Source organism: Cryptomeria japonica, chromosome 7 (genome assembly GCF_030272615.1).
Source record: "Cryptomeria japonica chromosome 7, Sugi_1.0, whole genome shotgun sequence".
In the NCBI taxonomy this organism is placed as follows: domain Eukaryota; kingdom Viridiplantae; phylum Streptophyta; class Pinopsida; order Cupressales; family Cupressaceae; genus Cryptomeria; species Cryptomeria japonica.
The window spans coordinates 724,005,340-724,149,518 of NC_081411.1; the positions used below are offsets into that span (position 1 = coordinate 724,005,340).

The 144,179-nt window shown below is 38.6% G+C and overlaps 2 protein-coding genes across 6 annotated transcripts; one reads left to right on the plus strand and one right to left on the minus strand.

The window, feature by feature from the left end:
• The first annotated feature begins 13,618 nt into the window (after nucleotides 1–13,618).
• Nucleotides 13,619–57,444, plus strand: LOC131049268 (uncharacterized). 5 transcript variants are annotated; one of them, XR_009106694.2, is made up of 7 exons: nucleotides 13,619–13,965; nucleotides 25,108–25,153; nucleotides 25,335–25,478; nucleotides 29,348–29,414; nucleotides 29,670–29,795; nucleotides 29,933–30,136; nucleotides 57,211–57,444. XR_009106694.2 is itself a non-coding variant. In XM_059207746.1 (6 exons), the coding sequence occupies exons 4-6, from the start codon at nucleotides 29,685–29,687 to the stop codon at nucleotides 57,435–57,437; spliced, it is 474 nt and encodes a 157-aa protein (XP_059063729.1). In that variant the 5' UTR covers nucleotides 13,619–13,965; nucleotides 25,108–25,153; nucleotides 25,335–25,478; nucleotides 29,670–29,684; the 3' UTR covers nucleotides 57,438–57,444. The 5 variants fall into 5 exon arrangements, 3 of the variants coding, with proteins under 3 accessions (XP_059063729.1, XP_059063728.1, XP_057839297.2); XR_009358382.1 differs by having other exon boundaries at nucleotides 29,936–30,136; XM_059207746.1 differs by lacking the exon at nucleotides 29,348–29,414 and having other exon boundaries at nucleotides 30,001–30,136.
• A 3,165-nt stretch (nucleotides 57,445–60,609) lies between these two features.
• Nucleotides 60,610–61,668, minus strand: LOC131040443 (large ribosomal subunit protein mL101 (rPPR4)-like). The gene is made up of 2 exons (XM_059208938.1): nucleotides 61,335–61,668; nucleotides 60,610–61,291 (listed from the first exon to the last, which is right to left on the minus strand). Exons 1-2 carry the CDS (start codon nucleotides 61,658–61,660, stop codon nucleotides 60,796–60,798), a joined length of 822 nt encoding a protein of 273 aa, XP_059064921.1. The 5' UTR covers nucleotides 61,661–61,668; the 3' UTR covers nucleotides 60,610–60,795.
• Between the last annotated feature and the right edge of the window lie 82,511 nt (nucleotides 61,669–144,179).

A 144,179-nucleotide genomic window follows, 5' to 3' on the forward strand; every position in this document is an offset into this window, starting at 1 on the left:
TTGCCCCTACTGGGGCCTCAGTTCCCTGCTACATGAATCTTGAGTTATTATGTTAAGAAAATTGTGACCAAATTATTAGCTCGAACTCCCTTGTTGAATAGTAGGGTGTTAACAACTAGTAACCAAATTATTAGCTCGAATTAGCTCGAATTCCCTTGCCGAATAGTAGGGCGTTAGAAACTTGTTCACTTTGTTTAATGGTATCCTCTTTGGAAAAATATGGATCCTCAACCTCCTTAACCTCTCCATTCTGCAGTTGCCAGTTATAAAGACAAGTCACTTCATAGATTCTATAGGGGTCAACAATTCTCTATGACTGTAAACCCTTCCAGCCCTCAAAATAGCCCTTTGTATGGAAGCAAATTTTCTACAATTATTTAGGATTCTAAGGGAAGTTGCTTGTACAATTTTCCCCACTGAAAGGGTCTCTTCATTTTCTCCAGTTAGCAGATAAAATTCCTCATCCTCGGATGGCTCTTTATATGGTGTTCGCCAATCCTTAAATCCATGTACCAATTCAATCTTTATGTCAACAAGAGTTTCTTGCTTTTTATTGGATGTCCGTTGTTCCACACTTCTAGCATATTCATCAATATCAAGGGCCTTTAACATGTGGGGATATTTTTTGACATGTTCAACTGCCATTTCTTGTGTTTCCTTGTCCATATCATCTATATCATGTCCTACATATTCACAATATACATCCTCAACCATTTTATTGGATAGTTCATATGACTCTGGATGAATTCTAGTATCATCCAATGGATCAATAACTGATGAGGAGGCAACAGACTGGAAGGATAACCTTGAACAAACCAACCTCTAAGGCTCACAAACTCAACCAAAATCCCTACTGCCAAAAGGTCCTTACACAACACCAAGTCAAGCAATGGTTAAATGACACTAAACAACACCTTGGAAGAATCAAAGACTCCACTATGACCACTTACAAATAACTAACACTCTCAAGTCTTGTGTGACTACACACACCCTTGCATACATGAGTGGGCTACTACTAGGCTTTAGGGGTTTGAAAGTCCCACTTGACCAATCCCATAAAACAACCCTTGGAGAGGTGTTCTCACATCACCTTAGAACAAATGAAATAGGATTTCATGGTTTAGACCCACTAGAACACCAATTTTGTCTCACTTGCCCACAAACAAAACCGATTGTAGTTAGGCCTCCATTTGAAGGAATCGGGTGATAAATTTTGACACCCTGAGGATCTAGGAAATATATATATATTCAGATACCCTTTTGGGGGTTCTCAACAATATATCAGTTTTCGGTACCAGACCAACCTGCAGATAACCCAACCAATACTGCACTAATAGACCTAATAGGGCTATTAGACCTATTTGACTGAATGCCTTCCACAAACTGGTTTGGTTCTCCTAATGGGTGACCATCACTGACCATGAATTTTTATGTCAACCTCCAAATTTATCTTCTACCATATTCAAACCCCTTTCCAGTGCTCTACCACTCAATTCTCATGCACTGCACTCATCAAACTGGTTTGTCACATAGAGATTCCAGACCTAAGGTTAGTTCTCCATCATCTTCGCCCTATTGTGTCCTCTTAATGGAATTTGGAACTGACATATGATACAATGGCCTAAAATCTCCTATAATGGCAGAGTGTTCAGTTAAGGATTGATAGGCCAAAACCCATTATTGCAGTTAAATCCTAGGGGTTTGAGGGTTTTAGGCTACCCGGTAGAGATTTACTTGTAGAATGGGGCAGTGATAACTTCAAGACTTCACACCAAATGAAAAATAAAGGTAAAATGATCTAGTTACTGGAACTATGTCATGAGCATTCTTGCCAATCCACCTTTAGTATGCATTCAACATAAATTAGACAGTTTTACGAGTTTCCAACAATTTTGATGCTTCAATTTCCTTTCCAAATCAACCAACATACATCTTTCGGTGTTTGGGGCCTTTAAAAGTGTCTCCCAAATGACCACAACCTCCTCCAACTATTTTCAAACTGAACTGACCATTTGAGAATCACAACTTACAAAAAAGTGCAAAATTGTCATGACAACAATTTGACAATATGACAACTTTGCATAATTCAACCAACTTAGACTCCTGACTATCATAGTCCCCCAAAATGATTACATTAGATCCTAAAAAATAAAAAATAACTCAAATAGACTTGTGGTCACTTGATCCCTCAATTTAGACCATTGTGACCCTTATTGACTCAATTTGTTCTACAAGACCCTAGATGATAATTTGACCCAAACATGGACAAACTTGTCACACTCCTAGGACATTGAATTACAAAAAGGACCCATAGGGTCTTATTACATTCCTTCTAGGCTAATAGAAAATAATCTTGTTCTTGGTTCATTTCTTCATAGGTAGGCGCTCCTACACCAATAGCATGGTTCCCAGAAGCTCCTTGCCCAGTCCCTCTAACCCTAGCAACATTTATAAAGACAAGTCGCTTCATAGCTTCTAGAGGGGTCAACAATTATCTGTGATTGTAAACCCTTCCAGCCCTCAAAATAGCCCTTTGTATGGAAGCAACTTTTCTAGGTCCAAGGCCAACTACAAATTACATATTTTATTTGTTAGTTGCGTATTTTGTTATGGGTTAATATAAATATGGGTATTTTTATAGAACTTTAAAAGAATTGATGGAGTAACTATAACAACTCCATCAATTTAGTAACTTTATAGAAATTCATGTATAGAATTGATGGAAACACTCCATCAATTCAGTAACTTTATAGTGGAATTCATAGATTTCATTTCCTTTTGTTACTACATGATGGGCTTGACCCTCATGGGAGCCATATTTGTCCCCACATATAACACTCGTGTTCATGTATTAAGCAAACTCTGTAATTGATGCATATTTAACTGTTTTATCCTTCAAGTCTTTCATTAATGAACTTCAACAACAATGATCAAATAAACCATTCTTCTCAAGTTGAATGGAACCTTTTATACCAATGTATCTATGTTTTCCTACCCTCATGGATCAAGACTTGACATCAGCTAAACAATCTTCTTTATGTCATAGAATTTATCCGAAGTGCCTTTGGCATGCTTTAGATGTGTCAATATTAACTAGATTGAATATATTTTTAAAGTCTCTTAACACATTCCATGACAATAAAATGACTCATTTGGATTAAGGAGTACTTTCCTAAACCATTCCTTCATATTCAACAATCCCTTCCCACACCCACATCATAATTCATATCCATGTTAGTTGTAATGAGTGTTTTAAACTAGAAATCAATGAATCATAGGATAGAAGAAAACTCGTTATACACAAGGATAAGTATTTCAATCACCGATTCTTAAACATCCATCATGATTAAACATCACATATCATAAGCCTTTTTAACAATCACTAGGGTTGTACATAATATTCAATCATATCATAGGATATAAATTATCAATGATTATAAAGAAAGAGAAAGCCAACTATATAAGCTCGACAAGCCACCATATAAAAATTATATTTTGTAGAAAATAAAAAAAACTATATGTTGACATAGCATATATATTTTTTATATAAACTATATGTTGACATAGAATATATATAAACTATGTATTTCAAATTTCAATCGGGCATGCGCGCAGGAGCACAACATAGCATACTGCACCGAGACCCTAATTGAATAACTGCACCGAGACCCTAACTGAATAGTTGCACCGAGAACCACTGCATACAACCCCTGATTGGAGAGTTGTGAGACTTTACTGGATGAGTGTTGCAAGGCCATTGAGTCGAGGAGGAAGACTAGGAACCATTTGGTAGGAGGAAAGCCAGAGCGAGAGGTGAGGGCATTAAGAAAGGGAAAATCAACCAAGGGACAATGACTGTAAGTGATTTTTCCCCACATTTAGAAATTACATTCAAAACATTCCACAAATCAGTCCTTAAAACCAATTGTTAAACCTTCCAAAGCCTAACCATAATTTATCGACTACTCCTAGGGCTTTAGTCATAATAACAGAGCTACAAACATCATCCAAAAAGTTTAAGCTACATGAAAAAAACTTGTAATGCTCTGCTTGATCTTGAAGCACAACAACATTTCATCCTCACACAATGAAGATATCCCATCCTTCTACCTTTTCAACAAACTTGCCATCTTGACAAAGTTTTAAATCTTTGAGCTCATATTTGTTAAAATATTGTTATTAATTAGCTTTCTATTGTAGGACAAGTAATTTTTCTAGTATAACATATGCTTTTTTTTGGATTGATAATTGGTATTTATATTATTTAATAAGAAAAGGAGTATATTTCAACCAAAGAAAAGTGATTTCATAAAACCACCAGTCAGCCCTGCCACCCCAAAAATACTTCTACAAAACCGCCTATTTAGACGAGATGCGGACACCCCCATGGCATATAAAAAACCCATATCCACACACCCAACAATACAAAATTAGTGTCCATCACACCAACTCGAATTTACAGAGTTGGGGACTAAGTCTCAAACACCAAAGACATGAAACAACATTTTATCAAAGCAGGAGCCAGACCAAAAAAACTACAATCCAAACCAAGCACACCAATTAACCCATAAGTGGCTTGTACGCTGGATCATTGTTGAAGTCAGAGAGGGAAATCATTTCTTGTGCCATCCTCTACCTTGTTTGCAGCTCCCAACTCACCTCCGCTTTGGCCACCTTGTGCAAAGCTCATAGAATCTCCTTCATCCTCATCAAATTAGCAAAGGTTTTGAATGCTTCCCACCCACGATGAGCCAGGTCCTTGCAACGAGCCTTCAAGCCATCCTCCTGCCATCGAATAAAAGGTAATGGCGCACCTAGTACATCCTGGCCTGCAAAGGTCCTAATGCCCACACCTAGAATTGCTCATTCACAAATATTGTCCAAATTCAACAGGTAGTTTGAATCAATCAAAGTTCTCAGAGCCCTCTTCACCTTCTCCACCTCTTCCTCAAATTGCAACCCCCAAGTAGCAATCAAAGAGTACACTTCCATGTTAGTCTGGTATCGATGAATCACATGGACAAAATCTTCCCCAAGCAACATTTTAACTGCTTCATACAGACGATGGTCTTTGAAAAGGAAAATACCTTTCATCCTCATATCTGTTATCTTGCCCAAAAATGGCACCAATTTCTTGTCAGTCAAGAATGTGAAATTCACTTCCATTATGCACACTAACCAAAACCACCCTACACTTGCAACTTTGAGCAAGAAAACAAAAGTGTCGGCCGCAAAAAAGCCCAAGGCTTTAAATGCATTAACATCAGTCATCAGAATTAAAGGCTTTAAATGCATTAACACATGAAACATCATTGCTTGCATCTACCAGACTATGTGCACTATCCTTCCACATTGGCTGGCATTGAATACACATTCGTATATTAGAAATAATAATGATATTATATTAGAAATAATAATAGTATATTAGAAATAATGGATTAACATTTTGTGGATTAGACTGAGCAGTAGTTTGGGGCAACAATTAGAGACAAACCAACTTACAGCTTCGACCCAAAGAAGATTTATATAGTCATTACAACCCCTCACCAACTGTTTTAACCAGCTTTCTAATTAGTTGGTTGTTTAGGAAACAAAATGCTACTTTTTGCACCAAAATTGCAAAGTTGCTCATTTTCAGCTTTTGAGCAGTTTTGACAACTTTTACAATTTTCAACCAAATGATCTCCTATCAACCTAGGCCTCCTCAAACATGCTAAATATGACATAAAACCATGAATTACATCAATTTCATCACTTTTAGCCACCTTTGGAGGTGTTGACCAGTGTTGACCTATTCAGGACCTAGATGGCCTAGACATGACAAAAAATGGTACAATGGCCTTACAACTTTGATCCAATACATGGAATGACCTCAAAAATCCACCTTTTTAGGCCTCAAACTGATGATGAACTTAGAAATCCACATTTTCTCTAAGAACTAATGCCTGAACTGATGAATGATACTAATAACTTGCATTCTAACTTGAAGTTCACTTAACTGAAACTCCCAACCTTTAGTCATTTTCATGTGCATGTTTATGGTAGTCAAATCTACTAAAAAATACTATCATGACTTCACTTTCATTTCTCATAGATGGTGATCATATCTCCATGTTGCATTGTCTAATCTCAAACTTACTGTCATGTGCCTCTGTATTTAGAACCTGATTTCTATCACAATCCTTATTCTTTAGTCCTCATTACTAGTCTGCAACACTACATCACCATTGTACTGAGCCTCTGTGCATGCCTTATGACTATTACATATTTGAATGCCTTTGAGTTTGTTTTTTTCTTTGATAGACTTGATCTTCTTACCTCTTTATGAGTATACTTTGTCTTTGATTTGCTTTGCGACAAGGCTTTTATGAACTACAATTGGTATTGATGGAATCTCCTTGTATTGCCCTTAAGTTTGGGGCCTTGAAATGGAGTGTATGCCTTACTATGGCACTACCTACTTTGTGTTCTACAATATTCTCATGTCTCCAAGTTAGATGATTATCTTTTATGACTAAATATATCTTTGTAAGCTCTTTCTTTGTTAATCATTATCTCCTTGAGTTGTGTATGCCTAAGATTGAAATACTGTTCTTGATAGTCTTGCTGCTCACTATTTTGTAGAGTTTTCCTTAGGCATGTGCACTATCACATGTTGCCCTTTAAACAAGGTCTAGGACTATACCTAACCCTACACTATTATCCATGACTGTATACTGAGTTCTAGGTCTCTATTTTTATAATATCCTCCTTTGATATTATTTTTAAACAACAATATGACTATCTGTATGACTATTTATGAATGCTTTATGTACTGGCTACAAGACATTTTTGGCATTTACTATTATTATTCCTTATGATAAGTCTTCTCATGCATTATTGTCGCTATTTCATCTTTATCTTCCTGATAATGAAGTACCTACTGCGCTTAATCCTTCGTAAGCTCACTGATATTAATGTTGCTGATATTAATCCTTTGTAATCGGCAAAAGTCAACCCGATCGTAACACTGACAAGTAGAAGCATGTGATCAGGATAGCATACATCATTTAAGTCCATCGACATAACACACACTAGTGGCAATGAAGAAATCTTGTCTTGCCAATAGCCGATGAGGCTGTTGGTACGACTTATCCCGATGGACACTAGCAAAAAGTAAAATGCATCAGCAAAGGTTACAGTGATAAAGGGTCATCAGTGTAGACAAAAGCAAACGGGATTTAAAAAAAAAAAAAAAATGTTGGAAAGGTTTGAATTCCAACGAACACCACAAGATAACCGACAATGTTGCCATACCTGTGATGACGAAAACGTCGCAGGATGCAGCCTCCTCCGTCATCTTAATCGTCAAAATTCTGACATTTCCTTGAAGATGGTCCATCAACAGAACACACACTAGCGGCAATGGAGAAATCATGTCTTGCTGATAGGAGATGAGGCTATCAGTAAGACTTATCCTGATGGAAACTGGAAAAAGTAAAATGCATTGACAAAGGTTATGATGTTAAAGGGTCCATCGACATAATACACACTAGCGACAATGGAGAAATATTGTCTTGTTGATAGCTGATGAGGTTATCGATAAGACTTATCCTGATGGACACTACCAAAGTAAAAATGCATCGACAAAGGTTACAACGATATATAAAGGGTCATCAACAGAGGTTACGACGATGAAGGATGCAACAAGGTCGGAATTTCGATGTCTCCTCGTCAAAATAACATACAGTGGGTGCATAGAAATTTCTGGCGTGGTGTTGTCTGAATTTCAACGTGAATCCCGTCATTGGAATCACCGAAGAAAAAATAGTGACAAACAAATATGTCAAAATTCTGATGTTTAGTTGTCCGAGTTCCTACGAACAGTCGTTGAAAAACTGGTCCAAATGTTGTAGTGAATAGTGTCTCAAAGTTAGTACATGGAAAAGGTGTTGAAAATATTTAAAATACATGATGTAATGCTAGTTAGTACACCTTTTGTGAGTCATTTTAAATTGACTAAGATAATTTATCTCAATACACAAGAGGGTATGGACTACATGTCCAAGGTTCCATACTCTTCAACATTGGTAGCTTGATTTATGTCATGGTGTGTACAAGGCCATATCTTACACATTTAGTGGGAGTTGTGAGTGGGTACATGAAGAATATTGAAAAAGAGAATTGGAATGCAATTAGTGGATTCTAAGGTACTACTACTCAAGCATTATGTTTTGGAGGTTCCAACTCTACTCTATAGGGATATGTTGATTCAAATTTGGAAAGTGATCTTCATAATAGGAGCACCATAGGGTATGCCTTTACTATAGGTGGAACACAAGTTAGTTTTATTTCACATTTAAAAAAAGTTGTCGCACTTTTAGCAATAGAAGAAAAATACGTTGCTACTACAAAGGCTAGAAAGGAAATGATTTGGTTGCAAAGGTTTATGCAAAAACTGGGAAAGCAATTGGAGAATAGCAAGTTGTACAATGATAGTTGGAGTGTCATTCATCTTTCAAAGAATTCAATCCTTGATTATAAGAATAAACATATACAACTACAATACCATTTAATATGATCAATTCTAAAAGATGGATAGTTGAAGCTTGAAAGGATATATACTAGCTAAAATCCTACAAGTATGTTAACAAAGGCAGTAAGTTGGTAAAATTAGCTGATTTATTGCTCAATTTTTGTTGGTCTTCAAACTGATAAATGGAAACAAGAAATAATCCAAGTCCAAGTGCATCAATCCAATGAGAGCTATAGGTTCATAGGTGTTACTCAAGGATTAGACTCCAAGTGGGAGAATTATTGGGTGTGGAGGCTAATCAGTCTCCAAGTGGGAGATTATTGGTATGTGGAGACTGATCATGCTATTGGACTTAATTTTTTTTTTGACTTTATTTGCTGCATTTTCTCCTAAATGAATTAAAGGGAGAGTACAAGGGGTAGAGCCCCTCTTGCAAGGCCCCATGGGCTCATCCCCTCGGGGGCTGGGAGGGGGGCGGGGTGGGGGCGAAAGGCTAGAACCTATAGTAGGGGTCTAGGGAAACAATCCCATTTAGGGGCTCAAGTGCAACAACTCTAAAGAAAAAATTGCCCATTATTTAATAAGGGAATCAATTGTTATTTTGGTATGTGTCTGACCTTTATAAATTTCCAAAGAGGCTTGATAAATAAGTGGTTGTGCAATTTTGAAAGACATGAGATTATAATGTTCTTGTCATTGGATAATTAAAGAAAGTGAATGACTATTTCTTTATGGATGTAGCTCACATTTGGTGAACCACATTAAATCTATGAGTTATTGCAAATTGTTATTTTTGCCTCTTGTATTTTGCATTATAATTAATAATATTATTTATTGCTCAAATATGCCTAAATCTAACAATAAACATTGGCATGACATAATTATTAGCCACCAACATCATCTCCATATCCCCCTTAGGGTTCTAAGTTTACCAAGCCTAAGATTTTAAAAACGGGAAGAGAGACACGAATCCCCATAAAATTGCATATTAACTCATGATTAGCTAGGTAGTTGGCATCCTCCTCCACAAAATCTGGTTGGATCACTATAATCAATCAAGCTTGGATACTTTTGAGGCATCTATTCACCTTTTAAAAATGAGATCCTCCATTTTGAGAAGATCCCTTTCTACTCGTGATATTATCTAACATGTTTACCGCATTCCCATGCAAGGATGAGGATAGATCAACCCTTTTTAAAATATCACAATATGACATATTTGACTTAGCACCTACTCGACTAGTCAATGCCATAAGAAAAAAGAGAGAGGAAAAGATCTGGGCTACCAAGGGCACAACAAACGCCAATTAGATCCACCCTTGTTGCTCCACAAACAACCCACCCAAAGGTAAAACCTACCCCACAAAGCTAGAAAAGGTAATGCCTTCTATGCACAGTAGGGAATTGCCCCCATCGCCCAAACATGTAGGTAGAGCACATAATCAAATGTGGTTAGGGTTGACATACCGTAACCTATGTGATACTTGACAAACACCTCCATTCAATTCAATTCATTAAACAATGTTATTTATTATTGTTATATCTTAACACAATATTAGTTAAAATATCACTCAATATTGTATATTGCAATAGAAAATAATGTGAATTTAGAGTTCAAAATATAAAAAATAAAATGGCTTGAACTTGCAATTGAAAGTTATAATTGTAAGATATAAACTTATTACTAAACATGAAAAACAAGAAATTAATTGAACTTGTTGTAAACTTCTTTTTTTAATTTAAAGTTAGAATTAAAAAAGAGGTTTTGTCAAATGGAAGAAGCAACAACTCTATGGAAATATAGAAGATAAGTGATAGAAAATATTTTATTTTTATAGTCAACTTAACCATACATACATTTGTCTTGATATGTGTGGTTGATTTTTATTGAATGCTATATAATGTAGTTGCATTTCATTGGCCAATCTAAGGAAGTTAGGATCAATGTATTTTAAAATTATATAATTAATGGATGGATTTGAATTTATGGATATTAGCATATTTATATTTAAAAATAATCTATGTAAAAGATGTGGAGAGATATCATTAAGAGGGCACCTATTTTATTTTGTGCATTATTTCACTCAAATTAAATAAAACAACAATCTAAATGATAATTAGTAATAATTATAAATTATAAATATATGTTGATATGATCTCAAACAAAGAGGAAAGTGAAAAGAATGATTAGAAAAGTCTTTTGAAAATGTAATGAATAAAAAGTAGGAGTATATTTTGTATGAGAAAAAGAGTAACCATGGAAGTAAAAATATAGTGAAAATGACTTCCAGGCTGTAGATCGGTTGGTTGAGGCGTTGAAAGACATGAACAAATGACGCAGGTTCAAACCTCGTCCCAACCTAATAGAGCCGGTTTACTCAACTGCGTCTAGGTTGAGTATGCGGGTTATCGCATGACCTAGAAGATTAATCTAACCTCGCAAGAATCGTGGGGACACCTTTGAGATAAAAAAAATGAAAAAAAAAAAAATAGTGAAAATGAGAAAACCTAGATCTCTGATATGTTGTGCGCAATTAGGAAATTCTTTGTTCACATTTCAAACAATGATGACAACTTTATCTTGGACATGGGCTTCTTAGCTCTAGATTGTTGTGAGTTATCCATCGAATCACACTCCTTCGTGGCTAGGTTTGAGATACATATGTTTTAATAGGAAGTTTTGCCAGGTTTGCTCAACAACATTTGTGAAACCAAAATCCATTGTGTGGAACTTAACTTGTGATTCCTTGTTATTCATTTACTATGATAGGTGGATGATTTTTTGCTAAATTTTTTGGCGACATTATGCCATTATGTGCTTGTGATTTGGTTGGTGGGCGCAAGAATCTTCTTTCACCCAAAGATCTTTGCAACATCTCTCCTGCCAATCCTTCTTCTCCACACACATTTGTTAATCTATGCCCCCTATTGTCCATCACTAATTCTTTGTTTCAAAATGAGTTTGGATGGGTTCACAAGTGAAAGAGAGGAATACCTTTAGAATCATGCCCTCATCTACAAATTCATGAAAACTTGTCCAAAGTTGCAAAACGTTCACTCCTGGATTAATGAAAATGGGAAAGAATATATGGAAGAGGAAATCAATAGTTGCCCTTGTGCTAGGTGTTTCTTTAGAGACAAGGAATTTGTCCTCAAATTTGGTCCTTGGTTTTTTCAAAGAGACTTGTTATGCATTAAGCCCTGGTTGCCTTCCTTTAATCCATGAACATAGACCTTTACTTTAGCTTTCTTCTGAGTGCAGCTACCTTACTTCCCAATTATGAGAAATACAATGCTTGAAAGCTATTGATAATGGCCTAGAAAAATATCACAACATATTAAAACAAACAATCTACTATCAATGCTTTACCTATGCACACAAATGTGTTGAAATGGATTTATCCAAAAATCTTTTTGTAAAATATTTACTGAAGGTAGATAATGGAGACAACTTATAAATTATGAACAAATTACTTTTAGATATAGAAATGTTCTTCAAGACCATTTACTTCTCAATGTAGAAAGAAGCATGTACATGAGTAGGCTATTTCACCCCCAATCAATCAACCCACTTGGTGGATTGGAGCTTAACCCCACCACTATGTTATTCCACCCAAATCAAGATTGGATTTGGCCTCTCCAAAAGATCTTCATGAAAATGACTCGATGCCAGCTATCCCCTATGATATACCAAAAATGTGACCCAAAAATCCAAAAATCTATGCACCGTGAGAATAAACACAAACCAATTTTATCTCGAGATCAGTAAACCACTCAAAATGGTGCCATTGGTCTATTTTTCCTTCTTGTTCCTTGGACCTTTTTCCACTTATTCTCAGCGTCTTCTTATCCATCAAATTGATTTTCATCTCTCTTTTAGTAGTCTTAAAATCTGCAAACGCCCATCAAAGATAACTATTTTAACACCCATCAAAAGGTAATTGATGTAACACCCATCAAAGATTATTGATGCTAGCGCCATGGTTGATTCATAGAGATAAATTAGGCATCGATTTTAATCACTATATTAGTTTTTATTAATTAATAAATAGATTTGAATTTAGTTGTATATTAATCTTATGGATGGATTTCAAATCTACCATTGATAGTTGATTTTTTTATTGTTATTTTTTTCTTTTGTATATTGTTGTGGGTATTTTATGTATTAATTGGACAAGGGGAGAAGATCTTGTAGTTAAGCATCCTAACTTCATATTTCTCAAAATTCTATGTAGAAATTCCAAATCACTCCAAATTTTCTAGAGTAGTTTACTTGGTAAGTCCCCTACTTATAACTAAGGTTTTAGGGCTAACATGCTTTTTGCCAAAGGCATCCAAGAAGGGCCCCCCAAAAAGTGAGAGTGATACTTGTGCATTAAATCTTGTTTTATTGTGCATTGAGGTGGCATCACATGATTTGTTGGTTTTTAGATCTAAGGAATATATTTCATTCAATCATGGGTAGTCATCATCAACACTAACAACTTTATAGTGACCACTATTGGTGCAATATTAGACATTAAATCAATAAATGTTATTGGTGCAATATTGGACATTAAATCAATAAATGTTATAACAACTATTGAAACATGTTTAACTATTTGATTCTCTCCCCTAATATTTGAACATAATATACTACGTAGCATTATTGATATCAAATACATTATTGTTATGAAAAATTTATACAACTATTAATAGAGGATATGTATTAGTCACAATTTATATGAATCTTTTTCATATCCATACTAAAATAAACAAACAAACACCATTTAAAAAATGTACACATGAAATCCATAAATATTTTGTCATATCACTATTTTAATAAAACTTAATATATATTTAAATTATCTTTATTTAGTTTTTACTCAATTTGTTTTTTCGGTAAACATTTTACTGCCAAATATTAATTGAATCCTTCCAACAACTATTTATACCCTATGCTACAAATTATCAAAACTAATCCCAAAAATAAATTTTATTATAAATACTTTTTAAATACAACTGTTGCAACAAATAGAGTCCACATCATCAATTCTAGAATATATAGAGGCCGTGGGGCCCCTCTCCTACAACAAAACCAACGGACATCAAGTTAATTTTAAAACAAAAAGCAACGGTTTGAGTTCCTATTGAATCTGCCGCGTATGGGTGTCCTTCAAATTTAGCAAGCCGGTTTGGAATGGCTTGTAGAGGATGATGGTAAATGCAAGCACTAAATTTCAGTGCAGGGCTTACCAGACAGCAGCAAGCGAAAATGGTGGCAAAAAGAGTGGCCAAAAATTGAGACCTGTGGTTGTGGGAGGCCGATGGGCTGGATTGGAGCTGCACACACTTTAGCCAAAGCTGGAGTTGGGGTAACTCTGCTTAGCTGCTCTTTATCCTGGTGGTCTCAGCACAGGCTTTAGGTCTGCTCAAGGAAAGTCAGTTGAGGTTGGCATCAAAGGATTCTGGTAGTTTACAAAGCCCTCTTAATTATATCAAGCTAATTCGCTTTGGTTTATCATTTGGTTTATTTACAGAATTTTGACCATCTACATTATTGAACTTTCGAAATTACCGTCTACTTATATCCAATTCAATGTAATATTAGTCAGTAGTGACGATTATAAGCAAATTTTCAAAATAATTATATAGCTCACACCCATTTTCAATATAGGTGGGAACTGCACAATGATTTTGAAAAATTTCTAGTAATTGTTCTTCAGGAGCATTAAATCGAATTGGGTATGATGTATAGACTTTAGAGTGATTCTGAAGCATGTGCACATTCTAGAATGGAGATGGGCTACAGAGTGATTTGCCAAATTTGGTCCCACTCAAATCCTCGTATAGTTATTGCATGCCTAATGATGATGCGGAAATTTTTGATCATGACTCGTGCTTTCCAATTCCATTAATTGGGTAGAATTCTATTCTGGTAGATTGTAATATTGTGGATCTAAAAGATAATCATTCCATTAACAATCTTCAAAGTAAATCCTGGCTTATTAGAATTGAAGAAACCAGTCATTTCTTGATTTAAAACAGCTCCACACGCATCTGCATGATATTTAAAAGGGAATCTACCAAAATAAAAACTATTCACCAATCCAATTGAATGGAGAATATAAATCTTTGTCCTATATTCGGGCAATCACCAATCTGATGATGATTGTCTGACCATTATATCAAATAAGAAAGCATTCCTAAGATAAATAGTTATTTGTGCTTCTAGGAACTCCAGAGCATCCATAAATAGAAATCATTCTTTTCTATATTGTAATCCCAACTATCTCTTACCAGATAGTTGAGCATTTTGAGCTACTTGTTAGCTTGTCAACTGGTTAGCAAAATATCTAAAATCTAAATTGGCAAATAAGGAGGATATATGGGATCTATTGTTTCAACGTTCTCACCTCGGGACTTGCTGAGTCTGGGCAAGTCTTGGTGAGTCTTGTAACATTGATTTCAACAAGTTCTAAAGGGCTTAGCAAGCAGGTATGTTCAAATGGAATCTTACCTTTGCATTCCGGATTTCAACAATTTCATGCTGCATCTTTAAGCCTTTCCCTAGTCTGGTAAAATCTTTCTTGTCTTTTACATTGATTAGCTCCTTCGTGCCATTGGCATTTTCTCTAATCTTTCTAGTATGCAAGGTTGTTGTGGTAATCCGTATCTCTTTCATCCAATTTTTCGTTTCAGTGATTTGTCTTATCTTATGTTCAGCAAGTTGTAATCAAGGGATCTTAATTTGTTGGTTAGATTGGTAAAGGCAAAAGTATGTCCTCATTTGTGTAAAAGGCTGGTATTTTAATAGAAAAACATTTCGTAGCAGGATATCAGAATCCATGGAGTCGAACTCATTAAAATCTATAACAAAATCACTCCTATGATCTGAATTTGAGAGCTTCTCTTGTTATAGAGCTTCTTGTGGGTCAGTAGTGCTTATTTTTTTTGCTTTTCTTCTTCAACTTCCTTTTATCCTCTTCAGAATCATACGGTTCACTTGAACCTTCTTCCCCTTATTCTGAAATTTCTTCATTGTCTTCTTCTATCGATTCTTTTTGAGCCTGTTTCTTATGTTTTTGCCAAGCAGGTTCTTGGTATCCATTGTCAATGCTTGTAGATAAATCACCTTTTTTACATTGCTGGAGATTTTTAAGTTTTTTTTTTTTTTTTTTTCTCTCTCTTGAGATCTGATAGGTCTTTTTGTTAATTTTACTAATCAGATATAACAAAATTCAATGTAAACTGAAAATGTAATGAAAACACAATGCTCATAAACACAACACAGCAATACCTTGGGAAAACCTCCCTCTTGGAGGTGAAAAACCCAGCCTTAAAATCCAATTATATTATGTCAACTATGAAGGCAATTACAAGACATGAAACTTATCTCCAACATCAGATCAGTTTGCTGCTAAAACAGTCTTCAGTGAATTCGCTTGACCGAGATGTATCAATTTTGCCTTGCTGTCTTGGAGATGTGATGTACAGATCTGTAGAAGGAATTCGCTTGCATGAAGATGATCGCTGCCCTTCCAGAAGTCTGTCTCAGACTTAAGATGACTATTGCAGACTTGACAACTTGTAGATTAGACCAGCCAATGGAGAGAGATGAGTGCTGACCTTCAATAAGCTTGAGATAACAATTTCGCTGACTTGAAGCTCACTACAAGTTCGCTGACTTAGTTGATGTAATTTGCATGATATGTTTGATTGATTATGCCATGCAAATGACTTGCTTATATACTTGACTTGTGGTGTCAAGTCTCAAGTCGGCCTGACTTATTAATTTAATAATAATATTATGTATATCGCTCAAATAGGTCTTGACTTATTAAGATGTTATTGCTTGATTGCCTTTACCACAAGCTACATGAGTTTGGACCCAACCCAATTACATAAATGATCCCTCAAATACATATTTGATTTTACTGCCCAAATTTGGCCTACCCTATCTACAAGTTACAATAAACAATTTTAAGCCCAGTCCAATGTAGATACATTTGTTCATATTTATCTCCTCATATAATCTGATCTAGCTATCGGTTTTGAACACTCTCTCTTAGCTAGGAAGGATTCTAGCAAATAGTGTAATCTTGCATCATGGACTTCTTCATCTTACATTGCCCGCAGAGGATGAAAAAATAACCTGCAAGAAAATAACAAAACTTTCCATCTTGCATTGTCCGCAGAGGATGGATCCACCTTGCATTGCCTGCAGAGGGTGGAAGAGGTCTTTCATCACAACCTTCTCCCAGAGAAGGAAATACTGTCACCTTGCATTGCTTGTAGAGGGTGACTCCACCATGCATTGCCTGCAGAGGGTGGAAGATGCAACTTAATGCATCACTGAGACCGAGACTCCCTCTCAATCATAGCTGGATTCTCCACATCTCCAAGCCTATCTTTGAAGTATTCAAACTTCACACGAGCAAGGGGCTTGGTGAGAATGTCTGCAACCTGCTCATCAATGCTGACATATTTTAGCCGTAAGGCACCTCTTTGTACCATATCACGAACATAGTGATGGTGAGTTTCCACATGTTTTGATCTGTCATGAAACATAGGATTAGCAGACATTTTAATACAACTTTGATTATCACAATGAATAACTGTGGGTTCCCAAGGTTGTCCAAACAACCCAGCAAGAAGCTTTCAAAGCCACACTGTTTCTCTCGATGCAACACTCGATGCAATATACTCAGCTTCTGCAGTACTCAAGGCTACAGAGGACTGTTTCCTGCTAGCCCAAGAAATCACAACAGAACCCAAACTGAAACAGATACTTGAAGTGCTCTTCCTATCGGTAACACTTCCTGCCCAATCAGAATCTGAGTAGCCTTACAAGGTAACGAAACTGTTGATTGGATATTTTAGCCCATAGCCAACAGTTCCACGCAAGTATCTCAGAATATGTTTGGCTGCAACAAGGTAAACATGCTTTGGCTTGTTCATAAACTGGCTGAGTGCACTCACTGCATAACAAATGTCTGGTCTAGTGTTAACTAGATACATCAATGATCCAATCAACTGCCTGTACTCAGAAGGATCTGGAAAATCAGAGTTAGCTGCAGATAAACTCAATTTCTTCAAGTTAGTTTCCATAGGAGTAGACATAGATTTGCAATCCAACATTCCAAATCTCTTCAAAATATCAACAGTATATTTTCCTTGACTTAGAATGATTTCATTAGGTCTTTGCCACACTTCTAACCCTAGAAAGTAATGCATTAGACCTAGATCTTTCATTTCAAATTCCGTAGTTAATTCTTTCTTACACCTAATGATGAGACTATCTTCGCCAGTTAGAAATAAATCATCCACATATAAAACTAGAATTAGCATTTCACCATTAAATACTTTAAAGTAAAGGTTAGGATCAACATCAATCTTACAAAACCCTAAACTAACCAAGTACTTATCAATTCTTTCATACCAAGCTCGAGGAGTTTGCTTGAGGCCATAAAGAGCTTTCTTTAATCTGCATACATGAGATTCTCTATTATGAGTCTCATATCCTTCTGGTTGCTCAATATAGACATCTTCCTCAATGACACCATTAAGGAAGGCAGTCTTTACATCCATTTGATGTAACTTCCAATCCTTAGCTGCAGCAATGGCTATAATAGTTCTAATAGAAGTATATCTAGCAACAGGAGCAAATGTTTTTTCATAATCTATGCCTTCCTTTTGAGAAAAACTACGAGCTACAAATCTAGCTTTATATTTCTCTATACTACCATCAGCAGCATGTTTAATTTTAAACAACCATTTAGAAGAAACAACAGACTTACCTTTAGGTCTAGGCACAATATCCCAGACATCATTCTTGATGATGGATTGGTACTCTTCGTCCATAGCTAGTTTCCATGCTTGCTGGTTCATAGCTTCTTCTATGTTGGATGGTTCAGTCTCAATGATGTTGCACATCATTGCAACATAGTTGGAGAACTTCTGAGGTCTCCCACTTTCTTTGAAAGTGCCACTAGGAGCTGCAAACTTTTCTGCTTCTTGAATTGTGCTCCTAACCCAAAGTGGCCTTTTCTTGCTAACTGCAATATCTAGGTCCATCAGTTGGATCCAGAGGCTCAGGAGGATCACCATGCTCAATAGGTTCGGGAGGCTCAATAGACTCCCTCTGAATCTCAGGGTTAGTATCAATATCCATGTTTTGATTATCATTAACTTCTCTATCATCATTGACAAGGGAACCTTTAGATTTCTCAAAAGCAATGTTTTCTTCAAACGTAACATCTCTACTTACCTCAATATACCTTTGTCCTGGAACGTAGATACGAAATGCTTTGGAGGATTCATTGTATCCAACAAGGATACCTTTCTTCCCAGATGGCTCTAGCTTAGTTCTCTTTTCCTTTGGCACATGGACATAGACAGGACTTCCAAAAATCCTTAGGTGGCTGATATCTGGTTTGACTCCAGTGAAGGTTTCTTTAGGACACGGTGAGGGCATCTGTTCTGAATGTATACTGCAGTCTTGGATGTTTCGGCCCACAATGAAGTCTGCAGATCCTGATCATGAATCATTGCTTTAGCTGCTTCAACAATGGCTCTATTCTTTCGTTCATCCACACCATTTTGCTGAGGATTGTAGGGAACACAGAACTCCCTCTTAATTCCCGTCTCTACACAAAAGTCATTGAAACTACTTGAGGTGTATTCACCTCCATTGTCAGATCTTAACACTTTAATCCTTTTACCAAACATATTTTCAGCTAGGGCTTTAAATTCTTTAAACCTACTTAGCACTTCATTAGATTCTTTAGATTTTAGAAACTAAATCCAAGTCTTTCTAGAAAAATCATCTATAAATGTAACATAGTATAGAAATCCGCTAGATGAAGGAACATGCATGGGTCCACATAGATCAAAATGAACAAGTGCTAATTTTTCCTTAGCTCTACTTTCACTTTTATGAAATGGACTTTTAGTGTTCTTACCTAATGCACAACCTTTGCAAGTATCATTATGAAAATGACTAAGTTTAGGCATACCTTTAACCATCTTTTCAAGTGAGGAAGTGCCTGAAAGTGAAGGTGGCCAATCCTTCTATGCCATAGCTCGCTAGATTCGGGAGCTTCATGAATGAGTGCTCGAACAGGATTAGCTAAAAGCTTATACAAACTATCATATCTATTTCCAATAACACGAGCAGATTTAAAACTAGATTTCTTAGGCCAAGCAAGTACTTTACCCTCAGAAAATGCTATTTGATAACCTTTATCTTCTAGGGCAGAAGTGGAGATTAAAATTCTTTTAATTCCAGGAACAAATAAAATATCACTAAGATGAAAGGAGATACCAGATTCCAAATTTAAAGAAGTATTGCCAAAACCTCTTACGAATACTGAGCATCATCACCAATTACCACATGAAGATTGGACTCTTTCTCCATTGTGTCTGAGAGGTGCTCCTGGTAGATTCCAAATTTAAAGAAGTATTGCCAAAACCTCTTACCGAATACTGAGCATCATCACCAAATACCATATGAAGATTGGACTCTTTCTCCATTGTGTCTGAAGATAACTTGGAGATGACTGGAACAAGATGATCCTTCACAGAATCAATTAGAAACTTCTTTGCCTTAAGAGCATTCTTCTTGAACTGCTTTAACTCATCTGGATCTAAGGGATTAGGCAGATCCTTGTCTTCCACAAACTGTAACAGCTCAACCTCTTTAAGGGCAAGAAGCACGCGAACTTTCCAAGAGGTAAAGTTGAGAGCACCATCAAGTCTGTCCTCAACCTTCAATCCGTAACCATCTTGCAAAACTAAAACAACAAACTGAAAGTGAAGGATAACCAATAATCTGATTTATAATGAACCTAAAGCTCTGATACCATGTTAGTTTTACTAATTAGATATAACAAAATTCAATGTAAACTGAAAATGTAATGAAAACACAATGCTCATAAACACAACACATCAATACCTTGGGAAAACCTCCCTCTTGGAGTTGAAAAACCCAGCCTTAAAATACAATTATATTATGTCAAATATGAAGGCAATTACAAGACATGAAACTTATCTCCAACATCAGATCAGTTTGTTGCTAAAATAGTCTTCAGTGAATTTGCTTGACCGAGATGTATCAATTCTGCCTTGCTGTCTTGGAGATGTGATGTACAGATCTGTAGAAGGAATTCGCTTGCATGGAGATGATCGCTGCCCTTCCAGAAGTCTGTCTCAGACTTAAGATGACTATTGCAGACTTGACAACTTGCAGATCAGACCAGCCAATGGAGAGAGATGATCGCTGACCTTCAATAAGCTTGAGATAACAATTTCGCTGACTTGAAGCTCACTACAAGTTCGCTGACTTAGTTGATGTGATTCGCATGATATGATTGATTGATTATGCCATGCAAATGACTTGCTTATATACTTGACTTGTGGTGTCAAGTCTCAAGTCGGCCTGCCTTATTAATTTAATAATAATATTATGTATATCGCTCAAATAGGTCTTGACCTATTAAGAGGTTATTGCTTGATTGCCTTTACCACAAGCTACATGAGTTTGGGCCCAGCCCAATTACATAAATGATCTCTCAAATACATATTTGATTTTACCGCCCAAATTGGGCCTACCCTATCTACAAGTTACAATAAACAATTTTGGGCCTAGCCCAATGTAGATACATTTGTTCATATTTATTGCTCTTATAATCCGATCTAGCTATCGGTTTTCAACGCTTCTTGCTATCTTTTGCCCGCTGCGTTCATTTTTTCTTTGGACATTGCTTGTCCTTAGACATCTCTATTTTCTACCAGCACAAGCTTTGACTTTATAGATTTGAGTTTTTCTTTGAGAGTAATTTTTATGATATAATCATCTTGTTCTTGATCCTTTGATGATTCCTTTTTCTTCTGCTTTAACATCCTTTCTCTGGCCAGTTTATCCATGATTGTTCCATAATTTCCAATTAGAATTTCAACTAGCTTAAATTATTGATCTTGTAGTTCTTGCAAGGCTTGTTCTATGGGTAGGACATCCCACCATGCTTCTACTTAAGGAGACTCAAAGAGTGCGTTTGTAGGAAAATTTTGGTTCTTGCCAGGGCAGTCCATGGCATAATGAGGACTTTTGCAAATATAGCTTTTCACATGTGAAGGAACTTTGAGGGGGCTAGATATGTTTGGGCTAGGCTTGACAAATTTCTTTTTAGACATGGGAGTGGCTTTGATTTTGTGGTGCCTTTGGCTATAATGGGGAAGACAATCTCTAAACATATTGTGTGATTTATTGTTTCAGCAAGTAAGGTGCCGTTTGGAGATAGCTTTTTGGGAGAAACAATTGCATTTTCTATCTTTAGAACATTCCCAATTAGAATATGAAGGCGTTGTTTCGTAGAAACCTTTTAAATTGCAAGATCTATTATACTTTTTCATCTTATTTTTGATGAGATTCAATAAGCATTTCTTCTTAAGTTTCTGATGAGAAAAACCTTTCAGTTCTGAAAAAGTATAATCATTAATCCCTTCACCTTCACTCATTTGAGTCCATGCTATTCAACCCAATCTCCTAGCTTGTATGGCAAAGATGTTAAGAAATGCCTTTTGAGTCCAGGCGGGTCCCAATCACTAAATCTATAGGCATATTTTTCATAGACAAGATCATACTTGTTCAATAGCTTGATTGCATGATTATATTGTGTACAAAATTCTTCAGTGTCTTTTAGCCTTATCTTTTCTATTAAGGCAGAACCGAGCAAGCACATATAAACTGATTCAGTCTCGACTCTACAATTTCACGTCTTTCCCAAAGCACCATAATTTATGCTGTTATCTGGGTTTAGGGACAATATTCTTGTATCCCTTCCCACTGGTCTTTGATTATTCCTTAAAGTAATCTAATTGCATGGTTGATGAGTTTTTCATTTGACCATCCTGCATGAGTGTTAGATTTTTTTTGCAAACCATCACACCATGTCATGATTGCATCATATGGATAAACTCTTTTACCAATATTTAGTGAATAACAATTAGCATTTGTTGATCTCGATTGTCTTGGGCCAAGGACTTAAATCTACAACATCTTCCATATTTATATCAAGGGATTCATCTTATTGTATTTTTCCAATAATTGTGTCTATGTTAGGAGTTTCCAAACTTTTGTCATCTTCTGTTAGGGATTTTTGATTGACTTTCTTCTTCAAAGATATCTTTGCTATATGATTGTTGACTATAACAAATTCTTCTTCACGAGTTAGGACTACTTCTATCTGAGTAGAGATAGGTTCTATCATTTCTTCTTTTACTCCAATTTGTTTAAGCTAGTCAATCTTTTCTTCTGTTATAACTTTTATCTAGAATTTCCCAAACATATCATCATGCTTCTTTGTACGTGGTTCTTTATGAGAAGAACTGCCTTGTTTTTCTTTACGCTTAGTCTCTTTTTGAGAGGCTTTGTTGGTAAATGAAGAAACTTTAGATGCTTCTTCAGTAGAGCTATCGTGTTCCACCTGCTTGATTTTTATCTCTTTTATATATTTTCTAATTTCTCAAGCTTTGAAGCAAAATGGGAAACAATTGCACTTATCATTGCTGCCTTTTGAGAATAATAATTTATTTTTAATTAAACTAAGGGTGCCAGCACTACTTCCTATTGCTTGCGTTCTCTTTGGCTTGAATTGCTTATTTGCAAGTCACTTCATATTTTCCCAAATTGATTGCTTGATTTCTCTACAAGGAAATGATCTCCCTTTATATTTTATATTGGAGGGAGTCACAACCCTTCCTATCCAATTGCTGCACACGATGACTTTTAATTTAATTTTAATTAAATTCTTTTGTCATCTAAGTCGCTAGCATCTCCCTATTAACTTTGGTACCACCTTATTATGCTAGTAGAAACCAATTTGCCTGGACCATGGTTTAAAAGGGATTGTGCTCTGATGTCATTGGCAATTTTCATGGAATGTTGCAATCCTCTAACTCTTCCTTTCGGCAGTGTCTCTTTGAAATTGCGGCCCTTCATTCTCCAAGTCCAATCTGATATCATTTGTAGCAGAGACATGACTATATATATATATATATTTATATTTATATGCAGTGGAGATTTAATATATATATACAGTTTAGAAATATCATATAGTCATGAAATTATGTATATGTGTATATATATATAAAGTCTCCTCTGCATTCTTATTTGTTCGAGGTTGGGTAAACAGTAGTTAACAATCACTTCCCGTAGAAATAATGCTTGGTGAACATATTGGAACTATAGGCAAGAGATCTTTAGAAATGACTAGGTCTCCTAGCAAAGGTTTATCCCTTGAACTTTATAGGAAGTTAATATAAGTTAATTAATAAAAGATTTAGCAATTTTAAGGGAAAACAGTGGTCATGAAACTAGCTAGAAAACCAGGTGCTTGTGTTACTTTTACACATTATCCACTTGCAGGGCCTCTACATCTACGAGGGGTTGAACCTGTGTCATTTTTATGGAGACAACTAGTCTCAAGCACTAGAAAACAACCAAATTGATTATACTTCATGTTTAATATTTTTCAAGAAAAGATTGAATTGGTTAGATTGGGATGACTTGATAGTACTTGCATCCAAGGAAGATCTTAAGGGCAAGCTTATATATTTTTTGTTGTAACCGCATGCAAATGCTTGCTTAAATTTTCAGAATTAAAAAAATTAGGACACGACCCACACACACACTCACACATACACATATATCTGAGTGTGTATATCTTCTGAAAAGTAAACAAATATGGCCATGGAAGTTGACCTCTATAAGAGGTTTGATGACGATCATTTTCCTTATCCCTATTTGGAAGGTACAGTAATCACATGCATTTGATGGTATGCAACAATTTTCTTTGATTCTGTGTAAACAGGGAAGAAAAATTCCTGTTGTAATGATATACATGCATAGTGATAAAACATTCCATATCTGAAAAAAATTGTTTGAAAGCTATCCCGTTACACCATAAGAATGCAGTGCAATTAAATGCATTGACAGTTTTTATTCCAACATGATGGAAGGTATGTTATTTGGACAATAATCAGCAATTGATTTAGAATTTGTAATGCATATGAGGGGGAATTGTGCTGTTCTTATTTTGACAAACCTTATGTCATGAACATATATTTCCAACTCTATGTTTCCATTGAGATCATGTTGTGGTGATTTTTATCAGGTCAGCTTAGATTGACAAAGTCTTCATTGGTTGTATAATTTGAGGTTCATTCTTAAGGCCGGCTTGCATTCATTTATGGACATTGATTTGTTTTTTTGCCCTCACACTTTGGAGCTGCTGGTAAGTATTCAGACAATGTCTAGTTCAAGGTATTTCGCCTGCCTTAAAACACTTCGCTAATCACTTTATATTACTTCTATACGTGGATCAATTACTTGCCACAATAGTTCTTTCTTAATTTCTGTGAGTGGTTTGGTTCAGCATAAGGATCAGCTTGACAATGCCACAGCATCTGGAGTTTGATTTTTGTATAGCTGAATTATTACTTTGTTAGTGTTGTGTCAATGCCATATCTAAATATTGAAATATTGTCTACAAAATGTTATTCCTGTGAAATCCTTGCATCATAGGTATCTGTTTTCCCAACACTTATTGCAGGTGGCAGTATTGCAATATATTTTCTCTAATCAAAGAACTTGGAATTGTAAGTATTTGGGGTTCATTATTGTTTTGCATTTCAAATTATTTAAGCTTTATCTTAGATCCATGATGCTTTAGGACAAGAAAAAATGAAGGTTTAAAATCCACAAATCTGTTTCATCCTATTTGTATTTTGATAAAAATGTAATTTTTCATTTCAATAGTTAGAACTTTCTGTGCTGCAGTCTTGGCCATTCACCAACTGGACTAGAAGTTCTTTCTACAATGCTTCTGAGATTTAAGTCTAAGCCCCTGTCTTTAATGATCTGCATCGACTTCCAACACCTTTAGGATCTCTTGTTTACACATCAGTCATCACCATATTTCAGGTACAATTTCTGGATTCTGGACATTATCGCACTTTCAAATTCTACAAGTACTTTGTTTAACTACTTGGCCCTGTCTTGATGGTTTTGCATACTATTAGTTTCACCTAAGAGAGTTTGTAAAAAGCATACTGCTGTCTATAAGACAATGCTGTTCCATTTTAGGCACAACCCTATTTTTTTCTTACCTAACCATCATTAAGGTATAAATTTAAAAAATTCATCGCTATTTGAAATTTTACTTCTAAAGGAAATCTATTTAAACTTGTAAAACAAATAAATTTTAAAGTACCCTAACCCTATACCAAAAATGTTCAGTGTGCCTTTGCTTTGTATTTTTTTCCAAGTGTAGAATGAGTTTTACATACATATAAAATTGTGGGTTTTTCAAGTGTGATGTCACTTTGGTTTTAGGCATTAGAGAAGTGTGGGCTAGGTTAGGGATGGATTATTCTAAGCTAAGTTTATTCTTTTCTTGGCGATTCTTTTTGTTTGAAGCTTAATCTATGTGGATCCCCAAAATTGCTAGTTAGTTTATTTGAAAACTGCCCAGAAATGCATGTTATATTCTGGGGACAGTGTAACATTTTGGCTGTTTCCCAAACTGACCCTCTGAGGATTAGGACTGGGACAATGAGCCAAAATGTTAACATATTAAAATGGGAGTATGCCTAGGAATTCTTGTAATGTAGATGCCAAGCTATTAATGCTTGCTTTCTGTAGTACTTGAATGTAAAACTAAAAATTGATGCTAAATTCGTTTGCACTCTTCACTTACTTTTTACGTTACCCGTTTTATTTTTATGATCAGATTTGCAATACACAGAAACACACATGAACAAAATAGAACACAGACATCTCTTGGGAAAACCCTCCTACTTGAGGCAGAAAAACCCAGCAACAATATCTCTTATATATTGAAGTAATTTGATTACAATAAGGCCAACACACAGCCAATGATGAGGCCACTCACAAGGCCGATCTGCAACTATAATAATGGCACCGCTTAACATCATATATTGACTTCCTTGAGACACGTATCAAACTGTTGAAGGAGAGTGATCTGAATGTGAATATATTCGATGTCCAAGAGTGAGTTTGCCTTATGCCTTTATATGTATGTGTATTGTGCCCCTCCACATGAGTCGTACTCCTTCTCAAGGAGGACGACCCTTGAATTAGAAGAGTGGCGACTTAAATAAGTCGGGCCATAAATAATCCTTGGTCGGTGATCATAAACAATTAAGTCTCCCGCCACTAATAATACATCAACAACCCGGGGTGTGTCCCTGGGCTAAAATCCCTTGTCCTCGTGCTGGGGATGTTTCAGGGACTTGGGGACAGCCAGGGGACGTCTCCCCGCCATCCCCAAAATTGCAAAATCTGTGGGAAACGTCCCAGAAACTTGGGGACGACAGTGATTCTCAAAGAGGACGTCCCCTCATCCCCAATATGGTTGGGGATGTCTGTGACGTCCCCTAACCGTCCCCGGGACGGCCAATACATTTAAAAAAATAAAAAAGACTCAAATGCTTTAAAAAAACACTTTTAATTTTATTATAGGTCTGTACAACTGAATTTTCACTTGATGGGTAAACATGTCTAAATCACTTCCAAAAACACTTAGAAATAATGAGCAGCACCCTGGTAATAATTTTCATGAACACTTAGAACTCGGTACTGTGTAAAAAAGTGGTTGCAGGTCTGCAATATTGGACTTTTCACTGATATGAAAGGTAAACAGGTCTGAATCATAGCCAAAAGCACTCAGAAATATGAAGAACAGCTTGGTAATGAATTTCACAAACACCCAAAACTTTGTAGTGCATAAAGAAGCGGTTGTAGGTCATAACAGTAATAGAAGACTATCAAAATATCCTCCAACCAGAAAGAAACAATGACCTACATGTTGAGTCTTGACAATGAATTTTCAATTATGAATGCATATTGAATGCTGACACAGTTTTCAGTTTGTAATGAAGACCAACACACATGAATATCTTACTAATAATCAACTCCTAAATGACTCTTTTGACTGATAAATAACTAGAGATGCATATACAACTAACTCTTGATGATATATATATGTCTATATCAACAAAATCATAGCTAACAGCCAATCGACATTATGACAAACAGTTGTCATACATCCTCAGAAAGGTTATGTATAAGATGCAATCAATACTCCTTCAATCTTTATTCATATGATGACCAAATAAGACATTACATTGACAGTAATAATCAGACATAAATGACTGATATTAATTGACCATTTTCAGACTTCTGAAGACAAATGACGGCTCTAACCTTATGCGCACAGACTGAGAATTACAATGAAATTTATTTGCAAATGAACCTGGGATAAGGTGCTGTGAAGAAGCAAGCAATATCATAGACAAAGGAGCCTCCAATGTGCCAGTTCGATCCTCTTCATAAATCGCCCCTGCTGCTGCAAATGGGAGGTCTGATATTTGATGATGATCAGCAGTAAACCCTAAATCTTCTCTTCTAAAAGGATCGCCTTCACCTTACAAGGGTAGCGCTACCATGAAATGATGAGATTTGATGCCAAAGGTAGTATGAACAAAATCGAAGGAACACAACTGACTGGTACGATTTTGATGCAGATTGATAGAGCTCTAATTCCTACACAATATCACCTAGAAATACCTCAGGAAGAATCGCCGTTGGCTTCCAAAAATATCACTGTCCTCATACTTAGCCTTTGATGCTTCAATGATGAAAGATGAACAAAATCATGGGTGTATAGGCTGAAGTTGATTTTGTTATCAGACCTACAAATAGACTAAACTTCATACAATTCGACCTCCAACCATCCACTAACAATATTGCCTACTAGCCACAAGGAAAGCTGATGCAAAAAGGGCACTCAATCTGAAAATCTGAAGACACCATGAATACCCCATCCACCATGAAAGCTACAGCAAGCTCATTAAGCACACTTAGGAAGACTGAGGTGTCTCCCTCTCACAATAGCAACCCCTCGGAAGATCTCTCACCTCCTCAGTTATGCCAACCATCGGGACTTTTTGTTCCCAAATGATTATCTACAGAAAACCCTTCGGCTCCACAAGTCTACACAAGAAGAGATACTCAACAACTGATGCCCAACAATGAATCACCTTACTCTATTTATTCTTTACATATCCAATCATTTGATTCCTTCTAGAAGATTCTCTTCTTATCTTGTAGGTACACTTTATTATTATTTTATTACACATTAATTTAATTGCATTTTATAAAATATTATTATATTATAATTAAAGTGCACACGTCTCGCAATACGTGTAATCTCCTTATTTCGCCATAAAACCAAATAGACATGAAATGTGAAGCCGTGAATCATTGCAACTCGACCCACTAATCAATCCTCTTGGCCTACGAGGGTCGGATGATAGGTCAATCCCGTGAATATCTGAGGACTAATGAGAAGGGGACATTACAATTGACCATGAATTCTGAATTATGAATGCATATTGAGTATTGACAATGAATTTTGAACACAAATGTGGTATGTTAAGGTTCTACAATGTACATATACCTGCTTTATCCATGTTTTCATTTGAACATAATGTATATATACACGCTTTATCTATTTTTCATATGTACATTTAAAATTTCCCTATATATTTAAAATTTTCCCTATATTTTATATTCCCATTCCCTTTGCCCCCCCCCCACCGCCCCAAAAATTGGCAAAATTTTTTGCCGTCCCGGAAACGCGTCCCACCATCCCCGCCCCGGAAACTCAAGATAACATAGCTTACTTTGCTTTAACTATAAATAGAGTGTATGCTGTTGCCTAAATAGAGTGTATTGCATTGCCTCTTATGATTTTGATTGTTAATCAGGTCTCTTCCATTGTTGGACCGTCTATTAGCTTTGCCTCAAGTTAAAGCTCTCATAGAATATGATGTGGTAAGATGTTTTAGTTATTTTGCATGCTGAAGGTGTTTGAAACTATAATATGGGTTTTCTTTGATGTTTACATGTTTTTTATGTTTTTAAAATCTATTATTCGAAAGATCAATTGCCAAGTTTTTAAAGTTTGTTCAGGAATCTTATATCACATTATCTAATATGATACATAGAACTTAGAAGAATTGATATTGAAATCATTTACATTGCTCAATGTCATGCTGATGATTGAAGCATTCCTAATATGCTATCCAGGTTGAGAAAGCTTACATGTCATATGACTTCATGACTGCAATACAACTTTTTCGCGAGGGAGGCATCTCAGCTCGACTTTATACTGACTTTTTGGAACTTTATTTGTTTCTCCAGAAAGTCTTTCAGGTATGACAGAAAGATCTTGGCAGTTACTGACACACTTGAGGGAAGGGTTGCAGAGGGTAGTTTACATCTCTTTTTTCACTTCCTTTTAGTGTGCATTACAATCAGGCACAGTTTTCTTTTCTTTTTGACAACTGCAGCAGCTTTAGGAACTTTCTACTATTATGCATTAGCCCACCAACAGGATTTTGATGTTTGCTGGTGCAAGGGGCCTATGGCTGAGCTCATATTCATTCCATATTTTCAAGAAGTAGAGCGATTAGGTGGATCCATTCTTCAGGGAATGTATGTACAAGATGCAGTATCACATGATAATTCAGACAGAATTACATCTTTTATAGCAGGTATTTTAATGGTCCTTTATAATGCACCCGCTCCATAACTGCTAACACACATCAAGGGTCAACACATGGAAAATATGCCTATATAGAATCATTTCTCATTTTAAAAAAGCTGGTTATGATTTTTCAAAGGCTCCAGAGTTTTTATTATTCTTTATGCATTATCCAATTTCAACATGCAAACAATGTTTTTACTCATATTATTCCTTGTGATGTTCCTTTTCAGTGGTATTCTAGTATCATTTCTTTCTCTGACTATGTGTATGTAGCATTTGACAACACAGCTACAGTTATGACCACAAATTTGATATTCAATGTGAAAAGACAAATATTATTTTCCTTTCCATTGAAGACTTTTTTCTGAATTTTGAGAGAAGAGATTCCAATAATAAATGGACATATATTAACACACCAAAACAATTGACCCATTCGGTTTGAGTTTGTTTCACTCAACTGATCTGGTTTTCAATTTTGGCTTGTGCCTTATCCTCTTTGACACACTTGTCCTCTAAGGAGGACTGGCCAACTGTAACCTAGGAAGCAAGGCCGTTACCGATGAATTTAACATTTAACATAGCACCAGGGGGCCTGTCATCTAGCTAAACTTCACACAAGCAGGAGGTTTCTCCTGGCTGTTGGATTTTGAATTAACCTATGGGACCATTTAGGTGTTGGGTCAATGTCAACTAAAATAAAAGAATGGAATTTATTGAGGTAGAAGGGTTTGACTATAAACAGGCAAGCTTTGTGGTCATTTTGTTAGGTTTGGAACCTTAATGGTCACATACCAAATGAAAGGGCTTGCCTTGTAGGAGGATTTATCACGTACCTTTACCATGGGAGTCTTCTTTAGGCTAATTCATCCTCAGCCCGCCTCATTTTTGAGACAGTTTGCCTGTACCACACAGTATTTTATGTAGCCTTGCCTGAAGCTATTTCTATTTCTGCCTCTTGATAGCTGCCTTTCTTTCCCCTTTTTTCTTTGCTTCTCTGCCTGCATTTGGCCCTAGGTTGGTCATTCTCAGTTTGTTTACACTAGCATTAACATTTATAGTTGTAGAGTGAGTTTTGAATTAACTTTTCAGCCATTTATCCTCTAGGATTCTTGTAGTTTTCAACTTTTCTTGGCTTAAGGTTGAGATTGCCCAAGCTAATGACATAGTAATATTTGATCTGATCCTGAATTATGAAGATCAGTGTGATATGGGTCATATCTCAGTTACTTGGAGTTAATGTTGTCTTTTCTGATGACTATTTGGTGTGCTTGAGAAAGAAAGAAATAAAATTTAGCTACGTCCACAATTGACCATTTTTGGCCAATGAGACTGGAAAGTACATTCCATAAAAAGTGAATTCTTTGTTTGAATGTATGAGATTGATAACCTAGTTTAATTAGGTGGACAAGCTACTTGGGTTTGTCTGGTTGAATATTAATTCCGATTTCCAGTTTATTGATTGTTTATACTTAAAACTAATTTTTTATATTTGTATTTTGAACTAACCATTGTTATTGAACTGTTGCCATCAATATTTCAAAATGGTCAAAGGTTCTAATCCATAAGTCTGATTGCCAGGTTGTACAATCAATTTTTTCTGTGGCCACCATCACTTATGTTGTGAATGCTTCAAAAGTTTTTATGGAGTGAAGTGTTGAGTGAATTGATCTCAAGTCTAGAAACTTATCTGACCAAGATCCTTTGTGCAAAGGGATATGTCAAAAGTCATTGGACATTGAGTTGTTTACCTCTACCCTTAGTTGGGATATATTAAAGCACTAAGATGAGTGTGCCTTGATTGAATGTGTTAGTAGATGGATAAAGTGAGTCATTCTAGGGTAAATGGGTGAATGTCATATGGTGTTGCCCGTTGTGGGATCTAGTGAGTAGAGGGTTCCTCCCAAAGCTCTTATAATGGAGATTTAGTGAGAAACTCATCATTCTTATTTACTTGTGTGGCGTGGAGAATTCCACAAGGACATCAACTATTGCATTACCTTTAATTCTTCTGGAAAATAGCAGATCTGTAGAGAATTGTCTAAATCTAAATTGATGCAATACCAATAATTTCTTTTCCTTTTACTATTTCACTCTATTAGGACATTTCTTGGTAATAAAGATGTAAATAAATAAAATATGAGACCACCTCAAGGGGGTGATCTTCAAATTTGTTTTTTGAGAATATTAATTTAACTTCAACTTAAGATGGTTTGTAAGAGACTTTGTCTTCTTTGTTTGTAGACATAATTAGGTAGGTGCTGTGACCTTTTCACAAATCACCCCATTGCAAATGGGGACCCCCTCTTTCATGCTTTCCACTTTTGTTAGTTTACAGTTTTTGGCAGTTAGGTGGCAATTTTGAGTTTCAATGCCTGAGTCTCATTTTTTGATATGGTCATGTCCAGAGGTCTTCAATGTGCAAGCAATGTTAAATTTTTGAGTTTAGTCATTAGGATCAAAGTGTTTAAAATGTCAAAATGTTAAAGTGATCCTTAAGTTTTTCTAAGTGTTGAGGTTGCAACTTGCTTTAAAATCTGAGCGAAAAGTGTCTAAAATGTTGCAAATTGGTGTGATTTTTGTGTGCGAGTGTTAAAAGTCCCTATAGGAGTCGTTTTTCCACTCTTAGGAGGTGAAATAATTGAAAACTGCACAAAGTCCCAATGGACTTCTATTTTCCACCCCTCAAATCTTGAGGAAATCATCAAAGTCCCGATGGGAGGCGTTTTCCCACTCAGTTATAGAGATGAAAATGATGAAAGTCTCGATGGAGCATGAATTTCCACTCCATCTCGAGCCAACATGGACATAGTCCCAATGAGGTGCGTTTTTCCACTCCTAGACTTAATTTATAAATGGTTTTGTGGAAAGTCCTGATGAATTAGGAATCTCCACTCAAGGCAAATGAAGTGTCCTAATGGAGGTCGTTTTCCACCAGGTCTACAAGAGAAAAATGCACGAAGAATGTGCGTCTCGATGACCCACATTTTTCCACTTAGAGGTAAAATGACCAAGTTTAAGTGCAAATTGAGTGTCCTAATGAGGTTCTATTTTCCACTAGAGGGTAAAATAATTGAAATGAAGTGAAATGATGATGAATTCAAGTATCTTGACGGAGGTCGATTCTCCACTTGGGACAAAATGTGAGGAAATGATAAAGTTAATGCGTCCTGATGGGGTTCGATTTTCCTTTGGAGGGTATTATGATGGATTTTGATGAGATTTTAATGGGAAATTGAGTCCCGATGAAGGGTGAATCTCCACTTGAGGGTAATTTACATGGATTCGATCAAGTTCGAATGTCTAGATGGGGATCGATTTTCCACTTGGGGAAAATTTGTGAAGGAAAGTGAGTTAATGATGAAAATTAAATGTCTAGATGGGTATCGATTTTCCCATCTCATGATTTAATGAATCTTCAAAGGCAAAATGGGGGCGATTTTAATGGCAAGTGAATCTTAATGTGCATTGATTTTCCACCATTGCATTTAGTGGACAAAGTGTGAATGAGTTAAAGTTAAATTGGAGTGTCCCTAGTGCGATTTTCCACTTGGGGAAATAAAGTATTTTTTTATCACACATGCATGATGCAGTGACATTTCAAGGTGAAAATGTGAATAAAAGACACAATCCAATGACTAATTTATTATTATGGTGTGACTGATTTGATGTTTGGGTGGCTGGAAAAGCTAGTGTGGAGTGCGCCATTGCTAAGTGAAGGGTGTGATTTTGTTTGAGGCATCTATTGCCTCTCCATTGGAGGTCACTAGGGCTGAGAAAGGAGGTGCCATGGCTGACTGAAGATCTGAAACACATTTCCAGCCACCTTTCCCTTGCATGATATTGTTTCAAACTCTCATTCGCAGACCAAGACATAGCTTCCAGCCATTGATTTGACCAAACACGTGGTGAATTTCAGCTGGTTGGGTGAAATCGCTTCAGGTATAAGTGTGGCGCCATTAATATGAGGGTTTCCAGCCATTGATTTGACCAAACACGTGGTGAATTTCAGCTGATTGGGTGAAATCGCTTCAGGTATAAGTGTGGCGCCATTAATATGAGGGTTTCCAGCCATTGAAATTCAGGTTGCAGAGGCGTTTTCAGACTTTATACTAAAAAAATCTGACCTGTGACAACATTTTGGATATCAAATTCCCCCATTTTTTGAGTTTAAGGAGGTGTATTCAGACTTAAGTAATCAAAATCAGACTCATTCTAAGTTTGAAATCCAGGTTCTTGGAAGGTTAAATGCTTTATTTTGATTGAAATTCCCACATTTTCAGAATTCGTATCACATATTGTTTAATTTCTGATTTTGATGAGCCATAAGGATGAAAATCTTTAGAAAATCAGAGCTTAGGGTAAATCTGAAAATTAATTATTAGAGTTATTTTATAAGGTTATTGACTTCTAGCTTTGTACAGCTGCTATGTCTAAAGTGGGGATAGCTGTGAGGAAGACTCAATTACAGAATGTACAAGAAGGTTAATATCCGGAGTCGCAGATATCTTCTAGATGGAAGAAAATTGGAGATAGAAACATAGAGTACTTGGATAGAAAGAGGATGAAGAGATTGTACAGAACAAAGAATCATCTACCATCTCTCTTAGCAGTCAATATCATAAAGAGGGGAATTTACCACGTAGCTGGTTTTTCACCATCTATTCAATGCAACGTGCTCATGGTTGAGTGTGCAAGGCACTATAATCCACAAACCCGAACGATTAAAACACCTAAGGAGTTGGTGCTTGCATACCTAGACGAAGAGTCAATTGGGGAGCCATTTGGGATCCCTAGATATCAAGACATCCAAGAGAGAAAAAAGGAGGCTGCCCAAGGTAAATTTGAAAAGATTGGAGTCATGTTTGATAGTTATCAATAACGAGTGGGTCCTTGAGAGGTGTCACCAACCTAAGTTACCCAAGAGACTCCTATAATCAGGCTTTAAGGAGTACAAGGATTTGATATTTCTACTCAACCGAGTCATGGGAGCAACTCAAGGGGTGCTATTTGAGACATGGATGTATTACTTTATTGAAGAGATAGCAGAAGGAATGGTAATGATCAACTGGGCGAAGATTATAAGCGACAACCTAGACATCTAATTGAGGAGTTTGGAAAGGACGAAGACTTTCTACATGACCTCCTACCTAGTCTACATGCTAACAAGGCAAATAGTTTACAAATGATTGATATGCAAGGGCAAAGTTGGAAACAGGCCTGGACAATACAAGGTGTATGAGTGTTGTCCACAACTACACCTACATGAGATAGATCAATATAGAAGGGTGAACAATGCTTTCACATTGACCGCACAAGGTTGCTGCAAGGCGGAATACATAAATGATTGTCCAAGGAAGCAATGTCACTCATTGAGAAGTACGGATCATGGTATATTCAGTTTGCTACCTTCACATACCTAAGGATTCAAGGATTTACTTTCGTACCATACAAGCTTCCTAGGTATTTGACATATAAGATGGTGCTATTTGAGGTAGTGAGGCAGCTCTTAGAGTTTGATTGCATTTAGAAGGCAAAGCATAGGCAGGGGATTGCTTTTTCTATCATACTTGGGAAGATGATGGAGGTATGCCCCATTGCTACAGTAGCAGAGACAATAAATGAAGAATTGGAGTTCTTTCATTTTGGAATTTATAGAGCCAAGGATCAATTTGATCTGTTGAAGAGGATTTTAACAACCAAGGGAGGGAATTTTAACACACAGGATTGACATCGAGGATTATTGGGCTAACCTTATGGATGAGCTTGGAGTTAGAAGAAATATGTGGTCTTGAATGTCAGTGGACTTCATGAGGAAGTGTAATTTCTTCTCCATTCTAAATCAGGTGAAACATGACGGGGATCACATTCATCCGCAAGACACAAAAGAAAAGGACAAGCCTATTCCATTGCCTAATTGGTTGCAGCCTGAGTTGGTAGATTTGATTATTTTGATGAGACATGTGAGTGATTGTTCCAGAGCATGGGTGGACAAATAGATTAATGAGAGGTGAGGAAACAAAAGGTCACCCTAACCTATGAGAAGATGAGAAATGAGGAGTCCTCTATCAATGATGATGAAAGGACAATAAGCAATGTTAGAATGCATAATCATGAGGAGAGTTAGGCTCCTAAAAGAAGAAAAGGCATGCTTGGAGGATCACCAATGAAAGGCATGAAGATTGTTAGTCAGGAATCAAGACATAAGAAGCATAAGTCTAACACTCCTCAATCTACCATGAGATCCTCATCCGTGAAGGAGAATGATATGACAAAAAAGAGCAGTGAGTTTGAGCAAGGTTCCGACACGGAAATTCTATCGAAGAATGATCAGGATGTACATGCATCAGCACAATCGACACCACATGAAGATGATGAAGAGAAGCCAAGATCTCGCACAATTCAGCTTGAGGTCCATTTGGGCAATGACATGGTGGATTTGACTAAGGAGAAAATAGATGATGAGGTTATTTCAGCCTTGAGAGGACTTGATGAAGATCATCAACTCGAAGATGGGATGAAATTCTCTACATTTCCTAATTGGTTGTTGAGTAGCATGCAGAAGAAGAAAGTGATAGAGGTGCAGCCCGCTAAAGATATTGATGACTACCTAGCCAGGATTGGTAAGGATAAAGAGAAGAAGAAGGCAAAGAAGTTTTGTAAGATTATTAGAGATGATACAGGAGCACACATTGCACAAGTGGTTGTCCAAACAGGTGATAAGAATATAGATGTGATCACTCCTATGGATTGTCAAGTTATCACAATTGGCCTTCGACCTACTATGAAGCAGCAAGAGTTTCAAGAGTTGAATGATATTGCCAAGACAATTGAGCCGCGAATGGACATGGTTGTAGAAAAGAAAGAGATGATAGAGATTGAAAATAGGAGACTGAAGGAGTATATTGAAGGGTTGAATTCCCTAAGGCATGAGGATCCTACGTTTGGCTCAGCTTTTGCTATTGCTCATGGGTCCCCCTTTTATCATGAGGCAATGAGGAATACATATCGAGGGGTTGGTAAATGGATAGAAGATGCTTTAAGGCAAGTGGATGATTTCCTAGCTTTGCTTGTCCAAGTATATGATAAGACTACGATGCTCATATTCATGATGCAATACTTGGTGGGAGTGTGGGAGGATTTACAACCGGTGCAAGAAAAGACTATTCCTCGCGTCAGGGTGTTGAAGCAGATTCCTACTTCTACATTGTTCCAGGAGAGAGTTGTTGAGGAAGGTAATGTGTATGATTTTCATGGATGGTATTGTTCTTTGGGCATGAGGAAGTCAGTGTTTGATAATGCAAAGCAGGAGTGCATGGAGATGGAGGGATCAATTCAAAATATACAATCTAAGATCCTTGCATCTATTGACGAGTTATTTGGACAAGATGTCCTCACTTCCAACAGTTTGAATTTGGAAGAGTTGAAGGAGAAGATTAAGTTTATTTACTTCAAATAGTAGGAATCCATAAGGAAGAATCAACTGAATGTCTTGGTTTCTCTCATGATTCACATCAACAACTTGCAGAAGCTTATGCCGGATTGGGGAGGCATTTTCGATGCTTGCTCAGATGCCTTGGATGTGATCGACCTGCAGCAGGAAAGTTTACCAAATTATATGATGGAGGAACTCAACTCAGTCTTGGCTAGGTTCGTTGAGTATGCAGCTAGAGAGAGGGATGTGTTGACGTGTCTGAAACCGCATTACTATGACTCCATCCGGCCAACGCATAATAGAATACTCAGAATCCTATCCTCTCTTGAAATAAGGAAATCCCTAGTGCTGTTTTTAATTGATCAATGGGGATTACCTCAATGTTTCGGTTGTCAGGTCTTGACTGCAGGATAGCTTAGCGGTTTGATGTGTTTTGCTGGAAACACAAAGGGGACTTAAGGTTAGACGGACGACTTCGAGCGAGTTCCCTAAAGTTTAATAGTCCTATATCATTTGAATTCACTTGGATTGATATTATCTCAGCTTGACTGTATGGTTTCTTCTTGATAAAAAAAGGGGGAAAAGGAAAGGGGAAAAGAGATAGAGAATATCTAATTAATTTATCTAAGATAACATATTTAGGAAAACAGATAGAAACCTTAAAAAAACCAGATTTAACATTATCAGCTAATAAAGCACAATGTTGTAAAATCTAGTGCAATCTTCAAAGGGAGCTGAATTTTCATGCTACTAAACATAAATGCAGAATTTGACATCCATTCACTTGATGTTTAACAACCGAACTAAGCACACAAATGGGTTCAGACTAACCATGCAGGGGGAGTGACAATCAACCAATCCTTAATGGTATGAACACCAAGGTTTCTATCAAATATTATCCTAAAAATACTATCTGAAAACAAAAGGCATAACAAGAATATTAAATGGTGAAGGAGACCATGCACTCACAAAGAAATCAAACAACTTTAATTTCCATTAATTCTGCATGAATTTCGCCAGAGTTTCAGCAACAATCTTAGACTTTTTACCAAAATAAGGGAAAACCAACCCCTTTAAATAGAGTCTCAAAAATCAGATGAATGGCCAAGATTAAAACAAAACAAGTGGCCCAGATTCATCAATACAACATAGTACCCATGCCCATAAATAGGAGGCAAAATATCAACAACCACCAAAGGAGGAATAATAACTACCTAAAAAGGCAATTAATAACTACCACAAAGCAGCTCAAAAAGTGGACATGCATGGAGCTCAAAAAGTGCACATGCACGGAGCTCAAAATTTACAACTGACTTGGCAGTTAGAAATGAACTTTATGGCCAAAAAGTGCTTTTTTAGATTTTAAAAGAATTCTGCACTTTATGAAGACACTTTTTCCTTTTCTACTGTAGACCCCTTTTCTAGAAATTCATCCTCGGTGTGCAAATATTCTTTCCAGAGGTCCCAACCTGCCGCACGTTCTGCCCGAACATATTCCTGAAATTTGATGCACAACTGGAACAACACCATGAACTGAGGCATAAGAGGATGGCGTATTTTATATTGCATGCCCTCCAAATGACAATCTACATGCTTTAACCCATCCTTCTAGTCGGATCGATGAGCTTCAAAACACAAAATGTCTGAATGCAATCCACTGGCAAAATCCAGGTCCTCCGTGGAGTAGGCGACCTTTTCCATTCTCAATCTATCCTCCCAGTCCGACTGCACTATGTCATCGGACAAATTATTTTTCCAGCCAAAAACCATTCATTGGAGGATCCTCCCACCAAGGTCCCTCACGTCTTTCAAGATTTCCTCGCATTCAGCTTGCTCTTTATTAATTGTATCTTTTGTTTCACTCTTCATGGTGGCGGTCCAGTACCATTCTTTAAAAATGCCAATGTCATAAGGATCTAGGATGGCGGACAATGTAGGTATCTGCGTGTGGGTCCATAAAAGAGCCCTCACGAGGGGAAGAGTTGTAGCAACGACCTCATGAACCCTGAGACATTCCCTCTTCACCTCGAACAATTTGACCAAAATGGTCTCTCGGTGGTGGGCCATTTCCTTTACATCTTCAATGATCAGCTCTCCCTTTTCCTTAATGTCTTGAATCCATTCCCTGACAGCCTTGGCGGTATCCCGTACTCCTTCAAACTCTGTTGTAGTCCTTTGCGCCAATGCTGATGGGGGAACATGGGATTCGAGGGCATGATGCAACGGTCTCAGCAAGTGATCAAAGTACCCCTCGGCCTGCTCAGCACGAACTCGGTACATGTTTGTCTCAGCAGCTATCTCGTCGAGTTGCCTGAGCATATTTTGCACAGAGTCCTTGAACTCCTCCCTTTCTTGTTCTTTGGTGGCTCGCCCTATCGGGATGGTTTTAATGCTATGATTGGCCAACGCAATTTGATCTGCTAGCTTATCAACAGGCGGGGTAGCAATATGGATGGTGCAGTTCCTCTGCTCATCCTTGGTGATTCGGGAGTAGGTCTTAGGCTTTTTCTTCCCTTTGGACTTTGTTTCCCCTGTGTGAGAGAAAATATCCTCCAAGTCGATAGGTGCCTTGGTGGCTGCCTTCCGCTATGCATGAGCAACTAAGCAGTCTTGAGGTATGGTCTGCTTGGATGTTATGGCCAAACTTCCACTCTGCTCCTTAGAGGTTTTAGCTGGTTCATTGCATATCTGCAATTGATTTGTCATAGGAGGAGAAGAGGCAGTATCCAGCCCTTTGCTTATGGCTGAGTTCTCCCCTACCTCACTGAACAACTGTCGGGTATCCCCACGTGATGGTTACTCCTTAGTTCTGTCGGGCTCGTTGGTCTCATCTGCCTTTCATTCTCCTTCGACAGTGGTGTCATCTTTGCCGGTACTATGCAGTTGTAATTCATGCCGACTCCCTTGGGTGAGTTCATGAACATCAGCCCCTCGATTGGACGAAATTTCTCCTTCCTCAACTTGGTTTTCAGGTTCACTAGAATAAATGATCCTCACCTCTGTATTTAGCTCGTTTTGTGCCAGAGGATTATCAGCTTCGAATGAATCAACATCGCTTTGGGAGGGGGAAGTAGGTATATAATCAAGTTCAACTACATCATCATCGGAGCTGGGGTCCTTGGATGATGAAGTGACTTCTGGTCTTCTAATAGGGATCTTCTCCCTTCTAGTCCTTTTTGATGTCCGAGTACCTCTATTAGCTCTGGCTTTCTTCTTTTTTTTCGGGTTTCTCAACCTCTTCCTGTGGTGCACTTGAGGTTCCCTCATCTTTCGAGGACTGAGAATCAAGACTACCCATCATATGGTATGTGAATTGAACTCCCTCATGGGTTAGTCGCTCAATCTGTTGGTGTAACCAATGATCGGTGTACCTTCGCGGGGCTGCCATAACTGCCTCAAAATCAGTAATTGGATCCCGAGACCAATCAATGCTCGGCAAGAGGTGCCTTACTGCCTCAAACTCTCGAACCTGCAAGCAATTTCCAAAATCTGTCATTTGATCCGGGGCCCGACGGTATTCATAAAGTCGCATTTGCTGCACACTTAACCTTGAATATTCACGCCGTCGGACCTCATAGTCATCAGAACAATTCCTCCAATAGTCTTCAATTGATTCCTTTGCTCTGTAGCGCCTACCATAGGCTCTTTTTGCCAAATTGTTAGGATCAAAACATTTCCTTGGGAAATGTTCCTGTAGGCCATAAGAGGCTAATTCAGCAAGTGACTCATCGACATGTGCTGAATTTTTCAAATGCACATTGAGGTTACCCAAAATTATAGGGAAGGTGAATCCAGACTGCTTCTTGTCTCTGAGTAAGCTGCCCGTTGGATGTGCTTGGCTTGCAACTTCCGGAAGAATTACTTTGTCTGTTGGATAGCGTGGAAGTCGGAACGGAGCTCCCTTAAAGCTGGCTATCCGGATATAGGAGAAGCTAGGGAATTGAATAAACTAGGCATCGCACCTTTGTACCAAAATGGTAGCCTGCTCTAAGAGCCTTATGTGCAATCCCCCCTGCATCAGCCTAACTAGGCGCATTGTGAAGGCGTCATTGACTCGTTGGTACTGACCAATTGCATAAGCAGGGTTGTTCTTTTCCCTTTGAGCTATGTCATAATGTAGTTGAGGATAGCAGTCGTACACCCTTACCTGATTGGGCCCGTTCCCGATTTCATCCTTGTTAATCAACCCTGTCAGTGGTTGGTGTTGGGCGAACATATAAACTAGGTAAGAGGTCATGGTGAAGTGCTTCTTCTCTTCAAGTTTGACCAACTGGGTATGGATATTATCATTGATGATCTGGGGCCCAGTCGAACTTGGATTTCCCAGCAAAGAATTGCTCCGTAAAGTAGAACATCCACTCTTCAAAAAGGTTAGACTGAGGGAGTCCCATACCTCGGTTGAGCAAGGTGACCATATCTCCATGCTCATTATGAAAGTCACTTCTGGGGGTCTTTTTTCCGATTCTAATACTCAGAGGCCTTCTCTCCTTATACCATTCCTTGTTTATCAATGTCCTGCATTTAGCAGGGTTCATGTCATATGCAAGTTGTGCTTCATTTATGGTTGTCGCAATGGGGTTATCCGGGAACGGGATGTTGAATGCTTCGCCAATGGCCTCAGGTGTGAAGTCAGCTAGGACCATATTCTCCAAAACCACTAATCTAGTCTCTAGCTGATAATGTTGCGTAGCCTCAACTACTAGCTCATAATTCTGCACTGATGGTGGAAATCCTGCTGCCTGGGCGATACCACTTTCCATCATCCGCCTAGGCCTGCCATAGGCATTAGGGGAATATACCCGGTCTCGGAAGTCCTGAATGTTTATGTGGCCCAAGTCAGTATCGCCTATGTTTTCTCATATGCCCTGGACCTTTGACTCTCTCAGTCCTCCTCTCTTGTACTGGTATTTCATCTTCTCGCCTTTTCGGGGAATGTTTGATTTAGAAGCCCGAGATGTTCTGGTTGCACCAGGCGTCTTTGAGGATTCTACCACAGATTTAGGCATCTATCCTGCACAACCAGACGTGGATTACGAGACGAGATGAAGGAAACAAACAAGTTAGTCAAAAGAGGATAACGTTAGCACATAAGGATCAATGGAAGACTGAAATTTGAAGAAAGTACAATGCTTCAACAAAAGAGCCTGATTAATTTGGATATGAAATGTTATTAAGCTCTCTGTTTAAAATTTGTTGCTTGGAGGGGGTTCCAACAATGCCACTTTTGACTAATTACGACGGCACGGGTAGATGCTCAATTTTGCGACTCAGGGCTCGGATGTTTTAATGACTACCAATTTTCGTACTTGGAAAAGAGTTTTGCCTAAGTTCAGTTTTTTTAAAAATATTTAAAATTTCTCTAAGTTTGAATTTTATTTCAACAGTCAATTTTCATAGCCGGTTTTGTTATTGCATGCTACGCTTGATACTTTAAAAAATCATGACCAATTTTGCATAAATTAATGATTTGAAGGAGAGAATCGAATCTTACCTGGCGGACTGCCCAACGCGGGATGATCTTCGGCCAAAAATGACCTTTTGCAAAGTGTGATTCTTGGAATTTCGGAGACTTGGGCAATTTTGCAAAGTTCAACGTTTTTTTACTTTTCCCTTTTGCACGGTATCGGACTGTGAAACTTTTGCAAGCTGCCGAGGTAAAATGCCATGTTTCTATTTTCTCCTAACTTGCGTTTTGGCTGGGAGGGCTTTGGAAACCTTGAGTTAAAACCCTATCATGCGAATTCGGACTAGGAGGGCTTTTTTTCCAATTTCGAAGAGTTATAACGCCTTCCTCAACTTGCGACTTTCACGTGTCTGCCGATTTTTGGGGTAGAAGGCATAAAATGCAAATGTTAAAACACCCTTCCACCTGTATTGTGAGATTCTCCTTGCTAGGTGATCTTCGGGCTGGAGGCATAAAATGCAAACTCATGAAGCTTAACACCCCTCAACTATTTCGCGATTCTTCTTTTATGCCCGATTTGTGGGAAAAAGACCATTCTTTGCAAATGTTAAAGCTTATCGTTTTACATGATTCTGACGATTCTCGTGTTGCAATGATTTTTGCAAACTTTAAAAAAAACGCCTTCACTAATATGTTTCACGATTTTCGGCTTGGAAGGGGAGTATGAAAAGTTTTAAAGTTTAATGTTTCTCATTTTCGCATTTTCGGGGGTTTAGCGACTTTTGCAAGCTTTTGACTTTTTTTTTTTTAAACACTTTACCCCTTTTCGCTGAAATTCCGGGGTTTTTGCGATTTTTGCAAGTTTTTAACTTTTGACATTTTACCTTATATCGCCGAAGTTCGGCAAATACGGGGCTTTTGCAAAGTTTAACTTTTCGAAGTTTACCTTGTATTTGCCAATTTCGGCGAAAATGGAGCTTTTTCAAACTTCAACCTTTTCGCGTTTTACCTTTATTTGCCAATTTCGGCGAAAATAGACATTTCACAAGGTTTTTACATTTTGACATTTAGCTTAGTTTAGGCGATTTTGGCGAATAAGGATATTTTGCAAGCTTTAAACTTTAAGCGTTAAACTCACCTTGCAGAATCCAAGCTCACGCTATGACCAGATCTCCCTTGGACTGATTTTGGGCACTCAAAAATGACGCGAGACTCTTCGCACAAAACTCAGCAGGACGAAGGCTGAAAACCAAAAGAGGGGGACCCTGTCCGCGACAGGGAGTGCGTGCAATGCACAACAAGATGCAGGTCAGAATCTTGTAGAAGACTCCCTACTTGATGACTAGGCATCATACCATTGGACCTCCTCTTTGATTCCACTTTTTGATGTAAACCCTAATTAGGGCAATGTTGGCATGATCTTGGCCCTTGATTCTAAAAGAATCTTAGTCATCCATTTCAGTTGGAGACTCTATATAAACCGCTTTGCCTCTCATTTGTAAGAGAGATTTTTGAGAATTGTCGCCTATATGCTGCTAGATTGAATTTAATTGCTGAAGTTTGGTGATTTTATTGAGATTTTGAAGCATTGTGTGGTTCTCATACCTCCAAATTTAGATTAGAATTTGTTTGAAGTATTTTGATTTTAGTTGAATGAAAGAATTGTTGAGTGCATTCATATGAAATCAATGTTATCCATTCCACTAGCTTCTTGTTGATTGTAAGCTTGTCTTGTGTGGTCAATTGGAATCAAATTTGAACTTAACTTCAATTTTTTCTTGCTCATTGATATGCATCTAATTGATGGTGTTAGTGTTGTTAGTATGAATTTGAACATCGGTTAATTACCTTAGATGATTGCATTAAGGTTGTGTTGAGTTGTTCTTTGATGACAAAGCCTAGACTAGTTGAACTTCATCGAATCATTTGCTATCTCTTGCATTCTAGGTTTAAGATAGGATTACAATAGAATTTCTAAACCCTTCCTTTTTTGCATTTTATTTGAAAATCTTTGTTAGAAGTAGATCGAGAGCTCATATTGCAAAATCCTGTCATTTGAAATCATCGGCAAGCCAACTCCCATTCATGATAAGTTTGAATCTTCAGAACAATTACGTAAGTCCCTTTGTGCATAGAGCAAAATCACATTCGCCATTGAGTTACCCACATGTCAAGAACTGATGTTAGAAAGCTTGGAATTGTCTTAGTTGATTAGATATTTAGCATCTGAGATGGTTTTGTTCAAGAGAGGGTAAAATACTTCAGTATTTTTGTCTGTGTTAGAGGTGCCTAAAAAGACACATCAACAAAATTGGCCCTAGAAGGAGGGCCTTCACTAGATCATTCAAGGTCATGATTCGGAATGGTGTTGCCTGAAGAAGAATTAATCCTAGGTGAACAACAAGATATCATCTCATAGTTGAACACTCTTGCTTGGATAAACAAAAGTAGTGCAGTTGAATTTAGACAAGTGAGGATTATTCTAAATAAAGAAGAAGAGTTAGGAGATCGAGCTCCGATTGTTGTTGTTCCTAGAGCAATCAGTCGAGGAAATCCATCTCCTCCACGACAATAGAAGGGAAATTGATCAAGTTGAGGATTCTTCAAAGTTAGAAGTTGAGCATGAACCACGATGGTGGCTACTAGCTAGAGGCGAACCTCCAGTGCATCAACCAAATTTAGGAGTCAACGATGACCAATAGGACATCATTTTTGGATTGAACAATCTTGCTTGGACAAAAAAGACGAGCGCGCCTCAATACGTAGGAGTTAGCTTTGTGTTGGAAGAGGAAGAAGAAAAGGCGAAGTTAATTGAACAGGAATTGAAAGAGATTTACTTGCTCAAAGGCTTCAAGAACTTCCCATACACCCTCGATAAGCTACAAAAGCAAGCCATGCTGGATTGCATCAATTCATTTTCAGCGGAAAAGGCTCCAAAGAATTCTAAGGTCCGCCCTAGGAGGAAGGAGGCATCATGAGCTGAGATTCACTCCCAAGACTAGGCGTGGGAAGCAGGAGGCTTCATCAAGTGAAGGGACATCAAACAGAGAAGGGTTATTTGATGGGGAAGAATCAATAGGAGGGGAGGACGTCTTTGGTTTATTCTAGACTTTGCCATCCCAAGCTCAAGCTCAAGGAGCTACTCAAATAGTAAATTAACAAGGTCCTGTTGTGACATATTCACACATCACCCCATTGCAAATGGGGACCCCCACTTTTTTCTTTCTAGGGTTAGTTTTCTTGGCTTAGTCTTTTAGGTTCTTGGCTATTAATCTTTGCATTGAAGGGTCGCCAGAGGGCTCATTAGGATAGGATGGTCTGCTTAGGCTCAAATGGGTCAGTAGGTGGTCCAGGTCAGGGTATTTGTTGAAAGTTTCCTCTTAGTTAGGCTTGGGTCTTGCTTCTAGGGTTGAGTCTTGATTGAGTATGAGGAAGTCTTTGTATCATGCTAGGAATCTTGCCTTTTGAGGCCTATGTCATTGAGTTAAGGAAGTGAATGGAGGTATGTGAGCAGGTGTTCTCAAGGATTCTTCCCTTTGAGGGGTTGAGATTGGTCTAGTTGATGAATGATGAAGTTCTTTTACTTCTAGGCATTGATTGATGTGAAACTGACCTATTTATCCTTGGAAAAGGCCTACCGACCAAGCCTAGACTTGAAAACTTGATAGATGAATAAGAATTTGAGCACAAATGCAAAATTCGCTCCTGACCCTTCCAAAGGGACAAGAGCGAAATCTTCCTTAGCTCCCTTTTGACTCCTATTTTGGACAAAACCTTTGCTTTAAGGCATGGATTGGGAGGAAATTAGCTTGAAATCACCCTTTGGATGCCTTTGAACAAACTTAGACTTAGAAATTTGGAGAAAAGGTCATGAATTTGAGCATTATTGCAAAATTCGCTCTTGACCCTTCCAAAGGGTCCAGAGCGAATTTCCTTAGACTCTTCTCTTGCTCCCAGTTTAGACCTCAAAGCTTTCTCCTACGCCTTGACTGAGTGAGGAATGACCTATCTATGCCTTGTGAGCAAGTTGGAACGAGATGGGATGTGGAAATTGAGCCTAAAACATGAATTTCGCTCCTGACCCTTTCAAAGGGTCCAAAGCGAAATCCTTCAAGGGACCTCTTATCTCACTTAAACAGTTGAATGAATTCTTTTTCAAGTAGATTTGAGGGCGAACAGACTTGATTGAGATGGATCAGGACCCAAAATCCAAGTCTAAGAGCAAGGTTGATGGGAAAATTTGGAGAATTTGAGCTAAGAAGCAAATTTCGCTCTTGACCCTTCCAAAGGGTCCAGAGTGAAATTCTTCTTTAGGTTCTGTCCTTCCAAAGGTACCTAGGCGAAATTTAAAAGATGCACTTTTGATCCAATGTTTTGAGCTAGGCACCTCCTTTAGCTGATTTGTTAGCATGTCCTAAGGCCAGGACAATGTGAATGGGGGTGAAGTTTGGATGTTTGAATGATATATAAGACTAATTCCTCAAATTCACTCCTGACCCTTCCAAAGGGTCCAGAGCGAATTTCCTTGGTCTCCCTTCTTGGTCCTAATTGGCATCATAAACCTTGTCCCTATGGCGTTATTGAGAGAGAATTGATGTGTGCAACAAAGTGAAGTGATGAAAAGTGAGGGATTTGAGCATAATTGCAAATTTCGCTCCTAACCCTTACAAAAGGGTCCAAAGCGAAATCCTTAAAGTGACCTAAATTGTCACCAAAGCATTGAGTGAACATCACTTTGAGAGTAAATTGGCTTGAGTATGATAAGGTAAGGGTGGAAAAGGCAAGTCCAAGGCAAATTGAATGTGAATTGAGCCTAAAAATGCCAATTTCGCTCCTGACCCTTCCAAAGGGTCCAGAGCGAAATTCCTAGAGGGACTCCCTATTTCTCCTAATGCACCCAAAAGATCTTGTTTCAAGCTAAATTGAGGGCGAATTGACTTGATGGTGATAAAAGGAGGTTTGAAAAATTGAGTTAAAGGCAAAGTGATGATGAATGGAAGATGAATGGCGTCAAAGGAAGAATTTCGCTCTTGACCCTTCCAAAGGGTCCAGAGCGAAATTTCCTAAAACTCTATTTTGCTACTTGTTCGGGGTTGAAATCTTGGTTCCTAAGGCATGGTTGAGAAAAGATTGATGTATAATTGCCTTGAGAAGTGATTTGAGCCAAAGAGATGATGAATTTGAGGCTAAACGACAAATTTCGCTCCTGACCCTTCCAAAGGGTCCAGAGCGAAATCCTTAGAAGGGCCTAATTTGTCACCAAAAGCATTGAGTGGACGTCATTTTGAGGGAAAATGGACTTGATTGAGATGGAGGGAGGACCTAAAAGCTAAGACTAAGAGAAAGGTTGAATGAAGTATGAGAATTTGAGTGCAAGTAGCTATTTCGTTCCTGACCCTTCCAAAGGGTCCAGAGCGAATTTCTTCAAGAAGCCTTGTACCTTGCTCAAACCTTTGAACCAACCCATTCCTAGGCATTTTTGAAGGCAAGTGACTTGATCTTGATAAGGTAAGGGTGAGAGATGAAGTTCTATGAAAGAAGATTGAGTAAAATGCAAATTTCGCTCCTGACCCTTCCAAAGGGTCCAGAGCGAATTTTTCTTGAGGCCTGTACCTTGCCCAAGGTCCAAAGCAAAATCCTTCTTTTAGGCCTTTTTGGGGGTCAAATAAGTGATGTCTTCATGAGAGATGGATTGAAAGGTGAAAATCAATGCAAATTGAAGTGAGAGGAAAGGATGAATTTGTGGTAAAAGATAAAAATCGCTCCTGATCCTTCCAGGGGGTCCGGAGCGAAAATCTCATTATAGGTCCTGTCCCTGGAGAGGGTCTAGAGCAAAAATCTCATTATAGGTCCTATCCCTGGAGAGGGTCCAAAGCGAAATTCTTAGGAGGTCTAATGTTTTGCCTAGGCCCTTGAGCGAAACCTATTCCTAAGCAATTTTGGAGGCGAATGATTTGATCTTGGTAAGGTAAGGTTGAAAATGAAGTCTATGTAGGGTAAATTAAGCAACTTTGTCAATATTCGCTCCTAACCCTTCCAAAGGGTCTAGAGCGAATTTCATTATAGGGCCTGTCCTTGGAGAGGGTCCAGAGCGAAATTGATTTAAATATCTTCTTGATGATTTAAGGTAAGAAATGCCATGTCAGAATATATATCGTGTATTCTTAATCATCTTTTGTTTTCTTTGTAGATCAAGAAGGCCGCACTAGAAGGAAGAACAAACAAAGACATGGAGGACATCATTAGGAAGCTTCATCATCATCAAGGATACCTTAAGTGCAGAGAAGAAGATTCAAAGTGCTAAAGATTTCAAGTGTTTAACAGTTGCAAGCAATAGAGTTAACCATCCTCAAGGATCTCATTCTATCACATGGAGAAATCGCAAGATGGCAGAGAAGAAAGATCTTATAAACACTTCAAGGCGAGGTGAGCTACCAGAGGAGGAGTGACTTGACTGTCAAGAGGCCTCATCAAACACAGGTGAGCCAAGGAGAGGTACATCATTCATCTAGTACATCAAGGACAAAGGAGGATCAACCAAGGCCAGTGCAAGGGTATGTTGAAAGAAGCAGATAGTTTCAGAAGAGTTAATCAAAGTTAGCTTGTCATCATCATCACATTGAATATCGAGAAATATAATGTTCCTTGACCAAGCACAAATGCAAGACAAGGTGGCATTCCAGTCACTGTTCCTCCAGTCAGATAGGTCCACATCAACGTGTCCAGATTTAATGTACCCGACTCACCAGTGATGGCACAAACTTCAAGGCACCTATCCCGGTTTCCTATTGGTCCACGCTCATGAAATGTAATTTTCTCATTCTCTAAGAGAGTTTGTTGTAACAAACCCTAATTAGGGTTTCCATCTTGTAATCCTAGCCATTGATTGTAAATCAATCAGAGCCATTGAATTGTAAAGAGCTCTCTATATAAAGCTCTGGCTCTTCATTTGTAAAGGTGAATAGTGGATGAATAGTTAGTAAATAGAGGTTAGAATAGCTAGTGATCAATAGAGAGTAAATAGCAATTAGAGTAGATTAGGAAGAGAAGGCAAGGAATTGTTACCTTGATTGTAAATGAACTCCATTTTCATTGAAGTTATGGTGAAGTGTGTTGTTTCTTTGCAATATGCATGGTTTCTTGTTGAATCTTCGGTTTAGATGGTAAACAATTAGATTGAATGAAAGAAGTTACTGAATCCACTCGTGTGGAATCTGCCTAGTCCAAACCACTAGCCTCTTACTGACTGTAAGTGTGCCCTACGTGGTCAACTGGCATAGAATGAGCTTAATCTTGATTCGTTACGCGTCTATTGTTCATGCATTAACTTGAATGGTGATTAGTGTTTGATGGTGTAACGATTTGAATATATTCAAAACATCCCTTAGAAGATCACATTGAGTTGGTGTCGGATTGTTCAACCTGATGGTGAGACCCAACCCAGTAGGACTCCACCTAGTTGTTCATTTATCTTCTCACATTCTAGGTCTTAGAGTAGACTTTCTGAGCCCTTCACCTTTTGCTATTTCTTTATTCTTCCTGATGATTAGATAGTACTCAAGTTCCAGCAGATTAAACGCTCAGGCATTCAAACGTAAGTCCCCTTGTGATTCCAACATAATCACATCACACCAATAGAGCTTATCCACACGTAGAGACCCTACATATAAGAACCTTGGAGTTATTTTGACTGATCCTTAGGCAAATCTTCAGCATTCGGATAACTTTGTTCGAGAGAGGATAAGATACCTTGGTATTTTATTCTGTGTTTGCATGTGCATAAAAAACACATCAACAAGTTCCAATTGGCCTACCTTTCAACCAGATAATCAAACGATGGATCAAGATAAAGCTCCTCCAAATGGTGCTTCATGGTTGGTAACCAATCCATCCCCACTTTTATTCGATGAATATCATGAGATGCCGGAGAACCTTGAGAACTTTTGTTCCAAGTATATTGTCAATGATCCAAACCGGACGACGAAAGATCATATCAAGATGTTTGAAGATCACTTGCGAAATAGGCCAATTGAATATGGAGATGTGGCTTGTAGAATTTTCCCCGATTCTGTACAGGAAGAAGCATATTATTTGTTCATTCATCTACCTACAGGCTCCATCAACACATGGGAAGGATTGAAAGATGCATTCACTGAAAAACAACTCAGAAATACTGAGAGGGAGGGGGGGTGAATGAGTATTTCATAAACTTTTAGAAGACCAAAAGGACCAAATTACAACACAAACTTACAGAAGAAAGACAAAATATTCAAAGAGACAACACACGGATTATCTCATGGAAAACCCTCTCGGGTAAAAAGCCACGACAAAGTTAACTTCCATCAATGAAGAATGGGCTCCAACCCAAGATTACAAGAAAAGCTTCAACTCAAAATATGAGCACCTACTCAGAACATCAGAGGCTCCAACCTCCCCTTTTGAGCACCAACTCAATACACCCAAATAGCTAGATTGAGAGCAAAATTACAAATGAGACCTCAGTCTTTTACTGCAGAAGATGAGTATAGAACTTCAAAACAGCATGCACAAGACCATCAAAATACAAGAAATATTAATACACTATGATCTGTATAAAACTGCAACATCCTTCTATCGAACCAATCTGCCATTTCCAGTCACTGAGCCAAATGAAGCCATGATATATCTGCGGCATGCTCTCAAACACTGCAAATACATATTCTTCAATAGATTCAATCTCCCAAATTTAGAGTAAAACTCCATCTTTTCAGAACATCACACTCACACTCATAAAACACTGCGATACCTCGCTTAGCTAAATACACTCACTATCAAAAAGATACAAACTAAGCTTTGCTACAAAGTAACTGAGAGTGAGTCATCATAGCCTGATAATCAAAACAAGCTGCAAGGTCTTTTGACAACTCAAAAAGATATATAAGTCCGACCTGAGCAGCTAACTTAACTCACAGTCACACACTCCTGAGTCATTACACAAAAATAATTACTTTGTGCAGCTGATAATGCTCCCAGATTACTCGATAGAGACAAATTTTTATGAACACTCCAGCATTTCAAAAACAAATGCATGTCGCATCAAATATGATTCTTCAAAAACATCTTCACAGAACTTTCAAACATATTCTCCAGCAGAGGTTTTTAATTATACACCTACCATACTACTTCACACATCTATCATGTATCAAAATCACACTTTTTCAAAATGCAGCTCACAAAAACCGTCTAATTCTTCCAGCTCGAAACCTCTGAATACCAACCACCAGCAAGAACATCGCCACATGTTACACCTTCATCGATTTTTCAAAAGGAATGTTTCTTTATTTAAAAAGCAGTCAAAAGCAGCCACACAAGGAGTTAATCGAAAGACCTTCATTTTCTACAGATACGTTACTCTTGTAAAAAAAAAGTCTACATTTTAAAACCAAACCTTGCACAGCATGACTAACACTATGCAATGAAATGGATGAATAGAGCTCTATCAAATAGGAAAAAAAAAGCTTTGCAAACCTGTGACAATAGAAACATCTCTTCTTACATCGTAACCACTTAGAAGAAGAGATTACATGCACTTGTCACCATGTGACCAACATGCAGCGATACACTAGTTCTGTCCAACAAATACCAATCATTAAAAAAATCTGTGAATCTCATAGAAAAACATAAGAACTTCAGAGTTGCCCTTTTTATTTTCCACTAGAACATACAAATATATGAAATGGACTTTAGCATGTGTATCACTGAAAACACATGGTGCACAAAAAACTTAAAAACCCGTTTGTAGACAACTGAGAGAACACCTGTCGAATCCATGCAGCCAAAATACATAAGAAAGCCGAACTGTACACCTGGCAGTTTAGAAACATTTTCGAACCGAAAAGGAGACAAAAGATCATACACAGCCAAACGCTGACATCAATGACAGAAACAACCAACATTCACTGGGAAGTTTGGCATTCCCATGACTCCTGAGTTGTATCGACAGTTTGTCGAATGTAAGAGACAAAAGCGCGGACCTATTACTTATTCAATAATCGGTTCCAAAGAGCTTACACAAGGTTGCAAACTCCTTACCTTGTTCTGGACACTAGACAAATATATTATTATACTTTGGATTCACTCACAACAATGTTTTTGCGGTCTCATCCTACTTCGGCAGATCTGAACATAGCATATGCAAAGGTCATGGAAGTTAGCAAAGGATTGGGTGAGAATATCATTGGACCCTTACTCCATATGGGGTTGCTTGCGATGGCAAATCAAATACAAGGCATTAGTCAAGGTTTGGCTCTGCACAGGCCAGTGATGAATCTAGTTCCGCAATCGATGTACCCGACTGTTCAACCATCAAATCGCTAGTGCTCCATTCAGGAGCTCCACTTTTTGATGCTCCTCAAACACACCTAGTGTACTTACAAAACGCAATGACATCCCAAGGACACAAGTGGAGAAAGAACAAACGAAGGAGTTGATCAAAGAAGTAAAGAAGCTATCTACAAAGGTTACTCACTTGAGAAATCAAAACAATCAACTTCATAGTATGCTTAGAAATTATCAAGGAGGTAGTCAAGGTAACCGATTCCAAAATAACAATCAAGGGTACCAAAACAACAATCAAGGTTATCAAGGTAATTGTTATCAATGAAGTCTACACCCTTGCTAAAGCTGTGAACTTCAGCTGCCTATTGAAACATGGGAACACTTCTAGGTTGTGGGTAACCTAAAACCGAAGTGTACCTCCAGAGCAAGCTGGTTCTTTCTAACTGGCATTCACCTAAACCTAACGATTTTGCTGAGAAAAGAGAAGAAGGAGAACATAAAAGTGAAACTACTATCTAACAGGTGATACACCAAAATGAATACCAGAAAACCTGGACAAACTGATTAACACACAAAATACCCAGTAATAAAAGGAAACCTTGCACAAATCAGAAAGTTCATAACCTCTGCATCAACACTTCATAAGAAGGCTGTAAAAATTATAATCTCAGCAGGAGAAAAGATGTTTTCTCACAAACTGAGGTTACTCTTACAACTGGCACAACCTATGACCTACAACTGATTAAAAAAACTCCTGCATAAACGTGCTAACAACAACACAATCACAAGGATAAAAGACATCACTTGAAACAACATTAGCATTAAGCACACAAAAACAAGAAATCTGAGAAGGCCAAATATGTATTACTGTCAAAAGGTGTTACAAAGCTTATCAAAACTCTTCTGAAAAACTGGTTACAAACTCCTTCCTTTCTGCAGAGAGAACTCAAAAAATTACAGTCTGTCAGAAGCAAAAGGTAAGAACCTCTGAAAAATGAAGTTCTGCAGTATATATGCTTTCCAAAAAGCAGATAATGAATACAATAGTCCACCTCCTCTTGGGCGAGCAGAAACAAAAAACCCACTTTTGAAGACCTATAACAGGTCTGAAAGGGAACATACTTAAGCAAAAGTCAAGCCAACCCATGCTGCAACCATAAAAGCTCTTAAAAGCACCATAAATGGCCCCAAATATCATCTGACAGGCCTACAAGCCTTCATAAATGCAAAAATATCCCCTTTGACTCTATCAAATAAAAATGAAATATATATCTCATAAAGTGATTTTTCAAAATTTATTATTCAATTAAATATTTGTTTTATTTCATGTTTATTTTTAAAGGCAAAAATTGTAATAAATGTAAATAATAATAAAACAATTTAATAAAGTGACTTACATCACTTTAACAAAACATTTTATTATTTCATTTATTATTATTTTGATTTTTAAATATAAAGATGAAATAAAAATAAATTATTTAATTAAATGATAAATTTTTGAAAAATGCTTTAATTGATATATATTAAATTCATTTTAAATGACCTAGGCTCAAAAGCTTTCATAAATAAATAATATTTATTAAGTGGGTTAATAGCATCACTTGATAAATATTAATATTTGTTAAATTATTAAGTGATACTATTAACTCACTTAATAAAAATTACAAGAGGAAAGCTTCTCATTTTAACGATCTCTCTTAGGCATTTCACGGGGAAAATGAGAGAAGAGAAATAAGAAAATAAAACAAAGGCACAAAGTCTTTTCACATCGACATATATTAGGGAAAATGACAACCCTAAAACTCATTTCATCCTTATTGATTTTTCCATCTTCTCAAAATTGCTCCCACTTGCTGCTGTGAGGGTTTGCCTTAGGTTCGAGCTGCTGCTGGAAATGACGATTTGCAGACTCGAAGGGTTTCATGGAAAGCAACTATGACACAAAACTGCAGATTTCTGCCATTACTTGCCGATTCTAGGCGGATTGGGGGCTGCTGTGGACTGATTTTCTGCACAAATTCGAAAGTTCTGGGAGGAATGCTGACGATACTAGGCAAATTTTGACACTTTTCCATATGCTGGGTGCTACTATGAAAGCTTTCTCCACATGAGGGTTCGAATTCTGGAAATGATTTAGATTTCCAAGTGCATATTTCTCTTATAGAAAATAACTCGGCTTTTGATAGATTTACCCTGGAAAAAATAAATAAATAAAAAGTATCACTGCCCTCTTTACATTCTGAGTGCTTTCTTGGCGGCCATTATTGGGCTTTTTTGAAAGAATTGATTTGCTCCATTTTATATCAAATCTGTCCTTCACCTTGCTTGGACTGCTTTTGTTGCTCGCTGTATAATTTCTGCTTCTCAAAATTATGAGGATTTTGCTTGTAATTTCACTTTGTCAACAAAAGGCTGGAATTGTATTTTGGGTATAAAATGTAGAAAGCTGCTCCTTCGCTGATAATTGTATTTCCATTTGCCCTTGCATCTACATAGTCTTTATGGCTACTGAATTTTGACAGACCCCCTAGGTTATAGAACAGTCACTACATTATTTATTGACTCCACATCCACATGACCCTAGGGCTGTCTTGCATTATCTTTGTCTTCAAACCTTCCTCACAACAAGTAAATGTCAAAGTTCTGAAACCTATGTTTGTCCTGCATTTATATTGAATATCTTTGTGAATAGATATCCGTTCATGGCCTACTGTAGAGCTTTGGGTAGAGTTGCTCATCATCCCTTGTCCTCTAGCATAGGTGCAATGTCTCTGTCAAGGATGCTCATCATACCTTGACCATTAAAATCCCTATCATAGTGATGGCTGCTGCTCTATGTGATGGACTGCAATCTCTTTGTTCTTATGTATTGAGTCCAAGTTTATAACATATAATGATAGTGTATTGGAAAATGACTCAGAAATTGTACCTTAGCTGCTCTTCTTATTGCCAAATAATCTTGATGACTGCTGTGACTGTGTTGGAAGTTTAAAATCATTCATATGACTGCATGTCTGATACAAAGATTGTTCTGTAATTTGGAGTTGTGATGAAAGCATTTGACTATGCACCCTTCTTCTGCAAAGAACTGATTCTTATCATGTCACCTGCTGTAATCATCTTTAATGTTATTAAAATAAACCTACTGTGGTTATATTAAATAGTCTTCATGTCACTGTAGCTGCATATGACTATTACAAATCTGCAAATTTTCTTTTGTATGCTTCCTAATACTTCAGATTTGCCCATAACATGTATAAGTTTGGTGAATACTCTTTGCTCTTCTCATATATGGAATTATGATTTCATGTTGCAACAAAGGTATTAATGTCATCATTATTTTGGAGATGCATATGACCGCTTGCTGTCATCAAGGGTTGCATAACCGCTATTAGTCTTTTGAAACCACAATATTGAATGCCCTGTTAGGCCCTTTATGGACAGCCCCAAAGCACTGTATATCTCATCATCATGCATAAATAACTTGTCCACGTCCTTTAGAAAGGGCAGGCTTCATTCATGCTTATCGGCTGATCGTGCAATCGCATACTTGCGTTTTGTTGCTCTTTCTCTTTCATCAGCTTTGATATAACTTGATTGTATGAGACATTGCTGTTGTTTTTCATATGAGTTGGGCTCAACCCTAGTGGGAGCCTCATTTACCCCCACTCATTTGTGAAGTTTATGACCAGTAAGCTATCTTTTCCTGTTCCTACACATGAAGCAAACAAGTTAGAAATAAGATGCATTTGATTTCTTCTAATCTGATATTTGTTTTTCCTGAAATCCTCCGTGATGCTGACTATATGCACCTGATGCATGTAGGGACTATATATACATGCATGCGTTAGTATACATGTTAGAAATGTAATCATCCATTGCTTAGAACAAAATGTTCTAACTCATTGTATATTTAACTCTTTTGCAGATACCAGAAGGAAGGCAAATGCAGACAAGGACGAAGCAGCAAGACAAAGGCAACATCAAGGCTACTCCAACTGTACCAGTCATTCAGGCAATGACTGGTTCCACTCTCGACATGCTCTCTTTTATTTTGTACTAATGCATACATGCCTATGTATTTCTTTCTTGCACCTGATGCATGTAGCTAGTCTCACGGCTCTTTGTGTGGGACGCATGCTTGAATATCAATAAAAATACTTCCTTTTTTAGATGAGATGTCTCTCTCTTTTGCTGTTATGAACTAGAAGTATTGAAATGTAATCTTTAGTTCATTCTTGCTTAGTGTAGTTGGAATGCAATATAGCAGAAGTAATATGTACTTTGTTTCCATTTTGTAAAAAAAGCACAACTTAACGTAGTTTTCAACTAGAAGCGAAAAATAGGTAACATTTTTGGCGACATCTGCTATATGTTTGCCTGCTAAACATCTTGACTAGCTGCCTTAGATTATTCATTGGGCATAGGGTCACTGAAAACTGCTGAAAACTGAAAAACACGTTCACAGCACTACAAAAACTTTCCTTTCCAGATCTGTCGTAATCTATTGAGTATAGGTGTGCGGTTTATGGCAGTGAGCTTGACACCTTACTGCCATGAATCTTACATGTGTAATTGATAGATTAGGACAGGGTAGCAACAAAGAACCTCTTAGAAAAAACACCTAGAAAGCTGCTGAGAGTGTTAATGCTTTGTGATGGAGACATGCATGATGTGTGACAATGACTCCTTGATTCACTGTTTCATATGATGGGTGCCTACTTTACAGAACCGTAGCACCTTACAACAGTTTACCACCGCAAAATCTGAAACAACTAACAACTAACTGTGCACGAAGCGCTTAGGGAAAACAAAACAGCAACTAAACTATTGTGCAGCAGCACTTATTTAGCACCAAAAACCTACTCTACTATATACAGGCTGTTGATCATACCTCAAAAGCAATGCTTGAGGTGAGTCCCATTGACTGGGATTGGCTCCATATTGCCGTCCAGCTTGGAGAGATGGAAATTGTTGTGTTGTTTACATTCAAAAATGATGTAAGACCTGTTATCACTTGGACCTGCACCCCTGTTTGCTAAGCTATCAACTCAGCAGGCCTGTGACACATGGGAACCCTCCTAGGCCTGTGGGTTGCCTAAAAAATGGAGTGAACCTCCAGAGTAAGCTGGTTCTTTTCAGATTCTGCACCTAAACTAACAATTTCTTCAGGAAAAAGAGTGAGGAGGAGATAATACAAAAACTAAAACCTGAAAATAAGGTGATTGCACCAGATGGTATTCTTTTTGGACTCTATCTAAGCATAAGACACACAGTACAACAATGATAATGAACCCTTTTTCACACTGACCAACAACTCATAACCCTTGCATCAATGCTTCATAAACAGGCTGGATAATCACAGTCCTAAGAGGGAAAAAATCTTTTTTTCACAACCTAAGACCATTAATCATTAAAACACAGCTTATGACCTGCAAGTAGTACATGTATTTCTGCATAAGGCATCAAAAAGAGATGTAAATTTTAAGGGGGGGCAAAAGCCAACCTTCAAAGAACTGACTAACCCTGAAGATGCAGTAACAAAGAAGGATGAGAAGTAGAGCAGCAAAACAAGCTATTATCCTTGCCAAACAGGTATCACCAAGCTTCATAAATCCTGAAAATGTGTTACAAAGACATCCATTCTTGCAGAGAGAACCAAAAAATTACAGTCTGCTCCAAGATGAATGAATCAGAACCCTTTACAAAAAGGAAGGCTGTCAGTATATATGTCTTTTTTCAAACATATCAAGAAGACTCCACCTCCTCCTTTTTTGGTCGAGCAAACTCAAAAACCCTAACTTTTTAGCCTCAAAAATATCTCAAAAGGGATAAACTTGAGCCAAAAGGCTAAGTCATCCATTCTGCAAACATAAAACCTCATAAATGCAACATAGATGCTTCTGAAATGCCTCTGACAGGCCTGCAAGCCCTCATAAATGCAAAAATATCCCTCCTTCTGCCCAAAAAAAATATCTAATAAAGTGATTTTAAAAAAAAAAAGGATTTATTACTATTTGGTCAAACATTCGTTTGATTTTATTTTTATTTATATTTAAAAGTTTTAATAATATAAAAGTAATAAAATTGTTTTATTTAAAGCGATAATAAATAAATCACTTAAATAATACAATTTTATTAATTTTATTTATTAAATAATAATAAAGTGTAATAAAAATTATATTTAATAAAAGTGTTTTATTAACACTTTACTAAATAAAAATTTTTATTATAATTTATTATTTTTTTAAATATTAAATAATAATAATAATTTTACAAACGTTTAATCAGAAAATAATAAATTTTTTTTTAATAAAAGAAAACTTAAAAAAAAAAACATTTGCCATAGGCTTGAGGGCGTATTTTTGAGACTTTACAAACAGAACTTGCTAAGGATAATAGCAAGGGGGGGGACAAAGTGATAAGAATCACTTAGGAAGCCAAAAGATTTACATGGCTTTCACAAAGCTTAAAGTGATTAACATCACTCAGCAATACATGCGAACCTTGCCACTATGCATATCGCGTGGCATATGAAGGAAAGAAATGATTTTTTAATGAAGACGTTTTAAGGGAAATGAAAACCCTAAAAGCTCGCTTGAGTCTTCATTCTGCCTTTCGATCATTCTGGAAAAGGCTCTGCACTTGGGCGCCGCTTAGGGTTTGAAGGGAAAAGAGTTATGCATCTTTCATTTCTGGGCGCATCTCTTAGCGCTGGGCCCTCTTTTTCTGCCTGAGACCTGCTCTTCGACTGTATTTTCTGCTATTTTCGGGCTCATTTTTGAGAGCCGCTGGGGAAATCCGCTGCATTTTGGAGACTTTCTGGGTGTCTGGAGCTCGGCCTCCTTGCTTGCTGGGCGCTCGTTTCACCTTGCGTCTGCCACTTTTGCACAGGTCTGCCATTTTTTTTTTTGATTCTGGAAAGAAAGAAAAGCTTTTTTAATGCAACATATTGGCTTCCTTTTCTGCGTTTTTTGAAGATCTTTCTATGGCTCGAACCTGTTCGGCATTTGCTTATATTTTTGCGAAAAATTCATTCATGTCTTTTGCTGTATTTTCTGGAAACTATTTTCCCTGGGCTGTATACAACATCTCCATTAAAAATATAAACCCCACTGTAGAAAACATTCTATGTCTGCTTGCATCTGTAAAAATTGACTTGTGATCTGTTGTTTTTTTTGAAAAACTTCATTCCTTGGTATACAGGATTATTTCTTTCTTTTCTATCAAAAATATCAGAAAAAATAGCTCGAAAAGCTGCGTTTTTCCATCTTTCTGCTTGAATATGCAACTCTGTATGCTATTCTTAATTATAATAATACTCTCTGCTAATAAGTCAGATGCCTGTGATACTTCCTGAGCACATATTTTTGGGGAAAACTGTTCACTTGGTAAACAAATTCAGCAATATAATTAACAAAGGGTTCCTTTCCAGTGTATAAATTATAACTACCCATTGATGTCTTTAGCCTCAAACTCATATGAGAAGGAGATGTCTGCATCATCTTTTCTTTTAGTCTCCTTTGTTCTGGGCATGTTGAAGAAGTGATTCTGCCTCTTTTATCCTTCCTTTAGTAAGATAAGCACCAATTAATACATTTGGCACTCTGATATCATAACTCAGGCCATCATATCCCCATCCTTTAAGACACTTCTCAACTCCCTTGATGTCCCCTAGCTTCACCAACGCAGTAAGCATACATATATAGTCTGTGTTGGTCCCCTTAGGAAAGACACTTGCAAATTTCTTCCACACTGAATATACCTTAGGTTTATCACCGAGCTTGCTATGCATGATAATAAGGGACTTATAAGCATTACGATCCTTCTTCATGAAAATCTTGTGCTCTGTTTCTTTCAAGGCAGCCTGTGCTTTCTTAATTAACCTCTCTTTGATATAAATGGCTGACAAGTTATTATATATGGACCAATCATATTTGAATCTGCCATCATGTTTCAATTCATCTAATACTTTCTCCACTCCATTAATGTCTGAAAGGTCAGCACAACTGTTCATCCAAATTTTTGTAAGTAAATGAATCAGGTAAAATATTATCAACCTTCACATCTTGTATCAAAGATAGTACTTTCTCTGGCTGACCTAATGCCCTATAAAGAGTCATCATGTTGTTGTATGGAAGTGCCTTCAAAGCAAAACCAGATTCCTTAATCTTCACCATAAGTCCCTCTGCCTTTTCAGTCAGTTTATTCCCTACGTAAGAGTTCCGAAGTGCACCATATGCTTTTTGGTTCTTGACTTTCCCAGGAAGATCTTTAAAATAGTTCTCAGCACTGCTTATGCCACGAACTTTAGCTATCAAGTCTAAGCGGATGGCAAAGTCGCTCAAACCCAATCTAAGTCCTCTATTGCCATCCATCCATTCTGAAACCTTTCTGCTGCTCTATATGTGCTCTTCTTGGCTCTTATCGGTGTCTTGGATAAGGTTGACTAAAATTGTTATTTTCCCTTGAGGGACCTGTGACTACTCTTTTACTAACTTTCCCATAGTGTACTTGGACTGTATTCATCTTTAAAGGTCACTGAGACTTTGATACTCTCAAATAGCCCTTTAGTAGTAAAGCCATATTTGCAAAAAAATTTTTTTGAAGCCATGCTTTCTTCAGCATTTGAATCTTTTGCAAGACAGATCTCTGACAAATTCAACCTTAACCTTATGACCTGCCTGTGCTTTGGAGGTAGTTGTGCTAACACATTTTGTCTCAGCCAGTTTCCCTCAGTAACACCTTAAGCTCTTGCAACCGAATTCCTTTCGAACAATCCTTGTAGCTCCTCTGGTTAGACACTTCATTTTGCATGGAACAGTAATTTCGTGCAAAGTCATATTTGTTTTTTTCTAGCAACCCAGGCCACAACACAGCTATTTGGTGAAAAATATCATATGGCCTTGACAATGAAGGTGTTCCAGACAGAAGGGCAACACGCTTGATTTGTCCTGCCGCATCAAGGACTGCTTTCGTCTTTCTGTAGTGTCCTCAAGGGCTTAAACACTCCTTTCTTCTTTGTTGAAGGTTCTTCATCTAGTGCTGCACCAAGATATGTCTGTAACTGAAAATCACATGCTTCAAGCTTGATTCAAGCCTCCATCCTCTTGGCTGCTCTGTTCATAGGTGCGCCATTGATTTTTTGTTTTGCCAAAGTGTGTACAACACCCAAAACCATTCTCCTCCAGGCTGTCAACTGAAGTACTGTTGTCAATGATTGAAAAATCTGAATCTTCTGAACTTTCTGAGTTTAGGGCAGCATCATGCACCACTATCAGTTGATGGCCCAGAAGGAGTATAAACAATCTTTTCATCTTTGATCATAGTTTGGGCCTTCATTGTAACTTCTTCACTAAGAAGCTGCTCTTCAACAAAGGCTGGCCCAAAAGAAGTATCTAACTGAAAATGGTTGCAAACTAAAGCCTCTTCTCCTTGAAGATCCTCCATCCCGTCTACTATTTTCTTATTTTCCTCTTCCTCAAGTGTGGCTGCAAGAGATGATTCATCTTCCTTTTCCATCCTCTCCATTCATGCCACAAATGTCTAATTTGAAATCCTTTAAGACTGTCTCAAGCCTTTATAACTGTATTTACCCTCTTCATAGATGCTCTGTCCACAATAGCCCATGCAGCCCTTGATTTCTGCCTTTGCTTTGCAACTGGTGTTGATATCTCTGTATCTCTGTCTACCAATGTACAGTGGCTCGTGCATAATTTCAATGCCTAAATTTCATATTCAAACCTTGTATTTCTCACATGAGCTGGGCTCAACCCTTGTGGGAGCCGCATTCGTCTCCACTCATCTTAGCGAATTTTATGACCAGCAAACTGTCCTTTTTTCTTTTCCTGCACATGAAACAAACCTGTTAGCAAAAAATGCATATTTATGGTGGCTTTCCTTTGATCTGATTTTGCCTTTTGGAGATTCCTTTGTACTTGCGAGCTATATGCATTCCATGTACGTAGGGATCATATATACATATGCGTGCATTAGTACATATGTCAGAAATGCAGCCAGATATTGCTTAGAACTAAATGTTCTAACACATTGCTTGTTTCACCCTTTTTTGCAGATCATAAGGAAAACATCAATGGACCCGGGGGGGGGAGCAAGACAAAGGCTACGACGAGCATCTCCAACTGTTCCAGTCATTCAGGCAATGACTGGTTCCACTTCTGACATGCCTTATTTTTCTTTGTACTTGCATACATATGTGTATATTTCTCTTCTGCATTGAATATACGTAGCTAGTCCCACGGCTCCTGTGTGGGACGCATTTTGAAAATGAATAAAAAATACTTTTCTTTTGCAAATGAGATGTTTTTTCTTTGCTGTTACAGAATAAAGTACTTAGAAACATCATTTTTAAAACACAAAATAGAGAAAGAGTATACACTAGCTTTCTTTTGTTCATGCTTAGCATCTCTCAACCTATTTTTCAGCCAGGAGCGAAAAATAGGTAACATTTTTGGCGACATCTGCTATATGTTTGCCTGCTAAACATCTTGACCAGCTGCCTTAAAAAAAAAAATTCATTGGGCACAGAGTCACTTGCAACCTTTGTGACAACTGGAAAAATACATCATAATACTGCAAAACTTTCTCCCTTTCCTCCTCTGAATCTGTCATAGCCTATTGAGTATAGGTGTGGGGTTCATGGTAGTAGTTATGACAGACTGCTATTATGAATTCCACATGTGTATTTGATAGTTTATGACAGGTTAGCTACAAAGCACCTGTGAAAAACACTCTCTTTCATTACTGGAACTCAGCTGTAAGCAAAAAAAAACCTCACCAAAAACAGCCTCAAAAGACTGCTGTGAGCTGTCCCAGCTTTATGAGAGGGATATGTACGATGTGGGGCAGTGGAATGTATTCACTGTTTTATATGGTAGGTATCATTTTCATCAGACTGTGGCAGCTTACAGCAGCCTTGCCTCCACAAAACTGAAACAACTAACAACTAACTGCGCACGAAGCGCTTAGGGAAAACTAGGCAGCAACTAACTAACTGTGCAGCAGCACTTATTCAACATCCAAAACCTACTTTATTATATACAAGCTGCGATCATACCTCAAAAGCAATGTTTGAGGTGAATCCCGTTGACCGGGATTGGCTCCACGTTACCGTCCATCTTGGAGAGCTGGAAAGCGTTGTGCTGCTTACAATCAGAAATGATGTAAGGCCCGCTCCAAAATGCATCGAACTTGGAATGCTTTCCAGGTTTGCTTTTGAGGGTGTCCCATTTCAGCACCACGTCTCCTTCCTGGAAGCTTCTTGGAGATGCTCTTCTGTCAAATGATCGCTTCATCTGAGCCTGATGAAGCTCTATTTTATTCAAAGCGTCCTTTCTAGTCTCTTCTAGCTCAAACAACTGAGCTAATCTTACTGTAAGGGGGCCCTCCTCCAGTGAGTCCAACTGATTTGCTAGGTCTAGTGCTGGCAGCTCGGATGAAATAGGAAGCCTTGCTTCCTTACCGTAGACCAGCATAAAAGGTGATTGTCCTGTGGACCTTTTTGGGGTGATCCTATCAGCCCATAAGGCTGATTTTAACTGAGTATGCCAAACCCGCTGGTTGCCTTCCATAGTCTTCTTAATGATCCTAATCAGATTCTTATTAGTCGATTCTGCTTGGCCATTGCCTTGTGGATAATAGTTGGAAGACGTATTCAGGTAGATCCCTTTCTTGACAGCCCAATCAGAGATTCTAAGACCAACAAAAGCGAGCCCATTATCTGAAATTATGGACTCCGGTACCCCAAATCTGGCAACCAGATCTTCATAGAAATTTAGGACAGCGGTCTCATTTGCCTCTTTAAGTGCTACTGCTTCAGTCCACTTGGTGAAGTAGTCAGTGGCTGTAAGTATCCACTTATGGCCAGCGCTGGACGCAGGGTTTATCACTCCAATAAAGTCCAAACCCCACCTCATGAAAGGCTGTTCCACCTGAATTGGCTGCAAAGGCAAAGCTGCCAATCCCATTTTGCCAGCAAACATGGCACATTCTTTGCACTTTCTGACCCATACGTGTGCATCTCTGAATAATGTGGGCCAATAATAGCCACCCTTCATCACCTTAAGAGCTGTTGCTCTTGGTGAAAAATGGCCCCCAGCTGATCCCTCATGAAAATCATACAACAGCTTACTTATTTGGTCAGGCCCAACGCATCTCAGCAACACACCATTAAAATCTTTACGAAACAAGATGCCATTAAGGAGTGTATAAGGTATAGACTGCAGTCTGAAATACCTTCTTTTAGCTCTGTCCAGCAACTCAGGACATTCACCAGTTTGCAGAAAATGAGTCATTTCCTGCACCCAATCAGCAGTAGGAGTCCCAACTGATGCTTGCTCATCACCTTGCAGTGTTAGAACAGCTTCCTGTTCATGCTTTGGTAAATTAGAAAGGCCATCAGCAAGCTGTTCGCATAAGCCTTTGCCTCTGACCAGCTTGGTAACCTGAATTTTGACGTCATATTCCATGACCTTGGTTACCCAACCAGCCCTCTTGTCATTTAGATCCCTGCTCAATAGAAACTCCTTTACGCTTGGGTGGGTAACCATTAAATTAATGCTATTGTTAGATAGCATGTGTTTGAATTTCTTCAAACTCCTGATAACAGCCAGCACATGCTTTTCCACAAAAGTGTACCTTAGCTCGTAGTCCTTCAATGTTTGACTAAAGAAGGCTAATGGCTGTTCCGAGCCTTCATCATTCTGCTGTACCAGCATAGCTGAGATAGAATCTACATTCCCATAGGCATACAAGGTGAAATCCTTGGAAAAATCAGGATTTAGAAGTGTAGGGGCAGCAGCTAACGCTTCTTTAATCAGCTGAAAACTTCTCTTGCCCTCCTTGGTCCAGCTGTAAGACACATTCTTTCTCAACATAGCAGTTAAAGGGTTTAGCAAATCTGCAATATCAGGGATAAACCTCCTGACAAAATTAATTCTTCCTATGAAGCTCTGCAGACCTTTCTTATGAGCTGGTAAAGGAAGGGCCAAGATAGCACTTACCCTCTCAGGATCAATGGTAATACCGTGCTTGGATACCACGTATCCAAGCAATTTGCCCTCATGGACAGCAAATATACACTTTTTTGGATTAAGAGATATGCCAAACTGTCTGCATCTTTCAAAGATCAGCCTCAAATGGTCTAGATGATCCTTTGCTCCTTTTGAGAACACTGTGATATCATCTAGATAGACCAGCACTATTTTATACATCAAACCTTGGAACGCCATATCCATGGCACGCTGGAAAGTTGCCCCTGCATTGGACAACCCAAAAGGCATCTTCTTATAGGCCATAGTGCCCCATTTAGTAGTAAAAGCTGTCTTGTACTGGTCTTCCTCTTTAACTAAAATCTGGTTATAACCGGAAAAACCATCCAACAGAGAAAACATCTCAGAACCTGAAACTACTTGCAAAATCTGCTCCATAGAAGGCAAAGGATAATGGTCTTTCAGAGAGGCTCGATTAAGGTCTCTAAAATCTACACAAAGCCTGATTTCACCATTCCTCTTCCTTACCGGAACTAAGTTTGAAACCCACGAAGTATGCTTGATGGGAAAGACTATGGCACTCTCAATCAGCTTGTCTAATTCCTTTTTCATCAGGGGCTCCAATTTGGGATTTATTGGCCTCTGTTTCTGTCTCACTGGTTTGGAATTAGGCTCGAGTTCTATTGTATGTTGTGCAAGCTCAGGGTCAAATCCCCTCAAATCAGAATATTGCCAAGCAAATATGTCATTAAATTCCTGACAGAGGGATACAAAAGCTGCTTCCTTTCCTTTGGTATGAACTTTGCCAAGTTTAAGAAACCTATCTCTCGAAATCTCAACCTCTTCATAGTGGTTTTGATCAATCTGAATGCTGGACTTTTCTTTCCTAACTTGATCATCAGAATTGAAGATGGATTCCAAGGAGACCAATCCCTTGGGTAACTTATTCCCTTTCAGCTGAATGATCTGGTCACCATACTGGTGTTGTAGTCTCTTCTGATTGGCATGAGAGAACTCAGCTTCCTCTCTTAGGAAACTCACAATCTGCTGGTCACTTTCAAAAACCTGCCAATGTATATCATTATCTGGTACAGCAGGCCTAATAACAATCTTCACATGCTGATGATTACCACTGCTACCAATTTCCTTGGGAATATCATATTCTGCCCCTATGGCTGCTAATCTGTCAGCACACTTATTCTGATTTCTGGGTATGGATATCAGATTGAAAGCATCAAATCCTTCCAAGAGGTCCCACACCCTATGCTTATAAGACTTAAGCAAATCATTCTTTGTAAGACAAATGTTCCTCACCTGATTTGCAACTAACTCGCTGTCCCCAGACACTTTCAAACAGCTAATACCTCTCTGTCTTGCCCATTCCAAACCATGGATAAGAGCCTCGTATTCAGCAACATTATTAGTACAGCTGAAACAAAATCTGAAAGCTGAATAGTATCTCTCACCTCCTGGGGAAACAAGCATGCATCCACCACCTATACCAACCTTGTTCCTTGAGCCATCAAAAAAAAGCTCCCACAGCCCACAATCTTGCTGATTACTGTGCTGTTCTGGATTCTTTTCTATATCAGGCATGAAAGGATCAGCCTCATGTATCATAAAAACACCAAAATCAGTATCTTCGTGTTGTTCACATGGAACAGCAGCGTGGGTCTGAGCTGCCCACTCATCAAGAAGAATATCAGGTATACTTTCTGTAGACGTATTGCCTTCTTGAACTGCAGATTCCTCCTCACATTCACTTGCAATTAAATTGGCATTAAGGGGAGGCGGATTGTAAGGTTCAATATGATCTTTGGCTATAGGTTCTGACCTTATAGTGACTTTTGTGCCATACCTAGTCCTAAACAGCATATGGGACCAATCTGAAGATAAATACCCTCCTATTTTTGCAGTAAAATCTCTTGATAAGCATATAGCGAAATAAGGAGGCAATTCTATAACGTAAATATCTTGTGGAATAGAGAAGTTTGGGCAAGCATGAAGGGTTAAACTCAGATTTTTAATAACTCCTACTGTGTTAACAGCAGTCCCGTCTAATTGGACAACTCCCTTCTCTAAAGGTTCGTATTTAATCCCCAACCTATCTACAATCTGCTTGGGCATAACTGAACTGCTAGCACCTGAGTCTATCATGCAGTTATGTACCAATTGATTTCCAATGATTAAGGACACATAAAAGGGTGGGGGTTTAACCTTTGAAGCTTCTTTCTCTTTATCATTTGTAGCTGCATTGGTCAACACAGCCTTGGGTTTATCTTCCTTAAGTTCTTCAATTATATCTAAATTTGACAAGGCTGATTGGAGTAAGTCCCTTTGGCCGGGGATACACAAGGAATCCCACATAGTCATGGATACGTTTGCTTTCTTCATATGATCAAGAATATTGAAAGACGCATTTAACTTTGCTTGTATTTTAGGGGCAGCAACCTCACCTTGAGCAGCAGCTGTCTGGACTGATGGATTAGGCTGCTTCTTGCCTACCAAGGGCTGTCTTGTTGGGGATTGCCTCATATTTTCAGTGGTTGATGGGCCAGCAGCATTCTGATCCACGTTCGGCAGCTGGTGTATCGAGGTTTGATTATTATCCGATTGCTGCCCTCCTTCAATGGCCCTCTTCTTGGACCTTGTATAAACCAAAGCTGCTGGATCAGCTTGGTTAATCCCACAAAATTCTCCTCCCTGCCAATTTAAAAGAGCTGTTTCAGGTTGTTGATCCCCTTGCTGCTGGATAGAATCTTCATGGGGCGTATCCAGTTGTCCGCTTGAATTATTTTGGACCATCAAGGCCTGGTTAATCACCCCATTCGCACAAGTGCTTTGGTTATGGGGCAAATTGCAGGGAAAACACCAGTCAAAGTCCTGTGCCAAATTGTTTTGAATGGGCATGAGCTCTTTTGAAGAGTTGGCAGCATTGGGGCTATAAGCTTGATAAGGCCTTGGCACGTAGGCTTGTCTTGGGCCTTGATTATTTGGCTGATAAGGTGGTCTGTTTGACTGATTTTGCTGATAATTAGATTGGAATGGGGGTTGGTAAGGCCTGTAACCTTGATTTTGCTGCCTCTTTAAGTTTACTATTTCGCTGCCAAATGTTTGCAGCAGTCCCTTGATCTCCTGTAGATCACTTGATTGTGCTGGAAAGCTATTTTCTGGTCTAACAGACTGAGAAACTGGTGCTGGTAAGGCTGGTGCAGCTGGAATGATAGCTATAGGAGGTATTTGCATTGCTATCGGTGGCTGGATGGTGGGAAAAATTGGCATAGCAGGCCTTGGAGCAATTTTACCAGCCTGTATAAGGCTGTTCTTTGCTCTAATGGCTATAGAATAGGCCTGAGGCAATGAAGTTCCTCCCATCGATTGCACCATCACCGAGATATCACTATTTAAAGCTCTTAAATAGTATAAGAAGGCATGGTCAGCTGTGGGTCTTACCGTTTGTGGGATTCTATCCCAAGTTTTCTGGAAACGGTGGCTAAAATCTGACATGACTTCGTGGGGAGCCCTCTTTATTGTTGACAGCTGCTCCATTAGCGACAAATGGTCCGATTTGTCCTCGAAGAAACTGCATAATTGGTTTCCCAACTGGTCCCATGTTGCAATAGAATTAATAGGAAGGCCTCTGAACCATTGCAAGGCCTTACCCTTGAAAGATGCTGCAAGCAATCTGACTGCAACATTCTCCTCTGTCACATGGTGAACAGCACATAAGCTTGCAACATCCTTTATGTGTTCAGCTGGGGTCATTTGATCTTCACCATGAAAATATGGTAAGCTTTTCAGAGCAGCCACTGGAATATCATCATGCTGTGTTAAATTCAGTGGGCTGCCCTGGTTAAATGCAACAAATGGCTGATTTCTGCCTGCTGGAATCATGATTACTGGGATTATTTGTGACACAGTTTGAGTCCTAACAGCAGGGGGAGTAGACTTAGCTCTCCTGGAATAAACACGGTTCTCTTTCTGTTTCTCAACTACCCTCCCTCTTCTTCTAGGGGGGGATAACTGCAAAAATTCGAAGGATGAAGAATTACTCCTGGTTTGTATCCTTCTCATAAGCAAAATTGCACTGACCTACTAAACCAGAAATCAGAGTCGCCAGGTATGTTGTAAGAATGTCTCTGAAAGACTGAAATTACTGCTGTACACACCGAACAGCACCATAAAACATTTTATAAGGGCTGAAAAATTATGCTCTCAGTCCCACCGGGCGTGCCAAAAACTGTTATCACTTGGACCTGCACCCCTGTTTGCTAAGCTATCAACTCAGCAGGCCTGTGACACATGGGAACCCTCCTAGGCCTGTGGGTTGCCTAAAAAATGGAGTGAACCTCCAGAGTAAGCTGGTTCTTTTCAGATTCTGCACCTAAACTAACAATTTCTTCAGGGAAAAGAGTGAGGAGGAGATAATACAAAAACTAAAACCTGAAAATAAGGTGATTGCACCAGATGGTATTCTTTTTGGACTCTATCTAAGCATAAGACACACAGTACAGCAATGATAATGAACCCTTTTTCACACTGACCAACAACTCATAACCCTTGCATCAATGCTTCATAAACAGGCTGGATAATCACAGTCCTAAGAGGGAAAAAATCTTTTTTTCACAACCTAAGACCATTAATCATTAAAACACAGCTTATGACCTGCAAGTAGTACATGTATTTCTGCATAAGGCATCAAAAAGAGATGTAAATTTTAAGGGGGGGCAAAAGCCAACCTTCAAAGAACTGACTAACCCTGAAGATGCAGTAACAAAGAAGGATGAGAAGTAGAGCAGCAAAACAAGCTATTATCCTTGCCAAACAGGTATCACCAAGCTTCATAAATCCTGAAAATGTGTTACAAAGACATCCATTCTTGCAGAGAGAACCAAAAAATTACAGTCTGCTCCAAGATGAATGAATCAGAACCCTTTACAAAAAGGAAGGCTGTCAGTATATATGTCTTTTTTCAAACATATCAAGAAGACTCCACCTCCTCCTTTTTTGGTCGAGCAAACTCAAAAACCCTAACTTTTTAGCCTCAAAAATATCTCAAAAGGGATAAACTTGAGCCAAAAGGCTAAGTCATCCATTCTGCAAACATAAAACCTCATAAATGCAACATAGATGCTTCTGAAATGCCTCTGACAGGCCTGCAAGCCCTCATAAATGCAAAAATATCCCTCCTTCTGCCCAAAAAAAATATCTAATAAAGTGATTTTAAAAAAAAAAAGGATTTATTACTATTTGGTCAAACATTCGTTTGATTTTATTTTTATTTATATTTAAAAGTTTTAATAATATAAAAGTAATAAAATTGTTTTATTTAAAGCGATAATAAATAAATCACTTAAATAATACAATTTTATTAATTTTATTTATTAAATAATAATAAAGTGTAATAAAAATTATATTTAATAAAAGTGTTTTATTAACACTTTACTAAATAAAAATTTTTATTATAATTTATTATTTTTTTAAATATTAAATAATAATAATAATTTTACAAACGTTTAATCAGAAAATAATAAATTTTTTTTTAATAAAAGAAAACTTAAAAAAAAAAACATTTGCCATAGGCTTGAGGGCGTATTTTTGAGACTTTACAAACAGAACTTGCTAAGGATAATAGCAAGGGGGGGGACAAAGTGATAAGAATCACTTAGGAAGCCAAAAGATTTACATGGCTTTCACAAAGCTTAAAGTGATTAACATCACTCAGCAATACATGCGAACCTTGCCACTATGCATATCGCGTGGCATATGAAGGAAAGAAATGATTTTTTAATGAAGACGTTTTAAGGGAAATGAAAACCCTAAAAGCTCGCTTGAGTCTTCATTCTGCCTTTCGATCATTCTGGAAAAGGCTCTGCACTTGGGCGCCGCTTAGGGTTTGAAGGGAAAAGAGTTATGCATCTTTCATTTCTGGGCGCATCTCTTAGCGCTGGGCCCTCTTTTTCTGCCTGAGACCTGCTCTTCGACTGTATTTTCTGCTATTTTCGGGCTCATTTTTGAGAGCCGCTGGGGAAATCCGCTGCATTTTGGAGACTTTCTGGGTGTCTGGAGCTCGGCCTCCTTGCTTGCTGGGCGCTCGTTTCACCTTGCGTCTGCCACTTTTGCACAGGTCTGCCATTTTTTTTTTTGATTCTGGAAAGAAAGAAAAGCTTTTTTAATGCAACATATTGGCTTCCTTTTCTGCGTTTTTTGAAGATCTTTCTATGGCTCGAACCTGTTCGGCATTTGCTTATATTTTTGCGAAAAATTCATTCATGTCTTTTGCTGTATTTTCTGGAAACTATTTTCCCTGGGCTGTATACAACATCTCCATTAAAAATATAAACCCCACTGTAGAAAACATTCTATGTCTGCTTGCATCTGTAAAAATTGACTTGTGATCTGTTGTTTTTTTTGAAAAACTTCATTCCTTGGTATACAGGATTATTTCTTTCTTTTCTATCAAAAATATCAGAAAAAATAGCTCGAAAAGCTGCGTTTTTCCATCTTTCTGCTTGAATATGCAACTCTGTATGCTATTCTTAATTATAATAATACTCTCTGCTAATAAGTCAGATGCCTGTGATACTTCCTGAGCACATATTTTTGGGGAAAACTGTTCACTTGGTAAACAAATTCAGCAATATAATTAACAAAGGGTTCCTTTCCAGTGTATAAATTATAACTACCCATTGATGTCTTTAGCCTCAAACTCATATGAGAAGGAGATGTCTGCATCATCTTTTCTTTTAGTCTCCTTTGTTCTGGGCATGTTGAAGAAGTGATTCTGCCTCTTTTATCCTTCCTTTAGTAAGATAAGCACCAATTAATACATTTGGCACTCTGATATCATAACTCAGGCCATCATATCCCCATCCTTTAAGACACTTCTCAACTCCCTTGATGTCCCCTAGCTTCACCAACGCAGTAAGCATACATATATAGTCTGTGTTGGTCCCCTTAGGAAAGACACTTGCAAATTTCTTCCACACTGAATATACCTTAGGTTTATCACCGAGCTTGCTATGCATGATAATAAGGGACTTATAAGCATTACGATCCTTCTTCATGAAAATCTTGTGCTCTGTTTCTTTCAAGGCAGCCTGTGCTTTCTTAATTAACCTCTCTTTGATATAAATGGCTGACAAGTTATTATATATGGACCAATCATATTTGAATCTGCCATCATGTTTCAATTCATCTAATACTTTCTCCACTCCATTAATGTCTGAAAGGTCAGCACAACTGTTCATCCAAATTTTTGTAAGTAAATGAATCAGGTAAAATATTATCAACCTTCACATCTTGTATCAAAGATAGTACTTTCTCTGGCTGACCTAATGCCCTATAAAGAGTCATCATGTTGTTGTATGGAAGTGCCTTCAAAGCAAAACCAGATTCCTTAATCTTCACCATAAGTCCCTCTGCCTTTTCAGTCAGTTTATTCCCTACGTAAGAGTTCCGAAGTGCACCATATGCTTTTTGGTTCTTGACTTTCCCAGGAAGATCTTTAAAATAGTTCTCAGCACTGCTTATGCCACGAACTTTAGCTATCAAGTCTAAGCGGATGGCAAAGTCGCTCAAACCCAATCTAAGTCCTCTATTGCCATCCATCCATTCTGAAACCTTTCTGCTGCTCTATATGTGCTCTTCTTGGCTCTTATCGGTGTCTTGGATAAGGTTGACTAAAATTGTTATTTTCCCTTGAGGGACCTGTGACTACTCTTTTACTAACTTTCCCATAGTGTACTTGGACTGTATTCATCTTTAAAGGTCACTGAGACTTTGATACTCTCAAATAGCCCTTTAGTAGTAAAGCCATATTTGCAAAAAAAATTTTTTGAAGCCATGCTTTCTTCAGCATTTGAATCTTTTGCAAGACAGATCTTTGACAAATTCAACCTTAACCTTATGACCTGCCTGTGCTTTGGAGGTAGTTGTGCTAACACATTTTGTCTCAGCCAGTTTCCCTCAGTAACACCTTAAGCTCTTGCAACCGAATTCCTTTCGAACAATCCTTGTAGCTCCTCTGGTTAGACACTTCATTTTGCATGGAACAGTAATTTCGTGCAAAGTCATATTTGTTTTTTTCTAGCAACCCAGGCCACAACACAGCTATTTGGTGAAAAATATCATATGGCCTTGACAATGAAGGTGTTCCAGACAGAAGGGCAACACGCTTGATTTGTCCTGCCGCATCAAGGACTGCTTTCGTCTTTCTGTAGTGTCCTCAAGGGCTTAAACACTCCTTTCTTCTTTGTTGAAGGTTCTTCATCTAGTGCTGCACCAAGATATGTCTGTAACTGAAAATCACATGCTTCAAGCTTGATTCAAGCCTCCATCCTCTTGGCTGCTCTGTTCATAGGTGCGCCATTGATTTTTTGTTTTGCCAAAGTGTGTACAACACCCAAAACCATTCTCCTCCAGGCTGTCAACTGAAGTACTGTTGTCAATGATTGAAAAATCTGAATCTTCTGAACTTTCTGAGTTTAGGGCAGCATCATGCACCACTATCAGTTGATGGCCCAGAAGGAGTATAAACAATCTTTTCATCTTTGATCATAGTTTGGGCCTTCATTGTAACTTCTTCACTAAGAAGCTGCTCTTCAACAAAGGCTGGCCCAAAAGAAGTATCTAACTGAAAATGGTTGCAAACTAAAGCCTCTTCTCCTTGAAGATCCTCCATCCCGTCTACTATTTTCTTATTTTCCTCTTCCTCAGGTGTGGCTGCAAGAGATGATTCATCTTCCTTTTCCATCCTCTCCATTCATGCCACAAATGTCTAATTTGAAATCCTTTAAGACTGTCTCAAGCCTTTATAACTGTATTTACCCTCTTCATAGATGCTCTGTCCACAATAGCCCATGCAGCCCTTGATTTCTGCCTTTGCTTTGCAACTGGTGTTGATATCTCTGAATCTCTGTCTACCAATGTACAGTGGCTCGTGCATAATTTCAATGCCTAAATTTCATATTCAAACCTTGTATTTCTCACATGAGCTGGGCTCAACCCTTGTGGGAGCCGCATTCGTCTCCACTCATCTTAGCGAATTTTATGACCAGCAAACTGTCCTTTTTTCTTTTCCTGCACATGAAACAAACCTGTTAGCAAAAAATGCATATTTATGGTGGCTTTCCTTTGATCTGATTTTGCCTTTTGGAGATTCCTTTGTACTTGCGAGCTATATGCATTCCATGTACGTAGGGATCATATATACATATGCGTGCATTAGTACATATGTCAGAAATGCAGCCAGATATTGCTTAGAACTAAATGTTCTAACACATTGCTTGTTTCACCCTTTTTTGCAGATCATAAGGAAAACATCAATGGACCCGGGGGGGGGAGCAAGACAAAGGCTACGACGAGCATCTCCAACTGTTCCAGTCATTCAGGCAATGACTGGTTCCACTTCTGACATGCCTTATTTTTCTTTGTACTTGCATACATATGTGTATATTTCTCTTCTGCATTGAATATACGTAGCTAGTCCCACGGCTCCTGTGTGGGACGCATTTTGAAAATGAATAAAAAATACTTTTCTTTTGCAAATGAGATGTTTTTTCTTTGCTGTTACAGAATAAAGTACTTAGAAACATCATTTTTAAAACACAAAATAGAGAAAGAGTATACACTAGCTTTCTTTTGTTCATGCTTAGCATCTCTCAACCTATTTTTCAGCCAGGAGCGAAAAATAGGTAACAAGACCCACTCCAAAAAGCATCGAATTTGGAATGCTTTCCAGGCTTGCTTTTGAGAATATCCCATTTCAGCACTGTCTCCTTCCTGGAAATTTCTTGGAGATGCTCTTTTGTCAAAAGGTCTCTTCACTTGAGCCTAATGTTGCTCTATCTTGCTCATAGCATCCTTCCTAGTTTCTTCTAGCTGAAACAACTAAGCTAATCTCATCGTTAAAGGGCCTTCCTCCAGCATGTCCAGCTGATTGGCCAAGTCAAGTGCTGGAAGCTCAAATGAGATAGGAAGCCTTGCTTCCCTACCATACACCATCATGAAATGTGACTGTCCGGTGGACCTTTTCGGAGTGATCCTATCAGCCCATAAGGCTGACTTCAATTGAGTATGCCAAATCCGTTGGTTACGTTCCATGGTCTTCTTTATGATCCTGATCAAATTTTTATTGGTTGATTCTGCCTGGCCATTGCCTTGCGGATAGTAGTTGGAGGATGTATTTAGGTAGATCCCTTTCTTGACAGCCCAATCAGAGATTTTAAGACCAACAAAAGCGAGGCCATTGTCTGAAATGGACATAGGAACTCCAAATCTGGCAACTAGATCTTCATAAAAATTTAGAATAGTCTCATTTGCCTCCTTGAGTGCCACTGCTTTAGTCCATTTGGTGAAATAGTCAGTGGTTGTAAGTATCCACTTATGGCCAGCACTGGATGAAGGGTTTATCACCCCAATAAAGTCCAAACCCCACTTCATGAAGGGCTGTTCTACCTGGATTGGCTGCAAAGGTAAAGCTACCAATCCTTCTTTGCCAGCAAACATGGCGCATTGTTTGCACTTTCTAACCCATACATGCACATCTCTAAATAATGTGGGCCAATAATAGCCACCCTTCATCACCTTAAGAGTTGTTGCTCTTGGTGAAAAGTGACCTCCAGTTGATCCCTCATGAAAATCATGCAGCACTTGGTCTACTTGGTTAGGCCCGATACACCTTAGCATTATACCATTAAAATCTTTACGGAACAGGACATCATTAAGAAGCGCATAAGGTATGGACTGCAGTCTGAAATACCTTCTTTTAGCTTTGTTGAGGAGCTTAGGACACTCACCAGTTCATAGAAAATGTGCCATTTCTTGCACCCAATCAGCAGTAGGAGCTAAAACCTCTGCCTGCTCGTCATCTTGTAGTGTTAGAACAACTTCTTGTTCATACTTTGGTGTGCTAGAAACGCCATCGGCAAGCTGTTCGCACAAACCTTTGCCTCTAACCAGCTTGGTAACCTGAATCTTGACGTCATATTCCATTACCTTGGTTACCCAGCCAACCCTCTTGTCATTGAGATCCTTGCTCAACAGAAACTCCTTTATGCTCGGATGAGCAACCACTAGATTAACGCTATTGTTAGACAACATGTGTTTGAATTTCTTCAAACTCCTGATAACAACTACATGTTTTTCTACAAAAGTGTACCTCAGCTCATAATCCTTCAATGCTTGACTGAAGAAAGCTAAAGGCTGTTTCGAGCCTTCATCATTTTGCTGTACCAACATAGCCAAAATAGAATCAACATTACCATAAGCATACAAAGTGAAATCCTTAGAAAAATCGAGATTCAGAAGTGTAGGAGCAGCAACCAATGCTTCTTTAATCAGCTTAAAACTTCTCTTGCCCTCCTTGGTCCAGCTATAAGACATATTTTTCCTCAACATAGCAGTTAGAGGATTCAACAAATCCGCAATATCAAGGATAAATCTCCTGACAAAATTAATCCTTCCGATGAAACTTTGCAGACCCTTCTTGTGTGCTGGTAAAGGAAGGGCTAGAATGGCACTTATCCTCTCAGGATCAATAGTAATGCCATGTTTGGAGACCACGTAGCCAAGCAATCTGCCCTCATGGACAACAAACACACACTTTTTGGGATTAAGTGACACCCCATATTCCCTGCACCTTTCGAAAATTAGCCTCAAATGACTTAGATGATCCTTTGCTTCCTTTGAGAAAACTGTGATATCATCTAAATAAACCAGTACGATTTTATACATCAAGCCTTGAAATGCCATATCCATGGTTTGCTGGAATGTTGCCCCTGCATTCGATAACCCAAAAGACATCTTCCTATAGGCCATAGTACCCCATTTGGTAGTAAAGGCTGTCTTATACTGATCCTACTCTTTGACTAAAATCTGGTTATAACTAGAAAAACCATTCAGTAGAGAAAACATTTCAGAAGTTGAAACCACTTGTAGAATCTGCTCCATAGAAGGTAGAGGATAATGGTTTTTCAGTGAGGCTCGATTAAGGTCTCTAAAATCTACACAGAGCTTGATTTCACCATTTTTCTTTCTTACGGGAACTAAGTTTGAAACCCATGAAGTATGCTTGATGGGAAAAACTATAGCACTCTCAATCAGCTTGTCTAATTCCCTTTTCATCAGGGGCTCTAATTTGGGATCTAATGGTTTCTGTTTTTGTCTTACTGGTTTGGAATTAGGCTCGAGTTCTATTGTGTGCTGTGCAAGCTTAGGGTCAAATCCCCTCAAATCAGAATATTGCCAAGCAAATATATCATTAATTTCTTGACAGAGGGATATAAAAGCTTCCTCTTTTCCTTTGATATGAAATTTGCCGAGTTTGAGAAGCTTACCTTTTGAAATCTCAACCTCCTCATAGTGGTCCCGATCAATCTGAATGCTGGACCTTTCTTTCCTTACTTGGTCGTCAGAATTGAAGATGGATTCCAAGGTGACCAATCCCTTGGGTAACTTATTACTTTTCAGCTGTATGACCTGATCTTCGTATTGTTGTTGGAATCTATCCTGATTTCTGCATGAAAACTCAGCCTCTTCCCTTATAAAGTTTACAATCTGCTGGTCATTCTCAAAGACTTGCCAAAAAACATTATTATCTGGGATAGAAGGTCTAACAACAACCTTCACATATTGTTGCTTGCTGTCACTACTCATGTTATCCGCGATATCATACTATGCTCTTATGGCAGCAAGTCTATCAGCATTCTTATTCCTATTTCTCGGAATAGACAACAAATTGAATGCACATAATTCTTCTATCAACTCCCATACTCTATGTTTATAGCATTTCAAAGCATCATTTTTTGTGACATGAAGGCCTCGAACCTGATTCACAACGAGTTCACTATCTCCAAACACTTGGAGACATCTGATTTTCTTCTTCCTTGCCCACAATAAACCATGAACCAGTGATTCATACTCTGCTGTATTGTTAGTACAGTTGAATGAAAACTCGAAAGAAGAATAATAATTTTCCCCTTGAGGAGATATAAGCATGCAACCTCCTCCTGAGCCATTTGAACTCCTAGAACCATCAAAAAATAACCTCCAAACTTCATTATCAAGCTGATCTGATTGCTGAACCTCAACTTTCACCAAGTTGGGAAGCGAGGTATCAGGTTTGTGCATCAAGTAAACACCAAAACCAAGCTCCTGCAGCTGTTTGTTTACTAAATCTTGATTGTTTTCAGCTGCCCACTCGTCCAATATCATGTCAGGAATACCATCGACCTGTGTATCCAATTCTTTCGCCATAGGACACTCCTCGTTGTCAAGAATAGACAAGTTAACGTTTATGGTAGGGGGTACATAAGGTTCTATATGGTCATTTGCTATAGCCTCTGACTTAATAGTGACCTTAGTGCCAAACCTGGTCTTGAAAAACATGTGGGACCAATCTGAAGATAAATACCCATCGATCTTAGCAGTGAAATCCCGTGACCGACATATAGCAAAGTAGGGAGGTAAGTCAATGACATAAACGTCTTGCGGAATGGCAAAACCTGGGCATGCATGTAATGTCAAACTCGTATTTTTTATGACACTGACTGTTTTAACAGCAGTACCATCTAACTGGACTACTCCCTGTTCAAGAGGTTCATATTCCACTCCTAGCTTGTCAGCTATTTGTTTGGGCATTACGGAGCTGCTAGCCCCTGAGTCTATCATGCAATTGTGGACTAGGTGCTTACCAATGATTAGAGAAACATAAAAAGGAGGTGGCTTGAGCTCTTTTCCTAGATGTTCAATACCTGTTTTCGAAACATTGGTAAGCATCACTCTAGATTGTTCATTGGTGGGCTCATGTGCCAAACTGACATCTGACAAGGCTGATTGTAGGAGACTGTTTTGACTAGGGATAGCCAATGAATCCCACATGGACAAGGTAACGTTAGCCTTTTTCATATGATCAATGATATTAAAGGCAACCGCACTTACCTTGCTCTGAATTTTTTGAACAGCAACACCTTTTTCTTTTACATGCGCCGGCTGCGTTGAATCTTTTAGCTATTCTGTATTTTCAGCAGATTGATTTGCTGCTAAAAATGGGATCTTTTGTCCATTAGATGAGCTAGCAGCCCCTTGGTGGGCGTTTGGAATGTGCTTCTGCTGAGAAACATCACTATCTGCTTGCTGTCCATCATCTACAACTCTCCTTTTTGACCTCGTGTACGTCGCAACAACATTATGTAATTGATTTGGTGCTTGTGGGTTGTTCATCCCACAAAATTCTTCCCTCTGAAAGTTAAGAAGGGACACTTCTCCTTGCATATCCAAGTGTAGGGATGTATTCTGTTCTGCTGTATCATCCACTGAATTTTGTTGAACAACAGATGCACTTTGTACCATAAGAGCTTGGTTGATAAGACCATTAGAACAGGTGGTCTGGTCGTGAGGTAGATTGCATGGAAAAGACCATTCAGGTTCATGCAACAAATTGTTCTGCGTAGGAACCAACTCTTTCGAGGTACTCATAGCATTTGGATTATAAGGTTGAAATGGCCTTTGATTCATGAATGGTCTTTGGCCTTGAGGATTTTGCTGGTATTGAGGCCTGTTTGGCTGGAAAGGGGCCTGATAAGGGGCTATATTTGGCCTATAATTTTGGTTTTGCTGCCTTTTAAGATTCACAATCTCCCTGCCAAATGTCTGCAACAGTCCTTTAATTTCTTGTAAATCATTGGACTGTGTTGGAAAGCTGTTCTCTTGTCTAACAGACTGAGAACTTGGTGCTGGTAATGCTGGTATAGTTGGGATAACAGCTAAAGGAGGTATTTGCATTGTTATCGGTGGTTGAATAGTAGGAAAAATTGGTAGAGCAGGTCTTGGGGCAATTTTACCAGCCTGTATAAGACTGTTCTCAGCTCTAATAGCTATAGCATAGGCCTGGGGTAAAGAAGTGCCTCCCATCGATTGCACCATCACTGAGATATCACTATTCAAAGCTCTTAAATAATACAAGAAAGCGTGGTCAGCAGTAGGTCTTACCGTTTGTGAGATTCTATCCCAAGTCTTTTGAAAACGGTGGTTGAAATCTGACATGACCTCATAAGGAGCTCTCTTTATTGTAGACAGCTGCTCCATTAGCGACAAATGGTCGGATTTGTCCTCAAAGAACTTGCACAGCTCTTCCCCCAAATGATCCCAAGTGTCAATGGAGTTAACTGCTAGGCTTCTGAACCACTGCAAAGCCTTCCCTTTGAGAGAAGCTGCTAACAGTTTGATTGCCACATTTTCCTCTATCACATGGTGGACTCCACACAGATTTGCCACATCTTTTATATGCTCCACTGGAGTAGTTTGATCTTCACCGTTAAAGTATGACAAACTCTTCAAAGCAGCAACATGAATCGGATCATGTTGAGTTAAATTAAGTAGGCCTTGGTTAAACGCCACAAATGGCTGATTTCTGCCTGCTAAAATCATGATTATTGGGATTCTAGGTAACGCGGTATGAGTCCCAACAGCAGGGGGAGTAGACTTCACTCTCCTGGAATAAACACGATTTTCCATGTGTTTCTCAGCTACTATCCCTCTTCTCCTAGGTGGGGATAACTGCAAATATTCAAAGGCTGAGGAACTACTTTTGGTTTGTAATCTTCTCATACGCAAAATATACTAGCTTTACTAAACTAGAGCTCAGAGTCGCCAGATATGCTGTGAAGATGCCTTTAAAGACTGAAAATTACTATTGCACACACTAGGACAACAGCATAGAACTTCTGATAAAGACTGAAAAATACACTCAGTCCCACCGGGCGTGCCAAAAACTGTTATCAATGAAGCCTGCACCCTTGCTAAAGCTGTGAACTTCAGCTGCCTATTGAAACATGGGAACACTTCTAGGTTGTGGGTAACCTAAAACTGAAGTGGACCTCTAGAGCAAGATGGTTCTTTCTAACTGGCATTCACCTAAACCTAACGATTTTGCTGAGAAAAGAGAAGAAGGAGAACATAAAAGTGAAACTACTATCTAACAGGTGATACACCAAAATGAATACCAGAAAACCTGGACAAATTGATACATACGAAATAACCAATAATAAAAGGAAACCTTGCACAAATCAGAAAGTTCATAACCTCTGCATCAACACTTCGTAAGAAGGCTGTAAAAATTATAATCTCAGTAGGAGAAAAGATGTTTTCTCACAAACTGAGGTTACTCTTACAACTGGCACGACTCATGACTTGCAACTGATTAGAAAAACTCTTGCATAAAGGTGCTAACAGCAACACAATCACAAGGATAAAAGACATCACTTGAAACTGCATTAGCATTAAGCACACAAAAACAAGAAATCTGAGAAGGCAAAATATGTATTACTGTCAAAAGGTGTTACGAAGCTTATCAAAACTCTTCTGAAAAACTGGTTACAAACTCCTTCCTTTCTATAGAGAGAACTCAAAAAATTACAGTCTGCCAGAAGCAAAAGGTGAAAATCTCTGAAAAATGAAGTCCTGTAGTATATATGCTTTCCAAAAAGCAGATAATGAATACAATAGTCCACCTACTCTTGGGCGAGCAGAAACAAAAAACCCACTATTGAAGACCTATAACAGGTCTGAAAGGGAACATACTTGAGCAAAAGTCAAGCCAACCCATGCTGCAACCATAAAAGCTCTTAAAAGCACCATAAATGGCCCCAAAATATCATCTGACAGGCCTGCAAGCCTTCATAAATGCAAAAATATCCCCTTTGACTCTATCAAATAAAAATGAAATATACATCTCATAAAGTGATTTTTCAAAATTTATTATTCAATTAAATATTTGTTTTATTTCATGTTTATTTTTAAAGGCAAAAATTGTAATAAATGTAAATAATAATAAAACAATTTAATAAAGTGACTTACGTCACTTTAACAAAACATTTTATTATTTCATTTATTATTATTTTGATTTTTATTTATAAAGATGAAATAAAAAGAAATTATTTAATTAAATAAATTTTTGAAAAATGCTTTAATTGATATATATTAAACTTTATTTAAATGACCCAGGCTCAAAAGCTTTCATAAATAAATAATATTTATTAAGTGGGTTAATAACATCACTTGATAAATATTAATATTTGTTAAATTATTAAGTGTGTTGGTGTAAATAATTATTCATCATGGATATTATTACACTTACTTAAGTTTACTTAGGATAATGCATTTCATAGTAGTTTGGATATGAGACACTTGGGTGTTTGTGCCACATTGGGATAGTGTGTGTAGGAGAAATTCCACCTCTTATGGTGTTGATCTTGTGATAATTCCACCTTCGGTGGGTGATCCACCTCATGTGGAATATTATATTATTTCTCCTACCTACCCACACCTATTTCCTACCTACCCTTGTTTCTTATTGAGCCACATGTCATACTTGTGTGCTCATACATATCCCTAGCCTTGCCTATATAAGCAGGCTCATCTACATTGTATGTAACAATAATAATCCAGTTGATTATTGATCATTTTCTATTGATGAGAATACAGTGTATTCTTGTCCCATATTATGTCTCTATCTTGTACATTTCAATGACTTCTTGATCTTGGCAAAATCCAACATGGTATCAGAGCTATTGGAGTCCCATTGATTCGTCTTGAAGAGGCATTATTGTGACGTCAAGAGGCAGATCTGAGGAGCATCGTCATTTGGAGGCGTCCTAGACCAGATCCGACCTCGCCATTGCGTCCGGAAGGCCATTTCCATGAATTTTGGTTATAAAGTTGGCCTATTTTGGTGAGGAAAATTTTTTTCCCCAATTTTGCTAATCGTACGGATTTTTCGAATATTCATTATTTTTTTCAAAAAAAAAATTTCATTTTTCTGCAATATTTTTTCAAAAATTCAAAAATTCAAAAAAATTTGAAAAAATTCGGAAAAAAAAAATCAAAAAAATTTGAAAAGAAATAAAAAAAAAAAGAAAAAATCATTTTTGGGGGGTCCGCAGACCCCCCCCTGCGCTCGCCGTACTCGTTTTGCAGGCACTGCGCAGTCCGTACTTGTATCGCAGATTGTCCACCTGTACCATTCTGCCGCTCGTACCCTGTCAGTGCCGTACCTGTCAGCTCCGCAGTCTGCACCGTCCGCTCCACCGCGCCTCCCTCGTACCGCTCGTCCCCGGCACCTCCGCCCTCGGTTCTCCCGGCCCGCGCCGCTCCGCCTCCCGGCTGCTTCCGCCTCCTCTCGGCGACCTCCGGCGCCGCTCCCTCTGCCAGCTCCGGTCTCTCGGCCTCCGGCTCTGGCAGCAGCGCCGCTCCCCGCTCCCGTCTGTCCATACCGTCCCCGGGCTCAGCTCCGCCACGAGCGCCTCCTCCTCTCGGCTCCGCCGCCTCCCTCTTCCCGCAGACAGAACCTCGCCGAACGCGGCCCACACGCAGGTGCCACGCGGACACAGTCAACACACACGTAGGCCAGCTCCTTCGCCACGTCATCGATCCCGTACTGTGCCACGCAACTTCCGTACGACACGTTAGCAGTACGGACTGTCACATCAGCAGCCAAATCACCATGCCACGTCAGCATTCCGTACAGTACGGAACGTACAGTCAGCACGCCACGTAATCCGTCCGTACCGTACGGACGCCCAGTCAGCCAGACAGGCGAAGTTTTGGTGACGGTCATACGGCCGTCAAATTTAACACAGTGTTTTGCTGACGTCAGCGCCACATCAGCAGGGTTTGAAAATTTTTGACCCCCTCTCATTTGCATTTTTGATTTTGCAGTTCAACTTCAAATGGCCATAACTTGCTCATTTTTGCTCCTTTTTGGGTGCAATTTTTTTTGAAATGGGCTAGAATTTCGTGCTCTCCGCAGTGGTGAAAGAATTTTTTGATTTTGATGCACGGATTTTTCAGAAAATGCAGTTTTTGGTGACTGTCCCTGAGTAATCCCTGTTTTTGCAACTTCAGAGGCTTCGTTTGGGGTCATCCGACCTCCTTTTCAGGTGCCATTTTTTTTGAAAGTGCGTATTTTTTCATCTACTTTCACATGATGCTATCAGATTGATGTCGGAAGAGAAGGAAAGGAAGTTCGGAACCTCAGGGTCCTAGAGTTCCAAAGGAACTAGGGAGAGAAGGCAAAAGGGGAAGGAACTTTGGAACCTCGGGGTTCTGGAGTTCCGGGGAACTGCTCAAAGGAACTTCGGAACCTCAGGGTTTCGGAGTTTTGGGCAAGGATAGAAGAAAGGCTATGGAGAGGAAGGGAACTTTGGAACCTCGGGGTTCTGGAGTTCTAGGCAAAGGAGAAGCTTAAGAGAAGAGGCGAAGGAAAGGAAGGCTAGGAACTTCGGAACCTCGAGGTTCCGGAGTTCCGAAGAGGGAAGGAGAAAAGGGACAAGGAACTTTGGAACCTCGGGGTTCCGGAGAAACTGGAGAAAAGCTAAGGGAAGGAAGGGAACTTCGGAACCTCTGGTTCTAGAGTTTTGGAGAAGGAAAGAAAGCGGCTAAGGCAAAGAACTTTGGAACCTTGGGGTTCCGGAGTTTCGGGGAAGAAAAAAGGAGGCCTAGGAACTTCCGACAAGGCAACACTTCAAACCATGATTGCTTTTCTCCTTGATCAACTGGGGTAGTGCTGGTCCATGGAGCATATTTTTGATCGGTTCTCACTGATGGACCAAGGGTGTCATAAAATATCAACAGGTGCATTATGCGGTTGTGGCATGGATGAGTCATCATTCTCGGAGAAAATGAGGGTACGAGGAGAGGCGATATGTCCCACCATAGCTTGAAATTGATCTACATGCAGGTCTGTAGGCACTGTGGTAGTAGCGAGTGCTTTATCAAGGATAGCTTTATGTCCAGGGGATAGGTGTAGCAATTCAAGTATAGAAATCTGCGCGGGAGTTTTCCCTAAATTGTCTATAAGGTTGTATTGGGGAGTCGATGCATTGGGTTTAGAATTAGGGCCTCTAAGGATAAATGTGCCTTTACGGTGGTAGTATTACAATCAGATTCTTTACCCTTTATGATGAAAGTGTTCACATGATTGTCGACTTTATTGATAATGTTTATGGTATAATCATATTTAGCATGGGTATAGTTCACGCCGTCACCAAATTTAGGGGCCTTCCCTTTATCCTTGTCATCCTTAGGGAAAGGATTTTTGAATATCTCACGATTGGAGTTACTGAAAGGAGTATGTCCATCAATTGAAATCTTTCCCTCATCAAGATCATCTTGTATCACATGTTGGAGTTTATTGCAACTGATAGTCTTATGACCCTTGTGTCTATGATAGTCGCAAAAGTGATTGTCATTCCACCATGGGGGCTTGACTTGTAGATTGTATTCTCTCATCTCAGGTAACGTTATAAGATTATTCTCAAGGAGTTCTTTTAATGCTGACTCAAGTGGTTGTCCCAATGGTGTAAAATTTCGTTTAGGGAAGCTTCTTTGTTTCTCTTTTCCTTTGTCTAAGGATGAACCCTTAAGGTTGTAAACAGGTGATGATGTTTTCGCATTTTTCGCGTCAACAATTTCGTCATTAACCACATTCTTATTCTTAGCTCAAAAGGGTGTTTTGTGGTTCAAACATGATCCTTTGTGATCTTTATCATTGTTTATCTTTATAGTGCCATCGTCGATAAGGGTTTGTTCGATCTGAAATCCCATGTCTATGACCTCATCAAAGGTGTCCAAACACTTGAGGCGAAGTTCTCTTCCAATTTATTTGTTTAAATTGCGGCAAAAGAGGTCAACAAGTTGCTTATCAGGAATGTCATAAGGTGCACTTTTTGTCAAATGTCTCCATCTTTGCAAAAATGATACGAAGGATTCTCCTTGTTTTTGTTTTGTGTTCAGGATGTCCATCATGGTGACCTCATGTCCGCAGTTATAAGCATAGTGTGAGATAAACTTATCGGCCAATTCTTGGAAAGATTTGATGGTCGGAGGTAATCGAGAGAACCATTCCATTGTCCTTCCTCCAAGACTCAGGAAAATAGTCTCATAAGGTATGTTTTGTCTATGGCAAGTTCTAAGGTAGCAGTGCAAAATTCTCTCAAGTGATCTTTAGGGTCCCCTTTTCCTCTCTACTTATCCAGTTTCGGTATCTCCCAATGACAAGGAAAAGGTGGCATTGGAATTCTCTGATCAAAAGGATAGGGAAATATGCCCTCAATGGAAAACTTGTGTGACGATTCCTTCTTATTCTTGAGAGTGTCTAATTCTTGTCTCAATGCTCTTAATTCATTCAAAACGGGATCATTGGTAGGTATATGTTTCGATGTTTTCTTAGATCTCTTGTATCCTGGTTGTAAATAGAAAGGTGTGTAATCTTTTATCCTCTCCTCATTGTTTGTCCTTGTAGGTTTAGCTTCACTAGCTCTCGGTTTGTCCTTAACTGTGAGCAATGATTTGTCAAAATCAGGTGGCAGTTTAATTCCCTTGTCAGCAAGGGCATTGAAGTATGCTTGTGGATCACGTTTAACCACCTCTTTAAGAAGTTTAGTAAATCTATGATCGTGAAATGCCTCGTCAATGGTGGATTGAGTTATTTCTTCATCGCTCATTTCACCTGTTTCCCTAGTCGCAATGCTAATTTGTTCTTCTTCATCAAAATCAATAAGGTTGTCTCCATCTTGAAATAGACGATTTTGAAACATTTTGATTCGCAAGTTAGGAGACATAAGCGATTGTTTTGATCTTTAATCTAAGGTTTATGGATATGACGATGAATGAGACTTAAGGTATGATGCAAACCCTACAGTGCAAAGGGGGAACTATATGATATGAATGAGATTAGGATGCAACTAAGGATCAATGCAAGGCTATGTGATAGGGAGGTGAGATTGGGATATGACAAGGATCAATGCAAAAATGCAATCTATGTGATATGATTGAGATGGGAATGTGCTAAAGGATTGATGCAAAAATGTGATCTATATGATAGGAAAGTGATGTGCAGCTAAAACGCTAAATGGGATATGAGGATGAATGATGTTTGATGCAAGGACATACTCTAGGTTTGAAAATATTTGCAATGTGAGGTTTGACTTGTGCTATGATGGATGGACACAAGGATAAGTGATCAAAAAGAGGGCATGCTATGATAGGAGATGATGAACTCTAAGCTGAATACCAAGCTGAATACCAACTCAAAGACACTGATAGGTTCCCTAACTCAAGGAAGATGCACCTCAAGTGATAAGGGTGATTGATGATCAAAAGTTGATGTTAGACCTAAGAGGAAAAATCCTAAGTGCAAGCAATGTTTTTTTGGTTTTTTTGATTTTTTTTTTTTTTTGGTATGCAAGTACTAAGGATATGAATAAATGAAATGCTAGGACCAATGATGGAATGACCTAAGGCACTTATGCAAGGTTTAAGGTTATGTATTAAAGGAATGATGAAAGTATGCAAGAGGTGGGGGTATGTCCTAAAGGGAGATGGGGATGTTCAAGAATTTAGGTATGACCTAATGAAATTGTGTAAGGATCAAGGGTGTGTCCTAAGAAAATGATGTAAGGCTATGCAAAGATTTTGGGTATGATCCAAGGGAATGATGCAATTGTATAACCTAATGGTGCAACCTAAGGATGTGATGCAAGGACTGAATGTATGACTGAATGTATGACTGAACGGGATGATAAATATGCAAGGACTAGGTATGATTAAATGAGATATGCAAGGATGAAAGGTGTGACCAGGCGAAGCCTATGCAAGGACCTAAAAGGTGTGGCAAGCTAGAATGATGTGACTATGCGAGGACCTAAAAAGATCAGAATTTAGAAGATAATTCTTTGAGAATATGTAGTCTCAAGTGGGAGCGCTAAGATCATATTGGATGTGTAAGACGGGATCATTTCTCAAAGGGCGGTCATCAAAATCTCTCAATAATATGTCTCGTTTGCAGTAGTTCCTCAAGATGCGTTTTCTAATGGACCTCGGACTATGATGTCTATGTTTGAAAGATCGAAATGTAGGTCTTTGCTTAAGGACTTTAGTCTTGCAAGGAATCATGCGGATGTTTGCACTGTTTGATTGTTGGACAAAATTTGAGTTTTGCAAAGTGTAGTTTTAATGCTACTAGTTTCATGTGTGGTGTTGATTTGTTGATGTGTTCATGTTTGTTTTGAACTCACACAGAAAGAACGACAAACAAAATGTTTGTTTGCTTCTGAAATAAAAACATATTCAAGCACAATCCTAAGGTTGGCTAGGACAATACTTGTTGAATCCCCTTGCAACAAAATACCACATTCAGTTGGATAGATAGAAGCTTGGTAGCACTGGCTCCCCTCCACGACACTCACTTCTCGAGCATACCAAGCTTCGAATTTCTAAAGGCCCGAAGATCTCAAGAAATTATCTATCTCAAGTTGAAGGGTACATGAGGGGTTTCTTTGGCATGCGCATATCACAATGCCCGAGTCAACAAATAGAAGGTTTTTGGATGCTAAAACAATGAGTTTCTCGTAAGGTCATCCGTTCAGGTGGCCATACATGTGGTGTTTCGCTCAAATTAATGAGGCTTCCTAGCCCTTGCGGGTTTTCACGCATATCACAGATGCTGAGGGAGACATACGTTGGTATGACACATCGACACCTGTTGCCTGCAAGTTTCCTCACAAACACATTTATTTATAGTGGCTTGGATGGGCTTGGCCTTAGTCTCGTTACCACTTGGGTCTTTCCCTCTCACCGAGCCTTAAATGCTTCTCGGGAGGCAAGTCCTCTAAAGGGTAAAACAAAAAGAGCCTATCGCTCAAGACACAAAAGACACTAGTTAATTTTTAAAGCACCAATTGAAGTGTTCACTATACTAAAAAAACAATCAGTTTCAAAATTGTAGTGGTCACCCTAAAATGCCCCAAAACTAAACCAACTGCTGATAGGAATTTAGTCAAACAGTTTGCATCCAACTCCTTATTTCTTCGTTTAATGTTTAAACCTCTTATGACTTCGGAAATGAAATGTTTGTTTGTTTTTAAGTCTTTGCATAGGTTTAAAATCACATAACATGAACTAGAAGGAAATTACAATAATATGCAACATGAAGATTGAACTACTGCTGATATGATATTATTTCGAGAATTAATAAAGTCAAATACATAGCAGATTTTTCAACTCACTAAATACTCCAACATTTTTGACATAATGTTCCAACAATGACTTCCCATCTTGCTGCTACAGTAACATGAATAGTGTCATGCTACAGTAACGTGAATAGTGTCATGCTACAGTAGTGTGAATAGTGCCATGCTACAGTAACGTGAATAGTGTTGCGCTACAGTGCTGCTACAGTATTAGTTAGTCTTCAATCAATCCAATATCTTCATAAAATCATCCCTTCAGAATGGCATAAGCATTGGTCAAGAAGTGAAGAAGGTATGAGCAAAACACCAAATCTGCCTGTAGCTGGAGATGCACCCAATCTGCCTGTTAATGAAGTTGATAGCAATGGATTCCAAAGGCCAAACCCTAAGGGAAGGACATCTAGAATGTCACAAGAGAGGATAAACGTCCTCTAATGCCAAGAACGGATCTGCAACTCACACATCAATTTCTTCTCATATTCAACATGCTGAATGAAGCCACAAAAGCTTCCTTTTATTCTTTCTCCAAGGGTCAACCCAACTCACTTGAGCAATGTGGGATAAAAGATGTGCAATATAAAACATATTAAAATATTCACTTATGTCTCTCTTGGGTGCCCCTTTGATTTGCACACATCCCCATAAAATAAATATTAAAGTAACACTTTAATATTTTACAATTAAATTAAATGTTACTTTAATAACACTTCAGGCATTAAAATATATTAGCAATCGGACTCCGAATAGCGCGAGTGATAGCTCGTCGGAAAGCTCTTGCCGAGGAGTATCGAATCCAATCACCAAAACTAGCCTTCGTTGTGTCTTGCTGACTTACTAAAAATAGTAAGTATGCTTGAAACTAAGTAAATCAACTCTGTTTTGGCCCAAACTGGAAATGACTAGGCCACAACACTCCAGGATCCCCTTAAACCCTTCGTTAGCCCGCAGGACCATGTAGAGATAGGCTAACGCACATACACTTGGTCAACTGCTAAAGTGGGGATATTATAGTCCGCCCCCCTTGAAATTGCTTGTCCTCAAGCAATCTCAGTCCAGCCTGTTGTATCACCTGCTCATTCTCCCATGTAGCATCTTCCTCCGGCAGGTCTCTCCATCTGACCAAATACTCCTTCACTATCCTGTTTCTGAGTTTCCTCTCTCTGGTGTCCAGAATAGCCTCAGGTACTAACACGAGCTTCCCCTCCTCATCCAAAGGGGGTAAATCTGTAGAAGGTACTACACTCTGACCAATGGCTTTCTTAAGCCTAGACACATGAAATACATTGTGTACCCGACTGCCCTCTGGAAGCTCAAGCTCATAGGTGACTTCGCCCACTTTGCGAATCACCCTGTAGGGACTATAAAATCTAGGCTTCAGCTTCTCTGCTCTGCTCCTCTTGAGCGATGACTGCCTATATGGCTGAAGCCTCAAATACACCATGTCCCCCACCTCGAAACTGCGCTCTACCCTATGTTGGTCAGCATACAACTTCTGCTGATTTTGAGCCTGCTGTATATTCTCCTTGAGTGCTCTCAGGATATCCTGACTATCCTGCAATAGATCCTTGACTTTGGGCACTCTGCTGTCCCCCAAAGCCAAATCCATGAAACTTGGTGCTTCATACCCATACAATGCCATAAATGGAGTCATCCTGATGGTCATGTGATATGTGGTATTGTAACAATACTCCCCCATGTGTAACCACCTGACCCAAGCTCTCTGTTGTGCAGTCACATAGTTCCATAAATAACCTTCCACCCATTTATTTACTATCTCCGTCTGCCCATCTGTCTGAGGATGGTAGCTCGTACTAGGTGTAAGATCTGTACCGCACAGCCTGAACAACTCCTACCAAAAGGCGCTCATGAACTTGCTATCCCTGTCACTAACAATAAATCTCGGTAGCCCATGCAACCTAAAAATCTCTCTGAAGAACAAATCTACCACCTGAGCTGCTGTGTAAGAAGAAGGAATAGCAAAGAAGTGAGCAAATTTCATCAATCTGTCTACCACCACATAAATGCAATCTCTTCCGTGCACTCGTGGTAAACTAGCGATGAAGTCCATAGAAATGCTTTCCCATTTCGTGTTCGGAAGAGGCAAGGGCTGTAGTAAACCTGCAGGAAATGTGTGCTCTCCCTTATTCTGCTGACAAACTGCACACTCTCGGATCTGCCTGTAGGTCTTGAAGACCCCTGGATGCCCAGTTGTAGGTGCATCATGAAATACCCTCAGTATCACCTCTCTCAACTGTGATGACGGAATCAAATAAACCCTGTCCTGAAATCTGATCAATCCATCTATCACCTCATAGCGATCATCCTATATAGTACCTGAAATCAACCCAGAAGCCCAAGTATCTTCCACATACTCTGCTATAATCTTATCCCTCCAATCTCCTGTAATCTCTGCAAGAGCACAAATGTGAGGTCTTCTGGATAAAGCATCAACTACTACATTCTTCTTCCCTTTGACAAACTCAATGTCAAAGTCATAAGCCTGCAATTTAGTGACCCACTTCTGCTGTCTGTCATTCAAGTCTTGCTGGCTCATGAAATACTTTATGCTGTTGTGATCCGTCTTGATCACAAAGTTCCCTCCAACCAAGTAGGATCGGAATTTGGCCAAGGCATGCATGATGGCCAACATCTCACGATCATAAATAGAATAGCTCCTCTCCACACCTCGGAGCTTCCTACTCTCAAAAATGATGGGGTGCTTCTCCTGCATCAATACTGCTCCAATCCCATCACCTGATGCATCACAATGAAGCTCAAAAGGCTTCGTGAAGTCTGGTAGAGCTAGGACTGGACATGAAGACATCACCTGCTTGAAATGCTCAAAACACCTCTGTGTTGCCCCTGTCCACATGAAGGTCCCCTTCTTAGTAAGATCTGTCAAAGGAGCAGCTGTTTGAGAAAACCCCTTAACAAACCTCCTATAAAAACCACATAAGCCAAAGAACCCCTTAAGTTGAGTAAGGTTCGTAGGCGTGGGCCAATCAACAATAGCTCTAATCTTTTCAAGATCCATCCGAACTCCCTTTGCACTGATAATATGACCAAGGTACAAAAGCTCTGTCGTCCCAAACTCACACTTAGACTCCTTGGCATATAGTAACTCTCTCTCCAAGATAGATAGCACCTCCTCAAGATGCTGCAAATGCTCCTCCCATGTCCTGCTAAAGACCAAAATATCGTCAGAGAAAATCAAAACGAATCTCCTCAAATGTCCCCTTAACGCCTGATTCATGCAACTCTGAAAAGTAGCAGGAGCATTGGATAGCCCAAATGGCATAACCGGAAACTCGAAATGACCATAGTGACACCGAAAAGCTGTCTTCTCAATGTCCTCTGCCCTCATACTGATCTGATGATACCCTGATCTCAAATCTATCTTTGTGAAGAAGCATGCCCCATATAGCTCATCTATCAGCTCATCTATCCTCGGAATGGGGTACCTGTTCTTAATGGTTTTCTTGTTCAAGGCCCTGTAGTCAATGCACATGCGCATTGTTCCATCCTTCTTCTTAACCAAAACAACTGCTGAAGCAAAAGGGCTTTTGCTTGGCCTAATGTGCCCCATCTCCAACAACTCCTTGATGGCTTTCTCTATCTCATCCTTGTGTTTTTTTGGATGACGATAGGGCGTGATCATAATGGGCTTAGCCCCCTCTTCTAACTCAATGACGTGCTCTATCCCCCTATCTGGAGGAACGCCATGTGGAATACTGCCAAATACCTTGGCATGTCTATCAAGGATTTTCTGCATATCAGGCGGATGACTCTTAACCTGTGGCTCTGGTGATGATGGCATAATCAAGCACTCCGCTGCCCACTCAACATCATCATGTCTGAACAACCTCTCCATCCTCCTCAAAGAAACTACCCTACAATTGCCATCTGATAATCCTCTGAGTACCACGGTCCTGCCCTCATGCTGGAACCTCATCTCTACTCTCTCCATGTTGAGAGTAAACTCTCTCAATGATGCCATCCAAGTCATCCCTAAGATAACGTCATAATCACCCATGTCCACAACATAGAACTCATCCTGAAGCTCATAACCATCTCCCAATCTGATGCGAAGATTTGTAATCTTCTGTGTGCATAGTAACTTGTGACCACTAGCTACCATGACTTGGAATCCTGAATGTTCTTCAGTTTGCCAACCTCTCCTAGCCACTAACTGTGAATCTATGAAATTATGTGTGGCCCCAGTGTCTAGCAAAGCAACCACCTTCTGTCCCTGTATGGTGCCACACACCTTAAAAGTAATTGCCTTTTGAGCACCTGTCAATCTAGCTAGGGACTTCTCATTCCCTGAACCCTCCTCAGTGGCACTGCTTTCACCATTAGACTTTGACTGCTGCTCCTCATCCTCTAACTGTGACTCCTCAGCAGAGAAGTACTGCATCTGGTTGGCCTTAGCCTTCAGAGGACACTTGTGAGATAAATCCCACGGTTCCCTACATTGAAAACATAATTTTTTCCGCCTCAACTCGTTCAGTGTCTCATTTTCTAACCTCTTTGATTCTTTTTTCTGAGCCTGAGAATCCCTATGTAGAGGTTTATTATCCTTATCCTTCTTGAAGTGTGGATCCTTAGGAGTGAACTTACTCCTAGAAGCGAAAGGTGCAAGATCTCTCGCCTTCCGAATGGCATCCTGCAATGTGAGGGGATCATGTCCCTTCACCCAACCACGAAGAGGCTCTGACAATCCATCCACAAACAGTACAATCAACCTCCTCTCCGAAATGTCTGTAACCAACACTGATAGTCTCTGGAAATCTGAGATGTAACTGTCGATAGGACCCCACTGTCTCAACTGAGCTAACTCCTTGAAATGGAGTTCTGGATCCTTCGTATCAAACCTGTCAATCAACCTCTCAGTGAACTCTGTGTATGTGTCTATCTGATTATGGCCCAATGTGACCATACCATGGTGCCACCACTCGAGTGCACTCCCATCCAAGTGCAATGCAGCATACTTAATCGCATCCTCCTCAAGCATGGGATTAAGCTGGAAATAAGTATCTAATTTCTAGACCCATGTCCGTGCTGAAGCCTTCCCTATACCATCATAGTATGGAATAGACAACTTTCCCAACTTCTTCCTCGTCTCATAATTCTGTTGTCGGTTTCCTCTCGTGGGCATATTCTTGAGTCTAACATCCATATATTCCCTGAATGTCATCTCAGCCTGTAACTCAGGGCTAGAGTCCCTCCAATCATCCATAATCATATCTTGAATCTCTTGCATAAAAAAAAACTGTTTAAATAGATGAAACGCAAGATTGCAGGGTACGCTTAAAATGGATTTGTTTGAAATTCCACTCTAGTCAATATGCATGCAGAAAATGTGAATAGAACAGCCAAGGCGTGGGAAGTGTTTGAGAGAGATAATAGAAATGTGGCTGGGAAACGAATGTAAATGTAATATAACTAAAAATGTGGATGCCCAGACACATGCAAGACGTGGATACAAGGCTACTTTAAGACGTTTCTTATTTTTATTTTATCCACCAACACATGGCATATTCAACCCGCCAAAATATGAGCACCTACCAAAGACATTGAATGTTTTAAATGCAGTCAAAATGTGGAGGAGGCAGCGTATGAGCAGGCAAGGGATTAATGAGGAAATTAGTTAAATGCATGGATGAATGTTGAAACAACTAAAGTGTATGAATGCAGATTTAAACAAATGATTCCAGATTCAAACAAATGAATACAAATTAAAATGAATGCGAATTCAAGCGCATTTGGTAGATAGATTCCAGAATATTTGCCTCCAAATGATGAAGGAATGTAGAATGGGTTGAATTTTTAGACAAACTGCAAACAAAGTGCTTAAAAACCTGTAAACCAGACATGTTAATTGTATGCCAAAATGTTAAGACTTTTTTTTCAGGTGAAAACAAGACAATAAAGGACAAGGGCTGTCCCACCGAGTGTGCCAATTGTAGATAGAGGAAATAGAAATCTGCCTGCAATCTTATGGATTAAGATCCAGGCATTTCCAATATCCAACAATGAAGTACCTACCAAACACACATTGTAATGTCCCCTTCTCATTACTCCTCAGTTTTTTCATGGGATTGGCCTATCATCCGACCGTCGTAGGCCAAGAAGATCGATTAGGGGGTTGAGTTGCAATAGCTTATGGCTTCACATTTCATGTTTCATGGGTTTAAAGATGAAATAAAGAGATTACACGTATTACGAGGCATGTCCACTTTGATTTTAATATAATTTAATTTTATAAAGTGCAATTAATTTAATGTGTAATAAATAATAATAAAGTGTACCTACCTTTATGAGGAGATCTTCTAGAAGAAATGATATGATTGGATGAGAAAGAAATAAAAGGATGAAGGTAACTCATTGTTGATCATCAGTTGTTGAGTATCATTTCTTGTGTTGTCTTGTGATTGGCATAACTGAGGAAGTGAAAGACCTTCTGAGGGGTTGCGATTGAGAGGGAGACATTTTCAGTCTTCCTATTTGTGCATATCGTGGTTTTGCTGTTGGTCATGGTAGATACATTGAAGATTTTCAGATTGGCCGATTGGACACTCATAGCATATTGTTTGAGGAGGGGAAGCCGATTTCCTTGGAAGGGATTATAGGAGGAGTATTGCTTGATATCTGATCATAATCAAGTCTGAAGTAACTCGAGCTGCTGACACCTATACCCTCGATTTTGCTCATTCCACTCCAAGGAAGCTCCAAACATCATATTAGAAGCTAGCGATTTGGTTGTAGGATAAAGGCGATTCACTTGGTGATAATTTGAAGGTGATTTGTGAGAGGTTCGGCCTATAATTAATTTTTGATCAGAATCGAACCTGACTGTGATAACCCATCGATTTGGCTCATAGCTCTTGCATTTAACTTCCAAACTTCACATAGAGAAGGGCGATCCATCCCTGCACTTTAGGTGATCATTTTGGTGGATTATTTGAGGTGATTTCGGCTACCATACTTTGTGGTCTCAGTCCACACGCTACAGCAGCAGGGACAGCCTTAGGGGAGGTTTGATTTGGCACACTGAAGGGTTTTGGATTGTGGATATTGCTTTCTTCTTCAAGGCGACATTACCAGGTTCATTTACCAATAAGATTTCTTTGTAATTTCTAGTGTATATGCTTGAGTGTAGTTGCAGTCGTCAGAAGTCTGAATTTTGTACATTCTTGACAGTCCATGAAATACTACTTTAGCTGCCTATAAGGCTGTCAATGTAATGTTTGTTTATCAGTCATATGAAATAAAGGAGTTTGGGTTTGCATCTCAATAAATTATCTTTCTGAGGATATAAGACAAGTGTTTGATAAAATGTCCGTTTGCTGATTTCGCTTGATTTGATGTTTAGTTTAGAATATAATCATTTGAGTCAGTTGTTTGATCAATATCAGCTTTGAGGATCATCTATAAGTTGTTTGTTTAGAGATATTTATGTGTGTTAGTCATTCACTGCAAATCTGAAAACATTATCTGCATAACACGAAAAGGCAAAGTTGCATAACACAGTTTTAGAACAGCATAACACGCAGTCCTAGCAGCAAATATTTCTTGTTTTCAGTCATCATTTGGATAGGGGATATTTCAGTGGTATCAGAGCCAAGATCCTGCCATCCTGTGATTGATGAGAGAGAGAAATAAGGTACTACAACAGGGAACAACGAAGGCAGCAATACAACATCCCACAGGTACTCGAAGTTGACACCTTTACAGAAGCATTAAAGGAGAAAGAAAAAGAAAAGATGGCAGAAGAAGATAAAGATGCAAGGATGGAGCGAAAATTTGACACCATGATTGACATGATGTCTTAGCTGCTAGGTAAAATGAACCAAATACACTAGCAACCTAAGCAAAATCGAACAAATAACTTAGGGGAAGATAGTGGAAGTGGTAGTCGCAATGAAGTGGATGGAAGAAACGGGTCAAGGGACAGATCAAGAGATAGGATTATCTATCAGCGTGATGCATATACTAGAGGGTCAGTCACAAGACCACTCTTTCCTACCTTCACTTCACGTGAAGAACAACCACAGGATGCTGCCACTGTACCTTATGCAGATGAAGCCTGTCAAGCATACTTGGAGTACACTACCTTGCCTCCCGACCTGAGAGAAATGTGGTCATTCGATCAATTCACGAACTTGAGGAATAGGACAAACGGAGGAAGGAATGATTACTACACTCTGCGGATTGACTACCAGCACACTCTTGGGAAGATTACTATGCCATACTTTGATGGTAGTGACAAAAGTACAGCAAGAGCCTGGGTACAAAAATTAGATAATTATTTGTCACTAAGACCGATGCCTGAGGAGGATGCTATCAGGCTCACCACTTTGCATTTAGAGGGTGCTGCTCATGAATGGTGGTATCATGGATTAGTCACACTGGGTCACAATCACAACACCACCTATGCGGAGTTCATTGATAGACTAATAGAGAGATTTGATTGTAAGAATCCTGAGATGTACTTCTGAGAATTGGCTCAGTTAAAACAAATCAGTGGTTGGGAAACATACATTGGTGAATTTCAGAGGCTTGCAGAAATGGTGCCTAGCATATCAGAAAGGAGGTTGGTCATACTTTTCATGGAGGGACTATTGGAGCCATTGAGAGGACGGGCTAATGCATTCGACCCACCTACTCTGTTGGAAGCCATGAAAAAAGCGCGCAGTATGGAGCTTGCTGCACCACAAAGTAAGTTTCCATCTAAATTGTCTTCCAACAAGGATAATAAATTTTCTCATAAGAGAAATGAGAAATCTGATTTTAAGAACAAGTTTCCTATGGGCAGAAATCAGGAAAGTTTAAATGATTTAAGAAGGAAGAAAATTTGTTTTTGGTGTAAAGCACCTTATACACTTGATCATGAGTGTCCCATGAGACCCAAGGCTAAGGCAAAACAAATGGAATGGGTTTATGAGCATGAGGACAATTCTGATTTTTCAAACCAGCAGACTGATCATGAAGATATAGCATCCGAAAGGGCCTCAGAAATATCAGAAACAGAGTCAGAAGGAAAGGGGACTACCATGTGCATGACTTGCTTCCATCGGGAAGGTTCTTTCCGAATGAAGGGAGTCATAGAAGGGCAGCGAGTCATCACTCTCTTTGCTATAGGGCCAACACACAACTTCATTGATGAGAAGTTGGTGGCTAGAAGTGGGATCCAGACACAGGAGTTTGAGGGGGTACGGGTGAGAGTTGCTGATGGTTTTTCTCTCACTTGTAATAAAATGATTACTGATCTTCCTATGCGTTTAAGTGACTATGAGTTCAAAGCTGATTTCTATGTAGTAAACATGGGAGATATGGATGTAGTTCTTGGAATGACTTGGATCCATGCTATTTAGGAGCTCACACTCAATGTCAAGCATATGGAGCTTTGATTTGAGGCAAATGGCAGGAAGCATGTGCTCAAAGCCATTACAGATACAAACTTGCGAATGATCTCTTTTAAGAGAATGGAGAGATTATGCGATCGGAAGGAGTGCGACTTGTTTGACAATCGCTTTGCCACCCGATACCATGAACGGTGTAACCGTTGGTCAAATGCGATAAGTTAACTTTGGTTTTATTTATCATTAGTTAACGTTAACATATTAGTATATGTAATCAAATATATATATATATATATATATATCGGAAGCATGAAATAGTACGACCGACGTTACAAAATTAACACTCCCTCTTAACTAGGGAGGACACATTTCATGTTAGAGAAAACATCACAATTCATCCATTGATTGTGAAGAGAGGAGATATCACACCATAGTGATATTCAGAGATATGGTTCAACAATGAATATGAAGTCTCATGATACTCACCATAACTCATAGTTATCAAGTAAGGTATGTGCACTGGCATCAAGTCACATGATACCTACCATACTGATAATGATTTCATGGCATGTCCACGAATATTATGTTCATAATATTCACCATGAAGATCTCTATCATAATTATGGTTTATTTAATGATATCAACCAATAGATATCTACCATAATGTCTCAGAGATATATATACTATCATGACATGTCCACAGATATCAAGTCACATGATATCCATCAAGATAGTTAAATTGATAATTGTAAAATCGTCACGGAGTCATTATTGAAAATTCGTCACCCTTCAATAATGTTCACAGAAGGCCCATGCAGTTATGGAGTCACACACATGACAAATAAAAGAGTTTACACACTAAACATCTTTAAATATATTAGTATATCAAAATAAATGAGACTCTATCTCAAAATTAAATAACATTTTCAACCATAGCAAGTTTATCTCTAAAGTGTTCAATCTTGATCCTGGAGAGAGGCTTGGTAAGAATGTCTGCAATTTGATCACCTGCACTAATATAATTCAGTCGGATCACATTCCTTTCCACCATATCTCGAACATAGTGATAAGGAATCTCAATGTGTTTAGACCTGTCATAAAATACTGGATTCATTGAAAGCTTGATGCAACTCTGATTGTCATAGTAGATGACAGTAGGGTTTAAGGGCTGACCAAACAGTCCTACAAGCAATTTCCGGAGCCATACAACTTCTCTTGTTGCTCCCATGGAGGCTGCAATGTATTCAGCTTCTGTAGAACTCTGAGCAACTGAAGACTATTTTCTACATATCCATGAGATCATTCCTGATCCTAAACTGAAGCAACATCTTGATGTACTTTTCCATTCAACTGTGCTTCCAGCCCAATCGGATTCAGTGAATCCATGTAGGTCAAGTTCTACATGTTTATATTTCAAACCAAAACCAATAGTTCCTCGAAGATATCTCAGAATATGCTTTGCAACAACAAGATGTATTTCCGTGGGTTCACACATGAACTGACTTAGTGCATTTACAACATAACATATATCAGGTCCTGTGTTTACCAAAAACATCAGAGATTCAATAATCTGTTTGTAGAGTGTAGGATTTGCAAACTCTGATTCTACAGCTATTTCCTTTAGCTTGTGCAGATTTGTCTCCATAGGTGTGGTCATGGATCTACAATCCAACATTTTAAATCTCTTGAGTATATCAATGGTGTATTTTCCTTGACTAAGGATTATACCATCTGCCTGCTGCCAAACTTCCAATCCAAGGAAGTAGTGAAGAATTCCTAAATCTTTCATATCAAACTCAAAGGCTAATTCTTTCTTACATTGAGAAATACAATTATCCTCTCCTGTGATTAGTAGATCATCAACATAAAGAATAAGAATTAATAATTCACCATTGATTACCTTGTAGTAGAGATTTTGATCTTCTTCATTCTTGAAAAACCCTAATTCCAAGAGATAGTGATCAATTCATTCATACCATGCTTTGGGGGCCTGTTTCAATCCATAAAGAGCTTTCTTTAATCTGCAGACATGTGATTCAGCCTTATGAATCACAAAACCTTCAGGTTGCTCCAAATAAACTTCTTCAATCTTACCATTCAAAAAAGCAGTCTTGACATCCATTTGATGGACTTTACATCCTTTAGATGCTGCAATAGCCAAAACTGCTCGGACATAAGTGTATCTGGCAACAGGAGCAAATGTCTCTTCATAGTCAATACCTTCTTTCTGTGAGAAACCTCTGGCAACAAACCTTGTTTTGTGCTTCTCAATGCTGCCATCTGCTGCATGTTTGATTTTGAAGAGCCATTTAGAAGATACCACAGATTTGCCTTTAGGCCTAGGCACAATATCCCAGACATCATTTTTCAGAATTGACTGATACTCTTCTGACATAGCATCTTTCCAAACTTGATGTTTGAGCGCATCTCCAACACAGGAAGGTTCTGCATCAACGATCTCACTCATCAAGGCAGTATAACTGGAAAATAGGTTAGGTCTCTTACTTTCTCTGAAGGTCCCCTTTGGAGCAGCATAATTTTCAGCTTCTTGAAGCATCTTTTTAGCCCAAAGTGGTCTCTTCCTAGTTTCGGGATAATTTTCTTCTAAAGGTAAGCCTTGAACTTCATGCTTAGCATCTTCAGGGGTCTCCTTCTGAATCTCAGGGGTGGAATCGTCATCCAAGCTTGTAGGAGGATCTTGGTGTTCTAATTCATTAGAGCTTTTGGAGCTCCTGAATGCTATGTCTTCCTCAAAGATGACATCTCTGCTTAGTTCAATTTGTCTTTGACTAGGTATGTATATTTTGTAGGCTTTAGAGGTTTCAATGTACCCAACAAATACTCCTTTCTTTCCAGAAGGTTTTAACTTTGACCTATTTTCTTTGGGGACATGAATATAGACTGGACACCCAAAGATCCGGAAATGACTTACGTCAGGTTTGTTTCCAGTAAAGGCTTCTTCAGGGGTTTTATTGTCAAGAAGAGAATGAGGACATCTATTTTGAATGTACACAACTGTCCTAGATGCTTCAACCCAAAATGATGTTTCCATATTTTGGTCAAACAAGATAGCCCTAGCTGCTTCTACTATAGTCCTACTCTTTCTTTCAGCTACCCCATTTTGTTGTGGGTTATAAGGTACAGTTAACTCCCTCTTAATCCCAATATTTATACAATAATCTTTAAACATATCAGAAGTGTATTCCCCCCCATTGTTTGTTCTTAAGGTTATGATTTTCTTACCTATCATATTTTTTTCAAGAGCTTTGAATTCCTTAAATTTAGAAAGGATTTCTTTAGACTCTTTGTACCTCAGAAAATATATCCAGGTCTTCCTAGAATAATCATCTACAAATATTACATAATATAAAAATCCCCCTAATGAGGGTACAAACATGGGTCCACATAAATCAGTTTGAACTAATTCTAATACATTTTTGGATTTACTGTTGCTAGAATTAAAAGACCCTTTAGTATTCTTTCCCAAGGCACACCCTTTGCAGGCTCCTTTAGATTTTTGACTTAGCTTGGGTAAGTCGATCACCATCTTCTCTATCTTAGGTAGGGCATGGAAATGAAGGTTCCCTAAGCTTCTATGCCAAAGTTCATTCGAATCTGGAGTCTCATGAATCAAGGCTAGAGGTGGAGTGGTGCAAAGTTTGTAGAGGCTCCCTTGTCTTACTCCAATGGTGTGGGCTTTCTTGATGGTGGAGTTCTTTGGCCAAGCAAGTACCTTTCCTTCCATAAAGGTTAATCTGTAACCCTTATCTTCAAGTGCAGAAACTGAGACAAGGTTTCTCTTTATACCAGGTACAAATAGAACTCCAGTCAGCTGTAGGGATATGCCTGACTTTAGGTTGATATTGCAGGTTCCTATTCCCATAATTGGATAATTTGAGTCATCACCAATTGTCACTTCTTCATTTGAAATTTCCACAAGTGTATCTAGGTGCTCACGAAATCTAGTGATGTGTCGAGATGCTTCGCTGTCAATCACCCATGTGTTGAAACTGGAGGTGACTTGACTAGAGAGGGCTAAGTAGAAGACTAGCTTCTCGGAATTACTCTGTTTCTTAATTGCTGCCATTGAAGCTTGTTGTTTGATCCTGTCTGGACAGTTCATTGCATAGTGCCCATATTGGTCACATCTGAAACATTGTACTTTAGAAATGTCTCTCTTCTTCTTTGAAGACCTCTTCCCATTTGAGCTATTGTCCCTCTTTCTCTTAAAGTTCTTCTTTCCTTTCTTGTGGGAATTAGAGTTTAGAACTTGAATGTCTTCATTCCCATTGTTTTGTTTTATTCCTCTTGTGACAAGCCGAGATTCCTCTTGAATGCAATCGGTTTTCAATCTATCAAACTTAGGAAATTTAGAATGAGCACTGATTCCTTGAATGAACGATTCCCATGAGGTAGGAAGTCCATTTAGGGCCATCGTAGCAAGTTCTTTGTTGTCTACTAGATGTCCAATAGTGGATAGTTGATCCCTAAGCTCAGTGATCCTCAAGAAATAGGATGTAACTGTTTCTCCTTTATTCATCTTTATATGGTGTAGTTGATTCTTTAGGGTGAGAGCCCTACTAGTGTTGTTGATTTCATAGATGCCAGCTAGTGCTTTGAACATATGAAAGGCCGTCTCATATTTAGAAATAACTGGTACAATGTGGTCTCTTACTGAATCCACAATTATCTTAAGGGCCTTCTCACTGTCCTTGCTCCACTGAATTTTCTCTGTATCATCAGAGGGTTCAGGAATTTCACTTTTGACATGGGAGTCAATTTTATTTTCTTTCAAAACAAGCATGATCCTGAATTTCCAAGATACAAAACTTGATGCTCCATCTAATGTATCTTCAAACCTAACTCTGGTTGCCATTAGGATTATGGGAATGTGATCTTAGTAAGAGCCTGGTGAAAGTTTATGAGATCGTTACAGAATTTTAATATGATCTTCCTTAACTTCGCTCTGATACCATGTTAAGTTCTTTCAAAATTCTGTGATCAAAATATAAGAGATGGAGATATGATCTGAAAGTTGTATTTTATTTGCTATAGCGTGTTTTAAAGATGCACCACACTTATCAATTTCGGTGTGTGCATCCTCCGCAATGTAAGCATGCTATATAAGTGGATGAGGGGTTACGTAGTGAAGAGATATGTCTTCCCATGTGGGAAGACACATCTCTTCCCTACGTACCTCTCACCACAGTATATAAACTAGTCACCGTTTACTTACCCAATCGGAAGGAGTGCGACTTGTTTGACAATCACTTTACCACCCGATACCATGAACGGTGTAACCGTTGGTCAAACGCGATAAGTTAACTTTGGTTTTATTTATCATTAGTTAACGTTAACATATTAGTATATGTAATCAAATATATATATATATATATCGGAAGCATGAAATAGTACGACTGACGTTACAAAATTAATAGTAGGTACACTTTATTATTTCTTAAGTAACTTTTTAATTATTTTATATTTAATACTTAAGTCACTTTATTATTTTATTACATATTCACTTTATAATAATGTTATATTATAATTAAAGTGCACACATCTCACGTTACGTGTTATCTCCTTATTTTGTCATAAAACCAAGTAGAAATAGAATGTGAAGCCACCAATTTCTGCCAAGTTGACCCCCTAAACAACTCCTTGGCCTACCAGGGTCAAATTATAGGCCAAACACTTCCGCAGATCGATCCTCATGAAAATGGGGACATTACAATTCAGCATTAAAACAGACCATAATAGTTTGAAGCACTTCCTTGGGCAACGTGATTTGAAAGACCGCCAGTAGAAGTGGGTTAGCAAGCTGCATGCATATGACTTTGACATCACTTATGTCAAAGGAAAGAATAATGTTGTTGTAGATGCATTGTCACGAAGGCCACATTTGGATGCCATGATTAAGATCACTGAGAATTTGAGGCATTTGATTTCGGCAGAATATGCTAAGGACTCATGGGCCTCTAGCATTATGGATGGTACAGTGCAGGATGATAGATACTCCATTGTGAATGATCTTATCATTTACAAAGAGAATCTTTCTTGTACCAAGATCCAAGATGAAGAGCAGGATTTTGAGAGTCTTGCATTATTCTCCCATGGCCGAACATCCAGGTTACTATAAGACATATAGACAGGTTAGGGAACGGTTCACTTGGAAAGGACTCAAGTCCGACGTTCTTCAGTATGTGAGGGAGTGTCGTGTTAGTCAGCAGACAAGCAGGAACATACTTATCCAGCGGGTCTTCTTCAGCCACTCCCCATTCTTGATAGAAAGTGGGAATGCCTATCGATGGACTTCATTACGGGATTGCCTAGAGTCCACAACAGTGATTGTATCTATGTGGTAGTAGATCGGCTCACGAAGTTTGCCCACTTCTTTCTGATCTCAGCTACCTATTCAGCAGCACAGGTGGCAAATTTATTTTGCTGAGAAGTTTTTAGACTCCATGGGTTGCCTTAGACCATAGTTAGTGACAGGGATAGCAGATTTATGAGTCATTTTTCTTAGGAGTTATTTAGACTCAGTGGTGCCGAGCTTACTCCCAGTACTAGCTACCACCCGCAGACTGATGGTCAGACTAAAAACGTTAACAAATGGGTGGAAGGTTACCTCCGGAACTACATAGCTGGATAACAATGGGCATGGTTTAAGTGGTTGCACCTATCTGAGTATTGCTACAATACTACTTACCACATGTCCATACAGATGACACCATTCATGGCCTTGTATGGGTATGGTGCGCCCAACTTCTTGGATCTTTTGTTGAGTGATAGCCGAGTGCCCAGTGCTAAGGATCTTCTTCAGGAAAGTCAGGACATTGTGAGATCATTGAAGGAGAACATTCAAAAGGCATAGAATTATAAGAAACAATATGCGAACCAGAAGCGAGTTGAGCGGTCATTTGATGTAGGTGATATGGTGTACTTATGCTGCAGCCATACAGACAGTCTACACTCAAGAATAGTGGTGCGGAAAAGCTCAAGTCGCGCTCTTGTGGGCCATTCAGGATTGTTAGGAGAGTTGGAGAGGTGGCCTATGAGCAAGAGATACTAGCAGATGCGAGAGTGCATAATGTTTTCCATGTGTCACGCCTCAAGAAGGCGATAGGGCACCATGTTGTACCTTCTACAGTGCTACCTCCTCTTGATGAAGAGGGAAAATTGATACTAGTACCTAAGGCTATCATTGATTCTAGGGAGCGCAGATTGAGGAATAGAGTTATTAGGGAATATTTGGTGAAGTGGAAGGATTTGCCAATTGAGGATGCGATTTGGGAGAGAGAGGACATTTTGCTGCATCCAGCATTGAGATTGCTTGAGGACAAGCAATTTCAGGGAGGGCAGACTGTAATGTCCCCTTCTCATTAGTCCTCAGTTTTTCACGGGATTGGCCTATCATCCAACCCTCGTAGGCCAAGAGGATCGATTAGGGGATTGAGTTGCAGTAGCTTATGGCTTCACATTTCATGTTGCATGGGTTTAAAGGTGAAATAAGGAGATGTATTACGAGGCATGTGCACTTTGATTTTAATATAATATTTTTTTATAAAGTGCAATTAATTTATTGTGTAATAAATAATAATAAAGTGTACCTACCCTTATGAGGAGATCTTCTAGAAGAAATTATATGATTGGATGAGAAAGAAATAAAAGGAGGAAGGTAAGTCATTGTTGATCATTAGTTGTTGAGTATCATTTCTTGTGTTGTCTTGTGGAGCCAGAAGGTTGTCTGCAAAGAATCATTTGGGAACGAAAACTCCCGGTGATTGGCATAACTAAGGAAGTGAAAGACCTTCTGAGGGGTTGCGATTGAGAGGGAGACATTTTCAGTCTTCCTATTTGTGCATATCATTGTTTTGCTGTTGGTCATGGTAGATACATTGAAGATTTTCAGATTGGCCGATTGGACACTCGTAGCATATTGTTTGAGGAGGGAAAGCCGATTTCCTTGGAAGGGATTATAGGAGGAGTATTGCTTGATATCTGATCATAATCAAGTTTGAAGTAACTCGAGCTGCTGATACCTATACCCTCAATTTTGCTCATTCCACTCCAAGGAAGGTCCAAACATCGTATTAGAAGCTAGTGATTTGGTTTTAGGAGAAAGGCGATTCACTTGGTGATAATTTGAAGGTGATTTGTGAGGACATAAGACAAGTGTTTGATAAAATGTCCGTTTGCTGATTTCGCTTGATTTGATGTTTAGTTTAGAATATAATCATTTGAGTCAGTTGTTTGATCAATATCAGCTTTGAGGATCATTTAGGATCATCTATAAGCTGTTTGTTTAGAGATATTTATGCGTGTTAGTCATTCACTGCAAATCTGAAAACATTATCTGCATAACACGCAAAGCCAAAGTTGCATAACACAGAGTTTTAGAACAGCATAACACGCAGTCCTAGCAGCAAATATTCCTTGTTTTCAGTCATCATTTGGATAGGGGATATTTCACACACATGCAAAGCCAAATAAACTAATTAAAACATACATGCATGCAAATGGATTTCTGACTCCATTGCACTCCTATTCTTCAAGATTTGTGTTTGTGTCAATATTTGCTCTCTGAAGCACGCACAAAGGCTATGAAGAACTGGAGGTTTGAAATGAATGCAAAAATGCAAGAGAAAAGTGAAGTGTGAGATAAAATGCTAGAATGCAAAGGTAAACTCTAAATGCTAGACTGCTAGATCGTTCAAATGAGAGAGGGGGCTGAGTTTTTATAGGCACTCTGCAGGTGAATCCAAGTTGTGGTGCAAATGTGAGATAAAGAATAGGGTTTGAGAATTTGATCCCGTGTGTGTGAGGTGGATGCAAATTGGTAGAGGAGAAAGCATAAATGAATAATGTAAATGCTTATGCATGTATTTGTGAAAATAGATAAATGTTTTTATTATTAAATATATAGGTGATAGATGATAAATAGGTGATAGAATCATGATATTATTAAATGATAAACAGAATAATAGATAAATGATAATGATTTATAATGGTGTTAATGAATTAATGATAATATTAATGGGTAAATGAATAATGATATATAATAATATTAGTGAATAAATAATGGATAAATGATAATAATAATATTAATGATAATAGATGGAATAATGCATGAAAATGAAATAGATCAACTCGGGATAAAAACCAATTAGGACGACAAATTATCCTTCTACAATTATCCTTTTACTCACTTGTCACTGGGTCATAGCTGGCCCGCATTCGCCCACTGATTTCTTTGTCCCATATGGCCTCTCACCTTTCTATGCTTCAACCATTCTCTAAAGGGTTTGCTCTTTTTCCAAAAAATGCTTGACTTTCTCTACATACGAATCAGAGATTTCCTTCCCGTCCAAATCAAACTCAACTATTTGGCATGCCTGGCCTCTTCTGCTCCACCTCCTTCTGCCTCTGTTTACCCATTTTATCTCTTGGTTCAGTTTCTCCCAAACTGCCCAGTTACCATTTGTAACTGATTCTTTTAAAATGCTCATTAATCATTCATCTCCCTTTTGCCAAAGGCAACTAACTCATTTTGTCCAACTTCCTGCTCACGTGATGATAGATTTTGTAACCATCCATACCGAATCCTGACTACTCAAAGCTTAACAAAACACTTAAACAAATAAGTTCACACAATGCTCCTGCATCACGGAGGAAAAATTTCAAACAGTTGGAAGCCATTCAAAGCACATATTCATTCTGTGTTTCTCTCAACAGCAGAGTCACACATTCTCCTTCAAAGTAGCTGCAATAAAACCTTCTTCCAGGTATGACAACTCTAGATCTAAAACAAACTTTTAGATTCTTCAACTTTTGGACTCTTCTTTTCAATGTATTTAGTAAGTTATCACTAGAGACTTTGTAAAATTTTCATTTGTCCCCAACAGAGTCGCCACTTCTATTGACGATTTTTCTTGCTACCTCCAACCCTAAGGAAAATCAATACTCCCTGCACCCCTTACCTTCCAACCAATTACTTCTTGATTAATTGTTTATTTTATCAAGGTTGATCTGATTCAAAAGTTTCAGATTGAAGAATCCATTTAGGATTTAGCTAAGAAATATCTCTTCAAGGATCTGCAGGAAAAGAATAAGTTGATTGAAGAGGCAATAGTTGCAGTACAGAGTGCCATTCTAGATAGTTTAGTTGATCCATTTGCCTTCAGCCTGGATAAATGTAAAATATTGTTAAATTCTTTAAAGAACTATTCAACTTCTTTGGAAGCAAAATTTGCAAGAGAGAAGGAAGATAAGAAAGAGAAGCTCGTACAAGACTTAAAAGGTAAGTGTGCAAATGCACACAAACATCTATCTCAACTTATAACTCGAGGACAGGCATGTGTTACTGGCGGAAATGCATTGTATTTGTATAGTCTGCAATGGCCAGAGGCCACCAAGAGCATCAAGAAAAAATTTGACTCCATCGAGTCAAAAATCAAACAAGCTTATCACAACTTTCAGCTATCTCAAGATCTCTCTGGCTTAGGAAGTTCAACTTTGAGGTACTACACAAAAAGTGCTTTGAACTTCAACAACAGAGGGATAACATTATCTTTCCTCTAAGACATTTAAGAGATGTGTTGTGACTACATCTCATTGATGAATTGTGCCCTATCCAAGGCACATCAGTTTACTTTCTCTGAGCCAAGATCAATAGAAGAAGCAAAGCACACTCTTGGATCCCTCCAAGTGCAGATAGAACTTTTGATGGATGCCATTCAGCATTGGGATAACAATACAAGTAGTTGGACTACACATATTCAGAAAATCAAACAGTCCTCCATTTAATTCAATTTTTTTTAGGGGGAGTTTGTATATAGCATTTTTGTTTGTACCCTTTGCCATTGATGTCGAAGAGGGAGTGGGTAGCTATGTAGATAGATATGTATAAACAATTTTGTATATATGAACATGTGTACATATGCTATGCAAATAGTTGTTAGTTGTCATGTTGCCATCAATAACAAAGGGGGAGATTGTTAGAATGTTGTCATTGATGTTTTTGTGATCCGACAACATGAGTCCGATATACCTTGATATGAATCCAACATGCTCCGACATACATGAGTCCGACATTTACCCTTTTGAATCCGTGCTGCCAGATACCTCCGTAAGATTTTGAGAACATGTTTTGTATTTGGTATAATGTCTATATCCAACATTTCAGACGATAATGTTTTGTTGCGGCACAATTTTGGATCCAGTAATAGAATACCTTGCTTACCGACATAGTGCAATGTGAAGGTTTTGATCCGGTCTTCTCCGGAATCATCGACTGTATATTAGTTTAGGTGTTTTCACCTATTCCGTGGATCGTGGAGAATTTTTTTTCTGGTTTGGCTGATTTCTTCCTGGTATGGTAAGAACAATTGAGCAGTAGTGTGTAAAGGGTTTTTGGTCTAACCCTTTTCTGGTTGATTTGACTTGAAGAAGACTCAGTTTGGTATATATAAATTTGCATTGTAAGGATAGAAATCATGATCTTTTTGATCATACCATGTGATCTATAGTGAATGTGAAGGTAATTATGTATAGTGAATGTGAAAGTGATTATGTACAATGAATGTGAAAGTGATTATGCACCTCGATGGAACTGTATCTCATGCATATGATAGATGCTATCTCAACAGTTCAAATTTTGTAATATTGGTTGTAAGCCATCCTTTGATAGTGAGCCGTCATATTTTGGGCAGTGAGCCACCCCCTGTATTTTGTATTCGGTTACATAATATTGAGATCTAATCCTCTCCGTGGTTTTTCCCATCTTGAGTTTTCCACGTATAAATTCTGGTGTTATGTGGTGTACTATATTTTTGCTTATTGTTCATTTCAATTCTGCATATTAAGTTATGTTATGTGGATGGTTGTTTAAAGTTTTAATAGATTCAAGGGAATACTAATTCACCCATCCCCTCTCAGTATTTTGGATGTTCAACAGTATAATTGTCAAAGAAGATATTGAATATGGAAAAATTCGCTAAACTAAGTTATCAATGCCCTTCTAGGTGTGTTTTGTGCAAATCTGTCATGTCCCCTCCTTGATCGTTATATATCCTAAATGAAGCAATTATTATTATTAACAACGAATGATTATTTGAAATTTATTTATTAAATATTATTATTTAATTAATATATATTAATATTATAAACATAATTTATATATTAAACCTAATCTACATATTCTCAATTGTAAACAAAATTTATATATTGAATAAAGATGACAATACAACAATCAAGGAAGTGCAAAGGCAGTAATCTTAGTCAAAGATAAATTAAACAAAGACTAAAAGTTACGCTTTGAAAAGGCAGGGCTTATGAACCAATGAAAGACAATAATACTCTAAAAGAAGAACCAACATGAAATATATTGAAGGACATGATGGAAATATTGTCATTGATGTCAAGTGGATCCATGTAGATTGATGAACATATCCATTATAACAGAATAATGAATACTATGACAACAAATATGAAGATTATTTATCAGTGTCATTCTAGTAAATTACTATTATTAATATTGATATTATTAATAGTAATATATTTGTAAATGAATCAAATATATTAAAAGAAATACGATTCCTTGACAAAACAAATCGGTTTAGTTAAACACCGATTAAGAGCAACCATATGAAACGGTGCATATATGTCTTACACCTCGCCATTTTCTAATTGTCTTAGCTGAATCCTGTGACAACAACGTATGTTAATATGATAACTAATTGTTGTGCGTTGCACACGCTCCCTGTCGCCGACAGGCTTCCCCTTCCTGTTTTTGAGCCTTTCATTCTCTCCTTGTTGATTTTCGCGCAGAGTGTCTCGCGTCCTTTCTAGTGAGCCCGCGACTGGTCCGTGAAGTGATGGTGTCAAAGAAAAGAGCTGATGAATCCATCAGGCTAGGCTAGTCCTCGGGCATGAATGCCAAGAGTTTGTTCGAAATTTTGAAAATCGCCTTGGATAGATGTAAGGTGATAGAGGTTGGCGAAGCTCGCCAAGCTAGAATGGTGCGTCTAAAGGTTGCATGAGGACCCAAAGTTGTCGTTTTTCGCGCAAGAGCTATGAGATAGGTTGCATAAGGTTTGTCTCTGCGACGTTTGTAAAATTTGAAAAAAGGATGATTTTCGCCTGCTGGTGAAGGAGCGAATTTCCTTGCCAAAATGCCAGGGTTGCAAAACTTGCCCAAGTGCCCAAGCTTGCGCTTCTCGAGGAGAAAGTCTAAATCGCCAACATCGCTCTAGGAGTAAAATTTTGGACTTTCATTCCAAAATTGATCCAAAATCCAAAATTTGTGGAATCTGGCGAAAACTGGCAAAGGGTCCGAAATTTCAAAAAGTTGCCAAAATTGCCTTATGGGCCGAATTTCGGACCCAGAGGCCAAGTGTTAAAAATTCACAAGGTTGAAAAGTTGCTAAAATCGCCCAAGGGGCCGAATTTCGGACTCGGGCAAAAATTTAAAAAATTCAAAGTGTCTGAATGGTCCGAAAATGCTTTCTAAATCTTGCAAAAAGACCCTTATGGTCCGAAATTCACCATAAACGCCCAATTTCAGACCCTGGGGCGAAAATTTGAAAATGTGAAATGTTGCAAAAGGACCCTTATGGTCCAAAATTCACTCAAGTCCCCAATTTCGGACCCTGGGGCCGAAATTCAAAGTTGTGCAAATTTGCAAAGGGTGGGTTTAGGTCCGAAAATGCCTCCAGTTTGCCAAAAGTTCAAATACTCCAAAATTTACCTTGAGTTTGTGAAAAGGTGGCCAAGATCCGAAGTCTTCTTAAGTTGCAGAGCATGCGCTAGGGTCCGAAAACTTTTCTAATTTGCAAAGAAAAATGTTAAAACTCCGAATTTACAAACATGTTTAATGCTCCGAAATATCTCCAATCGCAAAAGGCGTTAGAATTCATTCAAACAATCCGAAATTTGCGAAAATGGGCCTAGGGTCCGAAGTTTTTAAAAGTTGCGAAACATGTTAAATAGTCCGAAATTCTTTCAACTCGCCAAAAGCCTGAAACCGCAAAATCCCAAAAGCGATGAATGCTCCTAAGTTTGCATAAAAGGCATCTAGGTCCGAAACTCCAAAGTTCTGGTAAAATCTCCGAAATCACATAGGCGTTAAGGTTAGTGGATGCTCCAAAATTCTCCAAGGCGCGAAAATCGCAAAGGACGCCATAGCTCCGAGGTTTGTATAGCTTGCAAGAGGCGTTATATAGTCCGAAGTTTGCCCTTAGGGTTATATAAAACAAAGTTTAAGTTTTGGAAGGGCCTCCATATCCCCAAGGTCACGAGTTGGAAGATAGACGCAGAATTTGCAAGACTCGCCAGAAGGTCCGAAAATGAGAAGATAAAACGCCATTCAAATTTGTGAAACCCCCTCCATGCTGCCGCATTTCATGTAAAGAAGATCACGTCCAATTTTGAAAGGGAAAGAGAGCCAATTTCGCACGATTTGCATTGAAGGTAAAACGCTGCATAAACTATTCCAAATCATTCAAGTTCAGATTACCAATTGCCCAGGGTAAAACCATTTAAAAATGATACTTTCTTTTCCATCCAACAACCGCGAAAATTTGAATTAAGGAGATAACCGTTGGAATTCAAAAAATTTGCAGAATTGTCCATTTGTCTTTATGCAGCAAAGTCAGGCAATTTCTTGCCATCCACTCTCATCAGGTAAGTACGCTTTGTCTCTTGTGATCATCTGAAATGCTTATAAATCAAATAGACAAATGTGCGAAATCTGATTAAAATGCTTAAATTTTCAAAATTTGCATCTCTTTTTCGCTTGAAAACGTTGTGCAAAGCAGTCAAAACTAGAATTTGCTCCTAAGGTTTAACCAGAAATTGCATTTTCAAACTTAAGAGAATTTTCCGAGCTTTGCCCCTGTTGAAAATTAATCCAAAAATGCTTAAGTATAAATTCGCGATTAAAATCTTCATGAATACTGTGGTTAAAATCAATCGAGCTGTTAGCTAGAAATGTCGCTCCATGTCCAATCTAAATTTTGAATTAATCCTTGAATGCTAGAGTATTCTCTATCTAACCTGCCTTACTTCTTTTGTATCACCTCGTAATCCGCGTCCGGTTGTGCAAGATAAATGCCTAAATCGGCGGTAGAATCATCAAAGACGCCCGCTGCAGCCGAGACATCGCGAGCATCCAAATCAGATATCCCGCACAAGGTTGAAAGGATGAAGTATCAGTATCAAAGAGGAGGATTGAGGGAGTCGAAAGTTCAGAGCGTCTGGGACAATATCGGTGATACCGACCTGTTGACGTGTATTTTGTACACAATCATACACAGAATAAAATACCCAAGGGTACCTTATCCTCTCTTGAATAAAGTCTCTGATTGCTGAAGATGTCGCAAAAAAGGATCAATTAGGGTGACTCCAATGTTCTTTTATGTAGGGTCTCTACGTGTGTATAAGCACCAGTGGTCGTTGTGATTGCTGTTTCATCAAGGGGCCTTACGTCAATCCAAGCTGCAGGAACAAGATTTCTCTAAACTAACAAGTTCTTAAAAAAGATCAAAAGAGTAGGGCTTGCAAGAGATAAATTCTAATCTAATCCTAAGAACAACTCAATGTAGGCTAGACTTGGCAAGGTTCTACCAACTTCAGTATCGCCAAGGAATTACAACTTTACTGAAACTTATGCGATCTTCTAAGGTGAGTAATGATTTTTCAAATCATCAAGAATCATAGGTACTACCATGAAGGTACATATCAATGACTGAATGATGAATGAATGTTTATGCAATCCAAATATTTCTAGTCGACCACACAAGGCGTCCTTACAATCAGTAAGAAGCTAGTGGTTTGGAGTACGAATCTCACCAAAGATCAAGCCCAACACTTAGTCCTTCAAATTTAAATACTACTTTGACTGAGGATGATTCAAGAAAGTAAACAACCATGAAGATAACCACAAGAATTGCAATAAAACACCATAACTTCAATATTTTATTGATCTCAAAGCCATCATGAACAACAATTGTTTGAAATTCCTTCTTCAAAGCTCAATCTTGCTACAAAATACTTGCTTCTCAAAACTCTAACTATTTCTTATTGCTCTCTCTTAACTCTATCTCTATATCTATCTATATATCAAAATGAAAATGAATGAGGGTATATATAGCATCCTCAATTACAATGAACGGTCCAGATCAAAAGAAGATCAATGGCCAAGATTATGACACCTAAACCCTAATTAGGGTTTATTACAAATAGTCCCCTTTTTATTGAACAATATTAAATGCATAGCCAAATATTAAATTTTGGCACAAAAATCTAGGAGACATAGACCAATGACAATTAAGGTGCCACATCATCTATAACAACCTTTCTTCTAGAATCTTATTTCCCTTCCAATGCTCTTTCTTAGCATATGCAAGGAATCTAGACACGATTCCCTCGATCTCAGCAATTGGAATCTTGGGAAGATTCCTCATTCGTTCCTCCAAGTGGATGACTTGATCGAAAGCCTTGAGAAGAGCAGTGTCCCATCCAGGTTCAAGTTCTTTGATTTTCTCAATCAGGAGCATGGTAGCAAACATCTGATCCCGTTGCTCATCTGTAATAACATTTTCATCTTTGCAAAAGATGACCTTGACTCTCTTCTAATTCTTACAAATCCACATCTGTCTCAACTGCAATCCTCCTGCCAAGAATAGTACATAACACTTCAAACACCTTGTCCTGGATTGGATGGATAATCTCTTCAACTTGATTGCATTTGTTACTGATGTCCTCAAAAAGAACGAACTTCATCTGAAGTAAAGTTGACCATTGGAGTAAACTATGAGGTCCTCCATCCACTATCTTCTCTTGTGCTAGGACCTTTCTTGATGTTTGTCTGATTACTTGCAGGACAGGAATGATAACATCTTTAGTATGAGCAAAGGCGGCTATCGTTATCATTAGGTTGTGGATGATCTCAAGAACCTGGATAGCTCGATGAATGGTTTGCATCATTCTTGTTGCAAATTCAATAGCAACTGTATGGGATTTGTCAATCTAAGAGCTCATAAGCTGGACCAAACTCCTTACTCTCTCTGCCTCACCAACTGACTCAAGGGGAAGTGCCTGCGTAGGAGATACTGCTGGATCCTGACGCCTCAAAGGCTGATTGAGATGGCTAAAGTAGCCTCTCCAAGCACCGACCTCTCGCTCAAGCTTTCTATTCTTTTCCATTTCTTCTCTAAGCTTGTCTTGAAGTGCCTCAAATGAATCAGTGGCCTCATCCAATGTCTGCTCGGCTGTGAGTGGACCAAGCTCAAATGTTTCCACATCATATTCTTCTGCGAGGATCTCACCTTCATACTTGTCCACTGTTGGTGTAGCTATCTGCAATTTCCTGGATCCTGTCTCATCTCTGATCATCTTAGACATCTTAGTGGCCTTCCTTTTTTCTGTCACTTCCTGAGAATTTCCGACAAGGCTGTCTAAATCAATCACGTTATCTTCGTCCTCAATCACAATCACCCTTGTCAGTCTCTCCTTTAACCAATCTGGAATGGCAGATCTTGTTTCTCTAACCTGTATCTCCTTAGGCAATGTTTCTTCTTCTCTGAGAGGAGATGTAGCTTCGTCATCATTCTTGTCTTCATGTAGCTCATTGACTTGGAGAGATCGACTTGATGAACGTTGAGGTGCTTGTCCTTCTTCCTGTTTATCGTTTTGTACCATTGATTCCATAGATTCCTCCATTTCAAGTGTCCTCTTCTCTTGTCGAGAAGATGTGCCGGATGAACGATCTTGATTGGCCTCTTGCTTCTTCTTGGAGGATTCTCTTTTCTCAGGTCACTCTTTTCTCTTTGAGCCTCTAGGATGGGGATTACCCTCGCTTACGCTTCGAAGGTTGCCTTCGCTTGTGCTTCTGGTATTAGGATTACCTTCGCTTACACTTGCTCCTCCTTCTCCTGGTCTTTCTTCCAAAGTAAAAGTCATAGATATGCCCTGCTCTCTCAACTTTTGATGTTGCACATCAACCCATTTGCGAGTACAAGACAAAATTGGAGCCATCAAAACATCTAGATCCAAAATTTCAAGTTCATTCCAATCTAGCCTCACTGTTTTGCTTTCCCGGTCATAAGATGATTGTAGATGTCTGCCACTGTCCTCAGCTTGGTCGGCCACTCTGTAAATTTTACATTTCCTGATGAAATCTAAAGGCAATCTGGAATGCATCTTTCTTTTCACTTCAAGATCATCTGAGAGATTCATCATAAAGTCTTCTATCTGAAACTCATGCTTGTATTTTCTTCCGACTGTCTCCTCTATATACCCATAAGGATCAAAACTCTCTCTCAAAGAAAAGAATGAAAATGAATATAAGGCCAACTCCTTTTCTGCATCATCCATGGCTAGAGCATTAGGACATACCTCAACTGAATTTCCTAGTATGATAGGCACAGGAACTCCATTTCCATGCCTGTGTCTGAATGCCTTCGCATAAGCTGCCAACTGTCTAGTTACCTCAAGTAACACTATTCTGTCTGTTGGATATCTTGGCAACATGTAGGGAGGTGAAGGACATCCATGAACTCTAATATATGTAAACTTTTGGAATTGGATAAACCATGCACCGTACCTCTTTACAAGCTCTTGTGCATCTTGAGATAGCCGATTGTGAATCCCGCCTTGCAATGTCCTGGTGATGTTCATTGTGAAGGTATCATTGACTAACTTGTAGTTGCTTCCTGGAGGATGATGCAAATGAACATAGGAATCACAAACTCTGACTTCCTGTTGTGACGTTTTCACACATCGCCCCATTGCAAATGGGGACCCATGTTTTTTGCTCGTTTTGTTCGTTTTCGCTTTCGTTTTTAGGGTTTTGTTAGTCAGTCAATTGTCTGGATTTAGGGTCAAGCCTTAGGGTTTTAATTGCCGTCTTTTCAGGCCAGAATCCAGTCAGTTTTGAGAGCTTTTTGAGCTTCCTTTCGTAGGATGCAAATTTTGAATGCAATGAATTCGCCAGAATGGTCTAATTTTCAATTGGAATGTTGATGCAGAGCTTAAATTTGTCTAAGTGTTGATGATGAAACATGAATTTTGTCCAATTGAGTAATTTTGACCAAATTTTGACTTTTTTGATATTTGATCCTGGGCATTGGAAATGATTTGTTTTTGCCTTGTGAAGTGATAAAATGTGTAAAATCATGATATTTTGGCCTGTAGGAGCAAAATCGCTCCTGTCCCTCAGTGAAGGACGGGAGCTCGTTTTCGAATATCTCACTATTTCTGCAAAGTCCAGACGAATTTCAAGTTGGAAGTGATGGAGAAAGGCGAGATCTTTCCATTGAATATAAATTGAAGATTTTCATGAGCACAGAAATGCCTCCAGGGGAAAAATCGCTCCTGTCCCTCAGTGAAGGACCGGAGCTACAAATCCAATTTTGCTTTGTCCTTGCAAGATTTTAACGTCTTGACGATGTGAAAAGGTCCAAAGAGGTGCATTTTATCAAATGAATATAACTTGAAGCGCTGTCGGGGAGATCAATAGGGTGGCAAGTCCGGCTTGAGTGAGGTCCTGATCCTGAAATTTGGCTAAGTCTGGAATGTCCTGACCCTGAAATTTGACTAAGTCTGGAAACTGAAAAAACCTCCAAAAACTAGATTTTGCAATATAACTCCTGGAGGTCTGAAACCACTCTCAAACATCCTGAAAGTATATATGGAATATAACTTAAAGTATTTCTTATACTTAAATGTTATATTCCATAAAAATTGTCCTGATAGAGAGTGCGAAAAGTCAAATTTCGCTCCTGTCCCTCACCAAGGGACCAGAGCGAAATTCTTCATAAGGTACGATCTGGGCAAAGATCAAGCAAATTTTATGTTCGAAGGAATGAAAGGAGGCATTGCGAATCCGTTGAATATAATTTTCGGAGATGACAAAGTGAGATGGAGCCTACAAGAGCAAGATCGCTCCTGTCCCTCTCCAAGGGACCAGGGCGATATGATAAGTATGATGCCGTTCCTCCAAGTTCAGGACCTTCCAAGACAATGAACAAGGAGGCAAAGGACGTCTCAAGGCATTTTCAATCGAACGCAAGCATCAAGGTCGTCGCATTGAAGGGATTTGCACTCTAAGACCCAGGATCGCTCCTGTCCCTCAGGAAGGGACCAGAGCGATATTTCCATTAAGGCATCGATTTCAAAAGACAAGCAAGTGTTAAGCTACCAAGAGGATCGAAAGGACGTCATTACACGCATTGAAGATAATTGCAAGTTGATAAAAACAAGAACAAGCTCACAATGTTGAACTTCGCTCCTGTCCCTCAGGAAGGGACCAGAGCGATATTGAGTGTATTGATCAATTCATGCAAAATTACGTTGAGTCAAAGTTTTTTCAAGGTCACACGAGGTTCAAGACATCTTTTTAAAGTGATATTCAAGGGTTTTTTAACGTCCAAATGTTATTAATCAAGCTAAGGAGTCTATATCGCTCCTGTCCTTTGGACAAGGACCAAGGCGATTATTGCAAAAACACTCATACTCCTTCAAAGGCAAGTCAAGGCGAGGATGGACGAGGTAAAAAGACATTATTTCGAAGACGATAAACGATGAACCATGGTCAAATGTTACCAACTTGAGCTCAAAACGGAGAAAAGACATGGATCGCTCCTGTCCCTTTCCAAGGGACAAGGGCGATGATCCTTATAACATCCAAACACCTCATGAAAGCAAGTGGGACGTGCGTGGAATGGACAAGCAATGATATTATTCGCCTTACAATGGAAGTTCGAAGGTCAAAGATACAAGATGAACGTGAAGACATGGAGATCGCTCCTGTCCCTTTCCAAGGGACAAGGGCGATGTTAGGCAAAACACATGATATTCTTTGAAAATCACGTTAAGACAAAGACGCACAAGGTTTTAAATGGCATTTGGAAGATGATACAAGGAAAGGATCGTATCAAAATGGAGAATTTCAAGCGAAAACCTTAGGATCGCTCCTGTCCCTCTCCAAGGGACCAGGGCGATAATGGTCATGAGATGCACTTGTTCGCACAAGAAAGAAATTCAAGCTTGAAGGACCCAACAAACATCACAAAATCAACGTGGAGATGAGGACCTTGGACGTAAAAATTGCAAGAGTCATGACAAAGTTGATGGATCGCTCCTGTCCCTCAGTCAGGGACCAGGGCGATGAGGTACGTATCTTCCCACTTTTTTCATTTTTGGGCGCTAAACAAACATTTTTGAATTTATTTAAATGCTAAAATTCGATAAGTTTTGAAAATTCAATTAAATGGCATTTAAATATTGCGCTTGATATTAATTAAATTATTTTGCCTTGTAAAAAATCGAATTTGTTAATTTAAATGACAAAGGCATTTAATTAATTATTTATTAATTAATAAAAATCAAAAGGGAGCGCTTGGGTTTATTTTGTCAAGGTCGGCCTTTATTATTTATTTAAAAATCGTTTTAATTGCTATATTTTGCAAAAAGTCGGCCCTAAGGTAATAGTATGAGGTGAGCGCTATAAAGGGAGGGTGAGAATCTTCATTTTCACATCACCATTTTATCATTCAAATGCGATCAAAGGGAGAAGTGCGAGTGTGTTTGAAGGAGCGAATTTTATTTCAAAGCAAGGTGGTGCGAACTTGAAGTTTCCATTTGAGCGAAGTTGCCTAGGACGTCAAGGACATATCAAAGATGGCGAAATTGATAATTTGAAGAGGAGATCACGTTGAAGCCATCTAATTTTGATTTTGCCTAGGCAATTTTATTCATTTTGCATTCTAGAGTTAGCTCTTAAGTAAGGTATGGCAAGATCTCTTGTTTTAATTTCGAATTTTGATCGTCATTACCTTAATTTTGAATTTTGGAATTTTGTTTTGCCTTAGCTCAATCGTTTTTAGGAAATGATTAATAAAGGACTTATCATTAAGTTTCCTAAAATTTGCTCTCTAATTTATGTTATGTATTGCAAAATCATGGTTTTAATTTTGAAATGTTGTGTAGGCATCAAATGGAGATCTCTTCAAGGAAAATCAAGCCAGATCAAGGACGGTCTTCGCCAGGACGATCAAGCCAGGACAAGGGCGACCTCTTTCAATCCAGCGTTCCAAGGCGAGGTACATCATCATCTTGCACATCAAGGACAAAAGGAGTTAGAACAAGAGTTAATTAAAGATAGCCTCTCAACGACATCAAATTGAATATCTAGCAAGCTACAAGTGTCAAATGAGGTGGCATCCTAGTCATCACGTCTCCAATCAGTGAGGTCCACCTCAGCATGTCCAGATTCAATGTACTTAACTCATGGAAGGTGGCACAAACTCCGATGTACCTACCCCGGCTATCCATTGGTCAATTTTTCTAGAAGGGACATGTGTCCAAGCAATACAATTTATCATTGGTCAAGCATTAAATGTTATGTAATGGTTGTAACAAACCCTAATTAGGGTTTTCATTGTAAAATCTTGGCCATTGATCTTGAATTGATCTAAGCCATCAAATTGTATTGTGGGCACTATATAAGCCCAGGCATTTCATTTGTAAAGGCTAATAATTAAGCAATTAGAGAGAATTGTAAATAGTTAGAATAGTTAGAGAATAGTTGGAAGCAATTAGAGTAGAATAGGAGGACAAGGCAAGAAATTGTTGCCATTGATTGTAAACAAATTCCATTTTCATTGAAGTAATGGTGAAATATGTCGTTTTCTTGCAATTTGCATGGTTTCTTGTTGAGTCTTCAATTCTAGATGGTAGATGATTAGATGAATGGAGGAAATGTGATTGATTAATGGTGGAATTCGTACATCCATACTACTAGCAGTTTGTTGATTGCAGACTTGCCTTGCGTAGTCAACTAGAATCATTCAGCCTAAGCTCAATTTCAATTTGTTGCCTCTTCATTGATATGCATCAACTTGGATGGTATCTATGCCTGCGGTGATGATTTGAACATCATAAAGCTTCCCTAGAAGATCGCACTAGCCTTGTGTAGATGTTCCATTGATGTCAAAACAAGATCTAGTTAGAGTTTCATCAAAAATCAAGTCATTGCTCCTACATTCTAAGTATTAGGATTAGATCCTCTCTTCGCCCTTCCTTTTTCATTTTTTTTCAAATCTAAGTTAGTCAGAGCCTGTGTCCAGCAAAGCAGATCGGAAGTTCAATCATCACATGTAAGTCCCCTTGTGATCCCAGCAAATCACATCATACCACTAAAAAAGCTTGTCCACACGTGGAGACCCCACTAAAAGAACCTTGGAGTCCATCTAACTGATCCTTTTTGCAGATCTTCAGCAGTTAGAGACTATTTTCTCAAGAGAGGATAAGATACCTATTGGTATTTTATTCTGTGTATGATTGTGTACAAAATACACGTCAACACTTCCCCGGGCCCTCTTCCGATCACTCCTCTGTGAGGTAGTCCTGCATATTCAAAACTCCTGATCAAGGCGTATATGATATATGAACTCATGTGGAAAGACTTGGTGGCCTTCAATCTTCTTAACTATACGTCCAAGCAATGGCTAATCATTCTAGCCCAATGAATTGTTCCTTTTCCTTGAACTATCACTTGGATAAAGTAGAACATCCACTTCTCAAAATAGAAGGCTTGAGGAGCTCCTGTGACTCGGTTGAGTAATGTTATCAAATCTCTGTACTCCTCCTGGAAGTCGATCCTATGTGGTGTGTTTGGAATCTTGCTCAGGCGAGGACGACTCTTGAGTAACCAATTCTTGTTGATGATGCTCAAGCAAGTGTCTAGATCATCTTCGTACATGGACCTGGCTCCTTCTAAGCTTTTATAGATCATATCTCTGTGCTCCGGAAGATGGAGAGCTTCACTGATAGCCTCCTCTGAAAGGTAAGCCAAAGTATTTCCTTCCTTGGACACGATCGATCTGGACTGTGGATCATAATGGCGAGCACACTCGATCATCAACTCATGGCACTGGATTGTTGGAGGGAAGCCGACCGCCTTGATAATGCCACTTTCAATTATTCTCCTTGCGACAGGTGATGGCTTGCCAATGTAAGGGACCTCTCGAAACTTCTTCGTACTGAAGTTTCCCAAGTTGGTATCTCCAATGTTGCTCCACTTCGACACAATCTTGATCTCCAATTCTTCGTTCTTTTGATCTTCCTTCATGAGGGCTGGACGACTGGTGGATGCTCCTGCCTTCGGGGTCGCCATCGTGACACCTACACAACATTTCATAATGAGTAATAGATTTTGAAATATAGAAATATAGACTAGATTAAAGATTGAATTTAGGAAACTTCATGATAAATCCTTGAATTATCATTTCCTAAATATAACGATGCAATTTTGGAATTCAAGATTCAAAATTCAAGATTGAGGCCAGGACGATTCAAAATTCAAAATTTGGACAAGGGAGATCTCGCCATACCTTTCTTGAGAACTAACTCTAAAAAGATGCAAAATTAAGAAATTCGCCTAGGCAAAATGGAGATTGGAGTCTTCAACGTGAGCTTCTCCTAGCCAATGCGCCTCCTTTATCAAATTCACCACCCTTGGGGTCTTCAACGCCTTGAGGGAAAAATCGTTACACCTTTAACCAAAAACAAAGTTCGCACTCCTCCTTGGATGGAAATTTCGTTCTTCTCCTTGGATCAAAATTCGCTCCCTCTATTGCTCTTCCAAATTCGCATGCAACAATGATTGAATGATGATTTAAAATGCTTGAAAGTACCCCTCTTATATAGGCGCTCACCTCCTTAATTGCACATAGGCCGACTTTTGGAAATAAGGCAAATAATAAATAAATTTTAAATAAAATGGAGGCCGACTTTTATAAAAATATGGAAATATAACCCAAGCGCTCTCCCTTTTTTATTCAATTTAATAATTAATTAATTTAAATGCCTTTGTATTTAATAATTTCTATTTTTTAAAAGGCCCAATCAATTATTAAATGCCTTATGCGCTATTTTTTAAATGCCATTTTAATCAAATAATTCAAAGTTTTTATCGAATTTTAGCATTTAATGTATTTCAAAATTTATTGGCGCCAAAACATGAGAGATGTAAGGGATACTAACCACATCGCTCTGGTCCCTGGGAGAGGGACAGGAGCGATCATGCATTTTGGATTGATTTTCACGTTCAAAGTCACTTCCTTTACGTCCAAACTGGGATCTTTATTCGTAACTTGGAGTTTGATCTATTCAATTTTTTGAAATGAATGCCTCCTAGACCATTTTCGCCCTGGTCCCTTGGTGAGGGACAGGAGCGATTTTTGCTTTTCCTCCTTGGTCCTTGTTTTTTAAATTGCCAAATCAACTTGCGAGGTAGGAAATGATCATCCTTGTTTGTTCTACGCATGCCAATCTCGTCCTTTGCAAAGCAAACTTGATTTTTGGAGATTTTCGCCCTGGTCCTTGACTGATGGACAGGAGCGAACTTTATATTTGAGCTCAAAATTGTCGAGTCTTGGGATCAATTCCTTGTTTATCATCATTGAGAGGCATTCCTTACTTTGCAAAATTCTTGCCTTGGCGTGATTCTGGAGGGAGATGTTGGATTTCATAGAAATCGCCCTGGTCCTTGACTGAAGGACAGGAGCGAACTTGCATTTATGGCACAAAATTGTTGATTTTGACGTTAACTCCTTGTTCATCATCTTCCTAAAGACATTTGGGATCCTGCATGACCTTGCCTTGACGTAGCTTTTGAAGGAAATGGTTGATTCTATTGAAATCGCCTTGGTCCTTGACTGAAGAACAGGAGCGCCATTTTGTTCTTTGTGCGAACCCTTGATCATATCAACTTCAAATTGTCTTCAAAGCGAAAAATGTCGTTTCTTATTCCTTCTTAAGTCTTGCAAACGATAGTAGTACTCCAAAATTAGGCACACTTGAAGAGTTTGGTCTGGTCCCTGGGAGAGGGACAGGAGCGCCTTAGGCAATTTGAGCAAGTTTCGTGGTCCTTTGCAACTTCGTTCTTCTTTGAGGCATTCCAAACATCATTTTGACTTCATATCTTGGCTTGGACTCGACCAAATTCGGAAGGGAATGCTAGATAATGCATATTTCGCCCTGGTCCTTGACTGAGGGACAGGGGCGAACTTTCATTTGTAAGCTCATTTGTGTTTTGCCAACCTTCAAGATTATCTTCAACGGATTGGTTGGGTCGCCTTTCCTTCATCCCAAACTTGACATTCGCTTTTCCTTGGTCCAAAACTTGTCCTTTGAGAAAATTGCTCTGGTCCCTTGGAGAGGAACAGGAGCTATCTTTAAAAATCGCCCTGGTCCCTGACTGAGGGACAGGAGCGAACTTGACTTCTTGGGTAGATTTTCCTCTTCGTGGTCCATTCAAGTTATATTCAACGGGCAAAACATACTCTACTTGATCTCTTCCAAATCGCAAAATCATTTAATCTTGCAAGAATAAGGCAAACTTGGTGTTCAAGCTCCAGTCCTTCAGTGAGGGACAGGAGCGATTTTGTCATTTTAGCATATTTCCTTGCTTGCAAATTACTTCAAATTATATTCAATAGACAAAACGTGCCCGCCTTGTTCTCTTCTAGTCAAAAAATTGTCTTGGCCCTGCAAGGACAGTGCAACTTTGAGAAACAAGCTCCGGTCCTTTAGTGAGGGACAGGAGCGATTTTTGTCCTTGAGATCAAAATCTCAACTTTTCATTGCAAACGACTAAGTCTTAGTGCTCCATCATGTTGATTTTATCCCTTATTGCGTCCCTGACACTTCAATTTGATCCAGTAAGGCCAAAAAATGCCCTAAGTAAGCTATTTTGCTCTGGTCCCTGGGAGAGGGACAGGAGCGATTTGGCCTTAAACTTTAAAAATTTGCCATTTTGAGTCTCAAAAAATCTTCCAAATCTTCAATTCTTGCTCGATTGCATCTCCTGGCGACCCTGCACAAGACAAATGAAACAAGTCAATAACCAAGATGCATAAAATACCAATTTCGCCCTAGTCCCTGGGAGAGGGACAGGAGCGATTTTGGCTCTATAGGCCAAAATATCAAGAATTTAGGCTTTTAGTCACTTCACAAGGCATAATTAGGTCATCTCCAAGGCCAGGGGTCAATTATCAAGCTTTCCAAAATTTGGTCAAAATTCACTCGGACAAGATTGCACAATTCCATCACTAACACTTAGGCAAAATTTGAACTTGCTTTCAAAAAATTCCGACTGGACCTAGACAGACACACCTGACATCCTGACAGACTCATCTCATTCCAAACTTGCGATCCACACGAGGATGCTCAATAACCTTCAAAATTGACTGGACTGCGGCTTGAAAATATCAAAAAAGGAAACCTTAAGGCTTAGCCCTAGTCCAGACGACTCACTCACCTCCCCAAAACCCTAAAAGCAGAGAGAGAAACAGGCAAAACCGAGCAAAAAAGAGGGGGTCCCCATTTTAATGGGGCGATGTATGAAATGGTCACAACACGACCTAGGCCATATTGACATCCAGGACTTCAGAAATTGGGTCTTCTCCCCTAACGCATATGGCAAGCCCAGACAGATGGTGGAAAGTGGCATCGCCCAAGCAGCGGGATTTCCTCCGGCAGTACAAAACTATGAGTTAGTGGTAGAGGCCGCCCGACACTATCAACCAAATTCCAAATCGGTGCTCCTTGAGAACATGACCATCGCCAACTTCACTCCTGAGGCCATTGGCGACGCATTCGACATTCCCTTCCCAAACAATCCCATAGCCACAACCATACATGAAGCACAAGGGGCATATGATATGAATCCGGCCCAATGCAAAGCACTGATCAACGAAGATGGTACAAGGAGAGAAGGCTTCCAAGCGCCAGAATTGTGAAAAAGACCCCAAGAAGTGATTTTCATAATGAACATGGGGATATGGTCACATTACTTAGCTGAGTTATGGGACTTCCTAAATCCAACTACTTTGAAGAGTGGATGTTCTATTTCACAGAGCAAGTCTTCGCTGGGAAGTCTAAATTTGACTGGGCCCAGATCATAAGCGACAACATCCACACCCAGCTGATAGAGCTTGAAACGAAGAAATACTTCACTATGACCTCTTATTTGGTCTACATGTTTGCCAAGAACCAGCCGCTACCAGGTTTGATAATGAAAGGTGAAATCAAGAATGGGCCTAGTCAGTTAAAGGTCTATGATTGTTACCTGTAGCTGCACTACCAAGATATAGCTCAGAGAGAAAAGAGCAGCCCAGCTTATGCAGTTGGCCAATATGATCGCATCAATGACGCCTTCACAATGCGCCTGGTCAGGCTAATGCAGGGAGGATTACACATAAGGCTCTCAGAACAGGTTACTATTTTAGTATAGAGGTATGGAGCCTGGTTCATTTAGTTCCCAAGGTTCTCCTATATTCGAATAGCAGGCTTTGATGGTGCCCCTCTCCGACTTCCACGGTACCCAACCGACAAAATAGTTCTCATGGAGGTCGCAAGGCAGTCACGTCCGGCCGGCATCTTACTCAGAGAAAGCAAGCACGTTGGATTCGCGTTCCCCATGATCATAGGCAACCATGATGTCCACCTGAAGACCCCTATCCTAGCAGAGAAATCCCTCGCAGAGTTGGCCTCTTATGGTCTACAGGACCATTTTCCGAGAAAATATTTCGATCACGATAATCTGGCAAAGAGAGCCTATGGCAGGCGATACAGAGCAAAGGAATCAGTTGAAGACTATTGGAAGAATTGCTCTGATGACTACGACGTTCGATGGCGGGAATATTCTAGACTGAGTGTGCAGCAAATGCGACTCTTTGAATACCGTCGGGTCCCAGATCAACTCACAGATTCAGGGAATTGCCTCCAGGTCCGAGAATTTGAAGCAGTAAGGCATCTCTTGCCAGGTGTTGATTGGTCCCAGGACCCGATCACCGATTTCGAGGCAGTCATGGCAGCCCCAACCAGATATACAGATCAAATGGTTACATCAACAGATCTAGAGGCTAATTCACGAAGGAGTCCAATTCACCTACCACCTAATGGGTAGCCTTGATTCTCAGTCCTCCGAAGATGAGGGAACGTCTAGTGCACCGCGGGAAGAAATTGAGAAACTAGAGAAAAGAAAGAAGGCTAAGGCTTGCAGAGGGACTCGGTAGTCCAAGAGAACAAGAAGGGAGAAGATTTCTATAAGGAGACCAGAGGTCACGTCATCGTCAAAGGACCCCAGTTCGTCCGACGATGTAGTAGAATTGGATTATATACCCGCTCTGCCTTCCCAGAGTGATGTCGACGCGTTTGAAGCTAATGATCCTCTCGCGCCTGACATGCTAGAAGCTGAGCTAAGAGCCCTTGAATCAACCGAACCGGGCAACCAAATTGAGGAAGGAGAGATTCCATCCATCCAAGGGGTCAAAATGCATGAACCAACTCAACAGAGCCGCCACGAGTTGCTGCTCCACAATACAGCCAAAGATGACTCTACTGTTGAAGGAGAGCAAAGGATAGATGAGACTCATGAGCTCGAAAGGACTGAAGAACAACCATCACATGAAGATACCAGATAGTTGTTCAGTGAAGAAGGAGAAAATTCAGCTGCAAGCAAAGAACTTCGCACCTCTTCCACCCCTCCGGTAGCAGAGCAACTGCGAATCTGTGATGAGTCGGCTGAAAACGTCAAAGAACAGAGTGCAGACTTAACCCTATGATCAGCTCAGACAGTGCCTCAAGAGTGGTTGATTGCCAGAGCCCAGCACAAGGCCGCCACCAAACCGCCTATTGATCTAGAGGACATTTTCTCACGCATAGACCAAGCAAAAGCTAAGGGGAAGAAAAAGCCCAAGGCATATTCTAGAGTGACCAAAGACGAGCAAAGGAACCGCACTCTTCACATTGCCACCTCGCCTGTAGACAAGCCAGCAGATCAGATTACATTGGCAGATTATAGCATCACAACTGTCCCCATTGGACGAGCCACTAAGGAGCAAGAAAAAGAAGAATTCAAGGATTCAGTGCAGAATATACTCAGGCAGCTCGAAGAGATAATAGCTGAAAAGGACATGTATCGGGCTCGTGCTGAGCAAGCCGAGGGATACATCGATCAGCTCTTGAGGCCACTACACAATGCCTCTAAATCCCATATTCCCCCGACGACATTGGCGCAAAGGACCACAACAGAATTTGAAGGAGTACGGGACACCGTAAGGGCCGTCAGGGAATGGATACAAGACATCAAGAAAAGGGGAGAGCGAATCCTTGAGGAAGTAAAAGAGATGGCCCACAATCGAGAGCTCACTCTGGTTAAGTTATTAGAGGTAAAGAGGGAATCCCTCCACATGCATGAAGTGGCTGCCACAACTCTCCGCCTTATGAGGGCTCTCTTCTGAACCCATGCGCAGATTCCTACATTGTTCGCCATCCTAGATCCTCATAGCATCAGTACTCTTAAGGAATGGTACTGGACTATCACCATGAAAAACGACACCAGATAAATTATTGACAAAGAGAATGACGCATGCGAGGTGATTCTGGGAAACATGCAAGAACTAGGTAAGACAATTCTTCGATCGATGGTTTCAGGATGGATAAACGACTTGTTCGATGATGCAATCCAGCCGGACTAGGAAGAAAGATTGGGAACGGATAGGATTACCTATTCCGCTAAAGACTTGAGTTTTGCTGGTCAGTTCCATTCAGACATGTTATGCTTTCAGCGTAATCGCTCCAGCTGGAAGGACGGTTTAAAGCACGTGGACCAGTATCTCGAAGGCATGCAATACAAAATTCGTCATCCTCCTATGCCTCCATTCAGTTTGTTATTCCAGTTATGCATCAGGTTCCAGGAATATGTTCGTGAGGAACGGGCAGCAGGTCGTGATCTATGGCGGGAATATTTGCATGGCGAAGATCAATTTCTAGAAAAGGAGTGTGAGGCTGAAATAGAGAAAGTGATTTCTCAAAAATGCTTTTTTCTCTCTAAGTCTTATAAGTGCACTTTTGCACCAAAAGGTGACATTTGACTTTTAGTCAACAAAATGTAAAACTTTATGTGGGCACCTTTTTGGATTATTTTTGAAATTGTTGTAATTACCTTTTTAGGTAGTTATTGCTCCTTTGGGGGTGGTTGTTGATATTTGCATCCCATTTATGGGTATGGGCAGCCATGCTTTATGGATGAATCTAGGCCACTTGTTTAGATAAATCTAGGCCATTCATCCTTATTTGAAGCCTATTTAAGGGACTGGTTTTCCCTCATTTTGGAAGAAGTTCTTGGATTGTTGCAAAAGCTCTAGCGAAATTTATAGGAATTAATGCAAAGATTAAGACTGTTTTCAAGTTTCCTTGTGAGTGCATGGTCTCCTTCTTCACTTAATTTAGAAATCTTTCAGTTGTGTTTATTTCCTTTACATAGCATTTTCAAGCAAACATCTGATAGAATCCTCGCAGTCCACACCATTGGGGAATGACTGATTGCCTTTCTCTCTGCATGGTTAATCTGGACCTTTCATGCTTAGTTCGGTTATTGAATACTCACTATGAATGTAAAAATTCTGACGTTGTACGTGATAACATGAAAAATCTTATTTCCCTTTGAAGATTGCACTAGATTTATGCAAACACTGTGCTTGAGTAGCTGGTAATGCTTAGTCTTGTTATTTGGAGGCTTTCGTCTGTTTGATGAAACTGCTATCTTAGTTAAAATTTACATTTCATGTATCTCTCTCTCCCTATCCTTCCCTCCTTTTTCCCCTTTTTTATCCAGAAAATCCGCAGTCCCATTAAAATAGTATCAACTTAACCAAAATCATTTGATAGAAAGATTATAAGGTTCCAGGGAACTTATCTATAAATTACCCATCCAACGTAAGTCCCCCCTTGTGTTTTCAGCATAAACACATCAAACCACTGAGAAATCCCACAATCAAGACCTGACAAAAGAAACCTTGAGGTTGTCCCCTTTGATCAAATATAAAAAATAGCATTAGGGACTTCCTTATCTCAAGAGAGGATAGGATACTCAGCTGGTTATTCTATTCTGCGTTGGCCGTATGGAGTTTGCAACAATGCGATTCCAGACACGTCAACACTAATACAGTGATCAAAGTATAAATCTTTGTTATACGTCAAATATTACATGACATATGATAGTGACTATATATATAGACATATCATGAGATACGATAGCAACTACAGATGTTGCAGCGATATTACTGTTTGTAACAGTTAATTGACAAGTCAGCAAATAAGCCTACCCGATAAGAAGCGATTAAGATCAGTTAAGGTTGAAGGGACATTTGGAAGGGTCACCACCCCATGAAGAATGACGTCCCTTGCTAAGAGAGATTACTCTACGACTCCTCTCCAAAGTTATATAAGATGGTTCTATATAAGATAGGCATTTTGGGGGGAAGAAAAGGAAAGAATGGTCAAGTCTGCGGTAATATACATTATGCAGTCAACGATCAGACCAGATCAGAATTATTATTAAGTTACGGGCACTAACATCGTTGTTCGGTGGTATGCATGGGGATGTGCTTATTACGTATGCTTAATATATGAAGCCTGTCAATGTTTTTATGCAAAATTTAATAGGAATAGTAATATATGAATATTAATATAAATATTATTAAATATTTATAGACTGCAATATGTATGACAGTCATATTTAGTATCATATTGTTGTCCTCATTTTTGTTTTAAAAAATGAAGGACCATTACATAAATGTTTTGTCAAAAAAAAATTAAATTACTCTATGGCACGCTTCTCGAGGCAGAATTTAGCCTAATTCTTGGACTGGCTTAATCCTCAGTCCATCCTCAAATCATGTTTCAAATTTCATCGTATTCTGGGTTCGTTTGCTATGTCTTTCCTTCAATTTCGGGTTTTTCTTCCCTGACTACAGGTGGGAAATTTTCCTTGAATTGCAAGTTTTAATGATTTCCTTTGTTTTGGCCTTTGTAGGGAAATTTTTGGCTAATTACAAGTGCATTTTATTGAAAAAAGAACTTGTAACTTACTTTTTATTTCTCCCTTGATACTTTTTGGCTTTTTAAGTTAAAATAGGGTTTTTTTTGGATAAGTTACAAGTAAACTTGTAATTCTTTTCTAAAACCCCTACTTTAATGTCTTTTGCTTGTAATAAAGATTTTAAACGCCTATTACATGTGTGCAAGTTATTAAAACTTGTTGTAGGGATTTTATTTTTCCTTTACAAGTAATTTTAAACTTTCACATCTCTTTCCAAAACCCGATTTTGCCTAGAAATGAAATAAAGTGACATTTTAAACTTGCTATTTTGCCCAAAAAACCTGGTTTTCTCCATAAAGTGCAAATTGGGGAATTTTAAACTTGTAATTGCATTTTTAAAACCCAATTTTGCCTTGTTGATGGAAAAAGTGACATTTTAAACTTGCAATTGGATTTCTAAAACCCGATTTTGCCTTGTTGAGAGAAAAGTAACATTTTAAACTTGTTGTTTGCTCTTAAAAACCCGATTTTCCTTATTGCATGCAATTTTAAACTTGTTGTTCTTTCCCAAAAACCCGACCAACAATATTGGTGGATTTTGTTGACAATTTCCACCGATTTTTGTGGAGAAATCTTAGGAGGAAGGCGTTTTGGATTGCTTGCTATTTTCATGCATTTTCCAACTCTCTTCATGCCATTTGGAAGACATTATCGCTGGTTTTATGGGGTTTTAACAGCAAAAACGTTTTTGAAAAATGCCACGATTTGCCTCATTCAAGTGCCATGAATCTTGTCTTTCTTAAATCGTTTTGGCTTGTCTTGCCTAGGCGTGGAGGTTGGGTGCTTTACTTGATCGATTTTTCATGCTTTTAATGGGCATTTTGATACATATGGCGTGTTTTCAAAAACGTGGCTAGGGTTTGAATCTTCTTCTTTTATCTATAAGAGATTCTTTCTCTTCATGATAGTTATATGTTTTGTTTTGTTCTTGCCTAAAATCGGTTTTGTGAGAGATTTTCCCCTTTGTTCCAAATTTGCAAAACAATTTGTGAATTGCATTGATCTTCCCCATTTTCCCTCTTTACTTGTATTCGGGATTTTAAATCCCGATTGCAAGTTGGATGAAAATAATTGATCTTCCCAAAATCCTTCCATTTTCATCCATATTCATTTCCATCATCCGTACATACCATTTCATCCACTCATTTCACACCTTCATTCATTTTCCCCATTTAAAGTCTACCTGCGGTCAGCCATCCAGAACCCGAAATTGGTCCAAAATGCCCTCAAAAAACACTTGAAAATGAGTTCTAAAGGTCCAATTACAAGTGCAAACTTGTAGTTACCCATTACACATATGAAGTTGCATGTTTGTTCTCCACAATTGAAAGTTAAAGCTCTTGTTTTTCCCACACATGTAATGCAATTTCCAAAACCCGAAATTCACTTGTGAGCCCATTTTTGCATCAATTTATCCCTTCCCTTGTTAGTTCGGTTTGCACACACGATCTACCAAATCAATGGATTAAGGCATGGGCCTTATTTTGCAAGAAGATTTCAAGAATGAAGGATGATACAAAGAAGAGATACATCAACAATTCATGGTTGACAGCATGGAATGCTTTCAAGACAAAGATGGTCATGACATGAAAGATACCCCAAGCAAGAAGACAAGGATGCAAGTTCCCGTTTGGGTTCAAGATGTTTTTACTAATCCTGAATACTTCAAGTTCTAGCATCCTGAAGCGACATGAAGATCATCACAGACAAAGGATAATGCAATTAGAGTCGTGTCTTTAGAATAGTTTTAGTTATGCATTTGTAATTTTGTTTTGACAAGTTACATGTAAAAAAATAACTTTGTAATTGCAAGTTAACTTATTACTTGCACTTTTGTAATTACATGTAAAGCAACTACAAGTTGTGTTCAATTAGGACTGTAGTTGGAATAAGTCTTAATTAGTTATTGAATAAGTCTTGGTGGTTGAGAGAATCTCTCAAGTTAGTTGGGATCCTTCCACCTTTTTCTCGAGGCTCCTCTTCTATAAATACTTGAGGGGGTCTATTGTAATTTTTATCTTTTTGGAAAGCAAGCAAAAACTCTGCCAAATTTACAGCAAAGAAGTCTTTGAACTTTTATGTGTAAATTCAAGAATTGAAAGGAATAGAAGGAAATTACTCAAGCTTTAGGTCTTTGTGCTACATTCTTGAGTTAGTGTTCTATATTATCTTTCTTGCAAGTGTTTCTTAAAGAGCTTAATCGATTTTGATTTGCAGTCTTTGTGTTGCAAGTATTTGAGGTTAATATAGATTAAAATAAGTATTCTGTTGAGAGAAGTTGTAAGTCTTTGTGCTTTCACTTGTTCTTAAGAGAATTTAGGAGCATATTTTATGAGAAATAGTTGTGAGTCTTTGAGCTTATATTACTTCCCATTGTTTTATGTAGAAAAGAATAAGATATTGCAGTCTTTGAGATGTTATAATTTGTTCTTGATAGCGTTAGTATAGAAAAGGGTAGATAGGACTTCATATAATCAAGTCTTTGAGCTTGATATTAATGTCCTGTTCCGAAGGAAGTGACAGAAGTCTTTGAGCTTTCAGGAAACTTCATTTCCTTTCTCTCATTTCATTTCGAAAGTTGTTACTGTTGTTTTATATTGAATCGCTATCACTTTTCTGTGAAGAGAAAAGGATATTGTCTTTCTTGAAAGAAGAAGAAAGATTGTTGTCCCATCCTATTTTATTTTTAAAGTTGTAGTTATGTAGGGGGAGCCTTCCCTTAATTAGGAGAGTTTTACTTACACACTGTGGTTGAAACCACAATTTTGTATATTTCCCCAAGTGTACAAAATTTTCAACCAACACATATATAGTGGCAGACCAGATCCAACGCATGTCAGATCTGTCTGCCTTACAACCTCTAGATAGACTAATAATTACTGTTTAGGCAATGGTAGTGTTAATAATTTATAATAGGTAATATCATTTGATTCATCTCTCTCTCTCTCTCTCTATATATATATATGTATATGTATATAATGTTTGATTAGACAAATAGCAATATTAGATTGTAAAATCAGTACAAGAGTGAAATTACTTAAAAATATTCCTGTCATTAACTAAGGAGAGGTGATGGACTTGTTTCCAAGAGGGGCAGTCTAAATCCAGTCAAGAGGTTGTTTCCTAAGAGAGGATGGGAATAAGGGAAAATGGGTGGAAGAAAGGCTGCGCCAACAGACTGCGAAAAAGGTAAGCTGTCAGTTTGTACGCCACAGGGATATATATGTGTGTGGACGTGTGTGCTACACACACATATATGTTTATAATAGATCTGTCATATATGATAGATCACGAATCTCTTTGACAGAGTTATAGTCTTATAATTATATTGTCTCATGTATATGTACCAATATATAAATGTATGTATGCAGGATATTTATATGTATGTAGGATCAATAATGGGAATTAAGGAATATGTAAATGGAGGCATAAATTATGGATTGAAAAATGATAATGAATTGTAAAATGTTATATGAATAATGTGGCTATATGATGGAGGCTATTGGGAGGGAATTCCCTTAGCCTAATTCAAGGATTATGATAATCCCTGGTAGGTAGTATATACTGAGTATTTATATGCATATATGTTATGGCTTGGGTGTGAAAAGCTCACCCAAGAAGAGACGGATCTGGCCGGTCCTCTCTGGTAGACTTCGATGATGAGATGCATCATCCAAGGTAAGGAATTGATCATATATGATGGTCTTCCTTGGTAGGCTTGGATGTAAGATGTTACATCCAAGACAAGAATCGAATCATCCATCGATTTCTTGGTATGGCTTGGAACCAAGATGGGTTCCAAGAAAGCGAGCATCATAACCGCCTAAGGACATGTCCCAATACTGCACTCGTATCCTTTTTATTAAATACGAATTGAGATTAGTTTTAATTAAGTAATTGAAGTTTAATTGCAAATTAGATTAGTTATATATATATATTTGTTGCATTCTAATAGTCTATTTTGCAGGACAATGATCTCTAACTAGTAGGGACAATACAAAATCCAACACAGAATATGCTTCTTATCTGTTTCTTCAATGGCCTTTCGTGTAGGAATGTTGGAGATGGTTGTGTTCTAGATTAGGTTGGGTTGGAGCTCTACCCAACAACATTATTTATCTCTTTAAGGCATGGCCCATTTTAGACAAACATGAAATGTTTTCTAGTTTTTGGATAATAAGCCCTTATATCCTTTTGTGGGAACTATGGAAAGAGAGAAATGGGAGATTGTTTCAAGATAAGGAGATGTGTCTTCCCTCCTTCCTTAACAAGGTGGAGGTGATTATAGTGGAAGTGATAAATAATAGGGTGGCAGATCAAAAGACTGGCCTCCATCTCCTTAGAGTGGGATGCCAAAATGATGAAGGTTTGGTATGGTATTCATGCCCCCAACTTTGTTGGAGTAGGTGACAAGGTTGCCCAATCTTAGAGGTCAATAGCAAAGTGGAAGCCTCCTATTTTAGGATGGTTGAAGCTAAACTTTGATGTGGATTCAAGCGGAAACTGTAGACCATTGGGAACTGGTTGCACTCGTAGAAATTGGGAGGGACAGATGATTGGCAAGCTTCCATGGCTCTTCCAAGAGGAACCAACAATGTGGCAGAATTCCAAGCATTAATTGGTGGACTCTGTTTGTGTCGAGAACTCAAGGTGGAGCATTTAGAGATTGAAGGTGATTCATCGCTTCTTGTGTATGTAGTTAGATCGAGGAGAGTGTTGAAATATAACTTGTAGGCATATTTGGACATGGCTCTATAGATACTGCACAATTTCAATCTTCACACCATTAATCACTTGTATAAAGAAGATAATAGGGAAGTGGACAACTAAGCTAATGCAGGGGCAGATTGTTTAGCACAACATATGTTGGTTCCTATCAACAATAGAAATTATTCCTCACTTGGGGCTTGTTAGTAGTGCTTTCATTATCCCACCATTCAAGCAGGCAGTGGGCTCCCTAACCGTACATATCTAGCCTCTACTCGTTGGAGCAGGGCGTTGGATAATTCAAGTCGTGGCCACAGTAGCATGATCATTGGGTAAGCCGTGCGAGTACCCCTCTTTTTGCTTGTCTTCTTTGACACAATGGAATGGTTAGGGATACACATGGTGCATGTACTACTACAATATGGCCATGCTATAACATTATAAGTCAAATGTCAATCTTGAAAATTGAAACTTGAAACATAAGCTTTTCATGTAACTTTTCAAATCAGATATATCGTGACATAAAAATTATATTGTAATATTGTTTGAGTGTCTTGATGTAATCATTTATCCTTTATTGTTATACTTTTATATCATGTTATTATTGATTTATATAATGTATATCATATAAATCAATTTATCAAAATATGTCACAATGCAATCACAAAATAATTTCCAAATTCTTCAGAAATTGTTTGCTACTACATCTACATTAGTATTCATGAAAATCTTAACAGTGTGGCTCAACAATGTAATGTGAATAGTAACACAATGTTTTTAACAAAATATATGTTTTGAATTTTTCATTTGATTGTTCCAGTTGTTTCTTAATTGATTTTCTATGGGATGCATATCAAATAAAGGCAAATGCACCCAATGTGCTTAGTGTGTGTTTTGCATCTGTGCTTGTGTACTAATGCAGGTGCATCTATGGTGCAGCCCAACTATGGCTGGGTATGTGCACCATGATAACATGGCCTCTGAGTTGTCATTTTAAAAAAATAATAAAATTCTAATCTCTAACTTCATTTTCTCAAAATTTAGATTTTTTACCTGATTTGATTATGGACAAAATCAATGGTAGGTTTTCCATTTATTAGCTTTAGCCTCATCAGTAATATTCAATAAGATTTCATATTCAACAGTTGCTCATAAACTGTGCTTGTGCTTTTTCCCAAATATTTTTGGAGTCAGCCAATTATTTAAATCAGTTACACAACATTCCAGTAAATATCGTAGGCGAGGTGTAGGCCACCATGACATAAGCAGTGCTGAGGGATGGAAGGTCAACTAACCACCTAGTCAAAGGGATCCACAATTTAAGTAGCCAGAAAAGCTGAATCGTTCTGAAGGAATTCAGCATATATGTTTTTTAATGTGAACTACTTGTCTAGGTTTGAGAAAATAAATGACTTGGACTGAGCTGTCAATAAAGAAATGACAATCTGGTAATTATAATGTTCATATGGACAGACTGATATTCTCTAAAACAAGCAACACGAGCTTTGGGTCATGACCGGTAAATCTAATTGCCAAAGGAAAGTTGGACTGATAAGAATCAAAGTATATCTGGTATAACCTAACATGAACACATTTCTTGGTCTGTACCTTTTTACACAGGCTGAAGAGTAGAACTTTTCAAATCAATGATGATAACAATATATTCTTACTAAATTCTTGTACAAAGATATTTTCTTAATCTATTTACATTAATATCACTTCTGCCAACAGAACCATACATAGCTAGTAAGATTGACAAAGTTTTAAGCTGTCCACCAGATTTTGATTCTTGCAGTGGTCTTGTGACTTGTCTACCTGGGTGACGTCATATGAGAACAAAAAGACGAATCTGGGCTACCATACCTGGCATCTAAGAGGAAGTGAGCCTGTGCAATGCGGCGCAGCCACTTGGAGTGTGCCTTTTGTAGTTTAATAAAATGAAAGAGAGATTAATATCATTCTTACCAGGTTGGACTCATCATCCAATGGTATAAAATTTCTCCCTTCCTTTGACCAGCTGGGGGGTTATTGAAAATCTGAAATGTATTTTCTATACATTAATTTTATTCTTGAATGGTAAATCAAAGTTCCTGAATATTAAGCTAAACATCTTATTTGTTCTAATTGTTTTTGTTTTCTGAAATATTTGTTTTTTCTCCTGATTTTGAGTTTACAGAGCTCTATAATGCAGATGTGGTAGTTTTTGCAGTGGGAGTAAAGGCTATGCATTCTCTCTCTCTCCCTCTCTCCCTCTCTCCCTGATACAGACATGTATCTTCAACAGAGCTAGTTCAACTGCCTTTTAGAAGTTGAGAGCCATTATCTTAGATAAAATGAAACTGTATAGAAATAAGATGCTGGGGATTTCTGGGCTATCTGTTAAATAAAAAATTAGACTTGACAATGAAAATTTATTAATTAGTACTGAACGGTGTATATCACGTATTAATTAGTACTGAAAGATTTGATCCCCAGGTGATGGTTCTCTTCTATGGTTTATCTTCAGTTTACCTTCAGTTTTGTATCAGAGTTCCATGAGGACATGTTCCCTGCTGTGGACCATCTTGGATGTTTTGGGGACATGGAGAGGAAATCCCTTTGCATTTACTTGTTTCTGCATTTTTTCTCATTTTTAGTGGATGCTTCTGTGTAAATACTGTAAAACTACACCTTTTCTTTGGATAACATTATGGGCCTCAGTTGTCGGTGTGAATGACCCATGCGGGGGCACAGCAAGGAAAAGCAGCATTCAGAAAATGAGGAGAAAATGACAAAAACACAAAAAGAAACAGCATTGAAACCCCAAAAATCAAGGAAGGGCTGAAATCCCTCATCAGCCAACCCTAGTGACTTCATTCACCTCAATTGCTTCATTAAAAGCCAGAATGGTCCAATCATCCTGATGCAGTCACAGCTGGAGGGCCTAATGAAAGACCATCCAACCATGCAATACTAACATAGACTGTAACGTCCCCTAATTGGGATTAACCTGTTTGTGCCCAAAATTGACAATTCCAACAAATATTATTACTAGCTAACTATCCTATAATCAGTCATAACATAGTTTGGTAGAAAACTCGAAAGGGTGTCAATAAACTGCCCAACCCAACTAAGTCCGAGAGCACACAACATCCAATCATGGCAACTCACCTCTCGACCCACAAGGGAGGGCAGACTGTGATGTCCCCTTCTTGTTGACATCAGACTTTCAGTGAGATTAGCCTATCATTTTGACCCTTGTAGGCTAATGAGGATGGTTAGACGGTCCCCTAAGGATTGAACCATCTCCAGTGTTCAGAATGCTTCAGTCTGGTCTTCATTTGGCATCGATTGGACATTGTTTGCTCTACTTACTATTTATAGTAAGTCTTGGAGTGTTCGAGAAGGACCCTTTCTATTTTTAGCAGGGAGGTATGGTCACATTGGGAAAATCAAGGTGGACTCCCATTTCAGACGGCACAGTGAAATGTTAAGTATTTTGGGAGATATTAATGTTTATGTGGCCAAATTAATAATAAAACATTTAATTAAGTGAATATAATGTTATAACTTAACATTATAATTTGAGGGTCTAGACATCATAAAAAGGGGGCCAAGCTATTAATTAATTATATGCACACAACCCAAGGTCGATATTTTATTTAATGAAATAACATTTAATGTTAGTAAAAGTGCTTTTAAGGAGAAAATTGAACTTCTTGAGGAATATATATGTTGACATGAAGAAGTTCGAACCATTATTGATTGACATTCTTTTTTCATGACTTGTGGAGAGCAGAGACCAAGGGTTTCAGTTGTCATCAGCCATTGGAAAACAGGAAAATCTTCAGTGTTGCAGCAATTTGAATTGGTGAGATATCCAGTGAATTTGGCAACCAGGGGAGCTTCATTCAGGGGTTCCATTTGTGCTAAATCGGTGAAGTTTGAGGCTTTGAATTTGAACAGTTAAAGGGTTAATAATTGCAGATTGAATAACTTGGGACATGCGATATTTCTCCGGCAGTTTCCCATCATTTCCAAGCTACAAATCATTCCAAATACCTCTGACATACAACTGCAAGTAGGGCGAATCATTAGGAGGGCGATTTTGACCAAGTAGTGTTTAATAAGTTTCAATAAAATAAAGGAAGAGGTGCCTTACAGTGAGGAAATCAACAGTGATCATCTCAGGGGTAAATTCATTCAGTTAGGAGAAGAATCAAACCATTAAGAGAGCTGCTTTTTCGCAGAATATTCACAGCAGCAGATGCATTTCTTATTTCCGGGTATGCATGTGTAAAAAAGGTTTATATTTCAATAAACATTGGAGTTGTATGATTGTAATTACCATTTCCTTGAACAATCTTAGTATTCTCAATTGCAATAGATTCATTAGCTATTTGGCATTTTCTTTTTCATTCAAACCCTTGCAAAAACACAAAAAAAATATAAAACTTCAAAATAAAAAACAAATCCAATAGTAGTGTCAATAGTTAGACCCTGTTTGGGTTCTTACACAGGAACATCCAACTATGGCCAATTCCATCCCTTGGGGTGGTCTACATAGTTCAAGGGAGTTGGTAAACCACATCTCCCTAGCTTATTCCCTCCAACTAACACTTGATTGATTATAGGGTAATTATATATATATGATCTATTTACTTAAAGAAATATAATTCAAGTAGTGCTCTTACTAGAAACAAGTCCTATGAATATATATTGAAGTATTGATGCATAACACACTTAGTTTTCCATACCAATTACCTTCAAATCAATGGTTGTATGGCCTGAATTGTATTTTACTTAGATCAAATATTCTTCCTTGATCGATGCTTGATGCCTTTATCCATCGTGGGTTTTCCTACTTTATGTCTTATGTCCCTTTGAGGAGAGTTGTCCCTTTAGAATGGGCATAACCCTTCTTAACCATGCCTCTTCAGGTCCAATTTGTAATGACACATTGTCACCACCAATCGCTACCCTAATTTGGGTCGACTGCCTAGGGTTTGACATATTTTATTTACATCTCATATTTTGGGTCGGCCCTTTTATTTAATCGCCTAGGATATTATTTTTAAAGTTGTGATATATCTTTATAAAAGCCACAATCTCGAGTTAGGGCATGCCACATACTTAATAAGACCATGAAAAATCCTATATGCACAAAACATGAATAGAGAGATGATGTCTTTTTATTTCAACATTGAACTATAGTAACATCAAGCCACTAAGTAGTACAAAAAGGCCTTGAAGCCTTTAAACATTCATAGATGTCTAAGACATTTTGGATCAACTACAAGCTCAACATGAGCCTCCTCTATAACTGATACATGAAATACCAATTTGTTATGCAACATAAAGGCTACCACTAGTCTTTTTCCCTCTACCTACACCTCAAGCAATGTGCCCACAAATAAACACTGCTTTATCATTGAAATTTTGATCATCCACCTTGATTCTAGCCTCTTGCATTCAATCTTGGATATGGTCTCTTGCCTTGATTTTTGTCGTCTACTCCTTTGATCCACACTCCCCTTTTCCAAATGAGTCTAAACATTTATCTTTAAATAGTTTATTCTCAAAGGATAACCTATTAAATAATCCCAATGCAAATAAGGATGATCTTAAGAAGCATTTATGATTCACGACCATTTTTCATCATCCCAAGGCATAAGGAATCATTAAACTTGTTGGCACCTAGAAATAGGTTTTCCATAAGGATCAATGCAGCCCTAAGCTATTAAATTTGTACACTTGTACCTTAGAAATGATCCCAGTTGGCTCCCTTCTTCATCACAAGCAAAGGAATGTATGCTTTTGCTCACCAAATGACAAAAAAGGCCCCAATTTGAGTTACTGAAAATGCACCTCACATTATTTCATGAAAGATAAGATAACTATGAACATCATACTATTGCATGATCTCAAATAGTTATTTCTTTGGTACATGTTGCTACATAGTCTTAATATAGTCAAATTGGTCTCCATCTTTGAATATTAAAAAAAGCTCAACCAAATGACCATACATTACTTACTACATTTCTAAGCTTGATGAAAACTATTGTTGGAACTACAAAGTCAAAATCCAACCGAAACTTAAAAAATCTATAAAAAAAAATAGAAAATACACAAAATTAAACTTATCATTTTGGGCGTCATAAGATTGCTCAACCCCCTATATGCTCTTGCATCACATACACAACAACCACCATGGACTTAAGATTCAGATTAGTGTAGCTTATAGGGTCATCCATCCCTTAAAATTTAAGATGGTGAACAATGTGTACTTGGTAGCCCTCTCTAAATTCTCACCAAACATCCTTTGAAGTGTGAACATGCTATGAACTTCTAGTGTTTCTTGTTATGGGAAATGAGCAAATGTTAAACCACAATGATCAAGTCTTGGAAAAAGGTAGGAAGCATGTCTAGGTCTAATTTCACTTCCTTGAGCTTGGTCTTAACTTCTTTCAATTCGATATCATCTAGTCCAATGAATTTATCATATCCTCATTTAAATTTCTCTTTGTATCCTCCTTAGCTTCATCTTTCACTATTGTGACGTTCTCTAAAAGGAGAAGCATCAGCTCCAACCAACCACAAACCTCCTCTAATCGAATTCGACCTCGCAAGTTTTGTAGAAAAAATGCTATTATGATTGATTGTGTCCTTAGCATTCCATAATTTCTGAGATCTTCCTCTCGGATTATGTTCTTCATTAGTTTAAGAAATATAAAGTAAAGGCAATGGAAAATCTTCCAAAGCTTGTGATCAGACACTTGACCATAGTGTAAAGGGGTCCCAACAACCACTTGCTTGCTTCCTTGTCATAAATTTATAAACCCAAGACCAAATAA

Coding starts and splice junctions, on each gene's coding strand:
- LOC131049268 (XM_059207746.1), top strand. CDS start 29,685: ATGTCATATGACTTCATGACTGCAATACAACTTTTTCGCGAGGGAGGC. Junction 29,796..30,000: donor TTCTCCAGAAAGTCTTTCAG/GTATGACAGAAA, acceptor TGCTGGTGCAAG/GGGCCTATGGCTGAGCTCAT. Junction 30,137..57,210: donor AATTACATCTTTTATAGCAG/GTATTTTAATGG, acceptor ACTCTTTTGCAG/ATACCAGAAGGAAGGCAAAT.
- LOC131040443 (XM_059208938.1), bottom strand. CDS start 61,660: ATGGATGGCAATAGAGGACTTAGATTGGGTTTGAGCGACTTTGCCATC. Junction 61,292..61,334: donor CAAGATGTGAAGGTTGATAA/TATTTTACCTGA, acceptor TTGGATGAACAG/TTGTGCTGACCTTTCAGACA.